The sequence below is a fragment of the Phocoena phocoena genome, chromosome 11 (assembly GCF_963924675.1).
Source record: "Phocoena phocoena chromosome 11, mPhoPho1.1, whole genome shotgun sequence".
In the NCBI taxonomy this organism is placed as follows: domain Eukaryota; kingdom Metazoa; phylum Chordata; class Mammalia; order Artiodactyla; family Phocoenidae; genus Phocoena; species Phocoena phocoena.
Window position 1 is genome coordinate 72701736 of NC_089229.1, and position 144179 is coordinate 72845914.

The 144179-nt window shown below is 35.8% G+C and overlaps 1 protein-coding gene across 4 annotated transcripts; it reads left to right on the plus strand.

Annotated features, from left to right (window-relative positions):
• Positions 1-19640: 19640 nt before the first annotated feature.
• Positions 19641-113801, plus strand: ABCD2 (ATP binding cassette subfamily D member 2). Of its 4 annotated transcripts, none has more exons than XM_065887521.1 (10): positions 19641-20576; positions 22079-22259; positions 35508-35629; positions 38360-38528; positions 39260-39354; positions 42833-42978; positions 75478-75623; positions 85921-86005; positions 94033-94158; positions 113582-113801. In XM_065887521.1, exons 1-10 carry the CDS (start codon positions 19641-19643, stop codon positions 113799-113801), a joined length of 2226 nt encoding a protein of 741 aa, XP_065743593.1. The 4 variants fall into 4 exon arrangements, with proteins under 4 accessions (XP_065743593.1, XP_065743594.1, XP_065743595.1 ...); XM_065887522.1 differs by having other exon boundaries at positions 35514-35629; XM_065887523.1 differs by lacking the exon at positions 94033-94158 and having other exon boundaries at positions 35514-35629.
• Positions 113802-144179: the final 30378 nt, after the last annotated feature.

Sequence of the window (144179 nt, forward strand, 5' to 3'; positions counted from 1 at the left end):
TACATTATTTTTTGTTAAGCAAAAAGAATAAAGTAAAACAGAGAGGTGTAAAAAAGGTTAATTGAGGGAAGGTAGGGGAAAAAAGGGAAAATAGTAAGGGAGAGAGTGAGGGAGGTGCAGAGAGACAGATACAGAAAGAAATAAAACCATGCTGGGAGGGACCTTCAAGATGGCAGAGGAGTGAGACATGGAGATCAGCTTCCTCCCCACAAATACATCAGAAATACATCTACATGTGGAATAACTCCTACAGAACACCTACTGAATGCTGGCAGAAGACCTCAGACTTCTCAAAAGGCAAGAGACTCCCCACGTACCTGGGCAGGGCAAAAGAAAAAACAGAAACAAAAGAATAGGTACGGGACCTACACCTCTGGGAGGGAGCTGTGAAGGAGGAAAAGTTTCCACACACTAGAAAGCCCCTTCACTGGTGGAGACAGAGGGGGAGTGGGCGGGGGGAAGCTTTGGAGCCAGAGAGGAGAGCGCAGCAACAGGAGTGCAGAGGGCAAAGTGCAGAGATTCCCGCACAGAGGATCGGTGCCAACCAGCACTCACCAACCTGAGAGGCTTGTCTGCTCACCTGCCAGGGCGGGTGGGGGCTGCGAGATGAGGCTCGGGCTTCACAGGTCAGATCCCAGGGAAAGGACTGGGGTTGGCTGCGTGAACACAGCCTGAAGGGGGCTAGTGCACCACAGCTAGCCAGGAGGGAGCCCGGGAAAAAATCTGGACCTGCCTAAGAGGCAAGAGACCATTGTTTCAGGGTGCGCAAGGAGGGGGGATTCAGAGCACCGCCTAAACAAGCTCCCGAGACAGGCGTGAGACACGGTTATCAGCGCAGACACCAGGGATAGGCATGAAACACTAACGGTACTGCTGTAGCCACCAAGAAGCCTGTGTGCAAGCACAGGTCACTATCCAGACCTCCCCTCCTGGGAACCTGTGCGGCCCGCCACTGCCAGGCTCCTGTTATCCAGGGACAACATCCTCGGGAGAACACACGGTGCACCTCAGGCTGTTGCAACATTACGACAGCCTCTGCCTGCTGCAGGCTCACCCCGCATTCCGTACCCCACCCTTTCCCCAGCCTGAATGAGCCAGAGCCCCCTAATCAGCTGCTACTTTAACCCCATCCTGTCTGGGCAGGGAACAGATGCCCTCAGGCAACCTACACACAGAGGCAGAGCCAATACCAAACCTGAACCCCAAGAGCTGTGAGAACAAAGAAGAGAAAGGGAAATTTCTCCCAGCAGCCTCAGTAGCAGTGGATTAAATCTCCACAATCAACATGATGTACCCTGCATCTGCGGAATACCTGAATACATAACGAATCATCCCAAAATTGAGGTGGTGAACTTTGGGAGCAACTGTAGACTTGGGGTTTGCTTTCTGCATCTAATTTGTTTCTGGTTTTATATTTATCTTAATTTAGTATTTAGAGCTTATCATTGGTAGATTCGTTTATTGATTTGGTTGTTCGCTTCCTTTTTTTCTTATATATATAAATGTCTATATATTTTTTCCTTTTCCTCTTTTTGTGAGTGTGTATGCGTATGCTTCTTTGTGTGATTTTGTCTGTATAGCTTTGCTTTTACCATTTGTCCTAGGGCTCTGTCTATCCGTTTTGTTTTGTTTTTTAGTATAGTTTTTAGCACTTGTTATCATTGGTGGATTTGTTTTTTGGTTCAGTTGCTCTCTTCTTTTTTCTTTCTTTTTTTAATTACTTTTCTATTTCTTTTAATCTTCAATAACATATATTTTTAAATTATGTTATTTTATTTATTTTTTTCTTTCTTTTTTTTTTCTCCTTTTTCTTCTGAGCTGTGTGGCTGACAGGGTCTTGGTGCTCCGGCCGGGTGTCAGGCCTGAGCCTCTGAGGTGGGAGACCCAAGTTCAGGACATTGGTCCACCAGAGACCTCCCAGCCCCACATAATATCAAATGGCGAAAGCTATCCCAGAGATCTCCATCTCAATGCTAAGACCCAGCTCCACTCAATGACCAGCAAGCTACAGTGCTGGACACCCTATGTCAAACAACTAGGAAGACAGGAACACAACCCCACCCAGTAGCAGAGAGGCTGCCTAAAATCATAGTACGTTCACAAACACCCCATAACACACCACCGGATGTGGTCCTGCCCACCAGAGAGACAAGATCCAGCCTCATCTCCCAGAACACAGGCACCAGTCCCCTCCACCAGGAAGCCTACACAACACAATGAAAAAACCTTACCCACTGGAGGCAGACACCAAAAATAACGGGAACTATGAACCTTCAGCCTGCGAAAAGGAGACCCCAAGCACAGTAAGTTAAGCAAAATGAGAAAACAGAGAAATACACAGCAGATGAAAAAGCAAGGTAATAACCCACCAGAACAAACAAATGAAGAGGAAATAGGCAGTCTACCTGAGAAAGAATTCAGAGTCATATAGTAAAGATGATCCAAAATCCTGGAAATAGAATGGAGAAAATACAAGACACGTTTAACAAGGACCGAGAAGAACTAAAGAGCACACAAACAATGATGAACAACACAATAAATGAAATCAAAAATTCTCTAGAAGAAATCAATAGCAGAATAACTGAGGCAGAGGAATGTATAAGTGATCTAGAAGATAAAATAGTAGAAATAACTACTGCAGAGCAGAATAAAGAAAAAAGAATGAAAAGAAGTGAGGACAGTCTCAGAGACCTCTGGGACAACATTAAACACACCAACATTCAAATTATAGGGGTCCCAGAAGAAGAAGAGAAAAAAAAGGGACTGAGAAAATATTTGAAGAGATTATAGTTGAAAACTTCCCTAATATGGGAAAGGAAATTGTCAATCAAGTCAGGAAGTGCAGAGAGTCCCAACAGGATAAATCCAAGGAGAAACATGCCAAGACATATTTTAAACAAACTATCAAAAATTAAAACAAAGAAAAAATATTAAAAGCAGTAGGGGAAAAGCAACAAATAATATACAAGGGAATCCCCATAAGGCTAACAGCTGATCTTTCAGCAGAAACTCTGCAAGCCAGAAGGGAGTGGAAGGACATATTTAAAGTGATGAAAGAGGAAAACCTACAACCAACATTATTCTACCCAGCAAGGATCTCATTCAGATTCAAAGGAGAAATTAAAAGCTTTACAGACAAGCAAAAGCTAAGAGAATTCAGCACCACCAAATCAGCTTTACAACAAATGCTAAAGGAGCTTCTCTAGAAAGGAAACACAAGAGGAGGAAAAGACCTATAAGAACAAACCCAAAACAATTAAGAAAATGGTAATAGGAACATACCTATCAGTAACTACCTTAAATGTAAATGTATTAAATGCTCCAACCAAAAGACATAGACTGGTAGAATGAATACAAAAACAAACCCCATATGTATGCTGTGTACAACAGACCCACTTCAGACCTAGGGACACATACAGACTGAAAGTGAGAGGATGGAAAGATATATTCCATGCAAATGGAAATCAAAAGAAAGCTGGAGTAGCAATTCCCATATCAGACAAAATAGACTTTAAAATAAAGACTATTACAAGATGGGATGGGATGGGATGGGGAGGGTGGGAGGGAAACATAAGACGGAGGAGATATGGGGATATATGTATATAGAGAGCTGATTCACTACGTTATAAAGCAGAAACTAACACACCATTGTAAAGCAATTATATTCCAATATAGATTTAAAAAAAAATAAAATTAAAAAAAAAGACTATTACAAGAGACAAAGAAGGACACTACATAATGATCAAGGGATCAATCCAAGAAGAAGATATAACAATTTTAAATATTTATGCACCCAATATAGGAGCACCTCAATACATAAGGCAAATGCTAACAGCCATAAAATGGGAAATCAACAGTAACACAATAATAGTAGGGGACTTTGACACCCCACTTTCACCTATGGACAGATCATCCAAAATGAAAATAAATAAGTAAACAAAAGCTTTAAATGAGAGATTAAACAAGATGGACTTAATTGATATTTACAGGACATTCCATCCAAAACCAACAGAATACACTTTCTTCTCAAGGGCTCATGGAACTTTCTCCAGGATAGATCATATCCTGGGTGACAAATCTAACCTTGGTAAATTTAAGAAAATTGAAATCGTATCAAGTATCTTTTCCGACCACAACACTATGAGAGCAGATATCAATTACAGGAAAAAAACAGTAAAATATACATACACACTACTAAATAAACAAGAGTTCACCAAAGAAATCAAAGAGGAAATCAAAAAATACCTAGAAACAAATGACAATGAAAACACAATGGCCCAAAACCTATGGGATGCAGCAAAAGCAGTTCTAAGAGAAAGGTTTATAGCAATACAATCCTACCTCAAGAAACAAGAAACATCTCAAATAAACAACCTAACCTTACACCTAAAGCAATTAGAGAAAGAAGAACAAAAAAACCCCAAAGTTAGCAGAAGGAAACAAATCATAAAAATCAGATTAGAAATAAATGAAAAAGAAATGATGGAAACAATAGCAAAGATCAATAAATAAAACTGAAAGCTGGTTCTTGGAGAAGGTAAACAAAATTGATAAACCATAGCCAGACTCATCAAGAAAAAAAGGGATAAGACTCAAATCAACAGAATTGGAAATCAAAAAGGAGAAGTAACAACTGACACTGCAGAAATACAAAGGATCATGAGAGATTACTATAAGCAACTATATGCCAGTAAAATGGACAACCTGGAAAAAATGGAGAAATTCTTAGAAAAGCACAGCCTGAACCAGGAAAAATACAAAATATAAACAGACCAACCACAAGTAACATAATTGAAACCGTGATTAAAGATCTTCCAATGAACAAAAGCCCAGGACCAGACGGATTCACAGGCAAATTCTATCAAACATTTACAAAAGAGCTAACACAGATCCATCTCAAAACTCTTTCAAAATACAGCAGAGGGAGGAACACTCCCAAACTTATTCTATGAGGCCACCTCACCCTGATACCAAAACCAGAAAAAGATGTCACATAAAAAGAAAACTACAGTATCACTGATAAACATAGATGCAAAAATCCTCGACAAAATACTAGCAAACAGAATCCAACAGCACATTAAAAGGATCATAGACCATGATCAAGTGGGGTTTATCCCAGGAATGAAAGGATTCTTCAATATATGCAATCAATCAATGTGATACACAATATTAACAAATTGAAGCAGAAAAACCGTATGATCATCTCAATAGATGCAGATAAAGCTTTCGACAAAATTCAACACCCATTTATGATAAAAACCCTCCAGAATGTAGGCATAAGGGAACTTACCTCAATATAATAAAGGCCATATATGACAAACCCACAGCCAACATCATTCTCAATGGTGAAAAACTGAAACCATTTCCACTAAGATCAGGAACAAGACAAGGTTGCACACTCTCACCACTATTATTCAACATAGTTTTGGAAGTGTTAGCCACAGCAGTCAGAGAAGAAAAAGAAATAAAAGGAATCCAAATCAGTAAAGAAGTAAAACTGTCACTGTTTTCAGATGACATGATACTCTACACAGAGAATCCTAATGATGCTACCAGAAAACTACTAGGACTAATCAGTGAATTTGGTAAAGTAACAGGATACAAAATTAATCCACAGAAATCTCTCACATTCCTATACACTCATGATGAAAAATCTGAAAGAGAAATTAAGGAAACACTCCCATTTACCATTGCAACAAAAAGAATAAAATACCTAGGAATAAACCTACCTAAGGAGACAAAAAACCTGTATGCAGAAAACTATGACACTAATGAAAATAATTAAAGATGATACAAAAGATGGAGAGATATACCATGTTCTTGGATTGGAAGAATCAACATTGTGAAAATGACTATACTATCCAAAGCAATCTACAGATTCAGTGCAATCCATCTCTAACTATCAATGGCATTTTTCACAGAACTAGAACAAAAAAATTTCACAATTTGTATGGAAACACAAAAGATCCCCAATAGCGAAAGCAATCTTGAGAAAGAAAAACAGAGCTGGAAAAATCATACTCCCTGACTTCAGACAATACTACAAAGCTACAGTAATCAAGACAGTATGGTACTGGCACAAAAACAGAAATACAGATCAATGGAATAGGATAGAAAGTCCAGAGATGAACACACGCACATATGGTCACCTTATCTTTGATAAAGGAGGCAAGAATATACAATGGAGAAAAGACAGCCTCTTCAATAAGTGGTGCTGGGAAAACTGGACAGCTACATGTAAAAGAATGAAATTAGAACACTCCCTAACACGATACACAGAAATAAACTCAAAATGGATTAAAGACCTAAATGTAAGGCCAGACACTATAAAACTCTTAGAGGAAAACATAGGCAGAACACTCTATGACATAAATCAATCACAGCAAGATCCTTTTTGACCCACCTCCTAGAGAAATGGAAATAAAAACAAAAATAAACAAATGGAACCTAATGAAACTTAAAAGCTTTTGCACAGCAAAGGAAACCATAAGATGAAAAGACAACCCTCAGAATGGGAGAAAATATTCGCAAATGAAGCAACTGACAAAGGATTAATCTCCTAAATTTACAATCAGCTCATGCAGCTCAATATTAAAAAAAGAAACAACCCAATCCAAAAATGGGCAGAAGACCTAAACAGACATTTCTCCAAAGAAGATATACAGATTGCCAACAAACACATGAAAGGATGTTCAACATCACTAATCATTAGAGAAATACAAATCAAAACTGCAATGAGGTATCACCTCACACCAGTCAGAATGGCCATCAACAAAAAATCCACAAACAACAAATGCTGGAGAGAGTGTGGAGAAAATGGAACCCTCTTGCACTGTTGGTGGGAATGTAAATTGATACAGCCACTATGGAGAACAGTATGGAGGTTCCTTAAAAAACTACAAATAGAACTACCATACAACCCAGCAATCCCACTACTGGGCATACACTCTAAGAGAACCATAATTCAAAAAGTGTCATGTACCTCAATATTCATTGTAGCTCTATTTTCAATAGCTAGGACATGGAAGCAACCTAAGTGTCCATCAACAGATGAATGGATAAAGAAGATGTAGCACATGTATACAATGGAATATTACTCAGCCATAAAAAGAAACAAAAATGAGTTATTTGTAGTGAGGTGGATGGACCTAGAGACTGTCATACAGAGTGAAGTCAGAAAGAGAAAAACAAATACCACATGCTGACACATATGTATAGAATGTAAGAAAAAAAAATGTTCTGGAGAACCTAGGCGCAGGACAGGAATAAAGATGCAGACACAGAGAATGGACTTGAGTACATGGGGAAGGAAAGGGTAAGATGGGATGAAGTGAGAGAGTGGCATGGACATATATACACTACCATGTAAAACAGATAGCTAGTGGGAAGCAGCTGCATAGCACAGGGAGGGGTGGGATAGGGAGGGTGGGAGGGAGAGGCAAGAGAGAGGAGATATGGGAATATATGTATATGTATAGCTGATTCACTTTGTTATACAGTGGAAACTAACATACCATTGTAAAGCAATTATACCCCAATAAAGATGTTAAAAAAAAAAAGTGAACCATGCTGACTACAGAAATGTATCAAGGCATTCTGCCCCTTGCTATTCTTTCTAATAGGAAAAGCTTTAAAGGAAATGTTAAAGAAATACTTCCTTTAAAAAAAAAAAAAGACAAAAGTTATAAGGTTGTCAAAGTAATATCAAAAAGAATACTGAAGTACATTTTACATGGAATATGCAGGATATATTGAAACTACATTAGGGATTAAAAACTGTGGGTGTCTTATGCCTTAATTGTCAGTTAGTCTTAAATTGTTCTTTTTTGTTTCTTTTATTTTGTTTTGCTTTTTAGTTTGCTACTTATTTTTTTCCGTGGCATGATATCATGCAAGAGAAACTGTTCTAGATTGTTAAAATTTTATAACACCTTACGTATAATTAAAAGAGGAAAATGTAAATAAAATAGAGCAATAACTAAAAATGAAAAATAATATTTTATGGTTCGTGTTACACCGAAATTAATATTAACCTAAAACATCATAATCTAGCACTGTTAGCTAGCAGACTTATTAAGATTCAGGGCAGTAACTAGCCTAGAAAAAGTACTTACATTGGCTTTCCACAAAACTAAAGCAGGTCTACCTGATGCGTTAAGAATAGTAATGATATATTTTAGAATATTATAGCTTTAAATAAATTCTTCTCTTGTAATACAAGAAAAAAGTTTTTAGATGTATGAATTACAAAAGGTAAAGTATTGTGAAAAAAATTTGGCAAATCAATAGGCAGAAATCCATCTAATACTCAGAATACAGAGGCTAATTAAAAGTAAGTTCTTAAGAGACTGAATTCTTATAGTATTTTCACACAGAAAACAATGTTTCACAGTTACAGGCTGTAATGATAAACATGAGCCGCCATCTCTTGAGTCACAGAGTGGAAGAGATTTTAGAATGTGAATGATACCCCAACACAGGTGTGTATTTCACAATTAAGTTTTAAAAACATTATTTTCAATGATTATAATTCACTAAAACCTTCAAAAGTTGAAGTTTTTTCCCTCCATTTAGGCACTACTTTGAATAAAAATTTCCAACTGTTTGAACAAAATGTCATCAAAATTTAGAGGACTTGCTTATAAAAATGTTCAAAAACAATGTAGGACAAACAGACTGATTTATAAAGTAATTCTTAAAGGACTCAAACGTTCATGAAATTCAATTAAGGAAAGGCAGCAAAGAGAAAAAGCTTTTAATGACATGCCAAAGTATTCTTTCTGTATTCAATATTAGTATTGTCTCAAAAACACTGTAATTCAGTTACATTAACTGTGCATATATAAAATTGTTTGAAACTGTGACAAGTACAGCTTCTGTTTGGTAAAATATAAAGACTCTTTGGATGCAACTATGAAATATATGTAAACCACAACCAATTCCAGGTATATCTTGGTTACACAGGTACATAATTTAGTAAGAACCCTGTTTTACCCATGATGCTATGATCCATCAAATTTGTATTCATATTATTATTGCAGAAGTAATTTTACCTTTAATGTTCTTCAGTTCCATGTGTCAAATTACTGTCTGCAGCTATAATCGCCTTAAAATAACTACTATATCTGAAAGTAAATCCTGATGCTTTTCAGTAGGTTTGTGGCTTCAGATTGTCATGTGGTCAACGACATAACCATGAGAGATGATAAATGTTGGCACACATCTTGTACACAAGTTACAGATTCACATCAACTTGACTGAAAAACAAAATATCAGAACTTAATTTATCATTAAGTATTTATTCTTCTTTATTTGAGCTCCAGGCTGCAAAAAAGATTACAAAAGCATTACCAAAAAATATAAAAAAGAAAATAATTGTTGGCAAAACCACTACAGCAGCAACAGTCCTACTACTCTTTGTATGTTCTATCACAGGACTGAAAGGCCCCAATTCCTTATAGATATTTCACTGACACCTAATATAAAATTTCCCAACCCCAGCCATGGTGGCTGGACAAATCTCTCTGACCTTAGCATGCACTGGTACAACTAGCTGGTACAACAAGCGGCCAGCAAGGATAGCAGCATTAAATACTTCCCACCCAATGCAGCAAGTTAGTTGCCCCAAGCTGCTCATGTCCCAGCACACTTAATTTTATCAGCAAGTGCTGATAAAATAAACAGCAAGGTCCTACTGTATAGCACAGGGAACTATATTCAATATCCTATAATAAACCACAATGGAAAAGAATATGAAAAAGAATATGTGCGTGTGTGTATATATGTGTGTAACTGAATCATCACTTTGCTGTATACCAGAAACTAACACAACATTGTAAATTAACTATACTTCAATTAAAAATAAAAACAAAATAAAAAACCTCCAGGAACAAACCTGAACTGGGCAGGCCACTAGGACCACAGGCATAAACCATGACTGTCCCAAGCAACTGAGATGATGTCCACTGTACATTTAAGTATTATCCCCATTTGACAGATGAAGAAAGAGATGTATAGAGACAGAGGTTAATTTATTGTGAAGACAATTTATTGTAAAGCTTAAGCTTCAGGGCACTTCACCTGAATATGCATGCCCTTTCCAAGCCCTGTACATAATTTTGTAGTCACAATTTTGTATTCTTTTTCCATAAAGAGGGCTCCTTACAACCTGGATCTGCCCCTGTACAGAGGTTTAATCATTAACCCAAATTCACATAGCCCACAGTACCTAAAAAGGAGTTAGCACTGGTATTGATTTGATTTGGAGAATATACAGTGATATCAGAAAATGAAAAAATAGTATTAGCTGTTTTTTTCCCCCCCAAGCAGAATCCTAACTAGTATTCCTATCCTGGAGTCTGCTATATTCCAACCTACACACCACTAACATCACAAAGAGTCATAAAATACCACTTTCATTGCGTTACTTCTGAATTTGAATGAGTCTTCAATAACAGATCAAATTTCAACTTCTCAGTCTGTCTTTCAACCTGTCAAGCAAATACCACACACACTGTAAAATATTTAAATATATAATCTTATCTCCAATTAGTAATATAATGTTTATTTTCTTCTTTGTCTTTCTCCAACTGAACTTTCTTTCATCCTTGTTTCTGATTTGCCAAGCCCTATCTAAAACTACCCTATGTTCTACTATTATTCACAGTATCTATTTTTTAAACCACATATTTTGGCCTCTGACCTTAAACATTTTCAAGCTTAATAGCATGTCATATTCCCCCTCCCCCCGATAAACTATAAATCTATCAGAAAGAGACTAAATTTCGGTTATTTTGTACCCCAACCTGGCACAGCACCTGGTGCATAGCATTCAACAAATGTTTTGAACAGGTGAACATTTTAGGCCTACATTTACAAAGGCAAACCTCTACCTCACCTAAATTTAAACAAGATTTTAATCTGTGTTTTTCTTATGACACTGGTCACATTCTTCAATCTAAGTTATAAAAAGGTGATCTCATTCTGAATAGCATATTCTGGCCCAAAGACTGGTTACATCTTTATATTCTACTTCCTCTCCTCTATCCTACCACCCTCATTTCTGAGGTGGCTATGAATTTGGTGAAACAAGTCACCAATCAATAAATAAGGAAAATAAAAGAGAAACTTTTCCAAATTAAAAAAAATCAGTTGCTTATATCTGACCTCTCTCAAATTTATACCTTAACCTGACTAGGAAAATACAGGGTCTCAGCAGTGACTTGTAAAAAGTATAAAACAAAAATGAGAGTTCTAGGTCAATGATTCCCAAATAAAAATAATTTTTTTTAATTGGTAAGACTGACAAATTACTGATATTTTAATTTTGTCAAGAGAGGACTTAAAGGGGGAGAGGTACTTTAAAATCAAAAAAAGAGAAAAAAAAAGTAAGAGGAATATAATTTTAGAACAGTCCTTAAATTGAAAAACCTGACATTATCACTGATTAGCAAGTTTCAGGGACAGTAGATTGGGAACTGCTATCAGAGATGTAAAAATTAGTTTCAGCTTAGATCAAATATCTTTACCCTAAATGAGACTTTGTTTGAAATGAAATGTTATGACATCTTGCAAAGATGTCCACAAACCATAACACTAAAGGCAAACCAAGCTAAGTAATTTAAAAAGGAAAATAAGGGAAGCTTAGCCCATTACCTCACAAAAGAAGACATTTTATGTATAACTGGTAGAGTCCCTAACTGAAGAGCAGCAAAAAGTCAAATGCCAAGAAAAACTGTAAAGACCTTTGCAACTATAAAGATGCTCCTATTAGATGATTCTGTAATTACACTTAACATATATCAGATTCCTATAATATACAAGAATACTCTCCCTCAGTTTAATGTATACAATCAAGTTATGACCAAAACATAAACTTGCTATAGCCTGCTTCATTCATTCCCTCGACAAAAATGTATAGTCCCTTAAGTGTTTTCCTGTCCTTATGCAGACCCCCCACACACACACACACTGCAAAATAATCCTTTCAAGTTCTTTAATACCTCCCCTCGCAATCCATCTTCTAAGAACTCTTGCTAAAGATTAGGTCTCCAACTTGATCAATTATTTATCTCATATCCTTTTCAACTTTTAAGAACCTGTATTTCATTGCTTCTCTGTGGTGTTTGTTCTGCTATCCTTCAAGGCTTAACATAATTTCCTGTTTCTCAATTCTCTAAATATCCGCAGCCCTTTATTTATCCACAGGCCACTTTTACAATACACATGTTTCTACATAGCACTGTGTAGTGGTTAAGCACATTGTTCTCTAATCCTAACTCTGTCACTGATTAGCTAGGTGACCTTGGGTGAGTCACTTAACGTTAATGGTTTCCCCATCAGTAAAATGGGGATAACATCTGTACGTACCTCATAGGGCTCTTGTTAAGAGTAAATGAGCTAATATACAAAAAGCACTTAGAACAGTGCTTGTTATATATTAAGTGCTATGTATCTAGTATTATAGTCATTTACCTAATTCTAATCTCACCATTCTACCATATATTCTTTTTGTGGGCCAAAATTATATCTTTTCACTTCTGAGCCCTTACAGCTTAACACCCCCATACAGCTTAACAATGTCCTAAACATGTAGGCATGTAAAAATATACTTGTTGAATACTTAATGTTGAATGTTATAAGGGAGCAGTTGTTCTGAGGGGACTCTGTAAATGTTCTCCAGTTATTTCACTTGTCTATATTTTAAATTCCTAACAGTTCCCAAAATTTTCAACCACAAAACCATCCTAACATCAGAGGGGAAGAAACAAGTACTCCTGGATGGTCTGGGATAAGAATTAAAATTTCTATTCTATAGTAGCTCCAATAAGCTGCTAGTGATTACTAAGCATTGTCTGGGATTCTGAGGCCCTTTAGGGTCTCATGATCAGATGCCATGATCAACTAATCTTGTCAACTGTTATAGTAGAAAGTGGAGGTACTCATCTTTTCATTACAAATCTGCAGTTTGACCCTAAGGAGCCCCTTCACCTCCCTGCACCCCCACCATGCACAAGAAAATTTATTTTAAATTACATATTGTACCTTAAAATTTCACAGGAGTTTTGTATTTTGCTCTATAATGTATCCATGTTAGTTTAAAATTTAAAATATATTTTTCTCTGATCTCCGAGGAGATCTGATGCTCCAAGGAGATGTGTCATGTTTCTTCTGTCATGTTTCTTCTGTGGTTTCTTAAGCCCCCTGGTACCTAATACCTCCTCACTACCTCACTTTGAGAAACACAGTCTTTGACTACACGTTTCCTGTAGTTTACTGCTTTTACATCCTCCCAATAGCAACTAAAATATTACTCCCTGAATAACCAGAAGTTTGAGATATATAACAGAATAAGAATAGCACTTTTACATTTTCATGCTTAAAATGTAACACACTCGGGCTTCCCTGGTGGCGCAGTGGTTGAGAGTCCGCCTGCCGATGCAGGGGACACGGATTCGCACCCCGGTCCGGGAGGATCCCACATGCCACGGAGCGGCGGGGCCCGTGAGCCATGGCCACTGAGTCTGCGTGTCTGGAGCCTGTGCTCCACAACGGGAGAGGCCACAACAGTGAGAAGCCCGCGTACCGCAAAAAAAAAAAAAAAACGTAACACATTAAATGCTTAAGATTTGTAAAATGACTTCATATCTCATTTAATATTCACATTTTAGAAAATATTATAATCAAATTGTATGAAATTATAATCATATATCAACTAAATCTTGTGAAGCCTGTAAATGAATTTTCACTTTTCTCCAAAGTGGAAGTTTGATGGTAGAACACTAGCCAGGAATAATCAAGATAAATTTCTAAAATAAAATGCTAACATATTCTTCAACAGGATAAATATGACTGCTAAAATTATTGGGCACAGTTACAATATTTGGTGAATACAAAAACTGTCTTTCCTCTTATAAATTTGTTAGAATTTAAATGTGTTATATTCTAACCATATACCACTCTCCTGGGTCTACTTGTGAAAAATATTGTATTTAATGGCTTAGCGTTTCAATCAAAACAATTTTTTTCATCAAGGAATTTGATCAAATGAAATTATAGACCCACATGATTTCCATCCTAGTGGACTTCAAGGTCAATAGCAATGAATAGGTTATATAAAACTAAATTGTCAACCCATTATGTTTTATGTGATTACTCCTAAATACAAAGTACATTGTAAATTCTCTGTAAGTTATTAAAGTAAAAACTATTTATTTTATCTCACTTTAAAACAAACTATATTGGATTTTTATGGTTGATAGTGCCCCCCAATCAATATATTTAAGGGCCGCAAGGAATGTCCTCTTCCATAATACTTTGCAAATTCATGCAAAGATTATATATTGACCTAAAAGAAACCGCTCCCAAGAAAGAGGGGCAGGGCGGGAAGAAGGCAGAAAAGGACTTAGGTGCTCAGAGGCCTCATTAGAGGAGGACGCGGGACACTAGGTGAGCAGAGAACCGCATGGAAAGTAGCCCCACCCGTGAAGCCTTTGGAAACAGCGGGGAAAAGCTGGATTGCTTCTGGTTTAGGAATAGAAACTTGGTGCTAGGATCTCCCATCTCAGATAACGATTGAAAGACGCACTCCTGACAAGTTCTTTCCAGCTAAGTCTCTGCACTCCCCACCAGGGATAACGGAAGAGGCGTCATTATGGGAATGGGACTCAAATGCTACAGTCTCAGGCTCCAGTATCACAACTCACCGGGACCCCCCGACCCAATTCATCTCCTCAGAACTTTGGAGCAAGAAGTCACCGGGGTCGCGACAGGCTGTTGCTCTGACTTCTTCGTCTTGGGATAAGCGACACGTTCTTAAGCCTCAGACGGCCCCTTCTCGGCTCCAGGGAGTATGGCGCAGCCTCCCAACAGGCTCTGTGGCCTCGGGTAGGCTGCTTCCGGGCCTCCCGACAGCCTCTGCGGTTTCTGCGGAGAACGTATCCTGACAGAGCCGCAAGCGAAGCTCTGGGAAAGCAGTCAGCCCGCCTCAAGGAGGAAGAACACAGATTTAACAGCTCAGGCAAGGGAAACCTAAGTAAATGAAATATTGGATTGTGGCCACAGGGTTAGTGTTTCAAACCACCTGCACCATAATTTTATTTAGTTCTGTATTGGTTTCAGACTTTTCTTTCAGGTCAAAGACCAGACTTGGTGGAGAAAAAGAGAGGACAAAGTTATAGATCCATAATCCTAAAGATAATATTTCCTTTCCCACTTACCACTCTTTCTCCAAATCCTTTAAAATCTTTCACTTGTAGTTTTAATATTCAGTAAACAGTTGTCTGTTAGAAACATTGCACCATAGTAATTGATTATTCTGTATATTTTGTTATTTTTTGAGAGAACTTCATCAAAACTTAATTTAGCTGTAAAGGCCCAAAGACTCTAAACTCCTTACTGAAAAAAACCTCAAAACAAAAATTGGGTTTTGCTGTTCATATCTGTGTTATGTTTGTATATCCTTACAAAAATTTATCTTACAAAGTGTTCTATGATATTTTGGTTAGAAACTAGGAATCTCTTATCCCAAACAAATGCACAAAATACTTTTTTTTCCCCAATTGTCATGATTGTTTTCCACATTTTAACCTGGGGAATATCGCATAATTTCAAATATAATATGTTTTCTGTTGTCCTTAGGAAATAGTACCTAAAATAGGATTATATCCCAGGATATACATCTTGTGTAATCATATAAATACTGATTTTTATAACAAAAATTCAGTGAACTACTAAAAAATGACTAGTTATTAGGTAGTTATTTGTAACAGCTGAAATGTTGACTTAAGATATCATCAATGTTATGCCTCACATGAATAAGGCTAGCATGACTGATAGATAATAAGAGTCAAAGACTGAGCTGTTTTAGGGCCAGAGGGCAGTTAGGTAACCTCTTGGGTCAGGAAACTGTTCAAGAAAGAAATACAGCACTGATAAAATATTTAGCATTTGTTGAAAAGGAAATCCATCCAAAATTCTTAAACCTTAATTTATCTTTATTACTAAAAATTATTTACTTTCTGATGATTTACTATCTAAACACATAAGCATATATTATCTACATGATATATATTTTTATTTACATAACTGTATATGTAGATCTCTTTATTATAAAAAATTACTTACATTTTACAGTTTATAAATCATATAGTTTTCCTAATATATGTAAATATGTGTATATGTTCTCTAACATATATAAAATGTATTTAATCCTGCTCTTCCATGGACATTGGTAGTATCCACTTTGACACGGACATTGAGAGTATCTCACTTGAGAACAGAGTAATTTAATAATTATTGCTTAATTTTATTATTATTATTATTATTTTTTTTTTTTTTGCGGTACGCGGGCCTCTCACTGTTGCGGCCTCTCCCGTTGCGGAGCACAGGCTCCGGATGCGCAGGCTCAGCAGCCATGGCTCACGGGCCCAGGCGCTCTGTGGCATGTGGGATCTTCCCGGACCGGGGCACGAACCTGTGTCACCTGCATCGGCAGGCGGACTCTCAACCACTGCGCCACCAGGGAAGCCCTATTTTTAATTTTTATTTACCTTCAATATCTTTGTCTAAGATTATTTCTCCCCTCTTAAGAAAATTTTAATACTTCCCCATATAAAAACATGTAAACTTGACAAGCTTGAGTGGAAATTAGACTGAACTATGTTTACTATAGTAAGCAGTGATTTTTTTTTCCACCTCCCTTTTCTCTAGTTTGGAACTCAAATTAAATTAACATTATCGCTGCTTTAATTGCATCATGCCAGTATAAAAAAATGAAAGAAGTACTTTGACATTCGTAGTTTCTTATTTAAATGGCATATATTTCCAAATGGAATTACCTACCTGGTTTTCTATCGTCTCTGCCTTTCCTGAAGGCTTGAGCCTAGTCTCAGATGCTCAAATCAATCCTGGCCTTTGGGGGCAGGGTGGGATAAAGGGTGGGAGTGGAATTTAAGTGGTGATAGTTAGGCCTGTACTTTAGTGGCTTAACAACAAGTTAAATCTTATATTGACCTTTTCCCTAGTTCTAGTAACTGGACTTCAACCTTCCTTGTACCACATTTCTGGCAACCAAATTTCTCTTCTTGATCATTTTCTTTATACCCAGTTCCTCAGTCTAACAAGGCTTTCACTCCAGGCTTTAAAAGCTTTTTCCTATACCCCACCTTCATTACCAGTTGGTAAACTGACCTGCCTACATATTTAGGCCTGCATATTTAGGTCTCTAATTTTCTTTGCTTCTATATTTCCCACTGCCCTGCTCCTCCCCTGATCTTGTTGTCCTATGCCAGTGATGCAGGCCACTTCCCTTGACTGCCAGCTGCTTTCTGACCCATGCATCCCTCTGTGTATCATGTTCTGCCAGCTGAACATCCTCTTATCACCCCCAGTTAAGTTTATCCTGACCCTCCACATGTCCTATCATAGTCAGGAGATGTGACATAAAGAATTAAAAGTTATAAATGTAAGGCAGCCTTATTTTGACACATGAAAAGCATGAGATTAGGAACAAAAATTTTTTTGAAAATAATCACTATGACACTATGATCTCTATGTACAGACTTAGAAAGTCTTAATGGAATGATAGATTACTGTGCTAATATGGCCAGCTATCAAAGAGTCTTGCATGAATTTGCTACTCATGTATTAGTAAATCTGCTGAATTGAATGCAAACAAATGAAAAGAGATCTGTGATGATTCTTGGAACTCATATAGGTACCTGGAAAAGGAGGAGTTTGGAAAGTTTAAGAATACGGTTACTAATAAAAGTGAGGATAGTTCTTTATTCACCATAAACTGAATAATGAAGATCACAACACTGAGGCAAGTTTTATATTCTAGCACAGGGTTTGGCAAACTTCTCTAGAGGGCCAGATAATGAATACTCTGGGCTCTATTTCATCTACCCAGTTCTGCCACTGTGACTTGAAAGCCAAGAAGTAAATAAATGGGTGTGGCTTGAAAAACAATAAGTAAATAAGTGGGTATGGCTATGTTCCAATAAAACTTCATTTATGGACCCTGGTATAAAAATTTCATATAATTTTCACATGTCACAAAATATTATTCTTCTTTTGATATATTTTCAGCCATTTTTTAAATATAAAAACTATTCCTAGCTCATGGGCTATATAAAAATAGGTGGTGGGACAAATGTGGCCCACTGGTTGGGTTGTAATTTGCCAACCTCTGTTCTAGTTTAATGCATATCTTCCCAGGCTTCCAACTGACTAGAAATGTGTGTGTATGTGGGGGAACGGGGGCAGTGGAGAAACAAAAATGTTTTTGCACTTTTGAGAATCACTCATCTTTGCTTAAAAACATGCCTTTTACATTTTTAAAAAATATAAAAATTTTGCTTGACTGTTTAGCAGATAAGTTCTCCATTAGGAATGTAGAGAATTTTTTTAAACACTTTTGATTTTTATCAAAATGGAAATGGGAAGTAGCCAGTAGATTATCTGTAAACCTAAACAAAGCAAAAGCTTACAAAAGACAAAAACTCTTGCAAAATGAGGTAAGATCCTGGAGAAGCTATTTCGACCATCTAACTCCTGTTTGATTCCCAAATGGTTAACTTTTGATTATAAAGTAACATACCTCTAAGTAACAACTCTAAAGGACACAAGGGGGTGGTAGAAGTGAAACACTGCTCTCATTTATTTAATAGTCACCTTGTAAATAATCACCAATGCATCAGATCTGTATTGCTAAAAATAGCAGTTATGGGGCTGGAAGATTTTCATTATAAGGACAAGTAAACTTTGGAATGGACGCATAGCAAAGAATTATTTTCTATTATACAGAAGACTTATCTCCTATTTATTTACCAAAAAATAGGCTCGACTTGTCTGATAGGTTCTGGGACTTCATGTGAAATTACAGAGACGGAAAAAAAAATTTAATGGGGGAGGGAGGAGTGCAGAAAAACAGATCCAAGTACTTGATACTTTGTTTTTTTCCAGTGCCCCTCCCATTTGTCACTTTCATCTCTCTCCCTTTCAGATTCATTCCATACTCTTTTCATTATATGTTGATCCTCTTGTCTCTCTTCCCTCATCTCCCCAGTTCCTCCTCCCTCATTCGTTTTTAAGCTCTTAGAAATCTCCCTTTCTTTTTGCTCTTCCTCTGTGGTATCTGCTGAAACCTTAGAGAAGTGATGTATTTTCTGAAACTTCTGTGGGTTTCTAAGTGACGCTGAGCATGCTCAGTCGCTAGGGCAGGTTTTGTCGCCAGCAGCTGCCCTGATTCGACCTCTCCAAAAATAGACATTTAACTCTCTGAACTGTTTAAGGATGTAATTCGTTTTGCTCTCTCTTCATTTTCAAGGTTCAAAGGAAAGCGGCGAGGATTCCAGGGGTCCCGTCGCCCCTACAGCCAATGAGGGGCCTGAGAGGGAGGAGCTTGGGGCTGCTTGGTGCAGCTTGAGCTTCTGAGGGAATCATCCCCACTAGACGCAGTGGAGTCTGAGCTGTGCTGCATGTCACAGAACAAAATCTTAAAAAATAAAAACAGAAGAGGAGAAACGCTGCAGAGTATGGAACGCTATAGAACTTTCTGAAACATTTGCTTGGGATTCCCGGGGAGCATGATCTTTTAAAACCAATTCTTTCTGAAGCCGGTTTGGGTAACTGGGAAAATGATACATATGCTAAATGCAGCAGCTGATCGAGTGAAATGGACCAGATCGAGGACTGCTAAAAGGGCTGCCTGCGTGGTGGCTGCAGCATATGCTCTGAAAACCCTCTGTCCCATCATTGGCAAGCGTTTAAAGCAATCTGGCCACTGGAAGAAAAAAGAAGCTTACCCGGCTGCAGAGAATAGAGAAATACTGCATTGCACCGAGGCCACTTGTAAAAAACCTTCGCCTGGAGTGAATGCAGATTTTTTCAAACAGCTACTAGAACTTCGGAAAATTCTCTTCCCTAAACTTGTGACCACTGAGACAGGGTGGCTCTGCCTCCACTCGGTAGCTCTAATCTCAAGAACCTTTCTATCTATCTATGTAGCTGGTTTGGATGGAAAAATCGTGAAAAGCATTGTGGAAAAGAAGCCTCGGACTTTCATCATCAAATTAATCAAGTGGCTTATGATTGCCATCCCTGCCACCTTTGTCAACAGTGCAATAAGGTACCTAGAGGGCAAATTGGCCTTGGCCTTCAGAACCCGCCTAGTCGACCATGCCTATGAAACCTATTTTACAAATCAGACTTATTATAAGGTGATCAATATGGATGGGAGGCTGGCAAACCCTGACCAGTCTCTTACTGAGGATATTATGATGTTCTCTCAATCTGTGGCTCACTTGTATTCCAATCTGACCAAACCTATTTTAGATGTAATCCTGACTTCCTATACGCTCATCAAGACTGCTACATCCAGAGGAGCAAGCCCAATTGGGCCCACCCTTTTAGCAGGGCTTGTGGTATATGCCACTGCTAAAGTGTTAAAAGCCTGCTCTCCCAAATTTGGTAAATTGGTGGCTGAAGAAGCTCATAGGAAAGGCTATTTGCGGTATGTGCACTCCAGAATTATAGCCAATGTTGAAGAAATTGCCTTCTACAGAGGACATAAGGTAAGAAAGAAATTAAGGTGGCGGGTGAAATGTGAGACTGTTCAAGCTGCCACTGCAGTGCTAGATACCATCTGTTGTACTGTTGATGGACCCACTTCTTTAGGGTTTTAGATTCTTATGACATTCAAACCTGTATTAAAATATATGCTTCATTACCCTTTTTAATCACAAGCTGTTAAAGAATTATATGTAGAGTGCAAACTTTTCTAAAGTTTCATGAAAATAACATTTTCAGCATTCTAAAAAAGTCTACTTAGTCTGTTATCCAAATATGCTCAGAATTATCTCTAAAGCATTTTCTTAAAACTGAAATCCTAAGTAGATGATCCTAGAACATTGAAGAAAATATATGTTTAGAAACTAAGTAAACATACTTCCACTGAGATGGAAAATTTCGGATGGTATTGTTTGTTTGTTTATCAAGAGAAAAAAAAGTGCTTTCATATGAAAGACAGGTGTGACAGTTTTGCATGCCTGGTCCATGATGGAGTTCCTCATTTCTAAGAAGTGCAGGAGAGTGGCTTACAAATGGCATTTCCATTACTCTTAATGTTCAGTACCATGTTTTGACACAAATTAAAAAAGGTAGTGAAATGAAATTTTGTCTAGCTTAGAGGGAAAAGCTAAGATTAGAGATGAAGAGGAAAAAAGGAGCTCCAGAATGTTATTTTTAAATATTAAAGATTTTCAACATTAAGCAGGTCCCTTAAATAGTTAACCTGATTACATAAACTTGCAGTACATTAAAGACTTTTTAAGGTGTTGCATCTGAAATCTTAATACAAATGACTTGGCAAATGAAATAGTAAGTTATTCTAAAGTTGAAATGGTATTATAATTAAAAAGCAGAATTATTTAATTTTGAAACATCATCAATAACAACAAAAAAAGAAATTTTATAGTAGTACCAATCTGAAGAACAAAATTTAAAGCAAATTTAAGACTTCTATTCCCACTTGAAAATTGGCTTATATGTTGTAGTAATCATATTTATGTCATTCTTGAATCACTGAGCTCAGTGATATAAATTATAGCATGTTGTAGGCTTCTTGCATTTAAAACAAAACCCAGTAAATTGAGTTAATTCAAAAGTGGAGTCTAATTACACATATACATGTCATGTGTTTATTTTCAGATATTTTTGCTATAATCAAAAAGGATAAGGTTCTAACTGTTTATTCATGTCTTATGGAATATCATTTAATTTTAACATCTTATACATATAAATTTGAAAACATAAGTATAAATCACTTGTATATATTTATATTTAACATTATATTTACTGAATATCGACATTTAAAAAATAATACAGGTGTGATTACAACTAAGTAATGACTAATTCTGACATTAATCTGTATTTATTGGTTGTTAGAATCACAGATAATAGTATAATAAGTAAAACAAAATAACACGTAATTATCTTTAAAGAAAGTCCTCAAACATATGTTATTTATTTTTATAGTTCATACTAGGTTAATTCTTATCTCTTTTTCTCTCCATAGGTAGAAATGAAGCAACTCCAGAAAAGTTACAAAGCTTTAGCAAATCAGATGAACCTCATTTTATCCAAACGTTTGTGGTACATTATGATAGAGCAGTTCTTGATGAAGTATGTTTGGAGCAGCAGTGGACTAATTATGGTGGCTCTACCTATTATCACTGCAACTGGCTTTGCAGATGGTGGTAATGGCATTTATGCTTAATATCAAATATATGTTTCTGATTATTTCTCTTTAAGGTGTCACTGCTGGAGTTATGTCAGTGAATTGTGTAGTCATCATTCTATAGTCCTTAATGGTCAGAAACAATGGCAGACTTTGCAACATCCAGTAATAAGACCAGCAATATGAAAGAAGTGACTCAAAAGACCTTTCCAGTTCTGTGATATTTCAGAAACCTCTGATGTAGTGTTTTTGGGAGATGATCTTGAGCAATTTTAATTATACTTCCTAGTATAGAATGATTCTCTAGTTTACAGTTCAACTCAACACAAATTAATACCTTCAAAAGGAGCATAATAGAAAGTCTCCCCATGTGTTGTAAATTTCAGTTCTGCACATAGCATGCATTTAGTCTATAAATATTCTATAACTAGATCTGCCCTGATTTGTGATTTGAATAGTTGGTTGACTACATAAGACAACTAATAATACTGTTTCAGGGAGAGCTTCATGCCATGGAACAAGGTCTCCTCTACTTGTAGGTAATATAGAAAACCTCCTATTTGGTGGTATTGTGAGGATAGGGTTTGTCAAGTTTCAGGGGTCTAATTCTATCCTACCACTGTCCCAGTGTTTTTTTTTAATCAACATTTTTCATCCTTTGGAACAACTAAGAAAGATAAAGACAAGGAGGACAATATTAAAATGTTACGTAATACTTGAGATGGGAGTTTGGGTCTTAATTGGCAGGACAAAAGGGGATTAATTAAAGAAGCAGCATTTTCCTCTCTTTTTCCAAAGTAAAATATTCCCTCTCCTCTTTAAAAACCACTTGACCAAAACTGGTCTTAGTGTTGAAAGAGCTAGACAAAAACATGGACTTTGTGGTGAGACAGAGCTTTGCTCAAGTCTTTGCTTTCCCTCTTTCTGTCTGTGTCCTTTTAGTCATGTTAATTAAACTGTCTAAACTTCAGTTTCCTCATCTGTAAAATGAGAATCAGAAAGGCTACTTCAGAGTGGGGTGGTGAGGATTTAGTAGGATAATGTATCAAGAGCATGTATCAAGAATATTGACATGGTGACAATTATTGCCTAGAAAACAAAAGGCAACACTAAGAAAAATGTAACAGAATTCACACTATTTTACAGTTATTTTTGGTGTAGAACTAAGTATTACTAGTTATTTGTTTGAAGTCATCCAATAAAAACAAGTAAAAAATTACATATGCTTTAATATTTTAAAACAGTGCTTTAATGCTTTACCAATTCTCATAAAAACACCTGTCAAATTTGAGTCATTCTTAACCTAAAATTGTTCATTTTGGTGAAGTAGGATTTGTCAATCCCTTGTGGTAAGTGCTATACATATACCAAATGTACTGTGCAACTCAAGTGTCTAATAGTGTATTTAGACCACTAGGAAAACTGAATTTTATCTGTTTAATGTTTTCAAAATTCATTTTAATCATTTTTAAAAGCTTCTATTGAAAAAGGCATTGTTAGTATTTTTAGATTTAATCCTTTCATAATGAAATAAAATAAATTGCTTTTTCAAAAGAGTATTAGAGAAAAAAAGACAAAAATGTATGGTCTTAAGATTAGTTTTACTAAGAAATTTAACAAGCTCGGGGCTTTGGGACAGCCTGGAGGGGTGGGAGGGGGAGAGTGGGAGGGAGGGAGACGCAAGAGGGAAGACACATGGGAGCACATGTATATGTATAGCTGATTCACTTTGTTATAGATCAGAAACTAACACACCATTGTAAAGCAATTATACCCCAATAAAGATGTTAAAAAAAAAAAAAAAAAAAAAAAGAAATTTAACAAAATTGTCAGATATTCATAGTGAATATCTATCCATCAGTGTATGGATATTTTAAAAGTTTCATGTATAATGTATATTAGAAACTACCCCAGTGACAAAATTATGGTGTTGTTCTGTTAGCCTTTGGAAGAACTGGTCTTATTAGAAAACTCTGGAGTATTCAACATAGAACAGAGAAAATGCAGCTATTAATGGTGACAAATTAACCCCACAGAGACCAGTAAGAAGTAAACAATGTATGCAAACAATCTAACAATCTTCTGTAGGTGATGTAATAAGATATTTTAAAATAAATCCTACAAATCTTGAATATACAATAGTAAATTAAAGAAATAGCATTAAAATTTTAGATTGAAATTGTGATAATAATCACATTGATGCAAGTGAAACAAAATAATTCTTAAAGCTTCTTTTCAAAAGAAAATTTTATAAAAAGAAAAGCAATGTAAGAATTTCATAGAAGAATAAAATGAATTCATATGATAATATTAAGAGAGGGTGTCTTGATATCTTCTATAATTTCTAAGGTTACTGTGTGTATGCTTATAATGTTCGTATGTATGTATTTATGAAATATATTTGACTTATGATGACATACCACATGAAAACACTAAGTTATCATTTTACTCAGACAAAATAATTAAGTTTTTTTTTAGATAATGATATTATCTTTGAGGCTTTAGGTCTTGGAATTAAATACTATCTATCCTAATCTAGTCTTCAATCTTAATTTATACTTATGCCCTGAGCTGTCTCTTACATTAGAGATAAATTAAGCACATGATAGTACATATTTTAATGCAAAAATAGATGGAAAAAAATGGATGAATAAGAGGGATGGCAAAGAGGAAAGGGAGAAAAAGCAGAAAAGAGGAAAGAAAGAGAAGAGTAAAGGAAGAAACAGGCCACTGTTCAAATCTTGACTCTGCTATTTAGTAGTTATCCATCCTTAAGTTACAGAAACTTTATATGCCTCGGTTTTCCTTTCTTAACTATAAGAATAATAATATATATTTTACAGAATTGTTATGAAATTATAAATAATGTATTTCATGTGCCTTGAAACAGTCCATGGCAAATAGTAAGAATTTAGGTGGAAGCAACGGTTACTATTTATTACATTCTTACTATGCGGGCTCTGGTATCAGATTGCCTGGGTTCAAATGCTGGCTCTTTTGCTTATTGGACTGTGACTTTGGACAAATCATTTAACCTTTTTGTGCTTCAGTTTCCCCATTTCCAAGATGGGGGAAATTATAGCAGGGTTGCTATGAAGATTAAGGAAGATTCCATGTGTAAAATTTAGAGCAATGCCTGCATCATAGGAAATGCTCAATAGATGTTTGCTGGCCTGATCATTGTTAAAAGAGCAAGGCATTTGAAAGTGATTAGGAAGTTGGATGTAAAGATGCAAATAGGAGGAATAGCCTACATAAATTGTTTGAGAGGAGAAAAGAAAAACAGTTCTGGAGTAGATTGGTTACACCATCTAGCTACAACTTTAAGTAAAATCTTGTGGTAAGGACAGGATTATGTTTATATTGAACTTCACATTACAAAACTGCATATGGTATCATGTCATTTTCATGTCAGAAGCGGAGCTTACAGGTGATCTAGTCTGGAGCCCCAGGCATGCCTAAGATCACACAAATGGTTAGTGGAAGCACTAAGGATAGAAGACATTATGTAGTTCCTTGTGCATTGCTTTTTTCCCCTTCACTATGCTGCCTCTATATTAGCTATATTGGAACTTATTCTATAAGGGACTTAACTTATTTGAGACCAAGTAATCATGGGAGCAAACGGTTGAAAAAGGCATTGAAATAGTTGATTTTGTATCATCTCTATTATCTGTATAGAGGACATTGCCCCTTTATTTGCTTCATATTAAGAGAAAGACTGAAATTATGTGAAGAAAATAGTTACTTGGGAGCTATAATCTCAGTTGTCTAAAGTTATAGGCCACTTCCACTTTTCTTCTCTTTATATCAAGAGCAGTTCTGGGCAAGGCCAGGGAAAGCTACTTATAGGTCTCTCCTGCCAGACCTTATTACAGACACCTAACGAGTAGGGAAGAGAGCAGCTAAGCCACTGGCACTGCCAGTGTTGGTAATCTGCTAGTGTGAGGTGGCACATCAGAAGTAGCAACTGAGAGATACTGTTCTTAGGAATAGAACTATATTCTACATCACCCTAGTAACATGGGTGATGTTTGTATTCTCAAAATGTACCTGCAACAAGATTCTATCCATAGCTCCTGCTGCATTAGTATGTCTCATATTCCAATGTCAAATTATTCGAATAAAATGTTATATTATAGGTCAGTTTAGATATGATTACTCTCCTGTCGACCAATAACAGTAATTATCAATATATATCAAAGACATACTTTTAGCTGTAAGTAGCTATGCATATATGTAGTTATGATTTTAAAGTATAACACATATGTCAACAAGACACAATCATTAGTGTACCACTCAACCAATTGTCACAAAGTTAAGACATACACATAACCACGACTCAGAATAAATAGAACCTTACCTTCATCCCAGAAGCCTCCATACCTCTTCCCAGTCCTATCCTCATCATTAGCCCCCCACCCCAACTCCACTTACTCCTGCCCTTGCCATGCCACAGCAAAGATAATTATTTTACTGACCATTCATTAATATTTGCTGGTTTTTGAATCTTCTATAAATAGTATCGTATAGTATGCATGAGCATTCTAGTCGCTCCACATCTTTGTCAATATTTGACATCAGTCTTTTTTGTTTAGGCATTTTTCAGCTTAGGCATATGGTGAGTGTATAGTGGTACTTTACTGTGGTCTTAGTTTTAACTTCTTTGATGACTAATAAGATTAAGCACTTTTTATTCATTTATTGGCCATTTGGATAGCTGTTCTTATGAAGTGCTGATAATTTTTAAAATTAATTTTAAATTAGCTTATCTGTTTTTTTATTGATTTGTGAAAGCTGTTATGTATTCTGTAATATGTCTTTTGTCAGACACACACACACAAAATCTGAAATATCTTTTCCCACTTGATTCTTCCTTTTTCAGTCTCCTAACAGTGTCCAAGAGAAGTTATCATTTTAATATAGTTCAATTTATCAATCATTTTCTTTGTGGTTAACTGGTTTTATGTCCTGTTTAAGAAACATTTGTCTAACCCAAGGTCATAAAGGTACTCTCCAATTTTATCTTTTAGAAATTTATTGGTTTTTCATTTCACATTGATATCATCAATCTATTTAGAGTTGATATTTATATATGGTATGAAGTAGAGTAAGGCTATAGTTTTTGCTGAGATTTGTCAAGATGACAAAGGTAAAATGTAAATGAAATAAACTCAGATTATAAAAGCAAAGGATAAAAGTACAAAAGAATAGCCTACTTTTTTAACTTTTAAAAATTAATAGACTTAAAAAAAAATTAATAGACTTAAAGCTGAGTTATAAAATTCTTTCTCATCTTTTCAGTGAAATAGCAACAGATGTGACTATGTTTCAGTACATACTTATTATTAGCAGTGATGAAAAGTAGCAGTAAAATGAGCAGATATGTTAACTATTAAATCCTTAAATGTGGAACTTTTGAAAAAATATTTTAAATATTTGGTGAGGAAAATGAAATATGTTTACCTAAGATACAAAATAGGCGAGTGCTTTAGGTCATGAATTTATATCTCTGACACTAAGGAATCTGGCCTTGTCATAGAAGTTATTTGCTAATGTGTACATGACAAAATACTCTTGCACTGCTCTCAAACTACCTGCCAAAGAAAAACTAGTAGAATAAGTCAAATGAAGTCTTTCCAGAGCTATTTGTAATTTTGTTACAAATTTGTAATTTTGAAAGCATGGAGAAAACCCAGTAGATAATAGTCTGCCAAAGCAACAAAGAAATTACCATGCCATACCAAACACCAGTCCATCTGTGCTAGTGTTATTTCTTTTTTGAATTTTATTTTATTTATTTATTTTTATACAGTAGGTTCTTATTAGTTATCTGTTTTATACATATTAGTGTATATATGTCAATCCCAATCTCCCAATTCATCCCACCACAACCCCTGGGCTTTCCCCCCATGTTGCCCATACGTTTGTTCTCTACACCTGTGTCTCTATTTCTGCCTTGCAAACTGGTTCGTCTGTACCATTTTTCTAGATTCCACATACATGCATTAATATATGATATTTGTTTCTCTTTTTTTGACTTGCTTCACTGTGTATGACAGTCTCTAGGTCCATCCATATCTCTACAAATGACCCATTTTCATTCCTTTGTGTGACTGAGTAATATTCCATTGTATATGTGTACCACATCTTCTTTATCCATTCATCTATCAATGGGCATTTAGGTTGCTTCCATGACCTGGCTATTGTAAATAGTGCTGCAATGAACACTGGGGTGCATGTGTCTTTTTGAATTATGTTTTTTTCTGGGTATATGCCCAGTAGTGGGATTGCTGGATCGTATGGTAGTTCTATTTTTAGTTTTTTAAGGAACCTCCATACTGTTATCCATAGTGGCTGTATCAATTTACATTCCCACCAACAGTGCAAGAGGGTTCTCTTTTTTCCACACCCTCTCCAGCATTTATTGTTTGTAGATTTTTTGATGATGGCCGTTCTAACCAGTGTGTGGTGATACCTCATTGTAGTTTTGATTTGCATTTCTCTAATTAGTGATGTTGAGCAGCTTTTCATGTGTCTCTTGGCCATCTGTATGTCTTGTTTAGAGAAATGTCTATTTAGGTCTTCTGCCCACTTTTTGATTGGGTTGTTTCTTTTTTTAATATTGAGCTGCATCAGCTGTTAGTATATTTTGGAGATTAATCCTTTGTCCATTGATTTGTTTGCAAATGTATTCTCCTATTCTGAGGGTTGTCTTTTTTATAGTTTCCTTTGCTGTGCAAAAGCTTTTAAGTTTCAGTAGGTCTCATTTGTTTATTTTTGGTTTTTATCCATTACTCTACGAGGTGGGTCAAAAAAGATCTTGTGCAATTTATGTCAAAGAGTGTTCTTCCTATGTTTTCCTCTAAGAGTTTTAGAGTGTCCGGTCTTACATTTACGGCTTTAATCCATTTTGAGTTTATTTTTGTGTATGGTGTTAGAAAGTGTTCTAGTTTCATTCTTTTACATGTAGCTGTCCAGTTTTCCAGGACCATTTATTAAAGAGACAGTCTTTTCTCCATTGTATATCCTTGCCTCCTTTGTCATAGATTAGTTGACCATAGGTGAGTGGTTTTATCTCTGGGCTTTCTATCCTGTTCCATTGATCTATATTTCTGTTTTTGTGCCAGTACCATACTGTCTTGATTACTGTAGCTTTGTAGTATAGTCTGATGTTGGAGCGTGATTCCTCCAGCTCTGTTTTTCTTTCTGAAAATTGCTTTCACTCTTAGGGATCTTTTGAATTTCCATACAAATTGTGAAATTTTTTGTTCTAGTTCTGTGAAAAATGCCACTGGTAATTTGATAGGGATTGCATTGAATCTGTAGGTTGCTTTGGGTAGTATAGTCATTTTCACAATATTGATTCTTCCAATCCAAGAACATGATATATCTCTCCATCTGTTTGTGTCATCTTTTTTTTTTAACACCTTTATTAGAGTATAATTGCTTTACAATGGTGTGTTAGTTTCTGCTTTATAACAAAGTGAATCAGCTATACATATACTTATATCCCCATATCTCCTCCCTCTTGTGTCTACCTCCCACCCTCCTTATCCCACCCCTCTAGGTGGTCACAAAGCACGGAACTGATCTCCCTGTGCTATGCGGCTGCTTCCCACTAGCTATTTTACATTTGGTAGTGTATATATGTCCAGTTTGATTTGTTTCATCAGTGTCTTATAGTTTTCTGAGTACAGGTCTTTACCTCCTTAGGTAGGTTTATTCCTAGGTATTTTATTCTTTTTGTTGCAATGGTGAATGGGATTGTTTCCTTAATTTCTCTTCCTGATCTTTCATTGTTAGTGTATAGGAATGCAAGAGATTTCTGTGTGGTAATTTTGTATCCTGCTACTTTACCAAATTCATTGATAAGCTCTAGTAGTTTTCTGGTGGCATCTTTAGGATTCTGTATGTATAATATCATGTCATCTGCAAACAGTTACAGTTTTACTTCTTCTTTTCCAATTTGTATTTCTTTTTCTTCTCTGATTGCTGTGGCTAGAACTTCCAAAACTATGTTGAATAATGGTGGACATCCTTGTCTTTTTCCAGATCTTAGTGGAAATGCTTTCAGTTTTTCACCATTGAGAATGATGTTTGCTGTGGGTTTGTCACATACAGCCTTTATTATGTTGAGGTAGATTCCTTCTATGCCCAGTTTCTAGAGAGTTTTTATCATAAATCGGTGTTGAATTATGTCAAAAGCTTTTTCTGCATCTATTGAGATGATCATACTGGTTTTATTCTTCAGTTTGTTAATATGGTGTATCACATTGATTGATTTGTGTATATTTAAGAATCCTTGCATTCCTGGGATAAATCTCACTTGATTATGGTGTATGATCCTTTTAATGTGTTTTTATATTCTGGTTGCTAGTATTTTTTTGAGGATTTTTGCATCTATATTCATCAGTGATATTGGTCTGTAATTTTCTTTTTTTGAAGTATCTCTGTCTGGTTTTGGTATCAGGGTGATGGTAGCCTCATAGAATGAGTTTGGGAGTGCTCCTTCCTCTGTAATTTTTGGAAGAGTTTGAGAAGGATGGCTGTTAGCACTTCTCTAAATGTTTGATAGAATTCACATTTGAAGCCATCTGGTCCTGGACTTTCGTTTGTTGGAATATTTGTAATCATAGTTTCAGTTTCATTACTTGTGATTGGTCTGTTCATATTTTCTATTCCTTCCTGGTTCAGTCTTGGAAGGTTATACCTTTCTAGGAACTTGTCCATTTCTTCCATCTTGTCCATTTTATTGGCATAGGGTTGCTTGTAGTAGTCTCTTATGATGCTTTGTATTTCTGTGGTGTCCATTGTAATTTCTCCTTTTTCATTTCTAATTTTATTGATTTGAGTCCTCTCAGTCTTTTTCTTGATGAGTCTGGCTAAAGATTTATCAAGTGTGTTTATCTTCTCAAAGAACCAGCTTTTAGTTTTATTGATCTTTGCTATTGTTTTCTTTGTTTCTATTTCTTTTATTTCTGATCTGATCTTTATGATTTCTTTCCTTCTCCTAACTTTGGGTTTTGTTTGTTCTTTCTGTAGTTCCTTTAGGTGTAAAGCTGATTGTTGATTTGAGATTTTTCTTGTTTCCCGAGGTAGGCTTGTATAGCTACAAACTTCCCTCTTAGAACTGCTTTTGCTGCATCCCATAGGTTTTGGATCATTGTATTTCCATTGTATTTTGTCTCTAGGTAGTTTTTGATTTCCTCTTTGATTTCTTCAGTGATCTCTTGATCATTTAGTAACATATTGTTTTACCTCCTTGTGTTTGTGTTTTTTTATGACTTTTTCCCTGTAATTCATTTCTAATCTCATAGCATTGTGGTCAGAAAAGATGCTTGATATGATTTCAAATTTCTTAGATTTACCAAGGCTTGATTTGTGACCCAAAGTGTGATCTATCCTTGAGAATGTTCTGTGTGCACTTGAGAAGAAAGTGTAATCTGCTCTTTTCGGATGGAATGTCATAAATATCAATTAAAGCTATCTGGTCTGTTGTGTCATTTAAAGCTTCTGTTTCCTTATCAATTTTCTGTATGGATGATCTGTCCGTTGGTGTAAGTAAGGTGTTAAAGTCCCCCACTATTATTGTGTTACTGTTGATTTCCTCTCTTATAGCCATTAGCATTTGCCTTATGTATTGAGGTGCTCCTATTTTGGGTGCATTTATATTTATAATTGTTTTATCTTCTTTTTGGATTGATCACTTGATCATCATGTAGTGTCCTTCCTTTTCTCTTGTAACACTCTTTAATTTAAAGTCTATTTTATCTGATATGAGCATAGGTACTCAAACTTTCTTTTGATTACTATTTGCATGGGATATCTTTTTCCATCCCCTCACTTTCCATCTGTATGTCACCCTAGGTCTGAAGTGGGTCTCTTGTAGACAGCATATATATGGGTCTTGTTTTTGTATCCATTCAGTGATCCTGTGTCCTTTGGTTGGAACTTTTAATCCATTCTCATTTAAGGTAATTATCGATATGTATGTTCCTATTACCATTTTCTTAATTATATTGGGTTTGTTTTTGTAGGTCCTTTTCTCCTCTTGTGTTTTCTGCTTAGAGAAATTCCTTTATCATTTGTTGTAGAGCTGGTTTGGTGGTGCTGAATTCTCTTAGCTTTTGCTTGTCTGTGAAGCTTTTGCTTTCTCCGTTAAATCTGAATGAGATCCTTGTCGGGTATAGTAGTCTTGGTCGTAGGTTCTTCCCTTTCATTACTTTAAATATATCATACTACTCCCTCTGGCTTGTAGAGTTTCTGCTGAGAAATCAGCTGTTAACCTTATGGGAGTTCCCTTGTATGTTAGTTGTCATTTTTCCCTTGTTGCTTTTAATAATTGTTCGTTGTCTTTAATTTTTTTCAATTTGGTGACTATGTGTTCAGCATGTTTCTCCTTGGGTTTATCCTGACTGAGACTCTCTGTGCTTCCTGGACTCAGGTGGCTATTTCCTTTCCCATGTTAGGGAAGTTTTCAACTATAATCTCTTCAAATATTTTCTCGGGTCCTTTCTCTCTCTCTTCTCCTTCTCGAACCCCTGTAATGCAAATGTTGTTGCGTTTAATGCTATCCCAGAGGTCTCTTAGGCTGTCTTCATTTCTTTTCATTCTTTTTTCTTTATTCTGTTCCATGGCGGTGAATTCCACCATTCTGTCTTCCAGGTCACTTATCTGTTCTTCTGCCTCAGTTATTCTGCTATTGATTCCTTCTAGTGTATTTTTCATTTCAGTTATTGTACTATTCATCTCTGTTTGTTTGTTCTTTAATTCTTCTAGGTGTTTGTTCTTTAAATCTTCTAGGTCTTTGTTTAACATTTCTTCTCAATCTTTGCCTCCATTCTTTTTACAAGGTCCTGGATCATCTTCACTGTCATTATTCTGAATTCTTTTTCTGGTACGTTGCCTATCTCCACTTCATTTAATTGTTTTTCTGGAGTTTTATCTTGTTCCTTCATCTGGTACATAGTTGTCTGCCTTTTCATTTTGTCTGTCTTTCTGTGAGTGTGTTTTTTGTTTCACAAGCTGCAGTATTGTAGTTCTTTTCTTCTGATCAGTTTTATTTCTTCTTAACAGAGGCTATCAGTGAAAGCTATTATTCAAACTACTTTTAACCCAAATTCATAAAATCCCATAATTATTTTAGATCATCAGCCAGATTCTCTGAGCCAAAACTATTCTTAGCACTTTAACTGATACAGCAGTTACTATTTTGGTAGCTTGCAAGAATCCTTTGTTAATTTTTTGTGGCTATCTAAATTTTATCCCACATTTAAATGTGTTTAAGAATATCTACATTCTGTTCCCAGCCATTTTAGCCATTCAGGTCTTTCTCTCATCACTTATACTAACACTCAAAGCCTTTCTTTTTTCATTCTTCAAGGAAACAGACTAACTTCAAGGGAACTAAAGATAGTTTTCTAGAGCAGTACTTAACTCTAGAGCTGGGAGGTCCCCATGAACTCATGTTTTTTCTGATACGCAAGTAAAATCAGTGCTTAACACCAACCCATACTGTAACTTGACCAGGTTATTATTCAATTGGCATTGCTTGAAATTTCCCTTCTTTGAGACATTGCTTATGCTGTACTTGTGATCTTTTAAAATTGTATGCAGTCTTCAAAGCCTCACTCCCAGTCTACTCCTCCATGAAGCATTTCTTGTCTCTTGCAGAGAAATTATTTTTGCATCCTTCAAATGTGTCATATTATCTCTCCTCATAGGCTGCCCTGCATTGTTATTTGGGAACTTGTCTTCTTTCTCCTATCAAACTGTAAGCTTCCTAAGGAAAGAATCTGAAAATTACATTTAATCCTTGCATATCCTGTAACACCTTGCCTAATTTCTTGTAAATCCTGCTGTTCAGTAAATATCTGCTGAGTGAATTTTACCTTATATTATGCATGGATCTCTTTCAAACTCAGCTGAGCTGTCTATGAGCAAGTAAAGGTGAAAGTATCCAGTAGTTATAGCAGGGCACATGTTAAATATTTGCATGTCATGGAGAAAAAAAAAAACCCTTTTCACTGAGATAAATCCAAGCCAAATAAATAGCATAGTGGGCTCATGGCTATTTATATTATTCTAATTTCTTCATTAATTTACAGCTTTCAATTTAGAATTTTGGTGATAGTCCATAGAAAGGCTGGATAGAGAATCAAACTGATGCCAAGATTAAAGTAATGACCTGGAGAGAATAATTTTTAAGAATAATACTAAATGGAGTAGATAATAATAACAATAATAACAATAACACGTAGAGAAAGTAATAACACCTAACATTTAAGATTAATTATTATAAACTATGGATTAGGCTAGCACTTTGTTTACATTTCCCCTTTAAATCTCACAACAACCCTCTGAGATAGAATTGTTTGAGATAGTACTATTAATTCCCTCATTTACACATGAGAAAGTAGCATGAAGAAGATTAGTGGCTTTCTCTACTAACCTTACTACTTGCCAATAAGTAGTAGAGTCTGGGTTCTAACCTAGTCTGACTTCTGGCTTTTAACCATAATTATGCATTGACAGTAATTTAGGATATTTATCTATCTATCCATCCATCCATTCAATACACATTAAGGAGTATTGTGTTCTAGACACTCTGGTGAGTACTAGGAATAAAATAGTCTTGCCCCTTAAAGAACTTATAGTCCACTGGAAAACCAGACAAGGGTTTCCAGGGAAACCTGTACTAAAGAGTTAACTCTTTAAGAAAGAGCTTGGCAAAAAAGAAAGTATATTAAAGTCAGAAAATATTATATATGCAAATACCAGAGAGTAAGCAGAATATTGCATGGTTGGGGTGTTGCTAAACTGTAGGGTGAAAGTTGAAACAGGTAGACAGAGCTAGATTATGAGGGTCAGCTACTTTGCATTTCTATTAAAGAAATCACACATGAAATATTTGCTTAGATTCTAGTTAATGGTATTTTATTGACTGAATCAGTAGTATTTTATTACCTAGCTCTAATAAGGGCAGGACGTTGACTTTGGTAAGGGTTGAAAGAATGCTAAATGAAAATAGTCTTAATTCCTATAGATTTAATTCTTCTAACTCTCCTTCTAGAAAAATAATGACAAAGGAAGATTTAAATAAAATCTGGTACAAACACTATTTTTTAAATAATTCATTAATTCCTAGGAAATTGCTGATACTAATGAAAAATTTTCATGCGGTTGTTTTAGCCACAGTCTCATAGTACAAAACAAAAACATTTAGTTACTTAAAAAATTCCACAGTTTTGTAATTTGCTTTTAGATCTAGAGGATGATCGAAAGCAAGCTATGGTTAGTGAGCGGACAGAAGCGTTTACCACTGCTCGAAATTTATTGGCCTCTGGAGCTGATGCTATTGAAAGGATTATGTCTTCATACAAAGAGGTACTTGCATTTCTTGTTATCAATTTGATTAAAATAAGATATATGGAAATCAAGCAAAAATGTAAATTACCATATATGTTTATTATTTTGGAAACATCTTTTCTCTACCAAAAATTGCTAAGAGTATAATCAAGATAAAGGACAACAACTCCCAAGTCTATTGCTGCTAATACCTTTCAGTTTTTATACTCTCAATTGTCAACTCCTTTTTCTGTCTATAGTATGACATATTTGCTCTTAAATTTTACTAAAAGGTCCTTTGGTATGGATTTTGGAGCCAGAGTGCCTAAATCTAAATTCTTGCTGCAGTATTTACAAATTATATGAACTTGACCTGTTTGTGTCTGTTTCTTCATCTGTAAAATGGGGATAATGATAGTGATGACTTTGTAGAGTTGTTGTGATAGTAAGCACTTTAATAAGTGTTAGCCAGTAATATTACTTATACACCTTGCAAACTTTTACTTATACTTCAGGACAAGTCAATCCTTACCAACCACGTATAAAAAACCCTTTTGTGATTCTACTTTCTTTCTGACTTCTCTGCAGAGTCTGGGTCTTCCTCCTCTGTGTTCATAGTACATCTGGTGCTTTATTTACCACATTATAATTATCTGTCTTTTGCATAAGACGCTGAGTGGAAAGCAGGAACTATCTTATTCATCTTTACATTCTTAATATCTATTTTAATGCTTGGAATATTGTATATGGTCAGTAAATATTTGCTGAGAGAATGGTAATAAAACCTACAGATAGCACAGAGTTAAGATTAAAAATCACTTTATTCAATTCAGATATTAAATAATATTCCCATGGACAGTCATTCTCACTATTAATTACTCTTGTGGCTTTTGTATCAATATAAATTGCCAGAGCATCATTATAAATTTAGCTACCTATTAAATTATCCTTGAATAAATTATATAAGATAGTTGCAAAGTTTGTGATTTGCTGACAAAACTTTTCAATCTCATTTAACAACTGATTTGTTGAATTGGGTTTTTTTTAAAAAGGTAAAACCAGTTGTTTAGGGCCACAAAGCAAGACAACTCAATTAAAACGTTTTTTTCAAATAGTAATTTTGATAATCCGGAGACACAGTTTTGGGGATAGCTTTTTCAGCTAATAAATTACTTATTATTAAAGTTAAATGAGAAATCAAAATTTTTATATATGTCACATTCAATTCATTTTGCATGTATGTGCATTGAATAATAGAACTTTTACTTCTAAAGAATCTTATTACTCCTGTGAAAGCACATGAAAGCATCATGGATTCTCCACTAGTTCTAGAGGGAACAAGGTTTCTTTTTAGACAAACCCCCTTGTCTTATATCCCAAAGTAATTTGTCCACAGTCACATTCTCATTTCTTTTTTTTTGTTTGACACTCTTTGCCCATTCATCCCTGCATCCTGGTCTACTAACTCAATGCCCCCTGCCTTTCTTTAATTGACCTCCACATTTGTTTCAGATTTTTTTAATGCAACTATATTTACTTAGGTTTCTTTTGGATCCATATTTTGTTAATCCTTAGTTCTGATTTCCTCTACTTGGGAACTCAAGAGATTCTTCTAGATAACAGTTTAGAAACTACCCTATATAATAGCTATAACATTAATATATAGAAATGAAATACTAATCTAATTATAGACCTCTCACACAGTAGAGACATGTGGTAGAAGGCTTTTAACAATAATACCTGCTCATTCACTGTTTAAGTTTTGCACACACAAAAATCTTACACAATGTTGGTAATGTATTAGTCCATAGTTTATTGTTTAAGAGACATTTATTAGTGACATGTCTTGCTATTGATACCAATTTCCTACTAAACAGTTCTGTAAGGGAATGGTTTTTGTTGCTTCCTTTTCACTGAGAAAGATGGTCTTGACAGGCCATGAGTCACCTTTCAGATGAGTCATGTTGATAACAAGGTGTTCTTTTAATAGAAAAGCAGTAGAGATTCAACCTAAATTGGACAACTGGCAGAATAGGAGCAATATACCACTCTATTGAGCCTTTTGAACTAAAGCAGAGATTTATCTCATCTAGAAAAAAAGTCATATTTAATATTTTTCTTTGGGCATATAAATTATGTTTGGCTTGAAAAGAAGCTGAATTTTGTGGGATTTGGACTGAAAAGGATTTAAAGCTTTTCACTGAGCTCACGCCCAATATTGGTATCCACTAGCAGGGGTATTTTCTCTGGCTAAACTTAGGAATTTTGACAATCAGTTTGACTCAGAAATGTCATTTCATAATAAGAAAAATACGCATTTTTCTTCTATTTAAAATCTTCTATTTTTAATTGAAAAAAGATATCAAAATAAAAAATCATAATTTCACTGAATGGATTTAAGCTTTTCACAAAACTTCTAATTTCTGGAAATCAAATTTTCTTGCAAACAGGGGCTAAATCAGAAAATTGATTGAAAGATTTTTAAGTCTCACTAATATTCTGAAGTCTTTACATTTCACTTTGAACCCTGACTTGAATGAATAATTTTTATGTGTTTTTAAATTCCAATCAAACTTAAGCTGTCAACTTGCTATGCTGCTTTCTTGGTAATTTTTTAGTGTTACTGGTTTTAGTTATCAGATGTACTATCTACTTTTCAAGTATAATAAAATAGGATCTTTAACATTAAATCAAGAAGCTTATATGATTGCATATTTGTTTAAAAGTCTGTCTTGAATATACTGTTTTATCTCCCTATGTTGGTTTTAGATAACTGAATTAGCAGGCTATACTGCTCGAGTATACAACATGTTTTGGGTCTTTGATGAAGTAAAAAGAGGCATTTATAAGAGAACTGCTGTCTTGCAAGAGTCTGAAAACCATAGCAAGAGTGGAGTTAACGTAGAATTACCCCTCAGTGAGACATTGGAAATCAAAGGTATTAAACTCAAATGTTTTTATATTTTTTCTATATTTAAATGTTTATCAACAGAACCAAAGTTTTTTAGAAGATAGCTTTGAACAGATGTAAGGAACCAACACTTAGTTATTTAAACAGTTATTCCTAAAGTTAGTGCTGCATTTTGAGGAGTAGTGACTAATGTTACCATAAAAAAGATTATGCTACTTTTATTTAGGACAAAATGTCTAGAATTATTTTTAGAAACTGCACACATGGCAAAATGAATTGTTTGCATTTAAAATTCAAATGACAGAATTAGAGCTAATGTCATACTGTTCTCCATCATTCTGTCATTTGGTTTGGTTATTATAGTTTTAAAAATTATAGTTTTCTATGTCTTAATTTCCTTTTTGCAACTGTGTTTTTTTCTATAGGAAAGTTTAATTGAGAGAAATAAGTAGTTATAAACAGTGTGGCTGGGTTATACAAGATAGAGTTTAGCTTTGCTCTCATTATGATATTAACATCATATTACAGTAAAATAATATTTCTGAGAAAGATTTCCCAATTAGATATGTCAAAATGTGCAAATTTACATTAGACTTTCTTTAGATATAGATATCTATATTTACATTTATTTCTATGATTCATTAACGTGAATTATCTTTATAGTGAATTTATCTGTTATGCTACATTATACTTTAAGTTATTTAATTAGCAATAACACATGATAGCTTTTGAAACTTAAACTCTTCCTTAACTTACAGGAAAAGTTATTGATGTGGATCATGGAATTATTTGTGAAAATGTTCCCATAATTACACCAACGGGAGAAGTGGTGGCTTCCAAGCTAAAGTTCAAAGTAAGATGATATTCAAGAATCTTCTGATTGTTGCCAACACAATAATACAAAACAACTCAGAATTCATGTACTTTATATTAAATACTTGGAGGAGCATATGGAAAGGAGGGGAAATCGAGAAAGGTATGCATAGAGGCTCAATTACAGAAGCAGTTACTTCCTCAGAAAGCAGAGAGAAGGAAAAATTTGATTTCTACCGCTTTATGGCCTGGTTGAAAATCAAAATTAGAGTACACTGAGAGCCTGTACAAAGTAACTTTTGGGAACAATAGGAAATTTCTTCAGAAATTAATATCTGGAAATACATTTTATTTTTTTTCCTTATAGGAGTTACTCAAAAAATACAAGCCTATATTGTTATATATTTACTAAAATATGAGAGAAGTCATCAGCAAGTTTATATTCTCTAAATTTAATTTATATTTTCAATAATCACATCTTCTATTAGGAAAAAATGATCAGAAGATTCATGAATTGGAATTTAGCTTTTAATTCTGTTGAGAATAATAGTTATTTGTTATTTAATACTCTGTCTTGATTACAAAAACTAAGGTGCAAAAATAGCTAATAAATCTGAGACCCTGATTTAAAGTATTGTAAAATTCAAACACACATTTTGGAATTCAAGTACAAAATAATTTGCTGATAAGTATAATGGAGTTATCTGTGCTTAGTTCAAACAGTGACATGATTGGACTTGATAACAGAATTAGAAACATGACCCTATATGTGCATTTAATGATTTTAATATGGACTTAGTCTAGGTTTAATTATTAAAGATACATTTGAAAATGCATAAGCCTGCTGGAAGAGGATGAGAAGTACTGAACAGGGAGAAATTCTGTGTTAATAAACGTAAGAGAAATTGTGTTTTAACTACAATTTGGTTGGGCTCTATTTTTCCATTAATGGACCTATAGAGTAGCAATAAGGTGCTAATGATGCAGCATAATCTTAAGTAGATTTAAAATAAAGCCTTTGAAGAGGCCTACATGGGATATTTAACTATTTGCTAATACTTTAGCAATTTTTAATGTATGATTTTGTATAGAGGTTTTTCATCAGGTTAGGTTTCATAATATCAATTCTTGTTGCTCCATTTATTAAATAGAGGAAGAGTCTTGAATTCTGCCACCTACTAACTAAATACATTATTGTGGACACATAACACTCTTTCTGTGAAAAAATTCAGAGCTCAGTATATTTTTATGTAAAATGAATTTTAAAATACTTAATCTAGTGAAAGTGTCATAAATTTTGAGGTTCTACAAAGGTATATGTTAATATAGTGTACTTTTATGATAATTATTTATTTCTGAGTCAGACAGGGAGTTTTATTTAAAGTCTCAGGTCCCCAAAGTATAATACAAAATTTTGTTTCCTCTGCATGGATTGATAAATAAACAGGTTTCTAGAGGAAAACATTCTCATTCTTATGTTAGCCTTCTGGAATTAAAAAACCATTTGGAGAAGAAGATTTCAGTAAATGTGGGAATTCTTTTGCCTCACACTCACTGTTTACTAAACATCAGAGAACTTATGCTAAAAAATAATATGAATGTAGAAAAGTCTTCTATTATGACTCAAAATGTGTTAAATTTCTGAGAATTCCTTGTAGAGAATGACCCTATTAAATATTTTATTTATATACCTTTTCCATGGCACATACCTTTAAAAAATCATTTGAAAAGTGTTTATGCTTCTATAAAATTAAACTTTCTTAATCCTCTCTCTACTGAAAGAGCAGAGCAAATCACAAAACCCTTTCTGGGTTCTTCCCAGGATTTTTTTTAACTTTATTCTATTAAAATGGCATTTCAGTTTGCCTACAATTAGGGAGAAAAAATATCTGTGGTCAGATTTTATAGACTCAAGCTTGCTCCTGTCTTATGTCCTTGTGGTAGCTATCTTTATTGCCTGGAATGCTCTTCCACCAGATCTTACTTGTTGCTTCTTGTCACCAGGCTAAGGCAAAATGATATCTCCTCAAAGAGGACTTTCCTGACCACCTAATCAAAAGAAGCCCCCTTCCCCTGCCAACCTCACAATGCCACCATCTTTCCCTAACACATCTTCCTTTTTTGCTATCATAATAGCATTTACGACTAGTTAATTTTTTGTTCATGTGTTTATTGCCATCTTTGCCATTGAAATGTAAGCTCCATAAAAACAGGGACTTTGTCTTGAGCAGCACTGTATCTTCTGTGCCTAGAAGAATGTCAAGCACATTTAGGTATTCAATCAATGTTTGCCGAGGAAATGACTAATTACTTGGAATATAAATCTGAACCATTTTTGCTTTACATATATTTATTACATACATTCTTAGTTCTTTTATCTAACCTTCATATCAACCTTTTTTTCCTTCCCTTCCTCCCTTCCCCCCTTCCTCTCCCTACCACCTTCTTTCAGCAAAAAGATTTTAGCTTATGTTATACACGGCAAATAAGTAATGGATATACATGGATATGGTTCCTTATACTGACATAATACAAGTAATATAATGCTCTTTCACCTTTGAGTTTTCAACATAATGTATTCTACACCATGGACCTTAGATACATGTATCTATACGGTACAAAGCTACATATACAGGCATACTGTAAATTTCTGCCTCTCGTACTTTCATACTATATTCATTATTTAGTCACTGATTATAAAATATCATTTGTTCTTAGAAGTAAATCAGAGTTTTAAATAATGTTCCTTTTTCTTGACCCTTACAATACCTTTAAGATAGTACATTGACAACTTCCTGATCCTATTGGATGAAATAAGAAGTCATGAAATTTAACTGTTTAAATGATAAATAAGCTGAAAGATTCTAAGAGAATCATCCAATCAACAATCAATAAATAGCTTAATTCATCCCTAGACATGAGACTAAATTACAGTCTTCTTGCTTGTCTCTGTCTTAATTTCATAAACGTATTTTCTCCATCTGTGAATAAACCAAAATTAGAATCATTTTATGTCTCTCATTATGGGCTTTTGTAATTTCTGTAACATTTCAGACTACTGAATTAAACAACCCAGCTGACTTGTAGAACTCCAACTTACAAATACAACAAAGTTGTATCTTAATTGAAGTAAATTTAATCAAATATTAATATAAATAAAATAAATTCAATCTATTTTAATTTAAATTAAAATTTTCCAATTTCTTATTTCCACGTGGTTATGTTCCTATGTATTTGTGTAGTATGTGATGGCAAGACCTCAATGAAAATTTTGGGAAGTCAGTGCTCCTTTGAAGAAGATCCATTTCTTTGGAATTGGATTATTTTATGATGCTTTTAGCGTCAGAGCATAGTCAAAAGCCAGATTTGATGGTCTCGGTCCCGATATATTTTTCTTTGATTCCTTGCCCATCCTAGGTTATCATGTGTTTGAAAGTTTAAAAACAAATCCCTTTTAAATGCTGCCAAATGAAACCATTTTTACATATTGTAATTTCTAATTTTATTTCTTACGTTAGGTAGAAGAAGGAATGCATCTTTTGATAACTGGTCCCAATGGTTGTGGGAAAAGTTCTCTCTTCAGAATTTTAAGTGGGCTCTGGCCTGTGTATGAAGGAATCCTATATAAACCACCTCCACAACATATGTTCTATATTCCACAAAGGTAGGTAAAGTTTCTTATATCACAATGAACAATTTCCTTTTGCTTTTGAATATCTTGATTCCTTAAGCTCTTCTGTAGGTAATCTTTAAGCATGTTTTTATTGAGAGATGCAATTAAGGAAATAAAAATTATCCTAAAAGTTTTATTACTGCTTTGATTATAATAGTTTCCAGGATAATAACAATTCTTTTCATTTTCACATCATTGTAATGAACACTCAAAGACTATAGATGTTAGTCTAAAGGAGTAGCAGGCTAGTCCAAAGAGTAAGTATATTGCCTTAGATGTCAGATTATCTCTTCTCACAAAAAAATTAATAGTTCTTGGATAGTATACTAGTCTTTCCATCAAGCTGCATATGTTCATATGTTCTAAAATTGTTCAATTATATTTTAAGAGGCTCTGTGAAATAATCTTTATCACAATTCTGTTATATAATTAATTAATGATTTGAAACTACCTTAATTAAAAATATTTTACTCTAATAATGAGTGTAAAAGTAAGCATAGAAATATTTAAAAGGAACATTTTTCTTCTGAAGTTTTAAACTATCTTCCTTCATAACAATTTACAGATGTCTAAAGAGAAAGTTATACTTGAAAATTTGGAATATTCATTGTGGGCGAGAGAAAATTAAATTTAAATAAAATTAAATTCATCTGACCCAGTAATTTTTCCATCTGTCATCACCCTGGGTTAGGTCGACATCACAAAAGTACTCCTACCGTGTTAGAGGACTATTCTGTGGAACGTAGTAGAGCACCTATGCTGAAATTATATTACAAGAGCAAATATAAAAGTTACATCAAGTATGATGCTATCACATCTCCCTTCCTCTTCTTCCTTTGTTAGAAAGTGTTTGTACAGTCCTGCCCAATGGACTAATTTTTAGATCATATGTTGTAATTATGCAGATGAGGCTTTGTGAGGTTTTTTCTTTAAAGTAAGACCTATCAGAGTAGTAGGAAGCTATCTGAAGTGTAGAAGGATGAAGAACTGTATTGGCAGTAAAAAAATATTGGATGTGAGCAGTGCTATGAATACTTATATTTAACACAAAATAGATAACAGACAGCAGAATCATCATCTCTTTCTGTCTGTGCTTTAGAATACTTTTGGGAAATGTTCTGGATCTGAAAACTAAATAATACTGCCAAAGTTTAAGTTTCATACATTAATGCATTAAGTAGACCGATTTTAATTTCTTATTTAGGTTTTTTTTTTTTTTTTTTTTTTTTAAACATCTTTATTGGGGTATAATTGCTTTACAATGGTGTGTTAGTTTCTGCTTTACAACAAAGTGAATCAGCTATACATATACATATGTTCCCATATGTCTTCCCTCTTGCGTCTCCCTCCCTCCCACTCTCCCCATCCCACCCTTCCAGGCTGTCACAAAGCACCGAGCTAATATCCCTGTGCCTTGCGGCTGCTTCCCCCCAGCTATCTACCTTACTACGTTTGTTAGTGTGTATATGTCCATGACTCTCTCTCGCCCTGTCAAAACTCACCCTTCCCCCTCCCCATATCCTTAAGTCCGTTCTCCAGTAGGTCTGCGTCTTTATTCCTATCTTACCCCTAGGTTCTTCATGACATTTTTTTCCCTTAAATTCCATATATATGTGTTAGCATACGGTATTTGTCTTTTTCTTTCTGACTTACTTCACTCTGTATGACAGATTCTAGGTCTATCCATCTCATTACAAATAGCTCAATTTCATTTCTTTTTAAGGCTGAGTAATATTCCATTGTGTATATGTGCCACATCTTCTTTATCCATTCATCCGATGATGGGCGCTTAGGTTGTTTCCATGTCCTGGCTATTGTAAATAGAGCTGCAATGAACATTTTGGTACATGACTCTCTTTGAATTTTGGTTTTCTCAGGGTATATGCCAAGTAGTGGGATTGCTGGGTCATATGGTAATTCTATTTGTAGTTTTTTAAGGAACCTCCATACTGTTCTCCACAGTGGCTGAACCAATTCACATTCCCACCAGCAGTGCAAGAGTGTCCCCTTTTCTCCACACCCTCTCCAGCATTTATTGTTTATAGATTTTTTGATGATGGCCATTCTGACTGGTGTGAGATGATATCTCATTGTAGTTTTGATTTGCATTTCTCTAATGATTAATGATGTTGAGCATTCTTTCATGTGTTTGTTGGCATTCTGTATATCTTCTTTGGAGAAATGTCTATTTAGGTCTTCTGCCCATTTTTGGATGGGGTTGTTTGTTTTTTTGTTATTGAGCTGCATGAGCTGCTTGTAAATTTTGGAGATTAATCCTTTGTCAGTTGCTTCATTTGCAAATGTTTTCTCCCATTCTGAGGGTTGTCTTTTGGTCTTGGTTATGGTTTCCTTTGCTGTGCAAAAGCTTTGAAGTTTCATTAGGTCCCATTTGTTTATTTTTGTTTTTATTTCCATTACTCTAGGAGGTGGGTCAGAAAGGATCTTGCTGTGATTTATGTCATAGAGTGTTCTTCCTATGTTTTCTTCTAAGAGTTTGATAGTTTCTGGCCTTACATTTAGGTCTTTAATCCATTTTGAGCTTATTTTTGTGTATGGTGTTAGGGAGTGATCTAATCTCATACTTTTACATGTACCTGTCCAGTTTTCCCAGCACCATTTATTGAAGAGGCTGTCCTTTCTCCACTGTACATTCCTGCCTCCTTTATCAAAGATAAGGTGTCCATATGTGCGTGGGTTTATCTCTGGGCTTTCTATCCTGTTCCACTGATCTATCTTTCTGTTTTTGTGCCAGTACCATACTGTCTTGATGACTGTTGCTTTGTAATATAGTCTGAAGTCAGGGAGCCTTATTCCTCCAGCTCCTTTTTTCGTTCTCAAGATTGCTTTGGCTATTCGGGGTCTTTTGTGTTTCCATACAAATTGCGAAATTTTTTGTTCTAGTTCTGTGAAAAATGCCAGTGGTAGTTTGATAGGGATTGCATTGAATCTGTAGATTGCTTTGGGTAGTAGAGTCATTTTCACAATGTTGATTCTTCCCATCCAAGAACATGGTATATCTCTCCATCTATTTGTATCATCTTTAATTTCTTTCATCAGTGTCTTATAATTTTCTGCATACAGGTCTTTCGTATCCTTAGGTAGGTTTATTCCTAGATATTTTATTCTTTTTGTTGCAATGGTAAATGGGAGTGTTTTCTTGATTTCACTTTCAGATTTTTCAGCATTAGTATATAGGAATGCCAGAGATTTCTGTGCATTAATTTTGTATCCTGCTACTTTACCAAATTCATTGATTAGCTCTAGTAGTTTTCTGGTAGCATCTTTAGGATTCTCTATGTATAGTATCATGTCATCTGCAAACAGTGACAGCTTTACTTCTTCTTTTCCGATTTGGATTCCTTTTATTTCCTTTTCTTCTCTGATTGCTGTGGCTAAAACTTCCAAAACTATGTTGAATAAGAGTGGTGAGAGTGGGCAACCTTGTCTTGTTCCTGATCTTAGTGGAAATGCTTTCAGTTTTTCACCATTGAGGATGATGTTTGCTGTGGGCTTGTCATATATGGCTTTTATTATGTTTAGGAAAGTTCCCTCTATGCCTACTTTCTGGAGGGTTTTTATCATAAATGGGTGTTGAATTTTGTCGAAAGCTTTCTCTGCATCTATTGAGATGATCATATGGTTTTTCTCCTTCAACTTGTTAATATGGTTTATCACATTGATAGATTTGCGTATATTGAAGAATCCTTGCATTCCTGGAATAAACCCCACTTGATCATGGTGTATGATCCTTTTAATGTGCTGTTGGATTCTGTTTGCTAGTATTTTGTTGAGGATTTTTGCATCTATGTTCATCAGTGATATTGGCCTGTAGTTTTCTTTCTTTGTGACATCCTTGTCTGGTTTTGGTATCAAGGTGATGGTGGCTTCGTAGAAGGAATTTGGGAGTGTTCCTCCCTCTGCTATATTTTGGAAGCATTTGAGAAGGATAGGTGTTAGCTCTTCTCTAAACGTTTGATAGAATTCACCTGTGAAGCCATCTGGTCCTGGGCTTTTGTTTGTTGGAAGGTTTTTAATCACAGTTTCAATTTCAGTGCTTGTGATTGGTCTGTTCATATTTTCTATTTCTTCCTGATTCAGTCTTGGCAGGTTGTGCATTTCTAAGAATTTGTCCATTTCTTCCAGATTGTCCATTTTATTGGCATAGAGTTGCTTGTAGTAATCTCTCATGATTTTTTTTATTTCTGCAGTGTCAGTTGTTACTTCTCCTTTTTCATTTCTAATTCTATTGATTTGAGTCTTCTCCCTTTTTTTCTTGATGAGTCTGGCTAGTGGTTTATCTATTTTGTTTATCTTCTCAAAGAACCAGCTTTTAGTTTTATTGATCTTTGCTATTGTTTCCTTCATTTCTTTTTCATTTATTTCTGATCTGATTTTTATGATTTCTTTCCTTCTGCTAGCTTTGGGGTTTTTTTGTTCTTCTTTCTCTAATTGCTTGAGGTGCAAGGTTAGGTTGTTTATTCAAGATGTTTCCTGCTTCTTAAGGTGGGCTTGTATTGCTATAAACTTCCCTCTTAGAACTGCCTTTTGCTGCATCCCATAGGTTTTGGGTCATTGTGTCTCCATTGTCATTTGTTTCTAGGTATTTTTTTATTTCCTCTTTGATTTCTTCAGTGATCACTTCATTATTAAGTAGTGTATTGTTTAGCCTCCATGTGTTTGTATTTTTTACAGATCTTTTCCTGTAATTGATATCTAGTCTCATGGCGTTGTGGTCGGAAAAGATACTTGATACAATTTCAGTTTTCTTAAATTTACCAAGGCTTGATTTGTGACCCAAGATATGATCTATCCTGGAGAATGTTCCATGAGCACTTGAGAAAAATGTGTATTCTGTTGTTTTTGGATGGAGTGTCCTATAAATATCAATTAAGTCCATCTTGTTTAATGTATCATTTAAAGCTTGTGTTTCCTTATTTATTTTCATTTTGGATGATCTGTCCATGGGTGAAAGTGGGGTGTTAAAGTCCCCTACTATGAATGTGTTACTGTTGATCTCCCCTTTTATGGTTGTTAGTATTTGCCTTATGTATTGAGGTGCTCCTATGTTGGGTGCATAAATATTTACAATTGTTATATCTTCTTCTTGGATCGATCCCTTGATCATTATGTAGTGTCCTTCTTTGTCCCTTTTAATAGTCCTTATTTTAAAGTCTATTTTGTCTGATATGAGAATTGCTACTCCAGCTTTCTTTTGGTTTCCATTTGCATGGAATATCTTTTTCCATCCCCTTACTTTCAGTCTGTATGTGTCTCTAGTTCTGAAGTGGGTCTCTTGTAGACAGCATATATAAGGGTCTTGTTTTTGTATCCATTCAGCCAATCTGTGTCTTTTGGTGGGAGCATTTAGTCCATTTACATTTAAGGTAATTATTGATATGTATGTTCCTATTTCCATTTTATATATTGTTTTGGGTTCGCTACTATAGGTCATTTCCTTCTCTTGTGTTTCGTGTCTAGAGAAGTTCCTTTAGCATTTGTTGTAGAGCTGGTTTGGTGGTGCTGAACTCTCTCAGCTTTTGCTTGTCTGTAAAGGTTTTAATTTCTCCATCAAATGTGAATGAGATCCTTGCTGGGTAGAGTAGTCTTGGTTTCAGGCTATTCTCCTTCATCACTTTCAGTATGTCCTGCCACTCCCTTCTGGCTTGTAGGGTTTCTGCTGAGAGATCAGCTGTTAACCTTATGGGGATTCCCTTGTGTGTTATTTGTTGTTTTTCCCTTGCTGCTTTTAATATGCTTTCTTTGTATTTAATTTTTGACAGTTTGATTAATATGTGTCTTGGCGTGTTTCTCCTTGTATTTATCCTGTATGGGACCCTCTGTGCTTCCTGGACTTGATTAACTATTTCCTTTCCCATATTAGGGAAGTTTTCAACTATAATCTCTTCAAATATTTTCTCAGTCCCTTTCTTTCTTTCTTCTTCTTCTGGAACCCCTATAATTCGAATGTTGGTGCGTTTCATGTTGTCCCAGAGGTCTCTGAGACTGTCCTCAGTTCTTTTCATTCTTTTTTCTTTATTCTGCTCTGCAGTAGTTATTTCCACTACTTTATCTTCCAGGTCACTTATCCGTTCTTCTGCCTCAGTTATTCTGCTATTGATCCTATCTAGAGTGATTTTAATTTCATTTATTGCATTGTTCATCGTTGCTTGTTTCATCTTTAGTTCTTGTAGGTCCTTGTTAACTGTTTCTTGCATTTTGTCCATTCTACTTCCAAGATTTCGGATCATCCTTACTATCATTATTCTGAATTCTTTTTCAGGTAGATTGCCTATTTCCTCTTCATTTGTTAGGTCTGGTGGGTTTTTATCTTGCTCCTTCATCTGCTGTGTGTTTTTCTGTCTTCTCATTTTGCTTATCTTACTGTGTTTGGGGTCTCCTTTTTGCAGGCTGCAGGTTCGTAGTTCCCGTTGTTTTTGATGGCTGTCTCCAGTGGCTAAGGTTGTTTCAGTGGGTTGTGTAGGCTTCCTGGTGGAGGGGACTAGTGCCTGTGTTGTGCTGGATGAGGCTGGATCTTGTCTCTCTAGTGGGCAGGTTCACGTCTGGTGGTGTGTTTTGGGGTGTGTGTGGCCTTATTATGATTTTAGGCAGCCTCTCTGCTAATGGGTGGGGTTGTGTTCCTGTTTTGCTAGTTGTTTGGCATAGGTTGTCCAGCACTGTGGCTTGCTGGTCGTTGAGTGAAGCTGGGTGCTGGTGTTAAGATGGAGGTCTCTGGGATATTTCCACCGTTTAATATTATGTGGAGCTGGGAGGTCTCTTGTTGACCAGTGTCCTGAGGTTGGCTCTCCTACCTCAGAGGCAGAGCCCTGACTCCTGGCTGGAGCACCAAGAGCCTTTCATCCACACAGCTCAGAATAAAAGGGAGAAAAAGTAGGGAGAATTAGTAGAAGTATGAGTAAAGAAAGAGGGAAAGGAGGGAAGGAAGGAAGGAAGAAAGAAGCAAAGAAGGAAAGAAAGGAGGGAGGAAGGAAGGAAGGAAGGAGGAAAAGAAGGAAAAAAAGACAGAAAGAAAGATGATACAGTAAAAATAAAATAAAGTATAATATAGTTATTGAATTAAAAAATATTTAGAAAAAAAAAAGGGACGGATAGAACCTTAGGACAAATGTTGGAAGCAAAGCTATACAGAGAAAATCTTACACAGAAGCATACACATACACCTTCACAAAAAGAGGTAAAGGGGGAAAAATCATAAATCCTGCTCCCTGAGACCACCTCCTCAATTTGGGGTGATTCGTTGTCTAAAGGAGGGAGGGAAGGAAGGAAAGAAAGAAAGAAGGTAAAGTATAATAAAGTTATTACAATTAAACTTAATTATTAAGAAAAAGAATTTTTTAAAAAAAGTCATGGACGGATAGAGCCCTAGGACAAATGGTGGAAGCTAGAGTATACAGACAAGATCTCACACAGAAGCATACACGTACACATTCACAAAAAGAGGAAAAGGGAAAAAAATCATAGATCTCGCTCCTAAATTCCACCTCTTCAATTTGGGATCATTCCTTGTCTATTCAGGTATTCCACAGATGCAGGGTATATCAAGTTGATTGTGGAGCTTTAATCCGCTGCTTCTGTGGCTGCTGGGAGAGATTTCCCTTTCTCTTCTTTGTTCTCACAGCTCACAGGAGCTCAGCTTTGGATTTGGCCCTGCCTCTGCGTGTAGGTCGCTGGAGGGCATCTGTTTTTTCGCTCAGACAGGACGGGGTTAAAGGAGCCGCTGATTCGGGGCCTCCGGCTCACTCAGGCCGGGGGTTGGGGGATGGGGGAAGGAGGGGCACTGCGTGCGGGGCCGGCCTGCGGCGGCAGAGGCAGCGTGACGTTGCGGCAGAGGCCGGCGTGACGTTGCACCAGCCTGAGGCCCGCCGTGCGCTGTCCCGGGGAAGTTGTCCCTGGATCCCGGGAAGCTGGCAGTGGCGGGCTGCACAGACTCCGCGGAAGAGGGGTGTGGAGAGTGACCTGTGCTCGCACACAGGCCCCTTGGTGGCGGCAGCAGCAGCCTTAGCGTCTCCCGCCCGTCTCTGGGGTCCGCGGTTTCAGCCGCGGCTCGCGCCCGTCTCTGGGGTTTGCGCTTTCAGCCGCGGCTCGCGCCCGTCTCGGGGGCTCGCGCCCTCAGCCGCGGCTCGCGCCCGTCTCTGGGGTTCGCGCTTTTAGCCGCGGCTCGCGCCCGTCTCTGGAGTTCCTTTAAGCAGCGCTCTTAAACCCCTCTCCTCGCGCACCAGGAAACAAAGAGGGAAGATAAAGTCTCTTGCCTCTTCGGCCGGTGCAGGCTTTTCCCCGAACTCCCTCCCGGCTAGTCGTGGTGCACCAACCCCTTCAGGCTATGTTCAAGCCGCCAACCCCAGTCCTCTCCCTGAGCTCCGTCCAAAACCAAAACCCGAGCCTCAGCTCGCAGCCCCGCCCGCCCCGGTGGGTGAGCAGCAAGCCTCTCGGGTTGGTGAGTGCCGGTCGGCACCGATCGTCTGTGCAGGAATCTCCCCGCTTTGCCCTCCGCACCCGTCGCTGTGCACTACTCCGCGGTCCCGAAACTCCCCCCTCTGCCTCCCGCAGTCTCCGCCCGCGGAGGGGCTTCCTAGTGTGTGGAAACTTTTTCTCCTTCACAGCTCCCTCCCACTGGTGCAGGTGCCGTCCTTATTCTTTTGTCTCTGTTTTTTCTTTTGCCCTACCCAGTTACGTGGGGAGTTTCTTGCCTTTTGGGAGGTCTGAGGTCTTCTGCCAGCCTTCAGTAGGAGTTCTGTAGGAGTTGTTCCACGTGTGGATGTATTTCTGGTGTATCCGTGGGGAGGAAGGCGATCTCCGCGTCTTACTCTTCCGCCATCTTCAAGGTCCCCCCTCTTATTTAGGTTTTAAAGCATAGAGTCATGAGGAAAATATTCTGTTACATCATAGAATCTACTCTTTTAATGCACATAAAATTGTATATATAAATTTTATATTTTTCACTATTTTAGATTTCATTTATAATATAGATACAGTTCTTAAGTATAGCTATACCCTGAGCAATAAAAGACATTTCTCAGACTTAAGAAAGTGCATTATCAGCAAAGTTAGCCTTCAGAAATGAAGGAGAAATATTTTCCCAGACAAATAAAAGCTGAGGGAATTCATGTTCATTAGACATGCCTTCAAGAAATGCTGAAAGGAGTTCTTCAAATTGAAATGAAAGGCTGCTAATTAGTAACAGGAAAACATATGAAAATATACAACCCTGGTAAATGTAAATATATAGTCAAATTCATAATACTCTAATACTGTATTATGGTGGTGTGTTAAGCATCTAACTCTTAGTATAAAGGTTAAAGGGCAAGAGTATTAAAATAACTATAACTAGTACAATTTATTAATGAATACACAATATAAAAAGAGGAAAATTATGACATTAAAAACATAAAAGGGGGAGAGTAAAACTTGCAAGATGTTGTATATACGCCTCATAGGAACCAGAAAGCAAAAACCTACAGTAGATTCACAATAGATAAAGAGAAGGAAATCAGAGCATACCACTACAGAAAATCACCAATTCACAAAGGAAGGCTACATGAGAGGAAGAAAGGAACAAGAGACAAAACAACCAGAAAACAATAAGATGGCATTAGTAAATCCTTACCTGTCAATAACTAGTCTAAATGTAAATATATTGACTTCTCCAATCAAAAGACATAGAATGGCTGGATGGATGAAAAAAAAGACCCAACTTATTTGCATTATAAGACATTATAAGACACTCACTTCAGCTTTAAAGACACACATAGACTGAAAGTGAAGGGATGGAAAAAGTTATTCCATCTAAATGGAAACCAAAAGAGAGCAGGGATAATTATACTTATATCAGAAAAATTAGATTTTAAGCCAAAATTGCTAAAAAGAGACAAAGAAGGTCATTATATAATAAAAATGGGGTCAATTCATCAAGAAGATATAACAGTTGTAATATATGTACACTCAACATCAGAGCACCTTAATATATTAAGCAAATACTAACAGATCTGAAGGGAGATAGACAGCAATAAATTAATAGTTAGGGACTTCAGTGCCCCACTTTCAACAGTGGGTAGATCATCCAGACAGAAAATCAACAGGGAAATATTGGACTTGAACCAATATTTAGACCAAATGGATTTAGTAGACATATACAGACATTCCATCCTATGGCAGCAGAATACACTTCTTCTCAATCATGCCCGGAACATTCTCTAGGAATATTATATGATAGGACACAAAATAAGTCTTAGCAAATTTAAGAAGATTGAAATCATACCAAGTATTTTTCCCATTATAACAACATGAAACTTGCAATCAATAACAGGAGGAAAGCTGAAATTTTTACAAATAGTGGAAATTAAACAACACACTCTTGAGCAACCAGTGGATCAAAGAAGAAATCAAAAAAGAAATTAAACTATCTTGAAAGAAATGAAAATGGAAATACAGTATATGAAAACCTATCTGATGCGGCAACAGCAGTTCTAAAAGGGATATTTATAGCAATAAGTTAAGAAAAAAAGAGAGCTCAAGTAACTAACTTTACATCTCAAAGGAACTAGAAAAAGAAGAACAAATAAAGTCCAAAGTTTGCAGAAGGAAGGAAATAATAAAGAGAAGAGCAGAAATAAATGAAATAGAAACCAGAAGACCAATAGAAAAGATTGATAAAACTAAGAACTGATTATTTGTAAAGATAATATTGATGAGCCTTTAGCCTATCCCTGGGATGCAAAGATGGTTTAACATTGCAAATCAATAAATATGATACACCACATTAATAGAATGAAAAACAAATATATGATCATCTCGATAGATGCAGAAAAAGCATTTGACAAAATGCAATATCCTTTCATAATATTAACTCTCAACAAACTGGATCTAGAAGGAACATACTTCAACATAATAATGGCCACATTTGACAAACTCAGAGTTAATATCGCATTCAATGGTGAAAGAATGAAAGCTCTCCCTCTAAGATCAGGAACAAGACAAGGGTGCCCACTCTGACCATTCTCATTCAACAAAGTACTGGAAATCTTAGATAGAGCAATCAGACAAGACAAAGAAATAAAGGTATTCAAACCAGAAGGGAAGAAGTAAAATTGTCTTTGCAGATAATATGATCTTTCATGTAGAAAATCCTAAAGACTTAACCAAAAACATTTAGAAAAAATCAATGAATTCAGTCAAGTTGAAGGATACAAAATCAACATACAGAAATCAATTGTGTTTCTATACACTAACAACAAACTATCTGAAAAGAAATAAAGAAAAACTGTTCCATTTACAATAGCATCAAAAACAATAAAGTACTTAGGAATAAATTTAACCAAGGAAGTGAAAGACCTATACACTGAAAACTATAAGACTTTGAGGAAAGAAAGACTTTGAGGAAAGAAACTAAAGAAGACACAAACAATTGGAAAGATAGCCCATATTCATGGATTGAAATAATTAATATTATTAAAATATCCATACTGCACTAAGCCATCTATAGATTCAATGCAATATTTATCAAAATTCAATGGCATTTTCCACAGAAATAGAAAAAACAATCCTAAAATTTTTGTGGAAGTACAAAAGACCCTGAATAGTCAAAGCAATCATGAAAAAGAAGAACATGGTTGGAGGCATCACACTTCTTGTTTTCAAACTCTGTTACAAAGCTATAGTCATCAAAACAGTATGGTACTAGTATAAAAATAGACATAAACCAATGGAAGAGAATAGAGGGCCCACAAATAAATGCCTGCATATGGTCAATTAATATTTGCCAAGAGAGTCAAGACTACTCAAGGATAATCTCTTCAATAAATGGTATTGACAAAATTGGATAACCACATGCAGAAAAATGAAATTGGACTTCCTCTGTCTTACACCACTCACAAAACTGAACTTGAAATGGATTAAAGACTTAAATGTAAGACCAGAAACCATAAAACTCTTAAGACATAGGAAAAACTCCTTGACATTAGTCTGGGCAATGATTTTTTGGATATGACACCAAAAGCACAAACAATAAAAGCAAAAATCAGCAGGTGGAACTACATCAAACTAAAAATCTTCTACACAGTGAAGGAAACCATCAACAAAATGAAAAGCCAACCAATGGAATGGGAGGAAATATTTGCAAGTCTTATATCTGATAAGAGGTCAATATCCACAATATATAAGGAGCTCATACAACTCAATAGGAAAAAAAAAACAGTACAGTTTAAAAATGGGCAGAGGATCTTAATAGACATTTTTCCAAAGAAAATATACAGATTGTCCAACAGGTACATGAAGAGGTGCTCAACGTCACTAATCATCAGGGAAATGCAAGTCAGACCACAATGAGGTATCACCTGTCTGAGTGGCTAATCTCAAAAGATAAGAAATAACAGGTATTGGCAAGGATGTAGAGAAAAGGGAACGCCTATGAACTCCTAGTGAGAATGTAAGTTGATGGAGCCACTATGGAAAGCAGTATGGAGTTTCCTCAAAAAATTAAAAATAGAACTACTGTATGATCTAAACTCCCATGTTCATTGAGGCATGATTCACAATAGCCAAAATATGAAAACAACCTAAATGTCTGTCAACAGATGAATAGAAAGAGATGTGATATGTATGTATATACAATGGAATATTCTTAAGCCATGAAAAAGGAAATCCTGACATTTGTGACAACATAAGTGAAATGTCTGACAAAGAAAGATAAATACTGTATTGATATCACCTGTATGTGGAATCTAAAAAAGCTGAACTTGTAGAAACAGAGTAGAATGGTGGTTACCAGGAGCTAGAGAGTGGGGGGAATGGGGAGATGTTGGTCCAGAGTACAAACTTACAGTAAGAAGTTGAATAAACTCAGGGAATTTAATACACACCATTGTGATCAGAGTTAATAACACATTATATACTGGTAGTTGTTAAGAGAGTAGACCAATGTTCTCACCACACAAAAAAAGTGGTAATTATGTGAGTAATAGAAGTGTCAGGTAACAATATGGTGATAATTATTTTGCTGTATGTAAGTATATCAAATCAACATGTTTATAACTTGAACTTACACCATGTTATATGTCAATTTTATCTCAGTAAACCTGAAAAAAATATCACTGAGCTGTACACTTAAAAATGGTTAATATGGTAAATTTTATTTTACATATATTTTACCACAGTTTTTAAAAGTGGAAAAAAAAGTGCAAAAATTCTAGTCTTTGTCCTCAGGAGACCTATGTTATTTTGCAACAAACATAAATCACTAGGAAACTTTTTCTTAATTATGAAATTTACTGTTGCCTAGGCAAAAGGTCAACTACAACTTAGTTAAGAAAAATGAGAATGAAAGTCTATTTTTAAGGCTTAAATTTTTTTAATAATTAATGTTAAAAGTCATTTTATCTTGATTATAAAGCTTCTAGAAACATGAAAATTTGTATTTGTTTAAAATCCTATAGGACCAATATCTTGCAAAAGAGCATAAAATTTATTTAAATGTATATGTAAACTAGGAGAGCCTAAATATAGTATTTACACCTAGTATTCTAAAAGCTATTGAGTTTTTCAGAAAAGTTTGAAAATAATCTTATGTGTCTTTATGATTTAAAAGAAAGCTGCTACATAGACGGGAGTGGAGTTTGGGGGAGAATAGATACATGTATATGTATGGCTGAGTCGCTTTGCTGTGCACCTGAAATTATCACAACATTGTTGATTGGCTATACTCCAATATAAAATTAAAAGTTTTTTAAAAAAAGAAAGAAAGCTGCTACAACCTATTTCAAAATATTTGTCAGTAGGTAATCTTAAACTTTTCTTTTTAGGATATTCTTATTAATGAATATTATCTAGTATCTTATTGCATTAATTTATAGCAATAGAATATAGGTTAAGTACTAGTTTGGCAGGAAAAAAACCTGTAAATTAAATATAGAATTGAGTCTTATGTACCTACAGAATAAACTTCATAAGTCACAAACAGACCTTTATAATAATCCCCCTGTTTTCACTTTTCATGATTGAAAGACTTCTTGGTAGAGGGTCAGTCTCTTATGCAATGATCAAATGTAAATTAGTTGTTATTTTTATGGGTAAAAAGGAGTGGGTTTTGTTAAAGTGGATTTCTAATAATGTCATGTAGTGTAGAGAAGAAAAAGTAAACTGAGGGAAAAAATGTTCTGATTAAGTATATTGGGACTGCTTATTTTTTTAATGAAATTTGCAGAGAATTTGAAGAGTTGCTATGGCTCAGTTTCAAGTTGGGAAACCTGAATTCCTGAGAAATTGTAAAATCACCTCAATATTTTCCTAGTTAATATCTTCTGATACTTCAGCAATGTTAATAATGAGAACCAGATAAAAAAAATCTTGGCCTTGGTTCAAGAATACAAATTAAAAGTTATTTGGGATGGTAGATGGTAAAATTCTTAGTTTTGCTCAGATTTGGCAATCTTAGGCTGTTTGAGACTGAATTTCCTGAGCAATGTGACTATACTCTTTAAACTGATAGTTGAAACTTATTGTTCCCTACTGTATTTAGCCATCTGACCCTCAGGAAAATTCTTACACTTGAATACAGATCCTGAATTTCTTTTGTCAGTTCTTGGTGCACTTTGTCTTAACCACTTAAAGGTTGATTTATGATCTGCTCTAGCTCTCACTAATCCACAAATTTATGGCTCATTAGTCATTTAGTAATTCCCTAGTACATCTCTGTCTTCAGCCATTAAAGACTCTGAAGCCCAATCTTTTTTTTTTTCTTTTTTGGGCTGCATCTGGTCTTAGTTGTGGCGCGCAGGCTCTTTGTTGCTGTGCATGGGCTACAGAGTGCATGAGCTCAGTAGTTGCAGCTTGCGGACTTAGTTGTCCCGCGGCTTGTGGGATCTTAATTCCCAGACCAGGGATCAAACTGGCGTCCCCCACATTGCAAGATGGATTCTTAACCACTGGACCACCAGGGAATCCCTGAAGCCCAATCTTTAATTTGTTTAGTTCACTTGCTAACAAAATACTATTGTATGCTAACACTTACCAAAATGAGAAATTGAAACATTTGGTGGGGTTTGGGGAAACAGAGCGTGAAGGAGAGGAAGAGAAGGAGGGAAGAAGGAAGGAAAGAAGAAAGGGATGGAGGATGGAAGGGAGGGCAGGAAGCAAGACAGAAGATAATAGGTGTTTACTGACAAAAGGCAGCAAAATCTTGGGTTCCTTTGTACTACTTTTTAAAAAAACTCTCCAGGGTATCAGTTGTATACATCACATATTTCTCCCCAGCAACAGTCTCCAGTTTGGCAACAACCCACCATGTAATTCTGTTCCCAACGCTCCTGCTGTCACTATCCTTTCTTGGTAGAAATATCTAGGGACAGAAATTTTAACCATGATCTCCTTACTACTGTAAACTTTATGCCCAAATACTTACACTAAGGCCAACAGATCTAAAATAGACTCAGACGTCCCACAAATTTGCATGAAAAGATAATTTGTACACATTTCTGCCCATACTTGACTTTGAAATATGAGAAGTAAAAGGTTAAGAAAGTGAAAGGATTATAAGGATTGAATTAAATTTGACTAAACATTTTTTAAAAGAAAGAGAAAAAGAAAAGAAAAGAAAAAATGGGGGTGGAATAGTAGGGATATTTTATTTCATATCTTGGGAAAATTACTGTACTTTATTCTTTGTCAATGCTCTACTCTTTTTTTTAAATCAATGTTTATTAATGCCCTGCTAGAAGATGCTTTAGAGGATAGTGAGTAAAGACACAGTCACTCTCAATGTGTGTTTGTGTCTAATTTGGTTATAAACAAAAACATGCAACTATGTCCTATAAAACCCAGAACAAATGCCTCAAGAAAGACAAGAAATGCTATAGAAATATTCAAAATGAGAACAAATATTGTAGAACAGCGTGTCACTTGACCTGGGTTTTGAAAGTTAGAATTTTAACAATTGTCATAAATTGGATGTTTCTCAAATGTCTAAGTAGAGCAGAAATGCCACAGATTCAAGTAAGCATGAGTCTTCTGGTTTTGTTTTTTGGATACTTCCTTCTAAGCAGGGCTGTTCTATTCACCCTCCTTCTAATACAGCAAGCTAAGGAAAGCAATTATTTATTATTAATATTATGTCATTGGTACATACTGAAGATAATAGCATCCATCCCCTAGGTCCTTAATCATTCCTAAGATGTTCTTTCAGCTGAATTTCTTTGAATTACTTTTTAAAGTTCTCTAGTGCTTTGGGGGTCTGCCCTTTCCCTAGTATCCACCTAAGAAGCTCGTCTCCTCTTTTTGAATAAATGACATAGTCTTAACAGGTTAAATTTTAGTCTACTAGTGCTTCTTGAAAAACATAGCAAAAGATGACAGTAACTTGTTTCTACAACACTCATTTTTTTTTTTTTTGGTCAGAAGATATTCTGAAATTATAAATAACATATTATCAGCTCAGTATTTATTTACTAACTACTTCATTCACAAGGTATTATATTCAAGTATCATGTTAATCTTCTAGACTAAATGTAAATGCTGCTTAATAGATAAGGTAGTTATGAATCAGAGTTTTAAATTAAATACAACATTAAAATCCTAAATTTGGTTGTACACAGGAATAATAGCATGACTAATTAGATTGTACAGAGAATTAAATATAGATAACATTACTTCTATCTTTTAACATATGAACAGTACCTATTGATCACTCTCTGCATGTCATGCTAAATAGATTATTTTAAATGATTAAATTTGAGTTCAAAGGGATTATAAACTTTAGTACTTAGAGTTGCACAGCAGTTTAAAGCCAGGGTCAGAGTTCACCAAATCTTTGGATACAAATCCTCTGTATTCACTGCCTCTTATTGCAGGTTAATAAAATAATCTTATTAAAAACATCTACCTCAGGTAGAAAAAAAAAAGCCCTACTGTTTGACCTTAAGATATTTTCTCAGACAGTCTTAATTAATAAAATAAAAAGATTCTCTAACACTGTCCCAAATATATGGGGAATAACGAACTATCATTCTTTTATAGTTTGCATTCACTTCCAAAAATTTCTATATTCTTCAACTGTTTCTCTTAGAAGAGTTTATGACATGAAATCTCATCTTTTAGAAGTGCCAACATGTAATCCATTGTTTTCTTTGATGGCATTTCCACACATCCCTTTAATAATATAGGTTATGTATTTTTTAAATAAGGTGAATTAATATTGATTTTTATTTTGACAATCTTATGACCTCTTGAGATAATTGGTGGATCCTAGGGCATCTTGAGCAAGGGCTGAGCATCTCTGGTCTATTACTACTAACACAAGCAATTACTATATATTAGTCACTGCTTACATATATTACATGTTTCTGATTTTTCTGTATGACAACTCATAAGGTTGGTGTTAGTATCCCTATTTTATAGATGAGAAAACTTGGAGAGGTTGAAGTCATTCCACTGATAAATTTTGGAGCCAGCACTTGAACTTTGGTGTGTCTGACTCTAAAGTCACTTTGTCTTGCTTATTGCTAGCAGCAGGGTACATGTTTCTGAAAAATTACTACTCTCCTGCCTGCCCTTGAAAGTGAGTATCACCAGTTAAGGTTGTTTGCTTGGTATGCTGAATCTGTACTAATATCAAGCTATTGTTTGGAAACAGAGGTCCTTATAATTCTTGGGGTATAAGGGCAATCCAAGCCAATTTTAGCATAAAGTTTAGCACAGATACTTGGCTGTCATTCATTTATGTTAATGTGAAAGAAGCTATATTCTTGTGTAAAAGTGAAATTCGTTTAAATTAAACTATGTTAAAATCACTTTCAAATTAGAATATGTTCTCTGTTCTTTCCTATTCTTCTAAAATCTATTTCTCTATAAAATATAAAATATACCCATAGTTTTAAATCAGACTTCTTGCAGAAATGTAAAATAAGCAAATCTTAATTTACATGATGCATTATGGCATACAAAATTATTATTTACCCTTTAAGTTGTCAAAAGAAGAGATTATCTTTTGCAACAAAGACTGTGTTTTGTATTAGGAAGTTCAGCAGAATGGACAGAATACTTAAATAACACTAGTAACAGCAGCATTGCCACAACTGTACTGCATGCTAAGATGTCCTGTGTCAAATAAGTTCTGTAGATATTTTAAAATATGAACTTTCTTTTGAATTGTTTCTTTATGAATGCCTTCCAAATCCAGGATTTCCTCTCTGGAGGGACAAGAGAACTATGTTATACAACATCATTGTTTAATCCACACATTTAAAACTAGATAATGACTATTAAGGAACCAGAAAGCACATGAGACCAGAAAGGAGGTTAGAAGACCTAATTTGCCTCCTTTCTCCGTGGAAGAGAGGGTGCCCTCATAGTAAAGACTTTTTGGTGTGATCCTTACTTTTCTTCTTTTTGCCTAAGATCTCAGATTAAAAAATGAGGGTGTGATCTGGAAAAGGACGTACATAAGAATATGGGGTCGCGCTACTTTAGATATCTTGATGACTGTTTTCTATTGAGTCTCTAGCTTTCAGACTTTTTGATTCTTTTTGATGAATCTCTAGGTGCCAAAACGAGATAGGGAGAGCCTCTGAAGGACAAGGAGTGTATTAACTTAAGTAAGATGCAGGCTAGCCTGAGTGGAATGTTGGTCTGAAAGGGCACTGTAGTAAAGGAAAAATGTAATATGGCTTAATCCAGGCATACTCATGGAGCCCCATACCTAAAAGGTTATACATACACTGATCTTGTTGCCCCCAAATTAGACAAATCTGGACTTGAGGAGAGGGAGTTGTCACTGGAACAGATTTTGCCCTTTTTGAGTCACTGTTGAATAAATCTTTGTAGAATATAAGCTAGAAAGGGCATGTCTCTGTACAGCACTCTGTACAGCACTGGGGGTATTCTACTAAGTCTGTAGTATACCTATTGGCATACTGTAACTGTGCAATGAATGATGAATGATTTAATAAATGAGTGAATGAACATCTCCACTGATTTGGTTTCTACTGCCAAATTGGTCTGACTTCTTATACTAATTAGGAAGCAAACTATTTATTTTCTTGCTTGCACTAGATATGTCACAGAATCTTCTTTGTGATGGCAATAAATATTTGTCACTTAGCATATATGTTTTTTTTGTGTGTGTATGTGGTACGCGGGCCTCTCACTGTTGTGGCCTCTCCCGTTTTGGAGCACAGGCTTCAGACGCACAGGCTCAACGGCCATGGCTCACGGGCCCAGCCGCTCCGCGGCATGTGAGATCTTCCTGGACCGGAGCATGAACCCACGTCGCCTGCATCGGCAGGCGGACTCTCAACCACTGCGCCACTAGGGAAGCCCAACATATCTTTTTTAAAAGAAATTATTTTAGCCATGAATAAGGCTCAGTAGTATTGCTATAGCTAATTCACTTCTGTTCCTTTGCTTTCTGACTATTAGATTCAAATCAAGTAAACTTTGCATAAATATCTTTGGACACTTGGCTCAGAATGATAAACTATACATTTTAGTACCTCCTGTGTAATAATTGGTACAGTTCAGTTTTTAAAAATCTCTTTTAGAGATCTATAAATATAAAAATGATTTCCCGTAGCTTTTTTTTTTTGCTTTAATTTCTATTTATCACTTGGAAAAACGTTAAGGATACATTTTTAAAATATTTAACTCTTTTATAGGCTAATTTATAAAAATGATAATGGAAAAATCTTCCTTTGCATATAAAAGTTTTCATTATTTTATGAGTCAATTATTAGGTTAAACCAAATGGAATTGCAATTTTTGTAGGTCAAAAGGTCAAATATGAGGAATTTCATACAGTAATCTAATATAATGATAAATACAACAAAGTTGACTTTTAAAAAGTTTGCAGTCTTCCCAGTTTGGGAGTACTTTGATTATTACACTAACAGTATTTTTATTACTACTTGGAAATAAACACAGTCCCTGCTCTTAAAAGGCTGTGTACATATCTCCTTTGGTACCTAGAAATATCTTATCTTAGAAATGTAATTTCAGTAATGGTAAGTATATCTTTTCAGCTGGGAATTTCTTCTTTTTTGCTACATATTTATTTTAAAACTATTATGAGTGACTTACGCATTGAGGACTCAAATCTAGTTGTTGCTGTTCATGAAAAAATTCTGATGACATGATTGTTTCCAGAATGTACATTTATATGAATTATTAATAGCTAGATTTTATGGCTTTCAAATTGCTAACTTATTACTATAGTAACACAGCAGTACTTAGCTGTACCTTATTCTTAAACTTAACACATCTCATGCCTTAAATACATGAGTATTGCTGTAAAATTTTTATCAATATTGTTCATAATTAAATTCTAGATGACTATGAAATATTCAGCATTTTTGGTGATCATTCCAAAGACTTCAAGTACAGAGCTCACATTTCTCAGTGCTGTCTTCTTCCTACTTTGTCCCTATTAAAGAGAAAAAGAGAGAATAGTATAAACCCTAATAAATGTCAATACATTTTGCCAAGAATCATATATTGTCAGATATTTAATATAGAAAAGTAGGCAGTATAATACAAATTATAGAAGTACCCTGAGACATTGTAATATAACTGTAAAAAGCCATAATCCCTGGGAGTGGATTTGATCTCTAATAATTTTACTTTAATTTTACTATTATAATTAACAGTTTTAAATATAGATGCATTCAAAGTAATTTCAGATTACAAAGGAAATTTTGATAATTGCTCAAATAATGATAATCTAAATTATAGTATGATACCTGTAGCTTTATTCCAATATCTTTTCCACAACAAATAGAGGTAATTCTGGATTTTACTTAGAGAAAGTAAATTGAAACTAGATATGTTTCTTTTTGATATCTACTAATTGTAAGCAATCTATTTCTTTTGTTTGGACTACGTTTATACTTTCTGATGGGCCAGAGCAAGTGTCGTGGTAATTGATCTACCTGAAATATTTAGAAGATAATCTGAATAGGTCTATATATCTAGAAAGGAAAGTTTAGTAAAGAGTACTTTGAGTCCTTATCAATTATGTATAACTGTGGTAGCACTAGAGAAACTTGAGCTAACTTAAAATGTTAAATTCCAGGCCTATGAGCAGGAAAAAGGATCACATGCAAACTAATCGTATAAACATGGGATATAGAGTCCTTCATTTTTTTGTGCTTTCAAATAGATTGAACATCAACCCAAATTTCCTTGATGTAGCCTTTCCAGAGAATTCAGTTGTAACTTTATAGTAGTATTTTTAAATAATTATATTAATAAAATCTATTATTAGAGTATCCTTAGTTGCTATGTACCTCAATAAACACATATAGAATGTGTTATTTTTACCATTTCACATGATCATAAAACAATTGAGAAAAAAATGGAACTTTAATAAAGCAATATTTTTTGGGTCCTTAATGAATATATACTTTTATGAAATATTTTTGTATAATTTCACCAATATTCCATTCACATAAATTTTCAAAATAGCAATTTTCATATTCTATTAAATCATTTTGAGTAACAGTAAATCAAATAACAAATTATGTAGACATTTAATTTAAATCTCATCCTGATTGAATTTTTTAAAACTTAGTAGCTAAGAGTGTCTTCTTTTTAGTTCTGTTTTTACTTTTTTAGATTCTGAGAATGCATATTCAACATATTATTAGGCTTATAAACACAATAAGAAATTAAACATTGCAAAGCAAAACTCAATTATAATTAAGAGTTTTTATGAGATAAATTTTCATATCTGTTCATCAAAGAGAATTGACAGATTTCAGAAGTCATAAGTAATATTAAATGAATCTTTTAAAGAAGTTACAAAGTTTTAAAAATAAATTTTATTTGTTTATTTACTTACTTAGTTATTTATTTATTTTTGGCTGCGTTGGGTCTTCGCTACTGTGTGTGGGCTTTCTCTAGTTGGGGCAAGCGGGGCTACTCTTCGTTGCGGTGCGCAGGCTTCTCAGTGAGGTGGCTTCTCTTGTTGTGGAGCACCAGCTCTAGGTGCGCGGGCTTCATTAGTTGTGTCACGCGGTTTGTAGAGCGCAGGCTCAGTAGTTGTGGCACACGGGCTTAGTTGCTCCGCGGCATGTGGGATCTTCCCGGACCAGGGCTGGAACCCATGTCCCCTTCATTGGCAGGCGGGTTCTTAACCACTGCACCACCAGGGAAGTCCCGAAGTTACAAAGTTTTTTTAATTAATTTTTATTGGAGTATAGTTGCTTTACAATGTTGTGTTAGTTTCTACTGTACAGCAAAATGAATCAGCTATACATATGCACATATCCCCTCTTTTTTGGATCTTCTTCCCATTTAGGTCACCACAGTGGATTAAATAGAATTCCCTGTGCTATACAGTATGTTCTCATTAGTTGTATATTTTATACATAGTATCAATACTGTATATGTGTCAATTCCAATCTCCCAATTAGAAGTTACAAAGTTTTGCTTCTTCAAATTCCTTTTACAAAGAAAACATTTGGCAGCCTTATGCATATTGATACCTTTGAGGTCCCATAAATTGCTGCAGTGAACTAAGTTCCTTTGAGGTCCCATAAATTGCTGCAGTGAACTAAATGGTGCTCCAGTTACTAAAAGAAATATTTCTAGGTAAACGAGATACTTAAGTGTTTAACAGAATATACTCTCTAAAATCTAGGTAATTATGTATTTATTATTTATTAATCATGCTGAGAATAATCCAAATTTACTATGGGAATAAAACCACATGTCTTTTAGCTGGCTAAATAGAAATTCTTTTGTATCTTCTTTTTTCTTTGTTTTTTTAAATTGAAGTATAGTTGATTTACAATGTTATGTTAGTTTCTGGTGTATAGCAAAGTGATTGAGTTACATATATATTCTTTTTCATGTTCTTTTTTAAATTGACCTATAGTTGATCTACAATGTTAATTACTGCTGTACATCGAAGTGATTCAGATATATATATGTGTATATATATATATATATATATATATATATATATATACACACACACATTCATACATATCTATACATTCTTCTTATATTCTTTCCCATTATGGTTTTTCATAAGATATTGAATATAGTTCTCTGTGCTATACAGTAGGACCTTGTTGTTTATCCATTCTATATGTAAAAGCTTACATCTGCTAATCCCAACCTCCCACTCCATCCCTTCCCCAAACCCCTCCCCCTTGGCAACCACCAGCCTGTTCTTTATGTCTGTGAGTCTGTTTCCATTTCATACAGGGGTTCATTTGTGTCATATTTTAGATTCCACATATAAATGACATCATATGGTATTTGTCTTTCTCTTTCTGACTTACTTCACTTAGTATGATAATCTCTAGTTGCATCCATGTTGCTGCAAATGGCATTATTTCATTATTTTTTTATGGCTGAGTAGTATTCCATGGAATAAATACACCACATCTTTATCCATTCATCTTGCAATGGACATTTAGGGTGTTTCCAAGTCTTGGGTATTGTGAATAGTGCTGCTATGAACATAGGGGTTCATGTATCTTTTTCTTTTTTTTTGAATTTTTGAATTTTATTTTATTTTTTTATATAGGAGTTTCTTATTAGTTATCCATTTTATTCATATTAATTTATATATGTCAATCTCCACTATTTCATCTTCCAGGTCACTTATCTGTTCTTCTGCCCAGTTATTCTGCTATTGATCCCATCTAGAGTATTTTTAATTTCATTTATTGTGTTGTTCATCATTGTTTGTTCCATCTTTAGTCCTTTTAGGTCCTTGTTAAATGTTTCTTGCATTTTGTCCATTCTATTTCCAAGATTTTGGATCATCTTTACTATCATTCTGAATTCTTTTTCAGGTAGACTGCCTATTTCCTCTTCATTTGTTAGGTCTGGTGCGTTTTTATCTTGCTCCTTCATCTGCTGTGTGTTTTTCTGTCTTCTCATTTTGCTTATCTTACTGTGTTTGGGGTCTCCTTTTTGCAGGCTGCAGGCTCGTAGTTCCCATTGTTTTTGGTGTCTGTCCCCAGTGGCTAAGGTTGGTTCAGTGGGTTGTGTAGGCTTCCTGGTGGAGGGGACTAGTGCCTGTGTTCTGGTGGATGAGGCTGGATCTTGTCTTTCTGGTGAGCAGGTCCACGGCTGGTGGTGTGTTTTGGGGTGTCTGTGGACTTATTATGATTTTAGGCAGCCTCTCTGCTAATGGGTGGGGTTGTGTTCCTGTCTTGCTAGTTGTTTGGCATAGGATGTCCAGCACTATAGCTTGCTGGTCGTTGAATGAAGCTGGGTGCTGGTGTTGAGATGGAGATCTCTGGGAGATTTTCGCCATTTGATATTTTGTGGAGCTGGGAGGTCTCTTGTGGACCAGTGTCCTGAAGTTGGCTATCCCACCTCAGAGGCACAGCACTGACTCCTGGCTGCAGCACCAAGAGCTTTCATCGACACGGCTCAGAATAAAAGGGAGAAAAAGTAGAAAGAAATAATTAGTATAAGTAGAAAGAAAGGAGGGAGGGAGGAAGGAAGGAAGGAAGGAGGGAAGGAAGGAAAAAAGATAAAGTAAAATAAAATAAGATAAAATATAATAAACTTATTAAAATAAAAAAATAATTATTAAGAAAAAAAAATTTTTTTTAAAAACAAAAACGGACGGATAGAACCCTAGGACAAATGGTGGAAGCAAAGCTATACAGCATAAATCTTGCTCTCAAAGTCCACCTCCTCAATTTGGGATGATTTGTTGTCTATTCCTGTATTGCACAGACATCAAGTTGACTGTGGAGATTGACTCCGCTGCTTCTGAGGATGCTGGGAGAGATTTCCCTTTCTGTTCTTTGTTCTCACAGCTCCCAGGGGCTCAGCTTTGGATTTGGCCCCGCCTCTGCGTGTAGGTCGCCGGAGGGCGTCTGTTCTTCGCTCAGACAGGACGGGGTTAAGGGAGCCGCTGATTCGGGGGCTCTGGCTCACTCAGGCCGGGGGTGGGGGAGGGAGGGGCACGGGGTGCGGGGCGAGCCTGTGGCGGCAGAGGCCGGTGTGACGTTGCACCAGCCTGAGGCGCGCCGTGCGTTCTCCTGGGGAAGTTGTTCCTGGAACCTGGGACCCCGGCAGTGGCAGGTTGGACAGGCTCCCCGGAAGGGGGGTGTGGATAGTAACCTGTGCTCACACACAGGCTTCTTGGTGGCGGCAGCAGCAGCCTTAGCATCTCATGCCCGGCTCTGGGGTCTGCGCTTTTAGCCGCAGCTCACGCCTGTCTCTGGAGCTCCTTTAAGCAGCGCTCTTAATCCCCTCTCCTCGCGCACCAGGAAACAAAGAGGGAAGAAAAAGTCTCTTGCCTCTTCGGCAGGTCCAGACTTTTCCCCGGACTCCCTCCCGGCTAGCCGTGGTGCACTAACCCCTGCAGGCTGTGTTCACGCCGCCAATCCCAGTCCTCTCCCGGCGCTCCGACTGAAGCCTGAGCCTCAACTCCCAGCCCTGCCCGCCCACCCCGGCGGGTGTGCAGACAAGCCTCTCGGGCTGGTGAGTGTCGGTCGGCACCGATCCTCTCTGCGGGCATGTCTCCGCTTTGCCCTCCGCACCCGTTGCTGTGCTGTCCTCCGCGGCTCCGAAGCTTCCCCCCTCTGCCACCTGCAGTCTCCGCCCGCGAAGGGGCTTCCTAGTGTGTGGAAACATTTCCTCCTTCACAGCTGCCTCCCACTGGTGCAGGTCCCGTCCCTATCCTTTTGTCTCTGTTTATTATTTTTTCTTTTGCCCTACCCAGGTACGTGGGGGGTTTCTTGCCTTTTGGGAGGTCTGAGGTCTTCTGCCAGCATTCAGTAGGTGTTCTGTAGGAGTTGTTCCACGTGTAGATGTATTTCTGGTGTATCTGTGGGGGGGAAGGTGATCTCCGCGTCTTACCCTTCCACCATCTTCCCGTAAGCCTCTATATATGTCAATCTCAATCTCCCAATTCATCACACCACCACCACCACCACCACCACGCCCCCCCATGCCACTTTCCCCCATTGGTGTCCATACGTTTGTTCTCTAAATCTGCGTCTCTATTTCTGCCCTGCAAACCGGTTCATCTGTAGCATTTTTCTAGGTTCCACATATATGTGTTAATATACGATATTTGTTTCTCTCTTTCTGATTTACTTCACTCTATATGACAGTCTCTAGATCCATCCACGTCTCTATTGACCCAATTTTGTTCCTTTTTATGGCTGAGTAATATTCCATTGTATATATGTACCACATCTTCTTTATCCATTCATCTGTCGACGGGCATTTACGTTGCTTCCATGACCTGGCTATTGTAAATAGTGCTGCAATGAATATTGGGGTGCATGTGTCTTTTTGAATTATGGTTTTCTCTGGGTATATGCCCAGTAGTGGGATTGCTGGGTCATATGGTAATTCTATTTTTAGTTTTTTAAGGAACATCCATACTGTTTTCCACAGTGGCTGCACCAAATTACATTCTCACCAACAGCGTAGGAGGGTTCCCTTTTCTCCACATCCTCTTCAGCACTTGTTATTTGTAGACATTTTAATGATGGCTATTCTGATTGGTGTGAGGGGGTACCCCATTGTAGTTTTGATTTGCATTTCTCTAATAATTAGTGACTTTGAGCATCTTTTCATGTGCCTATTGTCCATCTGTATGTCTTCTTTGGAGAAATGTCTATTTAGGTCTTCTGGCCATTTCTGGATAGGGTTTGTTTGGTTTTGTATTTGAGTTCAATGAGCTGTTTGTATATTTTGGAAATTAAGCCCTTGTCAGTCACATCATTTGCAAATATTTTCTGCCATTCTGTTGGTTGTCTTTTCATTTTGTTTATTGTTTTCTTTGCTATGCAAAAGCTTGTAAGTTTGATTAGGTCCCATTTGTTTATTCTTGTTTTTATTTTTATTGCCTTGGGAGACTGACCTAAGAAAACATTGGTACAATTTATGTCAGAGAATGTTTTGCCTATGTTCCTTTTTAGGAGTTTTATTGTCTTTAAACCATTTTGATTTTAAACCATTTTGATTTTATTTTTTTGTACAGTGAGAGGGTGTGTCCTAACTTCATTAATTTACATGTGGCTGTCCAACTTTCCCAATACGACTTGCTGAAAGACTGTCCTTTTCCCATTGTATATTCTTGCCTCCTTCATCGAAGATAAATTGACTGGGCTTCCCTGGTGGCACAGTGGTTGAGAGTCCGCCTGGCGATGCAGGGGACATGGGTTCGTGGCCCGGTCCGGGAGGGTCCCACATGTCATGGAGCGGCTGGGCCCGTGAGCCATGGCCGCTGAGCCTGAGCGTCCGGAGCCTGTGCTCCGCGATGGGAGAGGCCGCAACAGTGAGAGGCCCGCGTACCGCAAAAAAAAAAGATAAATTGACTGTAGGTGTGTGGCATATTCTTTTCCAGTATAGATTATTACAAGATGTTGAATATAGCTCCCTGTACTGTATGGTAGGACCTTACTGTTTATCTATATATAGTAGCTTGTATCTGCTAATCCCAAACTCCTAATTTATCCCTCACTTTCCCCTTCCCCCTTTGGTAACCATAAGTTTGTTTTCAAATGAACTTATTTACAAAATACAAAGAGACACGGACATAGAAAACAAACTTATGCTCTTTTTTAAGATATTGCCCTTTCACATAGGTAGATAACTAAGTTGAAATGAACTTTTTTGTCTCCATAATGGTTTATTGAATGCCTACTATGTGCCTGTAGTACTGTACTAAGTGCTCTACATTACTTTATAAAAACTTCTACTACTGCTTCATTTAACCCTCACAACAAATGCAATAAAGTGAGTTACTTTACAAATGACGTAACTATAGCTCAGAATTTGGGTCACATTGCTAGTAAATGGTGAGATTGGGATTCCAGTCCAGAACCATCTCCCCAAAGCCTATTATCACAACCATGACTCTATACTGTCTTCCCCGAAATGTAGATATAAAATATAATTTTATCAAATATTTCCAGTTAATCAAGTCTTATGGTAGAATCCTGTAGAAACACCATTGAAATGAATGTTCAGATGTATTTTAATCATTGCAGTCTCAGTTATGTATTGTGTCATGGCTGTTCTGTGGATTGAATTATATTTGGGGTTTATGCTAAGGGTGTCTATACTTCTGATTTACATTAAGTTGGAACTGGCATCACTTTGTAAGTTAGCTAAAGTACTGACTCCTAATATTTCCTTGTATTTCTTCTTAGTAGTCTCAGGATACCAACTAAAAAATTGTTCACTGGCCCTGATGGTCAGTATCTATTTTATGCTACTGTTATTATTACCAGATATTAATTTAAGATAATATCACATTATATAAATGCTTAAAGTGATGGAAATAAACAAATAACTTTTTGTCCTAATTCTGTTTTTAAAAAATATATGGTTAGACTGGAGAGGGGAAAAAATCAGAGAGCAGGAGAAGACATACGGAATATGGTAGAAGAAAAGTGACTAGAAATGGTGCAGCCACTTGGGAAAACAATTGGTCAGTTCCTCAAAAAGTTAAACAGAGTTACCATATGCCCCACTACTAGGTGTATGCCCACTATTCATAATAGCCAAATAGTGGAAACAACTGAAATATCCAGATTAACAAAATATGGTGTATCCATACAATGGAATTTAATTCAGATATTAAAAGGAATGAAATACTGCTACATGCTACAACATGGGTGAACCTGAAGATATTATGCTGACAGAAAGAAGACCACATATTGTGTGATTCCATACATATGAAAATATGTGAAATTTCCAGAATAGGCAAATCCACAGATACAGAAAGTAGATAGATTAGTGATTGCCAGCTGTTGGGAGGAGGGAAGAACTAGGAGTGCCTGCTCTTAGGTATGGAGTTTCTTTTCGGGGTGAAGAAAATGTTCTGGAATTAGATACTGGTGATATTTACATGAGCTTGTAAATATACTGAAAATCATTGAATTTTACACTTTAAAAGGGTGAATTTTATAATGTGAATTATACCTCAATTTAAAAAATATGACTAGAGATTCCTTATATTTGCAAAGACCCCATTGAAAATCTTATTACATGAATGCATATATGTATAATTGAAATATAAATATTTTGATTTTCAAATATTAGTTAAACCTGTTATAAAATAAATTTTTGTGCTATCTATCCTTCAACTAAATCATTTACATGTTATGGGAAAATAGGTAGAGAATTGATCTACAAACACAGTTTGTATTTAAAACCTTTAATTCTCTCTCTCTGTACACACACACACACACACACACACACACACATTTTTTTTAAGTTGCTATAAATAAATCTTCACCCCTAACTTCTTTAGGGTGTACAGTTGACGCTTGAGCAATGCAGAGGTTAGAGGCACTGACCCCAGCACAGTTGAAAATCCATGTATAATTTATAGTCGGCCCTTTATGTATAATTTATAGTCGGCCCTTTATATCTACTGTTCCACATCTGCAGATTCAACCAACCACAGATTGTAAAGTACTATAATATTTCCTATTTTAAAAAAACCATGTATAAGTGGACCCATGCAGTTCAAACCCATGTTGCTCAATGAGGAACAGTATTTTCAGAGAGCAAGAATAGTCTCTAATATAGACATAGTATGATGATCAAATTTATGAAAATTAACACTGATATAATATTATCTGAACATACTTTTGTTGGTTCTCAAACTGGCCCTTGTACACAGTGGGCAAGAAGAGACAGAAGAAAGAGGCAGACCACTCCAGATTGGTGGATGGCAGGTTTAATAAGCAAGGGAATTTACATTTGAGGCTTGTCATGGGCAGCCTCAAGATGAGCCTCTCCGCTTCTACCAGAAGTGGAGAATCTCCACCAGAATCTTAAAAGTTTATATAGAGGCCTTCATGGGGTTCGGTCGTGTATACCATCCATAGGGTCTCAACACCACATTGCTCCCTCAAGTCTGTGTCCTTGAAAATAGTTGGCAGCTGTGGGAACTGTGGGTTGAGCATACATTCCAAGGTCAGGGAAGAGGGTTGGAGCGTCAGATTGCCTGGATCCAGCTCACAGGTCAACTGGCAGTGAAGTCCTCTTGATTACCTCCTCCAACAACTTTCCACGTTCAAATTTTGCCAATTGTCATAATACTGTTTTTTATAATAACTTGTTTTTCTCAGTCCATCATCATACATTGTATTTTAGTTGCCATGTTGCTCTAGTTTCTATTAATGTGAAAGAATTCCTTAGCCTTTCTTTGTTTTTTATGACATTGATATTCGTAATGAGTGCAGGACTGTTGTTGTATATTCATAAAGTCCCACAATTTGGGTTTATCTGATAGCTTCCTAATGAAACAATACAGTTTACACATTTTTTTGCAATAATGCTACCTGCATTAGTTTTCAAGATCTACTGAAGCCAAAAACTTGCTGGTCTGAAGCAACAGAAGTTTATTTTCTCACAGATATAGAGGCCAGGAGTCCAAAATCAAGGTGTTGGCAGGGCCACCCTCCTTCTGGAAGCTCAAGGGGAGAATTTTTTCTTACCTCTTCCAGCTTCCAGTGGTGCCAGGCTTGTGACAGCATAACTCCAATCTCTGCCTCTGTCTTCACATGACTTTCCTCCCTGTGTTTTTCCTCTTCTTTAAAGGTATTTATTGGATTTAAGACCCATCTGGTTAATCCAGGATAATCTTATCTCAAGATCCTTAACTTAATTACATCTGCAAACACCTTTTCTTTTCCTAAATAAGGCCACATTCACAAATAATAGGGGTTAGGACTTGGACATATCTTTGAGGTCCACAATTCAACCCTGTATACTTCCTAGATGCTGTTGTGACCTTCTCAAAGGGTAGTATCAGGATGCAGCAAATGTACACAGAACGAGGAAATAGATTTTTGTTCAAAAAATTATGAATTCATGCCGATATTCTAATTCAAATTAAATGTTAAAGAATATTTTTCTCACCTTTCCACATTTCATATTTGTATCTTCCTTTTTCCACAGCGAGAACCTTACCTCCTAACGTTATTAAAATGTTTACTTATTTGATCAATCCTACAACATAGTTTCAGAATTGCTAGCCTATAGCAACAAGAAACATGAACAATTAGTTTTAAGATTTCTTTGTGGTTCTTTTGGTTTTCAACTGAAATTATGTAACCAAATTTGAAAGTTACTTGGATCAGTCCCTCCTCCCCGTTTTATGTGGTTATGTTATTCATTTGATATACTTTTCAGTTCATTTGTTTCTGTTTGTATTCAATTTTAGGGTTTCTTCCTTCATTTTACTGGTTAAATTTTTTAAAAAATAGCACTTTAACATGATTCTAAGAGTAAAAACTATATAGAAAGTATTCTTAATGAGGTCTTTTCCCTCCCTTATCTATTCTGCCTTGTTCCTCCCATCTCCTATAGGTAACTGATTTCATTAGTTTCTGGTTTACTCTTTCCTTTTGTAAATATAAGCAGACAGATGTTTATTTTGCTTTCATTTTACATAGAAGTGGTATACTACATATTAGTGGTTCTATCAAATGGGGATGGTTTTGTCCCCTAAAGGGACAAAATTATATTTGGAGACTTTTTTTTTTTTTGCCACTGCTGCAGTGGATGCTAGTAGCATCTGGTGCGTAGAGATCAAGTGTTCCACTAAACATCCTATAATACACAGGATATGCCTCAGTGACAAAGAATTATCTGATTTAATAACTCCATAATACCACTGTTGAGAAACCCAACTATATATCTACTTTGCACTTTGCTTTTCAACTTAACAATATATTATGTAAATCACCCTATATCAATTCATAGAGATCTTCCACATCCTGTTTTATAGCTGCATAGTGCAGGTTCTATAGTTTATTCAGTCAGTCTCCTTTGTATGCACATTTAGGTTGTTCTCAATATTTTGCAATAACAAAGAATGCTGTAATGGATAACTTTACACATTTTTTTGTTGATGGTGGTGTATTTTTGGAAGTATATCTTTAAAATAAATTCCTAGAAGTGGGTCAAAGACCACATGATATATTGGTTTGTAGAATCCTCTCCAAAGGGTTGTACCATTTTGCATTTTCACATTGTATGAAAATACCTTGTGTCTCCATAGACTTGCCAATTGAGTGAGTTGTCAAACTTTTGAACTTCTGCCAATGTGATAAGTAAGAAACTCAGTATAGTTTTAATTTGCATTTCTCTTATTTTGAATGATACTTTTTCAGTTTTGTTTGTTCACATTGCTGGGTCAAAACCTCAAATTTTATGTTTAACGCAAATAGTTTTAGATGAAATACAGAAGCAACATTTATAAAATACAACAGAACAAGTATGTATTTCTATGCTGAAAACATCCAACTATTTCTTGTAGAAACTTTTCATGTGGCTATGTCTCTATATGTTTTTACATGAATATAACAGTGTTTTATCCTACCACACCTGAGAGAGAAATACTCATCACCAAGTAATAAATATAATCCTAGAAATATGGTATTTAAAGTCTGCTCTGGAGTTTTCAGACCACCAGGATGTCACATTGAGTAAACTAAACTGATTTTGTACTAAGATTCTTGTGTTCTTGGTGTTTTACAGGCCGTACATGTCTCTTGGAAGTCTTCGGGATCAAGTCATTTATCCAGATTCAGTGGATGACATGCATGATAAAGGCTATACAGACCACGATCTAGATTGTATTCTACATAATGTTCACCTCTATCATATAGTTCAAAGAGAAGGAGGTAAAGTCTATAATTTGTGTTTTTTTCATGTATTTAAATTAATTTTTAAAAAGAAAACTTGGGTTTAATTTGAAAGTATGCTGTTGTTGGAACATAAGCACACAAGTAAAGATGGAGTTTACAGCTTTTGTTGCTTTTCCATTCTTGACATGCTCTTTTCTGCTTATGTTATATTTCATGCAGCATACTAAGCTTTTTACTAAGTCTGCTGCTAGCATTTGAAAACAGTTTTTTTTTTTTTGGTCATATTTTAATGTACATGTGTCCCTGAGGCCATAGTCAATCTAAATGTATGTAAAGTTCATGACAGAGCTATTCTCCTGTCAAGCTCTCAGCTTATATTAAATGTAATAATTTGAGAAGTAGGTATCACAAACTTATTTATTTTCAGAACCACAGTCTTACCAATACATTTTTTTTTCTCTAAAGCAACACACAGAGAATTAGATAAAATATAGAAACTTCTGTACTGTAGTATTTCAACATAAAACATACTTTTGAAAGAGTAGGAATAACAGTTATACATATTAGCTCAAAAAAGAATTACTTTCAAAAACACAGAATTACTTTCAAATAACTTGATAAAAATATAATTTGATAGACTAGAAAAACTAATGAAGTAGCAAGCTAGAATTCTAGGTAAAATTTTGCATGGGTTTTATGTTTTAGCCCATTTACATTATCAAAAGAAGCAGCATACTACAGTAATTAAGAATGTAAGCTTCAAAGTCAGAGTTCTAGAATCAAGTCTTAAATAGCTGGGGGACCTTCAAGGTGGCGGAGGAGTAAGACATGGAGGTCACCTTCTTCCCCACAAATACATCAAAAATACATCTACATGTGGAACAACTCTTACAGAACACCTACTGAACGCTGGCAGAAGACCTCAGACTTCCAAAAAGGCAAGAAACTCCCCACATACCTAGCTGTGTGGCTGACAGGGTCTCAGTGTGCCGCGTGGGTGTCAGGCCTGAGCCTCTGAGGTGGGAGAGCCGAGTTCAGGACATTGGACCACCAGGGACCTCCCAGTCCCATGTAATATCAGTCAGTGAAAGCGCTCCCAGAGCTCTCCATATAAACACTAAGACCCAACTCTACTCAAGGACCAGCAAGCTCCAGTGCTGGACACCACATGCCAAATAACTAGCAAGACAGGAACATAATCCCACCCATTAGCAGAGAGGCTGCCTAAAATCATAAGTTCACAGGCACCCCAAAGCACACCACTGGACGCAGGCCTGCCCACCAGAAAGACAAGATGCAACCTCATCCACCAGAACACAGGCACCAGTCCCCTCCACCAGGAAGCCTACACAACCCACTGAACCAACCTTAGCCACTGGGGGCAGACAATAAAAAGCAATGGGAACTCTGAACCAGCAGCCTGTGAAAAGGAGACCCCAAACACAGTAAGTTAAGCAAAATGAGAAGACAGAGAAATATGCAGCAGATGAAGGAGCAAGGTAAAAAACCCACCAGAACAAACAAATGAAGAGGAAATATGGAGTGTACCTAAAAAAGAATTCAGAGTAATGACAGTAAAGATGATCCAAAATCTTGGAAATAGAATGGAGAAAATACAAGAAACGTTTAACAAGGACCTAGAAGAACTAAAGAGCGAACAAACAATGATGAACAACACAATAAATGAAATAAAAAATTCTCTAGAAGGAATCAATAGCAGAATAACTGAGGCAGAATAACGGATAAGTGACCTGGAATATAAAATAGTGCAACTAATGACTGCTGACCAGAATAAAGAAAAAGAATGAAAAGAATTGAGGACAGTATCAGAGACCTCTGGGACAATGTTAAACACACCAACATTCTAATTATAGGGGTCCCAGAAGAAGAAGAGAAAAAGAGACAGAAAATATTTGAAGAGATTATAGTTGAAAACTTCCCTAATATGGGAAAGGAAATTGTCAATCAAGTCCAGGAAGTGCAGAGAGTCCCATACAGGATAAATCCAATGAGAAACATGCCAAGATACATATTAATCAAACTATCAAAAATTAAATAAAAAATATTAAAAGCAGCAAGGGAAAAGCAACAGATTACAAGGGAATCCCCATAAGGCTAACAGCTGATCTTTCAGCATAAACTCTGCAAGCCAGAAGGCAGTGGCAGGACATATTTAAAGTGATGAAAGGGAAAAACTTACAACCAAGATTACTTTACCCAGCATGGATCTCATTCAGATTCAACAGAGGAATTAAAAGCTTTACAGACAAGCAAAAGCTAAGAGAATTCAGCACCACCAAACCAGCTATACAACAAATGCTAAAGGAAATTTTCTAGGCAGGAAACACAAAAGAAGGAAAAGACCTACAAAAACCAACCCAAAACAATTAACAAAATGGTAATAGGAACATACATATCGATAACTACCTTAACTGTAAATGGATTAAATCCTCCAATCAAAAGACATAGATAGGTTGAATGGAAACAGAAACAAAACCCGTATATATGCTATGTACAACAGACCCACTTGAGACCTAGGGACACATACAGACTGACACTAAGGGGATGGAAAGAGACATTCCATGCAAATGGAAATCGAAAGAAAGCTGGAGTAGCAACTCTCGTAACAGACAAGAAAGACTTTAAAATAAACACGAGACAAAGAAGGACACTACATAATGATCAAGGGATCAATCCAAGAAGAATACAACGATTGTAAATATTAATGTACCCAACATAGGAGCACCACAATATATAGGCAAATGCTAACAGCGATAAAGGGGGAAATTGACAGTAACACAATACTAGTAGGGGACTTTGACACCCCACTTTCACCTTTGGACAGATCATCCAAAATGAAAATAAATAAGGAAACATAAGCTTTAAAGAACACATTAAAGAAAATGGACTTAATTGATATTTATAGGATTCCACCTCAAACAACAGAATACACTTTCTTCTCAAGTGCTATGGAACATTCTCCAGGATAGATCATACCTTGGGTCACAAATCAAGCCTTTGTAAATTTAAGAAAATTGAAATCATAGCAAATATTTTTTCGGACCACAATGCTATGAGACTAGATATCAGTTACAGGAAAAAAAACTGTCAAAAATACAAACATGGAGGCGAAACAATGCACTACTAAATAACCAAGAGATCACTGAAGAAATCAAAGAGGAAATCAAAAAATACTGAGAAACAAATGACAATGAAAACACGATGGCCCAAAAGCTATGGGCTGCAGCAAAAGCAGTTCTAAGAGGGAAGTTTATAGCAATACAATCCTACCTCAAGAAACAAGAAACATCTCAAATAAACAACCTAACCTTACACCTAAAAAAATTAGAGAAAGAAGAACAAAAAAACCCCAAGTTAGCAGAAGGAAAAAAATCATACACATCAGATCAGAAATAAATGAAAAGGAAATGAAGGAAACAGTAGCAAAGATCAATAAAACTAACAGCTGTTTCTTGAGGAAGATAAACAAAACTGATAAACCATTAGCCAGACTCGTCAAGAAAAACAGGGATAAGACTCAGGTCAACAGAATTGGAAATGAAAAAAGAGAAGTAATGACTGACACTGCAGAAATACAAAGAATCAGGAGAGATTACTACAAGCAACTATATGCCAATAAAATGGACAACCTGAAAGTAATGGACAAATTCTTAGAAAAGCACAACCTTTCAAGACTGAGCTAGAAAGAAATAGAAAATATAAACAGACCAATCACAAGCACTGAAATTGAAATTGTGATTAAATATCTTCCAACATATATGGACACCACGGGGAGAAAGTGGTGGGTAGGGATGATGTGATGAATTGGGAGATTGGGATTGACATATATACATTAATATGTATAAAATAGAAAAATGATAAGAACCTGCTGTATAAAAAAATAAATAAAATAAAATTAAAAAAAATTTTCCAACAAACAAAAGGCCAGGACCAGATGGCTTTACAGGTGAATTCTATCAAACATTTACGAAAGAGCTAACACCCATCCTTCTCAAACTTTTCCAGAATATAGCAGAGGGAGGAACACTCCGAAACTCATTCTAGGAGGGCACCATCACCCTGATACCAAAACCAGACAAAGATGTCACAAAGAAAGAAAACTACAGGCCGATATCACTGATGAACATAGATGCAAAATTCTCAGCAAAATACTAGCAAATAGAATCCTACAGCACATTAAAAGGATCATACACCATGATCAAGTGGGGTTTATCCCAGGAAGGCAAGGATTCTTCAATATATGCAATTAATCAATGTGATACACCATATTAACAAATTGAAAGAGAGAAACCATATGGTCATCTCAATAGATGCAGAAAAAGCTTTTGACAAAATTCAACACCCATTTATGATAAAAACCCTCAGAAAGTAGACATAGAGGGAACTTACCTCAACATAATAAAGGCCATATATGACAGACCCACAGCCAACATTGTTCTCAATGGTGAAAAACTGAAACCATTTGCACTAAGATCAGGAACAAGACAAGGTTGCCCACTCTCATCACTATTATTCAGAATAGTTTTAGAAGTTTTAGCTACAGCAATCAGAGAAGAAAAAGAAATAAAAGGAATCCAAATTGGAAAAGAAGTAAAGCTGTCACTGTTTGCAGATGACATGATACTATACATAGAGAATCCTAAAGATGCTACCAGAAAACTACTAGAGCTAATCAATGAATTTGGTAAAGTACCAGGATACAAAATTAATGCACAGAAATCTCTTGCATTCCTATACACTAATGATGAAAAATCTGAAAGAGAAATTAAGGAAACACTCCCATTTACCATTGCAACAAAAAGAATAAAATACCTAGGAATAAACCTACCTAAGGAGACAAAAGACCTGTATGCAGAAAATTATAAGACACTAAGGAAAGAAGTTAAAGATGATACAGACAGGCGGAGAGATACACCATGTTCTTGGTTTGGAAGAGTCAACATTGTGAAAATGACTATACTACCCAAAGCAATCTACAGCTCCATTGCAATCCGTATCAAATTACCAACGGCATTTTCTACAGAACTAGAATAAAAAAATTCACAATTTTATGGAAACATAAAAGATCCCTAATAGCCAAAGCAATCTTGAGAAAGAAAAATGGAGCTGGAGGAATCAGGCTCCCTGGTTTCAGACTATACTACAAAGCTACAGTAATCAATACAGTATGGTGCTGGCAGAAAAATAGAAATATAGATTAATGGAACAGGATAGAAAGCCCAGAGATAAACCCACACTCATATGGTCACCTTATCTTTGATAAAGGAGGCAAGAATATCTAATGGAGAAAAGACAGCCTCTTCCATAAGTGGTGCTGGGAATGCTGGACAGTTACCTGTAAAAGAATGAATTTAGAACTCTCCTAACACCATACACAAAAATACAATCAAAATGGATTAAAAAAAATGGATTAAAGACCTAAATGTAAGGCCAGACACTATGAAACTCTGAGAGGAAAACATAGGCAGAACACTCTATGACATAAATCACAGCAAGGTTTTTTTGACCTACCTCCTAGAGAAATGGAAATAAAAACAAAAATAAACAAATGCAACCTAATGAAACATAAAAGCTTTTGTACAACAAAGGAAACCATGAACATGACGATAAGACAACCCTCAGAATGGGGGAAAATATTTGCAAATGAAGCAAGTGACAAAGGGTTAATCTCCAAAATATATAAGCAGCTCATGCAGTAAATATCAAAAATAAACAACCCAATCCAAAAATGGACAGAATACCCAAATAGACATTTCTCCAAAGAAGACATACAGTTTACCAACAAACACATGAATAGATGCTCAACATCACTAATCATTAGAGAAATGCAAATTAAAACTCCAATGAGGTGTCACCTCACACTGGTCAGAATGGCCATCATCAAAATACCTATAAACAGTAAATGCTGGAGAGGGTGTGGAGAAAAGGGAACCCTCTTGCACTGTTGGTGGGAATGTAACTTGTTACAGCCACTATGGAGAACAGTATGCAAGTTCCTTTAAAATCTACAAATAGAACTACCATATGACCCAGCAATCCCACTACTGGGCATATACCCTGAGAAAGCCATAATTTAAAAAGAGTCATGTACCACAATGTTCATTGCATCACTCTTTACAACAGCCAGGACAGGGAAGCAACCTAAGTGTCCATTGACAGATGAATGGATTAAGAAGATGTGGCACATATATACAATGGAATATTACTCAGCCATAAAAAGAAACGAAACAGTTATTTGTAGTGAGGTGGATAGACCTAGAAACTGTCATACATAGTGAAGTAAGTCAGAAAGAGAAAAACAAATACCGAATGCTAACACATATATATGGAATCCAAAAAAAAAAAAAAAATTGGTTCTGAAGAACCTAGGGGCCAGACAGGAATAAAGACACAGACGTAGAGAATGGACTTGAGGCCACAGGGAGGGGGAAGAGTAAGCTGGGAATGAAGTTAGAGAGTAGCAGGGACATATATACACTACCAAATGTAAAATAGATAGCTAGTGGGAAGTAGCCACATAGCCCAGTGAGATCAGCTCACTGCTTTTTGTCCACCTAGAGGGGTGGGATTGGGAGGCTGGGAGGGAGACGCAAGAGGGAGGAGATATGGAGATGTATGTATACGTATAGCTGATTCACTTTCTTATACAGCAGAAACTAACACATTGTAAAGCAATTATACTCTAATAACGATGTTGAAAAAAAATCTTAAATAGCTCTGTTCTCTGTATCCTCACCTGTAAAGTGGGGATAAATATCTACCTTATAAAGATTCTGTGAAGATTAAGTTAGACTGTATGTAAAGTATTTAGAACAGTGGCACATAGTAAATGTGCAAGAATCAGTTGCTAAAGGTAATAGAACTAGTTGATATTGATACCATGATATTTTTTCTTTGTGTGATGGTACTTGATATTTTATATAGAAAGTTCACATGTATTATTTTATTGATCCTTACAATAAGCAAATAAGTTAGGCAAAAGAGGCATTATTCTATTTATTTTATTGTGTTTATAATATCATAATTCATAAGTGCTGTAAATATGGAAAGCAGGTTGTCTTTTTGTTTCATATGGTCAACTTTTCCCCAGTTTTAAAACACTGTGGCTGAATAACAACTACCTGTTAATTTTGGGTAAGTTATTTTGGGTAAGTTTGAAATCGAACAACCTGAATAGAAATTTATAGTAAACATGAGATATTCTATCCTTTTAGAAGTCAAAAGAAATTCTGGAACTGTTTTTAAGAATTTTCCAACCTTAATAATGTAATAGTAATTGTTATGGTTTATTGAGTACTTACTCTGCAGAATATAACATATTAAGCAATTTACAGTGTCATCCTGTTTAATATTTGTGACTGTCTCATGGTGTGGGTTTTACCAACTCCCTTTTACAGATGAAATTCAGAAGTTTAGTAGTTTCCCCAGGGCCCTCAGCAAGTGGTGGGACAGGGATTCAAACACCGATGAGACGTGAAAGTCAATATTCTATATTAGGCTATGCCACTGCGCTATGCTATCTTAGGTTCTTAGATGCTAAAAAGACTCGCTATATCCTTACACATAAAAAAACAAATGCTAAGTAAACCCACTTTACTTGCCTAGTCCTTAAAAGATGAAACGTGTTTTAAAGTAAAGCAGGAAAGCATTTAAATTTGCAAGGACATCACTTACTCTGGAAGAAGCCTGCTGAAGTTCTAGTAAGATTAGCTAACACTTTGCTTAGAGATATTCTTTTTTTTTTTTTTTTTTTTTTTAAATGAAATCTGCTTTATTTATTTATTTATTTGCGGGCCTCTCACTGTTGTGGCCTCTCCCGTTGCGGAGCACAGGCTCCAGACGCGCAGGCTCAGCGGCCATGGCTCACGGGCCCAGCCGATCCGCGGCATGTGGGATCTTCCCGGACCGGGGCACGAACCCGTGTCCCCTGCATTGGCAGGCGGACTCCCAACCACTGCGCCACCAGGGAAGCCCCCAGAGATATTCTTTGCTTTAGTAAAAGATGGATTTTAAAACTATGTTTTTTTCCATCAAAGATATTACAAAATAGAAAGGAGTAGAAGTGTTAACGAATAGACGTGAACTAAAGCAGTTTGTTCATCTTTAGGAAGCAGGAATACTGTTCACTTCTTAGCTGACTTATTCTCACCATTTCAACATCAAAGATGATATTATGACTTAGAGTTTTGATTTATATGTTCTCTGATCATGAAACATTGCCTACTAAAACTTTTGGGTTTAGTGGAACAAAGGACATGATTTATTTAAAATACATAAAATTAAAGCTTCCTTTGACCCAAATACTTTTGTCTTGTGCATTCTCAGTTGAGGGGGGAAATTTTTTTAAGCCCAGAATTTTTCTCCACTGTGTAGCAATCTGAACCTATTTGTCAAATCCTCACTTATGTTTCATAAATTCTATAAAGTTAAGTCATAGAGAAAATTTTATTTCAACAGTTTTCACTAGAAGCAAGAACTTTGAACCACATGGCATTTAGAGATTTTTTTTCCTAATATAAAATTATGGTTTTAAATAGATAGAAAATTCCTGGAAGTTTGCCCAAGAATGAACACTGGTCCCTACTGGGGAGTATCATTGGGAAACAAGGAAAGTCTTATTTTCAATCCAGGGCACAAGAAACAATGAAACTCTACTTCTTATTTTCTTTCCCTTTGACCAAGTTTATTTAGAAATTTTATTAAAGATGAAAATTCAGCTGAGGAAGAATAAAGAAAGCAAAGAGCCTGGATTTTTCCCAAATGGAAAAATTAAGCCTTGAATACTCTGGGATTTGGTAATGTCATGTGTGTGTGTGTGTGTGTGTGTGTGTGTGTGTGTGTGTGTGAAGTTTTGACAGTCATTTTCCTCTTTGAAAATCAGGCTTTGCCTAGTCTGCTCCATTTTATGATATTCCCACTTCAGAAAAATACTTGCTATGGTTGTCTTCCTAATAGGCCCCATGGTTTTGTTTCTAAGTAACATTTTTTTCGTATTACAAAATTAAGAAAGACCATAAAAATAATTTTAAAATAATAAAATTTTCAAATATTATAAAAATGTATAGCTTAGAAAGTAAAAGTCTCATAATTCTATTCCCAGAGAGGTTGTGTATTTATTTACAGAAATGCAATCATAATTTATATATGTATATGTGTTCTTCTAGTGAAAATCATAGAAAGAAAATTTTCTCTATGACTTCATTGTATAGCATTTATGAAACATAAGTGAGGATTTGAAAAATAGATTCAGATTGCTATACAGTAGATAAGTGTTCTGGGCTTAAAAAATTTTCCCCCTGCCAACTGAGAAGGCAAAAGAGAAAAGTATTTGAGTCAAAGGAAACTTTAATTTTACATATTTATATAAATCATGTCCTTTGTTCCACTAAACTCAAAAGTTTTAGCAGGTAATTGAAAAATCTGCATATAACTTATAGTAGGCTGTCTCTAACCAAGTTTCCTCCATATCTGCCATTCTGCATTTGTGGATTAAACCAACTGCAAATTGTATAGTACTGTAGTATTTACTATTGAAAAAAATACCTGTATAAGTATTTCACAGTTCAATCTGTGTTGTTCAAGGGTCAACTGTATACAAACACACACACAATTCTGCAATTCGGTTTTCCATATAAAAAATATTCTAGGTACATTTCTATATCAGTATGTATTGATCTAACCTATTTTTTTAAAAAATAGAAGGCTTGCTTTTTGAATAAATAGCCAACAGAAACTCCTGCATATAAATAGACCTGCATATAAATCCTAGCTCTAATATATAGCTGTGTAAAATTTGATATATCAACTTCTCCATGAATTTCAGCTTATCGACCTATAAAATAAAACTAATAATAACTACCTAATAAGGTTGTGAAATATATAATGAGAAAACTCATATACAGTGCCAGTCAGATGGAAACCATTTAAGTTAGCTCCTGTCATACCCTTTGTAGACTTTGCAGTAAGCCTATGCAAATCTGTTGATCTTTTCTCCCACCACCCTCCAAAATAAGTCTATCAACTCTTTGGAGATATTCAGAAACAAACACATTTTCAAAGTGTCAGTATTTGGAATTCTTAGAAGACGTTTTGTCAATGTAAGTAATTATTACTAGTAAAAAATATCAAATCTAAATTAAAATGCTTAAAAATAAGGCTCTCTAGCTTATCCAAGCATTTCTGAGAAATATCAGGTTCTTTGTGTTAATAACTTAAACTTTCCAGGAATCACTTGTCTAGATAAAAACTGTAAAAGATGCTCTCTTTAGTTAAAAGATGCTTTATAAAATATATACTTATATATATTTTAAAGGATGGGATGCTGTTATGGACTGGAAAGATGTCCTGTCAGGAGGGGAAAAGCAAAGAATGGGCATGGCTCGCATGTTTTATCATAGGTAAGTATATTATATTCAAGTAATGACTATTCCATTGTTGTAACCAAAAAATGTTTGGATAGGATTCCGTGCCCTCATCTTTAGTCTGAAAATATTTTTCTGAAAAACTAGTGCTTAGAATTTACAGTTTTTTAATTTCCTAGGTTATTTTTTTAATGTGACAGAAATCTCCAAGTATTTAAAAAAAATTTTTTGTTGAGTAATGTTAGATGACAAAATGAAATTTTTATATGTCCTAAGTTTGAAAGTAGGATTATTACTAATTTTAAAATGTGAAGAATACATAACCACTGTTATACTGTTGTGAACACAGGAGGTAGACATTCAGTAATACTTCTCTATTAAATTCAAACTAAATTAACTTTCTAACCACTCAGTAGCCTATAAAACTTAGTAGTGCTCTCCTCCTTGAAAATCAGAGGCATATCCAATGGGAAAAGGAACCAGCCAGCCTAAGTCTTCATGGACTCAGAAATAAAGAGGTGCAGGAAAAAATTTCTCTTGATAAAACTTTTCTATTTGCAACCAGCTTCATAGCCTTTTGGGTTTTTTTTTTTTTTCATAGCCTTTTGAATTCAAGATACCAAACATAAGACATTGAAAAGAAGTATTAAAGCTATTCTGATTTATTCCTCTTTTTTGTCCTATTCTTCTGTGAAAAATAAATTCCCCCCCCCTTTTTTTTTACATTAGGCCTCTGGCAATGAAAACCTGAGTTGTTACTCACTTTTAATACTTATATCTTGGGCAAAAAAGCCCAAGAGTTATGTACATGAATGCCTGAATAGACCATAAGCTGGGGCATATGCCATACTCTTGAAGAAGCTGCAGTGGAAACAATAATATCTTCATAGGGAACATTTAAAAGCTGATAAAAACCACACACAAAAAAATTATCAAGTAAGCCTCATTAAACACTTAGCAACAAGTTGGCTACCAATTTTTTAAAAATCTTTTATTATGGAAAAACCATTACAACTTCATCAAAGAAGAGAAAATTGTAAGATGAACCCCATATTCTCATCACACTGATTTAATACAGCACTTGATTTATCTACTTTTTATTTATGAAGCATTTTAAAGCAAATCCAAAATCATGGAATTTTTTCATTAAATACTTTGGCATCAATCTCTGAAATATTAGGATATTTTCTTACATAATATATCATAATCATAACTAAAAATTTGATAATAATCATTTAAAATCATTTAATACCTGGTTCATATTCATTTTCCCTGATTGTCTCAAAAATATCTTTTTATACTTGGTCTGTTCAAACCAAGATCCAAGCAAATTTTATATACTGAATTTTGTTGTTATATATCTTTTAATTATTTTTTAATTTAAAGAGTCTCTTCTCCCTGCCTCTGTCCCCTTCCCCCATCTTTTATGCCATTGACTTGTTAAAGAAACTGGGTCAGTTGTCCTGTAAGAATGTTGTCCTTTCTAGATTGATCTGATTCCTTCCTCATGAGATCCCTTTACCTCTTTCCTCAATCTCCTATTTGTCTTGTAAACTGGAAATTAGAGCTAAAAGCTTGATTATATTTAGGTTCAGCCTTTTTGGTAAGAATACAACATAAAATATTTATCATTAAAAAAATAATTTAAACAACTTTATTAAATATAATTATATGTTTATTTTATAAAAGTAGAAAATATGATAAGTAAAAATAAGAAAAAATCTGTTGTCTCACTACCTGTAACACATAAAATTTGGGTATAGTTTTTTCTCTATTTTGGTATACAAAAGTTGGTTGCTACCCAATTAACATAAAGAATGTTTCCGTCACCATAGAAAGTCTCTCATGCCCCTTTCCAGTCAAATCTCTCCATAGACAATTTCTGTTCTGATTTCTATCCTCATAAATTACTTCTCCTGTTCTACAACTTCATATAAATTAAATCATACAAATATGCATTATTTTTGTGTTATACCTGGATTTTATTAATGAAAAAATATTGTGTAATAACATGGTATTTGTAATAATGACACAGTTAGTTCAAGAATATGGCAAGCTAAAGAAGTATGAACCAAAATTTGTGAACTCAGAATTTTTAGTGAAGTGCATTTTGGAATGACCATTTTGAGATGATTTGGTGAGATTCAAGAGTAAACTTTACAGTGTGACGTTTATGACTAGCTGTTACCCTGAATCTGTTTGAGCCTCATCTATAAATACTCACTAATATGATCCCCAGCATACTTGGTGAAATGTAATATGATGGAATGTAAGGTATGACCATAAATTTCTCACTGTGTCAGTGTGTTAATAAGATAAGCTCTGTAAGAAAAAACAACAGGCATTAATAAAAGATGCTAATCTAAATAGATTTTAAGTACCTATAACTTAAAATAAGTACTTGAAACTTTTGTATCTAAAATATTTTGGATATAATGTGATACTGAATAAAAATAAAGTTATAACAGTGGAAAGAATTTAGTGCTCCACAGAAAGATGAGGGGAGATAAGTAAGTTGAAAAGCAGAATTTATTGAGAAAAAAATAAAATGAAATAGAAATGCTAAATCCAGTGAAGGACCTGCACTTTTGGTGAGAATGTAAGTTGGTGCAGCCACTGTGGAAAACAGTATGGAGCTTCCTCAGAAAACTAAAGATAGAATTACCATATGATTCAGCAATCCCACTCCTGGGCATATATCTGGACAAAACTATAATTCAAAAAGATACATGAACCCCTGTGTTGATAGCAGCACTATACACAATAGCCAAGACATGGAAACAACCTAAATGTCCATCAACAGATGAATGGATAAAGAAGATGTGGTACATATATACAGTGGAATACTACTCAGGCATAAAAAAGAATGAAATAATGCCATTTGCAACAACATGGATGCAACTAGAGATTATCATACTAAGGGAAGTAAGTCAGAAAAAGAAAGACAAATACCATATGATGTCATTTATATGTGAAATCTAAAATATCACACAAATGAACTCCTCTATGAAATGGAAACAGACTCACAGACAGAAAGAACAGACTGGTAGTTGCCAAGGGGGAGGGGCTGGGGGAGGGATGGAGTAAGAAGTTGGGATTAGCAGATGTAAGCTTTATATATAGAATGGATAAACAACAAGGTCCTACTATATAGCACAGAGAACTATATTCAATATCCTGTGATAAACCATAATGAAAAAGAATATCAAAAAAGAATGTATAGGGGCTTCCCTGGTGGTGCAGTGCTTAAGAATCCGCCTGCCAATGCAGGGGATGTGGGTTCGTGCCCTGGTCAGGGAAGATCCCACATGCCATGGAGCGGCTGGGCCCGTGAACCATGGCTGCTGGGCCTGCACGTCTGGATCCTGTGCTCTGCAACGGGAGAGGCCACAACAGTGAGAGGCCCGCGTACCGCAAAAAAAAAAAAAAATGTATAGGGACTTCCCTGGCAGTCCAGTGGTTAAGCCTCCATGCTTCCAATGCAGGGGGTACGGGTTCGATCCCTGGTCAAGGAACTAAGATCCCACATGCCACACAGCGTGGCTGAGGGGGAAAAAAAAAGTTTGTGTGTGTGTGTGTGTGTGTGTATCTGAATCACTTTGCTGTACAGCAATGATCAACACAACATAGTAAATCAACTATAGTTCAATAAAAAGTAAAAATAGGGCTTCCCTGGTGGCACAGTGGTTAAGAATCCACCTGCCAATGCAGGGGACACGGGTTTGAGCCCTGGTGTGGGAAGATCCCACATGAAGTGGAGCAACTGAGCCCGTGCACTACAACTACTGAGCCTGCCCTCTAGAGCCTGCAAGCCACAGCTACTGAGCCCACCTGCCACAACTACTGAATCCTGCACGCCTAGAGCCCATGCTCCACAACAAGAGAAGCCACCGCAATGAGAAAGCCCACACATAGCAACAAAGACCCAATGCACCCAAAAATAGATAAATAAAATAAATAAATTTTTTAAGTAAAATTTTTAAAAAATCGAGTGAAGGAAAAGTATAATAATGAGAAAGTGCCTCCCCTCATTCTCAAAGGGTTAATAACAAGATTTGAGTTGTAATGTGGAACACTTGAGCTAGCTAAAATGGAGAACTTTTGCAAGGAGTATTAAGTATCAAAGTTGTATACTCTTTTTGAGAGGATTTTAATTTTTTTTAAAGGATTACTATTTTTATTTTTGGGGGGTACTTTTTCCTTTTTTTTAACAACTTTATTGGAGTATAATTCTTTACAATGTTGTGCTAGTTTCTGCTGTATAACAAAGTGAATCAGTTATATGTATACATATATCCCGATATCCCCTCCCTCTTGCGTCTCCTTCCACCTTCCCTATCCCACCCCTCTAGGTGGACACAAAGCACTGAGCTGATCTCCCTGTGCTATGCAGCTGCTTCCCACTACCTATATATTTTACAGTTGGTAGTGTATGTATGTCCATACCACTCTTGCACTTCATCCCAGCCTACCCTTCCCTGTCCCTGTGTCCTCAAGTCCATTCTCTACATCGGCATCTTTATTCCTGTCCTGCCCTTAGGTTTCTCAGAACCGTTTTTTTTTTTTCAGATTCCATATATATGTGTTAGCATACGGTACTTGTTTTTCTCTTTCTGACCTACTTCACTCTGTATGACAGACTCTAGGTCCATCCACCTTGCTACATATAACTCAATTTCATTTCTTTTTATGGCTAATATTCCATTGTATATATGTACCCATCTTCTTTAACCATTCATCTGTCAATGGACACTTAGATTGCTTCCATGTCGTGGCTATTCTAAATAGTGCTGCAATGAACATTGTGGTACATGACTCTTTTTGAATTATGGATTTCTCATGGTGTATGCCCAGTAGTAGGATTGCTGGGTAGTATGGTAGTTCTATTTTTAGTTTTTTAAGGAACTCCATACTGTTCTCCATAGTGGCTGTATCAATTTATATTCCCACCAACAGTGCAAGAGGGTTCCCTTTTCTACACACCCCCTCCAGCACTTACTGTTTGTAGATTTTTTGATGATGACCATTCTGACTGGTGTAAGGTGATACATCATTGTAATTTTGATTTTGCATTTCCCTAATGATTAGTGATGGTGAGCATTCTTTCATATGTTTGTTGGCAATCTTTATATCTTCTCTGGAGAAATGTCTATTTAGGTCTTCTGCCCATTTGTGGATGGGGTTGTTTTTTTTTTTCGATATTGAGCTATATTAGCTGCTTGTATATTTTGGAGATTAATTCTTTGTCAGTTGCTTCATTTGCAAATATTTTCTCCCATTCTGAGGGCTGTCTTTTTGTCATGTTTATGGTTTCCTTTGCTATGCAACAGCTTTTAAGTTTAATTAGGTCCCGTTTGTTTATTTTTGGTTTTTTTTCCCATTTCTCTAGGTGGTGAGTCAAAAAGGATCTTGCTGTGATTTATGGCATAGAGTGTTCTGCCTATGTTTTCCTCTCAGAGTTTTATAGTGTCTGGCCTTACATTTAGGTCTTTAATCCATTTTGATTTTATTTTTGTGTATGGTGTTAGGGAGTGTTCTAATTTCATTCTTTTACATTTGGCTTTCCAGTTTTCCCAGCACCACTTATTGAAGAGGCTGTCTTTTCTCCATTTTATATTCTTGCCTCCTTTATCAAAGATAAGCTGACCGTATGTGCATGGGTTTATCTCTGGCCTTTCTATCCTGTTCCATTGATCTATAGTTCTAGTTTTGTGCCAGTACCATACTGTTTTGATTACTGTAGCTTTGTAATATAGTCTGAAGTCAGGGAGCCTGATTCCTCCAGCTTCGTTTTTCTTTCTCAAGATTGCTTTGGCTATTTGGTGTCTTTTGTGTTTCCATACAAATTGTGAAATTTTTTGTTCTAGTTCTGTGAAAAATGCCATTGGTAGTTCGATAGGGATTGCCTTGAATCTGTAGATTGCTTTAGGTAGTATAGTCATTTTCACAATATTGATTCTTCCACTTCAAGAACATGGTATATCTCTCCATCTGTTTGTATCATCTTTAATTTCTTTACTCAGTGTCTTATAGTTTTCTGCATACAGGTCTTTTGTCTCCCTAGGTAGGTTTATTCTTAGGTCTTTTATTCTTTTTGTTACAGTGGTAAATGGGAGTGTTTCCTTAATTTCTCTTTCAGATTTTTAGTCATTAGTGTATAGGAATGCAAGAGATTTCTGTGCATTCATTTGTATCCTGCTATTTTACCAAATTCACTGATTACTCCTAGTTTTCTGGTATCATCTTTAGGATTCTCTATGTATAGTATCATGTCATCTGCAAACAGTGACAGTTTTACTTCTTCTTTTCCAATTTTTATTCCTTTTATTTCTTTCTCTTCTCTGATTGCTGTGGCTGGGACTTCCAAAACTATGTTGAATAATAGTGGTGGTGATTTTATCATGAATGGATGTTGAATTTTGTCAAATGCTTTTTCTGCATTTTTCAAGATGATCATGTGGTTTTATCTTTTCTTTTGCTGATGTGGTGTATTTCATTGATTGATTTGCTTATGTTGAACCATCCTTGTGAACTTGGGATGAATCCCACGTGGTTGTGGTGTATGAACTTTTTAATGTGTTGTTGGATTTGGCTTGCTAATTTTTTGAGAATTTTTGTGTCTATATTCACCAAAGTTGTTGGCCTGTAATTTGTTTTTTTGGTGGTGTCTTTGTCTGCTTTTGGTATCACAGTGATGGTGGCTTCGTTAGAATGTCTTTGGGAGTGTCCTCTCCTCTTCAACTTTTTGGAAGAGTTTGGGATGGATCAGTGTAAGTTCTTCTTTGTATGCTTGGTAGAATTCTCCCGTGAAGCCATCTGGTCCTGGACTTTCACTGGCATTTATTCTAAAATATCAGAATTTCTTCAGAGGAAGTTGTCCTGGTAAATACTTTGTACTGATTTTCAACCCTGAAATAAACAATAAATGACAGGCATGAGTTGATCTTTGGTCCCATTAACAAAACTAAGTCATGCTACTGTGTACCAAATAAGCCCAGACAGGCTTGAAAGAAAACAGAGAAAGGGAAAAAAGATAAAGAGCTGAGGGGTGAAAATGAAAGGGAGAGAGTTATCGGGAGGAAATGGTGGCAAATGATAGGTGCCTCTGATAGTAGTAAACAATCATTTCCAGAGTAAAAATTGAGCTAAGAAAAAAAATTGTTGAGTATAATCAGAAAAATATTTACTGATTTTTTTCCTTAAGAAAATGGTCTCAAAGTTACTAGGTTAAATGCCTACTCTAAATTTGTCAGATTAAGCATACTTACTTTCGTAGGGTCTTCGATCAATGAAATTCCATTAATTGTGATTAGGTACTCACATTGTTGATAAAATTATCTTCTCAATAAATGTTTGCCAACAGGATTGTGACCTGTTTGATAGTTAGCTACTATGTGTAATGTATTTTCTGTGTTAATTAGTCAGAACCTTGTCACCAAGAATGAACCTGCGTGCTGCAGGAAAGTGCATTCAGTAAGCTGTCTCATTTTTCCTCTGCCTCATATTCACGATTCACCCATCTGCAATAAAGCATATTGTATTATAAGCAGGTATCAAAAAATCTATTTTAAAATCTAAGAAGAGATGTAGAGAACAAATATATGGACACCAAGGGGGAAAAGGGGGATGGAATAAATTGGGAGATTGGGATTGACATATATCCATTATTGATAATAAAATAGATAACTAATGAGAACCTACTGTATAGCTCAAGAAACTGCTCATTGCTCTGTAGTGACCTAAATGGGAAGGAGTTCCAAAAAAGAGGGGATATATGTATACATATGGCTGATTGACTTTGCTGTACAGTAGAAACTAACACAACATTGTAAAGCAACTATACTCCAATAAAAAATAATTTAAAAAGTAAAATCTAAGAAAATATGAAATTCTAGTCTGAAGAGGGGTAATGACTTCTTTTTTGCTTTATTATTTATCACCATTAATATTGTCATTTTTCTCTTTTGCTCCTTTAAAATTGTTAACCTTGCAGCTCATATTGCCCAAAGAAAGATTTATAATTCAAAATGAAAAATTTTAATGTATTTGTGCTTATTTTTAAGACCAAAATATGCATTGCTGGATGAATGCACCAGCGCTGTCAGCATTGATGTTGAAGGAAAGATATTTCAGGCTGCGAAAGGGGCTGGAATTTCCTTACTTTCTATAACACACAGGCCTTCTCTTTGGTAAGTGTTTCCAATGCTCATTTATGAGAGATGATTTTTCTTTATATTTCTGAAAGAATAACTTTGCCAAAGTTTTTACTATAGAGCATAAGACATTTCAGTTATTTTCTGCCTGTATTTCTCTTAACGTTAAACTATATCTAAAAGAGTAAAATCAATCTCAAGCTAAAGGATGAAGTTCATGTATTTGATAACATATGACAGAGATTAGTGATCTTTTCTGTATACTTCCGAGTAACTATCTTTAGGCTTTTAAGATTTCCAAAAATTTGACTGCCCAATGGGTGGGACCTTACCAAAATTGAATTGAAAATAATGTATTTCTATGTCAAGGGAAAAATTGAAATGTGAAAATAGTGCTATTAAAATATGAGAGCTAAAATAAAAGTAATGGAAGAACAAAAGGTACCCCAAACCTAACATTAAAACAATGAATTTTTTGAAAATTATCATCACATTCCAATAATTCTGAAAGGAAGTAGAAAAATCCACTGATTTTTTAAAACTGAAACAGTCATTATTCCATAGCATACACTGGGAAAGAATATATTATATAATTTACATCATCTTTTTAGTTCTTTTTTAAATATCCAGGAAAAAGAAATACCACAACTTGATATCCCTCCAAATGATTAAGTTGGAGAAAGCACAGGAAAATAAAGCATGGTTGTTTTTGCTTTGTTTTAAGGAAAAATGAACAAAAATGTTTTATAAATAATATTTCATAAAATCTAATGGGCCCTCCCATCAGAAAACTTGCACAAGCCTCTTAGATAGCCTCATCCACCAGAGGGCAGACAGCAGAAGCAAGAAGAACTACAATCCTGCAGCCTGTGGAACAAAAACCATGTTCACGGACAGATAGACAAGATGAAAAAGCAGAGAGCTATGTACCAGATGAAGGAACAAGATAAAACCCCAGAAAAACAACTAAATAAAGTGGAGATAGGCAACCTTACAGAAAAAGAATTCAGAATAATGATAGTGAAGATGATGCAGGACCTCGGAAAAAGAATGGAGGCAAAGATCGAGAAGATGCAAGAAATGTTTAACAAAGACCTAGAAGAATTAAAGAACAAACAAACAGAGATGAACAGTACAATAACTGAAATGAAAAATACACTAGAAGGAATCAATAGCAGAATAACTGAGGCAGAAGAACAGATAAGTGACCTGGAAGACAGAATGGTGGAATTCACTGCTGCAGAACAGAATAAAGAAAAAAGAATGAAAAGAAATGAAGACAGCCTAAGAGACCTCTGGGACAACATTAAATGCAAATATATTCGCATTATAGGGGTCCCAGTAGGAGAAGAGAGAGTGAAAGGACCCAAGAAAATATTTGAAGAGATTATAGTCGAAAACTTCTATAACATGGGAAAGGAAAGGGCCACCCAAGTCCAGGAAGTGGAGAGAGTCCCATACAGGATAAACCCAATGAGAAACACTCCAAGACACATAGTAATCAAATTGGCAAAAATTAAAGACAAAGAAAAAGTATTGAAAGCAGCAAGGGAAAAACGACAAATAACATACAGGGGAATTCCCATAAGTTTAACAGCTGATTTCTCAACAGAAACTCTACAAGCCAGAAGGGAGTGGCATGACATATTTAAAGTGATGAAAGGGAATAACCTACAACCAAGATTACTCTACCCAGCAAGGATCTTATTCAGATTCGATGGAGAAATCAAAAGCTTTACAGACAAGCAAAAGCTAAGAGAATTCAACACCACCAAACCAGCTCTACAACAAATGCTAAAGGAAATTCTCTAAGTGGGAAACACAAGAGAAGAAAAGGACCTACAAAAACAACCAAAAACAATTAAGAAAATGGTAATAGGAACTTATATATCAATAATTACCTTAAACATTAACGGATTAAATGCTCCAACCAAAAGACACAGGCTCGCTGAATGGATACAAAAACAAGACCCATATATATGCTGTCTACAAGAGACCCACTTCAGACTGAGGGACATGTACAGACTGAAAGTGAGGGGATGGAAAAAGATATTCCATGCAAATGGAAATCAAAAGAAAGCTGGACTAACTATACTCATATCAGATAAAATAGACTTTAAAATAAAGAACGTTACAAGACACAAGGAAGGACACTACATAATTATCAAGGGGTCAATCCAAGAAGAAGATATAACAATTATAAATATATATGTACCCAACATAGGAGCACCTCAATACATAAGGCAAATGCTAACAGCTCTAAAAAAGGAAATGGAGGAGGCTGGGCGGGAAGATGGCGGAAGAGTAAGACGTGGAGATCGCCTTCCTCCTCACGGATACACCAGAAATACATATACACGTGGAACAACTCCTACCGAACACCTACTGAAGGCTGGCAGAAGACCTCAGAGCTCCCAAAAGGCAAGAAACTCCCCACGTACCTGGGTAGGGCAAAAGAAAAAAGAAAAAACAGAGACAAAAGAATAAGGACGGCACCTGCACCAGTGGGAGGGAGCTGTGAAGAAGGAAAGGTCTCCACACACTAGGAAGCCCCTCCGCGGGCGGAGACTGCGGGAGGCGGAGGGGGGAGCTTCGGGACCGCGGAGTGGAGCACAGCGACGGGTGCGGAGGGCAAAGCGGGGGGATTCCTGCACAGACGATCGGTGCCGACCGGCACTCACCAACCCGAGAGGCTTGTCTGCTTACCCGCCGGGGCGGGCGGGGCTGCGAGCTGAGGCTCGGGTTTCGGTTTTGGACGGAGCGCGGGGAGAGGACTGGGGTTGGCGGCTTGAGCATAGCCTGGAGGGGTTGGTGCGCCACGACTAGCCGGGAGGGAGTTCGGGGAAAAGCCTGCACCGGCCGAAGAGGCAAGAGACTTTTTCTTCCCTCTTTGTTTCCTGGCGCGCGAGGAGAGGGGTTTAAGAGCGCTGCTTAAAGGAACTCCAGAGAAGGGCGCGAGCCGCGGCTAAAAAGCGCAAACCCCAGAGACGGGCGCGAGCCTCGGCTGAGGGCGCGAGCCCCCGAGACGGGCGCGAGCCGCGGCGGGAAGCGCGAGCCCCCGAGACGGGCGCGAGCCGCGGCGGGAAGCGCGAGCCCCAGAGACGGGCGCGAGCCGCGGCTGAAACTGCGGAGCCCAGAGACGGGCGGGAGACGCTGGGGCTGCTGCTGCCGCCACCAGGGGGGCTGTGTGCGAGCACAGGTCACTCTCCGCGCCCCTCTTCCGCGGAGCCTGTGCAGGCCGCCACTGCCGGGTTCCCGGGATCTGGGGACAGCTTCCCGCACGGCGGGTCTCAGGCTGGTGCAGCGTCACGCCGGCCTCTGCCGCCGCAGGCCCGCCCCGCACGCAGTGCCCCGCCTTCCCCCATCCCCCAACCCCCGGCCTGAGTGAGCCGGAGCTCCCGAATCAGCGGCTCCTTTAACCCCGTCCTGTCTGAGCAAAAAAAACAGACGCCCTCCAGCGATCAGCGCGCAGGGGCAGGGCCGGGTACAAAGCTGAGCTCCTGTGAGCTGTGAGAGCAGGGAGGAGAGGGGGAGGTCTCTCCCGGCAGCCGCGGAGGCGGCGGATTGAAGCTCCACAATCAACTTGATGTGCCCTGCATTGTGGAATACCTGAATAGACAGGGAGTGAGCCCAAATTGAAGAGGGGGAATTTAGGAGCGAGATCGGTGATTTTTTTCCCTTTTCCTCTTTTTGTGAATGTGGGCATGTATGCTTCTGTGTGAGATCTTGTCTGTATACTCTTGTTTCCACCATTTGTCCTAGGGCTCTATCCGTCCATGGGTTTTTTTTTTTAAAAAAAAAAAAAAAAATTTTTTTTTAATAATTAATTTTAATTGTAATAAATTTATTGAACTTTACCTTCGTTCTTTCTTTCTTTCTTTCCTTCCTTCCTTCCCTCCTTTAGACAACTAATCACCCCAAATTGAGGAGGTGGTCTCTGGGAGCAGGATTTATGATTTTTCCCCCTTTGCCTCTCTTTGTGAACGTGTAGGTGTATGCTTCTGTGTAAGATTTTCTCTGTATAGCTTTGCTCCCAATAGTTGTCCTAGGGCTCTATCCTTCCATGGTTTTTTAAAAAAAAAAAAAATTTTTTTTTCTTTCTTATTAATTTTAATTGCAATAACTTTATTGTACTTTACCTTCGTTCTTTCTTTCTTTCTTTCCTTCCTTCCTTCCCTCCTTTAGACAGCAAATCACCCCAGGTTGAGGAGGTGGTCTCTGGGAGCAGGATTTAGGATTTTTCCCCCTTTGCCTCTCTTTGTGAACGTGTATGTGTATGCTTCTGTGTAAGATTTTCTCTGTATAGCTTTGCTTCCAACATTTGTCCTAGGGCTCTATCCGTCCATGGTTTTTTTTAAAAAAAAAAAAAAAATTTTTTTTCTTTCTTAATAATTAATTTTAATTGCAATAACTTTATTGTACTTTACCTTCGTTCTTTCTTTCTTTCTTTCCTTCCTTCCTTCCCTCCTTTAGACAGCAAATCACCCCAGGTTGAGGAGGTGGTCTCTGGGAGCAGGATTTAGGATTTTTCCCCCTTTGCCTCTCTTTGTGAACGTGTATGTGTATGCTTCTGTGTAAGATTTTCTCTGTATAGCTTTGCTTCCAACATTTGTCCTAGGGCTCTATCCGTCCATGTTTTTTTTTTAAAAAAAAAAAAAAATTTTTTTTTCTTAATAATTAATTTTAATTGTAATAACTTTATTGTACTTTACCTTCGTTCTTTCTTTCTTTCCTTCCTTCCTTCCCTCCTTTAGACAGCGAATCACCCCAGGTTGAGGAGGTGGTCTCTGGGAGCAGGATTTATGATTTTTCCCACTTTGCCTCTCTTTGTGAACACGTATGTGTATGCTTCTGTGTAAGATTTTCTCTGTATAGCTTTGTTTCCAGCATTTGTCCTAGGGTTCTATCTGTTCTTTTTTTTTTTTTTTTTCTTTTTCTTTTTTTTTTTGTTCTAAATATTTTTTAGTACAATAACTATATTATACTTTATTTTATTTTTACTGTATCTTCTTTCTTTCTGTCTTTTTTCCTTCTTTCCTTCCTTCCTTCCTCCCTTCCTCCCTCCCTCCCTCCCTCCTTTCTTTCCTTCTTTGCTTCTTTCTTCCTTCCTTCCTTTCCTCCTTTCCTCCTTTCCTTCTTTCTTTCCTCAAACTTCTACTAATTCTCTCTACATTTTCTCCTTCTTTCCCTCCTTCTTTCCTTCCTTCCTCCCTCCCTCCCTCCCTCCTTTCTTTCCTTCTTTGCTTCTTTCTTCCTTCCTTCCTTTCCTCCTTTCCCTCTTTCTTTCCTCAAACTTCTAATAATTCTCTCTACATTTTCCCCTTCTTTCCCTCCTTCCTTCCTTCCTTCCTCCCTCCCTCCCTCCTTTCTTTCCTTCTTTGCTTCTTTCTTCCTTCCTTCCTTTCCTCCTTTCCTTCTTTCTTTCCTCATACTTCTAATAATTCTCTCTACTTTTCCTCCCTTTTATTCTGAGCCGTGTGGATGAAAGGCTCTTGGTGCTCCAGCCCAGGAGGCAGGGCTCTGCCTCTGAGGTAGGAGAGCCAACTTCAGGAAACTGATCAACAAGAGACCTCCCAGCTCCACATAATATTAAATGGTGGACATCTCCCAGAGACCTCCATCTTAACACCAGCACCCAGCTTCACTCAACGACCAGCAAGCCACAGTGCTGGACAACCTATGCCAAACAACTAGCAAAACAGGAACACAACCCCACCCATTAGCAGAGAGGCTGCCTAAAATCATAACAAGGCCACAGACACCCCAAAACACACCACCAGACGTGAATCTGCCCACTAGAGAGACAAGACCGAGCCTCATCCAGCACAACACAGGCACTAGTCCCCTCCACCAGGAAGCCTACACAACCCGCTGAAACAACCTTAGCCACTGGAGACAGACATCAAAAACAACGGGAACTACGAGCGTGCAGCCTGCAAAAAGGAGACCCCAAACACAGTAAGATAAGCAAAATGAGAAGACAGAAAAACACACAGCAGATGAAGGAGCAAGATAAAAACCCACCAGACCTAACAAATGAAGAGGAAATAGGCAATCTACCTGAAAAAGAATTCAGAATAATGATAGTAAGGATGATCCGAAATCTTGGAAGTAGAATAGACAAAATGCAAGAAACAGTTAACAAGGACCTAGAAGACATAAAGATGAAACAAGCAACGATGAACAACGCAATAAATGAAATTAAAAGTACTCTAGATAGGATCAATAGCAGAATAACTGAGGCAGAAGAACGGATAAGTGACCTGGAAGATAAAGTAGTGGAAATAACTACTGCAGAGCAGAATAAAGAAAAAAGAATGAAAAGAACTGAGGACAGTCTCAGAGAGCTCTGGGACAACATTAAACGCACCAACATTCGAATTATAGGGGTTCCAGAAGAAGAAGAAAAAAAGAAAGGGACTGAGAAAATATTTGAAGAGATTATAGTTGAAAACTTCCCTAATATGGGAAAGGAAATAGTTAATCAAGTCCAGGAAGCACAGAGAGTCCCATACAGGATAAATACAAGGAGAAATACGCCAAGACACATATTAATCAAACTATCAAAAATTAAATACAAAGAAAGCATATTAAAAGCAGCAAGGGAAAAACAACAAATAACACACAAGGGAATCCCCATAAGGTTAACAGCTGATCTCTCAGCAGAAACCCTACAAGCCAGAAGGGAGTGGCAGGACATACTGAAAGTGATGAAGGAGAAAAACCTGCAACCAAGACTACTCTACCCAGCAAGGATCTCATTCAGATTTGATGGAGAAATTAAAACCTTTACAGACAAGCAAAAGCTGAGAGAGTTCAGCACCACCAAACCAGCTTTACAACAAATGCTAAAGGAACTCCTCTAGATAAGAAATGCAAAAGAAGGAAACGACCTATAATAACGAACCCAAAACAATATAGAAAATGGGAATAGGAACATACATATCGATAATTACCTTAAATGTAAATGGACTAAATGCTCCCACCAAAAGACACAGATTGGCTGAATGGATACAAAAACAAGACCCTTATATATGCTGTCTACAAGAGACCCACCTCAGACCTAGAGACACATACAGACTGAAAGTAAGGGGATGGAAAAAGATATTCCATGCAAATGGAAACCAAAAGAAAGCTGGAGTAGCAATTCTCATATCAGACAAAATAGACTTTAAAATAAGGACTATTAAAAGGGATAAAGAAGGACACTACATAATGATCAAGGGATCGATCCAAGAAGAAGATATAACAATTGTAAATATTTATGCACCCAACATAGGAGCACCTCAATACGTAAGGCAAATACTAACAGCCATAAAAGGGGAAATAGACAGTAACACATTCATAGTAGGGGACTTTAACACCCCACTTTCACCCATGGACAGATCATCCAAAATGAAAATAAATAAGGAAACACAAGCTTTAAATGATACATTAAACAAGATGGACTTAATTGATATTTATAGGACACTCCATCCAAAAACAACAGATTACACATTTTTCTCAAGTGCTCATGGAACATTCTCCAGGATAGATCATATCTTGGGTCACAAATCAAGCCTTGGTAAATTTAAGAAAATTGAAATTGTATCAAGTATCTTTTCTGACCACAACGCCATGAGACTAGATATCAATTACAGGAAAAGATCTGTAAAATATACAAGCACATGGAGGCTAAACAATACACTACTTAATAATGAAGTGATCACTGAAGAAATTAAAGAGGAAATAAAAAAATACCTAGAAACAAATGACAATGGAGACACAACGACCCAAAACCTATGGGATGCAGCAAAAGCAGTTCTAAGGGGGAAGTTTATAGCAATACAAGCCCACCTTAAGAAGCAGGAAACATCTCGAATAAACAACCTAACCTTGCACCTCAAGCAATTAGAGAAAGAAGAACAAAAAAGCCCCAAAGCTAGCAGAAGGAAAGAAATCATAAAAATCAGATCAGAAATAAATGAAAAAGAAATGAAGGAAACGATAGCAAAGATCAATAAAACTAAAAGCTGGTTCTTTGAGAAGATAAACAAAATAGATAAACCACTAGCTAGACTCATCAAGAAAAAAAGGGAGAAGACTCAAATCAATAGAATTAGAAATGAGAAAGGAGAAATAACAACTGACACTGCAGAAATAAAAAAAATCATGAGAGATTACTACAAGCAACTCTATGCCAATAAAATGGACAATCTGGAAGAAATGGACAAATTCTTAGAAATGCACAACCTGCCAAGACTGAATCAGGAAGAAATAGAAAATATGAACAGACCAATCACAAGCACTGAAATTGAAAGTGTGATTAAAAATCTTCCAACAAACAAAAGCCCAGGACCAGATGGCTTCACAGGTGAATTCTATCAAACGTTTAGAGAAGAGCTAACACCTATCCTTCTCAAACTCTTCCAAAATATAGCAGAGGGAGGAACACTCCCAAATTCCTTCTACGAGGCCACCATCACCTTGATACCAAAACCAGACAAGGATGTCACAAAGAAAGAAAACTACAGGCCAATATCACTGATGAACATAGATGCAAAAATCCTCAACAAAATACTAGCAAACAGAATCCAAGAGCACATTAAAAGGATCATACACCATGATCAAGTGGGGTTTATTCCAGGAATGCAAGGATTCTTCAATATACGCAAATCTATCAATGTGATAAACCATATTAACAAATTGAAGGAGAAAAACCATATGATCATCTCAATAGATGCAGAGAAAGCTTTTGACAAAATTCAACACCCATTTATGATAAAAACCCTCCAGAAAGTGGGCATAGAGGGAACTTTCCTCAACATAATAAAGGCCATATATGACAAGCCCACAGCAAACATCATCCTCAATGGTGAAAAACTGAAAGCATTTCCACTAAGATTAGGAACAAGACAAGGTTGCCCACTCTCACCACTCTTATTCAACATAGTTTTGGAAGTTTTAGCCACAGCAATCAGAGAAGAAAAGGAAATAAAAGGAATCCACATCGGAAAAGAAGAAGTAAAGCTGTCACTGTTTGCAGATGACATGATACTATACATAGAGAATCCTAAAGATGCTACCAGAAAACTACTAGAGCTAATCAATGAATTTGGTAAAGTAGCAGGATACAAAATTAATGCACAGAAATCTCTGGCATTCCTATATACTAATGATGAAAAATCTGAAAGTGAAATCAAGAAAACACTCCCATTTACCATTGCAACAAAACGAATAAAATATCTAGGAATAAACCTACCTAAGGATACGAAAGACCTGTATGCAGAAAATTATAAGACACTGATGAAAGAAATTAAAGATGATACAAATAGATGGAGAGATATACCATGTTCTTGGATGGGAAGAATCAACATTGTGAAAATGACTCTACTACCCAAAGCAATCTACAGATTCAATGCAATCCCTATTAAACTACCACTGGCATTTTTCACAGAACTAGAACAAAAAATTTCGCAATTTGTATGGAAACACAAAAGACCCCGAATAGCCAAAGCAATTTTGAGAACGAAAAAAGGAGCTGGAGGAATCAGGCTCCCTGACTTCAGACTATACTACAAAGCAACAGTAATCAAGACAGTATGGTACTGGCACAAAAACAGAAAGATAGATCAGTGGAACAGGATAGAAAGCCCAGAGATAAACCCATGCACATATGGACACCTTATCTTTGATAAAGGAGGCAGGAATGTACAGTGGAGAAAGGACAGCCTCTTCAATAAATGGTGCTGGGAAAACTGGACAGGTACATGTAAAAGTATGAGATTAGATCACTCCCTAACACCATACACAAAAATAAGCTCAAAATGGATTAAAGACCTAAATGTAAGGCCAGAAACTATCAAACTCTTAGAGGAAAACATAGGAAGAACACTCTATGACATAAATCACAGCAAGATCCTTTCTGACCCACCTCCTAGAGTAATGGAAATAAAAACAAAAATAAACAAATGGGACCTAATGAAACTTCAAAGCTTTTGCACAGCAAAGGAAACCATAATCAAGACCAAAAGACAACCCTCAGAATGGGAGAAAACATTTGCAAATGAAGCAACTGACAAAGGATTAATCTCCAAAATTTACAAGCAGCTCATGCAGCTCAATAACAAAAAAACAAACAACCCCATCCAAAAATGGGCAGAAGACCTAAACAGACATTTCTCCAAAGAAGATATACAGAATGCCAACAAACACATGAAAGAATGCTCAACCTCATTAATCATTAGAGAAATGCAAATCAAAACTACAATGAGATATCATCTCACACCAGTCAGAATGGCCATCATCAAAAAATCTAGAAACAATAAATGCTGGAGAGGGTGTGGAGAAAAGGGGACACTCTTGCACTGCTGGTGGGAATGTGAATTGGTTCAGCCACTATGGAGAACAGTATGGAGGTTCCTTAAAAAACTACAAATAGAATTACCATATGACCCAGCAATCCCACTACTGGGCATATACCCTGAGAAAACCAAAATTCAAAAGGAGTCATGTACCAAAATGTTCATTGCAGCTCTATTTACAATAGCCCGGAGATGGAAAGAACCTAAGCGCCCATCATCGGACGAATGGATAAAGAAGATGTGGCACATATACACAATGGAATATTACTCAGCCTTAAAAAGAAATGAAATTGAGATATTTGTAATGAGATGGATAGACCTAGAGTCTGTCATACAGAGTGAAGTAAGTCAGAAAGACAAAGACAGATACCGTATGCTAACACATATATATGGAATTTGAGGGAAAAAAAATGTCATGAAGAACCTAGGGATAAGACAGGAATGGAGGCGCAGACCTACTGGAGAGCGGACTTGGGGATATGGGGAGGGGGAAGGGTGAGTTTTGACAGGGCGAGAGAGAGTCATGGACATATACACACTAACAAACGTGGTGGGGTGGATAGCTGGGGGGAAGCAGCCGCAAGGCACAGGGATATTAGCTCGGGGCTTTGGGACAGCCTGGAGGGGTGGGAGGGGGAGAGTGGGAGGGAGGGAGATGCAGGAGGGAAGACACATGGGAGCACATGTATATGTATAGCTGATTCACTTTGTTATAAATCAGAAACTAACACACCATTGTAAAGCAATTATACCCCAATAAAGATGTTAAAAAAAAAAAAAAAAAAAAAAAAAAAAAAAAAAGGAAATGGACAGTAACACAATAATACTGAGGGACTTTAACACCTCACTTACACTAATGAATAGATCATCCAAAATGAAAATAAATAAGGAAACAGAAGCTTTATATGACACAATACACCAGATAGATTTAATTGATATTTATAGGACATTCCAACCAAAAACAGCAGATTACACTTTCTTCTCAAGTGCACATGGCACATTCTCCAGAATAGATCACATCTTGGGTCACAAATCAAGCCTCAGTGAATTTAAGAAAATTGAAATCATATCACGCATCTTTTCTGACCACAATTGTATGAGATTAGAAATCAATTACAGGGAAAAAAAAGTAAAAAACACAAACACATGGAGGCTAAACAATATGTTACTAAATAACCAAGAGATCACTGAAGAAATCAAAGAGGAAATCATAAAATACCTAGAGTGAAATGACAATGAAAACATGATGACCCAAAACCTATGGGATGCAGCAAAAGCAGTTCTAAGAGGGAAGTTTATAGCAATACAATCCTACCTCAAGAAACAACAGGGCTTCCCTGGTGGCGCAGTGGTTGAGAGTCCGCCTGCTGATGCAGGGGACACGGGTTCATGCCCCGGTCCGGGAAGATCCCACATGCCGTGGAGCGGCTGGGCCCGTGAGCCATGGCCGCTGAGCCTGTGTGTCCGGAGCCTGTGCTCCACAACAGGAGAGGCCACAACAGTGAGAGGCCCGCATACCGCCAAAAAAAAAAAAAAAAAAAAAAAAAAGAAACAACAAACATCTCAAATAAACAACCTAACCTTACACCTAAAGCAACTAGAGAAAGAAGAACAAAAAAAACCCCAAAGTTAGTAGAAGGAAAGAAATCATAAATATCACAGCAGAAATAAATGAAATAGAAACAAAGAAGACAGTAGCAAAAATCAATAAAACTAAAAACTAGTTCTTTGAGAAGATAAACAAAATTGATAAACCATTAGCCAGACTCATCAAGAAAAAGAGGGAGAGGACTCAAATCAATAAAATTAGAAATGAAAAAGAAGTTACAACTGACACTGCAGAAATACAAAGCATCCCAAGAGACTACTACAAGAAACTCTATGCCAATAAAATGGGCAACCTGGAAGAAATGGACAAATCCTTAGAAAGGTATAACCTTCCAAGACTGAACAAGGAAGAAATAGAAAATATGAACAGACTGATCACAAGCACTGAAATTAAGACTGTGATTAAAAATCTTCCAAAAAACAAAAGCCCAGTACCAGGTGGTGTCACAGGTGAATTCTATCAAACATTTAGAGAAGAGCTAACACCCATCCTTCTCAAACTCTTCCAAAAAAATTGAGAGGAAGGAACACTCCCAATCTCATTCTATGAGGCCACCATCACCCTGATACTAAATCCAGATAAAGATACTACAAAAAAAGAAAATTACAGACCAATATCACTGATGAATGTAGATGCAAAAATCCTCAACAAAATACTAGCAAACGGGTGGGAATGTGAATTGGTTCAGCCACTATGGAGAACAGTATGGAGGTTCCTTAAAAAACTACAAATAGAATTACCATATGACCCAGCAATCCCACTACTGGGCATATACCCTGAGAAAACCAAAATTCAAAAAGAGTCATGTACCAAAATGTTCATTGCAGCTCTATTTACAATAGCCCGGAGATGGAAACAACCTAAGCGCCCATCATCGGACGAATGGATAAAGAAGATGTGTCACATATACACAATGGAATATTACTCAGCCTTAAAAAGAAATGAAATTGAGTTATTTGTAATGAGATGGATAGACCTAGAGTCTGTCATACAGAGTGAAGTAAGTCAGAAAGAAAAAGACAAATACTGTATGCTAACACATATATATGGAATTTAAGGGAAAAAAATGTCATGAAGAACCTAGGGATAAGACAGGAATAGAGGCGCAGACCTACTGGAGAACGGACTTGAGGATATGGGGAGGGGGAAGGGTGAATTTTGACAGGGCGAGAGAGAGTCATGGACATATACACACTAACAAACGTAGTAAGGTAGATAGCTAGGGGGAAGCAGCCGCAAGGCACAGGGATATTAGCTCAGGGCTTTGGGACAGCCTGGAGGGGTGGGATGGGGAGAGTGGGAGGGAGGGAGATGCAAGAGGGAAGACACATGGGAGCATATGTATATGTATAGCTGATTCACTTTGTTATAAAGCAGAAACTAACACACCATTGTAAAGCAATTATACCCCAATAAAGATGTTAAAAAAAAAAAATACTAGCAAACGGAATCCAACAGCACATTAAAAGTATCATACACCATGAGCAAGTGGGATTTATCCCAGGGATGCAAGGATTCTTCAATATACGCAAATCAATCAATGTGATACACCATATTAACTAATTGAAGAAGAAAAACAATATAATTATCTCAATAGATGCAGAAAAAGCTTTTGACAAAATTCAACACCCATTTATGATAAAAACTCTCCAGAAGGTGGACATAGAGGGAACCTACCTCAACATAATAAAGGCCATATATGACAAACCCACAGCAAACATCATTCTCAATGGTGAAAAATTGAAAACATTTCCTCTAAGATCAGGAACAAGACAAGGATGTCCACTCTCACCAGTACTTTTCAAAATAGTTTTGGAAGTCCTAGCCACAGCAATCAGAGAAGAAAAAGAAATAAAAGGAATAAAAATTGGAAAAGAAGAAGTAAAACTGTCACTGTTTGCAGATGACATGATACTATACATAGAGAATCCTAAAGATGCCATCAGAAAATTACTAGAGCTAATCAATGAATTTGGTAAAGTAGCAGGATACAAAATTAATGCACAGAAATCTCTTGCATTCCTATACACTAATGATGAAAAATCTGAAAGAGAAATTAAGGAAACACTCCCATTTACCATTGTAACAAAAAGAATAAAAGACCTAAGAATAAACCTACCTAGGGAGACAAAAGACCTGTATGCAGAAAACTATAAGACACTGAGTAAAGAAATTAAAGATTATACAAACAGATGGAGAGATATACCATGTTCTTGGAGTGGAAGTATCAATATTGTGAAAATGACTCTACTACCCATAGCAATCTACAGATTCAATGCAATCCCTATCAAATTAACAATGGCATTTTTAACAGAACTAGAACAAAAAAAACTTAAAATTTGTATGGAGACACAAAAGACCTGGAATAGCCAAAACGGTCTTGAGGGTCAAAAACAGAGCTGTAGGAATCAGACTCACTGACTTCAGGTTATACCTCAAAGCTACAGTAATCAAGACAATATGGTACTGGCAGAAAAACAGAAATATAGATCAATAGAACAGGATAGAAAGCCCAGAGATAAACCCACCCACCTATGGTCAACTAATCTATGGCAAAGGAGGCAGGGATATACAATGGAGAAAAGACTGTCTCTTTAATAAGTGGTGCTGGGAAAACTGGACAGCTACATGTAAAAGAATGAAATTAGAACACTCCCTAACACCATACACAAAAATAAACTCAAAATGGATTAGAGACCTAAATGTAAGACCAGACACTGTAAAACTCTTAGAGGAAAACATAGGAAGAACACTGTTTGACATAAATCACAGCAAGATCTTTTTTGATCCACCTCTTAGAGTAATGGAAATAAAAAGAAAAATTAACAAATGGGACCTAATGAAACGTAAAAGTTTTTGTAAACCAAAGGAAACTACAAACAAGACAAAAAGACAACCCTGAGAATGGGAGAAAAAATTTGCAAACGAATCAATGGACAAAGGATTAATCTCCAAATATATAAACAGCTCATGCAGCTCAATATTAAAAAAACAAACAACCCAATCCAAAAATGGGCAGGAGAAAAAAAAACCTAATGGTATTTTTCCTATTTATAAAATTATGATACCATTTTTATTATTCCCCTACTTTTTTATTGATTCATCATCATAATAATAGTTGCTAATGCCGATTCAGCACCTATTCTATTCCAGGCTCATTTTATTTAAGCCTAATAACAACACTATAGAGTACAGGTAGTCTAATTATTCCCATTATACAGATGAAGAAACTGAGAGCTAGAAAAATGAGAAAAGTAATTTACTATGATCATACTCCCTATACTCTACTATATTGCTCTATGTATTTAAGGAACTCAAAATGTATCTCATGCATAAATCATAAAAACACTTTTTCATTCACACTGAGTTCTACTCTCTACATTTGCATTTCTATTTCATAAATCAAAATCTTTTCCTTTGACAAGTTAGTAACTATATAATGGACTCTATATGCTTTGGCCTCCTATTTCCCAAGGGACAGGAAGGATTCTTCCTCTCTCTCTGACTAGAGCATTCTTTGGCATGTGGCTGATCACATTTATGCCAAATCTGTTATTATATACACGACTTCAAACCTAGACTAAGTAGCAAGCTTTATTTGAGTTAAAGCCTTTGGGTCTTTGAAACCTTTCCAGACCCTTTACCTTATAGAAATGTTTACTTTAAAATTGTGAGTAAGCTGAGCATTCCATGCAGATCAGGCTTTAATTGTTCAAACTTCTTTGACTGATAATAATCTATTTCACACTTTATTTAAACATTCATATTTTTCTTTCCTCAGATAGTTTACCTGAAAATAGAGGATTTCATGAAGTGACCCTTTCTACGGAATTTTGTAGTTTGTCTCTCTGTTGTTAAAGAATTAATTAGCATCTGGAGTGATAGGACCCTGATTTGCCAGTCTCCCCAGAGGCAGTCTGGATCTAGTCCAGGATGAGGTAGAGTCCATGTCAATGAGTGTGATTGCTCTGATTTCCCCTTGGATAAAACCAACAGGAACTGGTTTAAGACAGTCATGACATATGCCTGTGGAACCAGGCCAGATGAACTCTTGAGTCCTTTCTGGCTCTTAGTCTTGGTGTTTTTCTGACTTTTATCAATGGGTTTATTATGCCTTCCTGTCATTTAGTTCCTATTCAAGTAGCCTAAAGAGACATTGGAAGCATATTCAGCCATTTTTTTCTTAATTTAAGAACAAAGAGGTTTTTGTTGTTGGTGGTGGTATTGTTGTTTTTAAGACTTTTTTTAGTTTTAGGTTCACAAAAAAATTGAAAGGAACAGAAATATGCCTTATACTCTGCCCAAACATGCATAACCTCCCCCATTATCAACATCCCCCACCAGAGTGGTATAATTGTTACAATTGATGAACCTATACTGACACATCATTATCATCCAAAGTCCATAATTTACATTAGGGTTCACTTAGTGTTATGCAGTCTGTGGGTTTGGACAAATTTATAATTACATGTATCTATCATTATAGTATTATATAGAATATTTTCACTGCTCTAAAAATCCTCTGTGCTCTGCTTATTTATCCCTCCCTCCACAACACCTAGAAACCACTCATCTTTAATGTTTCCACAGTTTTTCCTTTTCCAGAATGTCATATACCTGGAACCATACAGTATGTGGCCTTTCCAAATTGGTTTCTTTAACTTGGTGATGATAGTCATTTAATTTTCCTCCATGTCTATTCATGGCTTGCTAGCTCATTTCTTTTTAGTGCTGAATGATATTCCACTGTTTTGATGTCACAGTTTGTTTATCCATTCACCCACTGAAGGACATTTGGTTGCCTCCAAGTTTTAGCAATTATAAATAAAGCTGTTATAAACATTCATATGCAGGTTTTTGTGTGGACATGAGTTCTCTCAAGTCCTTTGGGTAAATATCAAGGCGTTCAGTTACTGGATCATACTGTTAAGAGTATGTTTAGTTTTGTAAGAAACTGCAAAACTCTCTTCCAAAGTAGCTCTATCATTTTTCATTACCACCAGCAATGAAAGAGAGTTCCTATTGGTCCACAGCTTTACATTTGGTGTTGTCAGTATTCTGGACTTTGTCCATTCAAACAGGTAGGTCGTGGACAATTTTTTAAACAAATAATAAAATCTAATTTTATACTTTGTAACAAGAAAAACTTGTTTTTAATTGCAGCTACCCATAGTATATTTTGCTGTAAACTGAAAAGTACATTAGTTCTGCTTTATGAACTAGTTTAGTCATTTTAGGTTGTAGGAATCTATTATTTCTGATTATCCTTTCTTCCTACATGAAATTCTTATTTTACCTGAAAAGATTTCAGAAGAGGAAAAATATATATTATATTTTCCTCCATAACAACAAATGGGTAATTGTTGATTGTAAAGATGAAAATCAATACCAGTATCAGAAGAGGTCAAAAATTATAGAAGCTTATTAAATTATCTGATTCTTGAATAGAATTACAATTTTATAATTATCACTATCCAGTGGTTTATCTTATTTGTGTAGAATGTCTGCAGATTATTTCCAATGAGGCTCTGTTAAAATAGTAGTTTCTTTTAAATTCCTCTGACTAAGATAAACTCTGAAATATTATTTTAGCCCATAATATAGAACACACCTTTGAATATCAGGTCATGAAACACCTATACAGTTTCTTCCCCCATGTAAAAACCAAATAATGTTGTAGGACCAGAGTGATGAGCCAAACCTCCAATATAAATTGAAGATGGAAGTTGCTCAAGATCTGAACTACTGTGTTCTAAAATTGCTCCTGGTTGTAGATCAAAGGTTAGGAAAGCCCAAGAGAAGTTGAGAATGTAATAAACAAAATGATTTTTTTACTATTATTTCTCTTATATCACCATCCTTCTTTTGTTTTTCCATTACTTTTGTTTTAGCTCTCATATTTTAAGAGCACTTTTGTCACATTTAAATTTTTTCCCTTGATTTAGGAATACATTGTTTTCAATTTAATTTTTGTCAGGTCCCACCCACTGTGAGGTCAAATTTTTGGAAAACTTAAAACCCTAAAGATAGTTACTCAAAGGCATATGGAAAAGATTAATCTCTGTCATATGTTATCAAACATATGAACTTCAGCCTTCAGCTTGAGAGTGATATTTACTCTTTTAGACATAGTTTAACTTAGTTTAGCTTCCCCATCTTACAGCATGTTGAAACCACCCAAACAAAATGGGATGAAACCCAAATTTCTGTCAATTGGTGAATGGATAAAATGTGTATACAATGGAATATTATTCAGCCATAAAAATGAATGAAGTACTAACACTACAACTAGATTAACTTTGAAATCATTTTGTTGGGTGGAAGAAGTCAGTCACAAAAAGCCACATTTTGTATGAGTCCATATATATGAAATGTCCAGAACAGAAAAATCCATAGAGACATAAAGGAGATTGGTGGTTGGCAGGGGATGAGCAGAAGGAGAAATTGGGAGGGACTGCTAATGTGTATGAGGTTTCTTTTTGGGGTGAAGAAAATATTCTGGAATTGGATAGTGCTGATGGTTGCATGAGCTTGTAAATACACCAAAAATCATTGAATTTTACATTTTAAAAGGGTGAATTTATGGTATATGAATCATATCTCAGTTTAAAAATGGAGGTAAAAGCTATTTGATATACCCCCACTGATCGTAGTAAATAATGACTGATGAGAGCTTAAAAGAGGGCAAGAAGTGAGAAAAACTGTAAGAGAAAAAACTGAGGACACATAAGAACATGTGCCTCTTCAGCATAGTGACAAAATGCAGTGGCTCAGCCATGCAAGGACAGCTCTGCCAGATTACCCTTTTTACACACACCCCACAATTCCCAGAGATTGGTGACCTTAGCCTTCATTTAGGAGAAGGTGAACTGCCTTCTGTCTCATCAATAAAGTCATCTCTATACCTCTCTGAAGTTCCTAATTATGAACTTGAGCCATGAGAAAAGAGATTAAATTATATGAAAGCATGGAAGTATTGATAGCTGAAGATTTCTATCAGTTCATTTTTTTTAATGTTTTAAAACTTTAATTTTTGAGAAATTTTTACTTATGTTGACTAACTCATTCCCAAAGGATAGTGTACTAATGAATTGGTATTGTATTTCCTTTATTTTTCTTAGTTATTTTTTTAATAGCCTTTTAAATTTTTACTTTCTTCCCTCTGCTTCCTTTCCTTATTCCCATTCTAAGTATGCTTTGATATTTATTCATACTGGGCTATGAATATAAATAAATGCAACAGTATGTCTTCCTTTGCAATTCATGTATATTCACAATATAAAATAAATTTAATACAAGCAATAGAACTTCCTAGAGGCTAGACTAATGACTTTTGGAGTAGAAAAATTCACAATATTTTACCTCTTGAGGGATTCTTGAAAATCAAATGTAAAATAGGCACCTTACTTAAAATTTGCCTTTGGATATCAATTAGAATGATAAATCTATAACTAAAATGACTTTTTGTAATTATTGCTAATAATATTATTTCATTTTGATTATGCAGGAAATACCACACTCATTTATTACAGTTTGATGGTGAAGGAGGTTGGCGCTTTGAACAATTGGACACTGCTATTCGTTTAACACTAAGTGAAGAAAAACAAAAGCTAGAATCTCAGCTAGCTGGAATTCCCAAAATGCAGCAGAGACTCAATGAACTATGTAAAATTTTGGGAGAAGACTCGGTGCTGAAAACAATAAAAAATGAAGATGAGACATCCTAATTTATTTTGACATATTTTAAAAGTTAATTTTTAGTTAAGGGCTCAGAGACACTTATAGGGCATGCATTGTGTTAAGCTAAGCACAGAGGAAAAAAAGACAGCAAGAAATGTTTTATAAGATTTTAGCATCAAGGAAATATAAGATCTGACTTTTCAGAAGAAAATAAACGAATGCATTATGTAAGATTAGTCATTATGGCTTATACTAATTCCTAGTGAAAGCCTAATTCACATGTAAAACAGGATTTTCTAGGTAACTTCATAATGAATACTAGATTTGCTAATGTGTATGTGTTGTGTCTGAAATTCTTAACAAACATGGGACATATCTTGAGAATGGATAATTTAAGAGCAGTGTTTGGGTTGAAACAAGGTGATAAAGTTAGAAGTTTGAGTAACATTTCTATCCATTTATGGTTTTTAGATTTAACAGCTAGAATTCATGTTCCTTTATTGCTAGTGGTCAACTAAACCTGTGTACAAAACCTCTAACAGTTTGATAAATAATTTCAATACGAAAGAAATTCTTTTAATGGCAGTGGTTGAAAGAAAGAAGCATGGCTATACTTCTTTTATATGTATAAAATATCCTATTTTTAATTTTAGATTTTGAGCATCTCATGGGCACATAAATTCATTTTAATGAGAATCTTACATATTTGTTAATAAACTTTCATTTTAAAAAGAGAATTGCCAATACAGAAAAGAAGTATCCAAACAATGTTTGTCTCAGCCTGTTACTTTACTTGGAAGGATTATATATTGCAAATTCTGTCCAGAAATACTTAGCTTGTTTTTGTCCCCAAAGGAGGAGTCCACCACATTTTGAAAATAGCAGTGCTATAATAGAATAGAGGGGTTTTCAAAATCATAGTAGTAATAACATACATTGGAATAGTACTTTATAATTTACAATCCTCACTTACATCAATTAATTTTAATCCTGTGGCAAACTTTTAAGGCAAATATTTTTTTTCCTAGTTTGCTTTTGAGAAAATTGACACTCAGATTTGCCCTAATCATGCAGTTTATTTAAGGGCAGATCCAGGGGTCAAATGAATTTCCCCTGTTTCCCTGGTTCAGTGCTATTTTCAGTATTATCCTTGAAATTCAACTGGGCTATAATAGCAATAAAAGTTAGATGAGATGTTGAAAAGAGAATAAATTTAGTAATGTTAGTGTTATTGTTATTTGATTATTGTTTACAAGGTATGGAAATTTAAGTACAAAATGGAAAGGTTATTGATCTGTGGTTTAAAATAGGTCAGGAGGGCTTCCCTGGTGGCGCAGTGGTTGGGAGTCCTTCTGCCGATGCAGGGGACACGGGTTCGTGCCCCGGTCTGGGAGGATCCCATATGCCGCAGAGCGGCTGGGCCCGTGAGCCATGGCCGCTGGGCCTGCGCGTCCGGAGCCTGTGCTCCAAAACAGGAGAGGCCACAACAGTGAGAGGCCCGCGTACCGCAAAAAAATAATAATAATAAAATAGGGCAGGAAAGTTAGCAAATCTTTCAGCACCTATGCACTCATACGCAATATTAATGTGCCCCTACAGTCACCATTCAGAAGGGGAATTGTGTTATAAATCAATTTAATATTTATTGAACATAATGAGAAAGAATCTGTATGGAATAGTCATATGAAATAAATCTTATATATTTGATTGCCTTGGAGTTGGAAGTATGAGAGCCAGGACTACCATTTTAATCTCCTACTGTGTATGCCACCATGTTTATAGGCCAGAGAAAATGGAAATGCTGTTATTAGTGGTTTAGGATTTTATTTGCATATTTAGACACAGCCATAATAGATGCTAAGTCAGTGATTCTCAGACTTTTTCAGCTGGTAGAGTACCTGTATGTCATTCATGATGCTTGTAATAGAACATGTAATAGAATCATGACATTTTCATATTTTCAATTCTTCCATGCTAAGACATTTTTATTATCAATAAATGTAACCACCTTATGTGAAGGAATGTAATATAAAATCAAAACTAGTACATCTAAGTTTTTCTGTTAGTATCATTAGCTGTTCATTTATTCATTTGTCAGTTACTACTACTTCCTATTAGAAAAGTGAGGCAGACATCAAAGGTTTAAAAAAAAAGCATGGAACGAAAACTTAAACTTGATAAAAATTATTCATTAATCTAAGTTCTATATTAGCAGTTATTCAGTTTATACGGCTGTAGGGAAAATTCTGGGGCAAATAGCTTAAGTTAATTTTTAAAGGTATAAGAAGAAAATGAAAAGTCCTCATTTGAAACATGTACATAATTTTTATGCCTTAATTTTCTTAATTTGAAAAATAAAGCTTTTAGGAACCAATATATTGTGTTTTGAAACTTTGAAAAGAATGCCAAAACAAATATTAGATTTTTAATTAGCCCTTATTTAGTATACCCTAACAACTGGCTGAAGTAAAGAACTCATTATTTATAATGTACAGATTCAAGGATGTTTAAAATTCTGTATTAAAAGCGATACACACTGCAGTTTAAATGTTAAAGTTCTAAGAGAAACATGTTTCTTTTTTTTGTTTTTTTTTTTTTGCGGTACGGGGGCCTCTCACTATTGCGGCCTCTCCAATTGCGGAGCACAGGCTCCGGACGCGCAGGCTCAGCGGCCATGGCTCACGGGCCCAGCCGCTCCGCGGCATGTGGGATCTTCCCAGACCAGGGCACGAACCCATGTCCCCTGCATCGGCTAGCAGACTCAACCACTGCGCCACCAGGGAAGCCCGAGAGAAACGTGTTTTGCATGCGCTTTTTTGTGCCTGTTTTTTTTTTTTCTGAATTTTCTTCCATGACCAATATCCTCTAACTTGCAGGGGAAAAAAATCTTTAATTTGAACTTGTATTTATGTTTCATTTAACTGTTTACAAAATGGTCCAATGAGTATACCATATTTTACTATCCTTTATAGTTATATTTTGTGAAAAATGTGACAAGATTGAGAAATGAAGTAGCCATCTTTGAATATAGATGAGGAAAGGAAAAAGAGAGAATATTTCAATTTTCAAACAAGTTTTACCATGTTATCTATTTTCCCCAATTATTTTGACTTCTGTTTGTTTTGTTTTGTTTTGGTCAAAAAGAGCTGTAAGTTTATAGAGCTTGATTTTTAAGTGCTTTTTTTGGTTAACTTATAAACTTGGAAAATAAGTTGCATTCTATGAAAATGTTGTGTTACATTTCATGTAATGTTATGCCAAGCATGAGTCTAAAATACTGTGCATTCTCGTCGACAAGATAATGTGTAAAAATCTTTCTCCATTAATTTCAAGGAGAATGATATATCTTGAAATTCAACCCGAGTTTACATTTGTTTCCAATGGGAATGGTTTTCCCTTGATAGTAATTTAATTTTTGTGTCAAATTTTGTTCTTCCAGTAAAGGTATAAATGAACATGTTAGGTTTTTTTGAGACTTTGCTTCCAAATATAATTTCATATTTGGCAGTAGTTTTAGCTTATTAAAACCTGTTTGGAATAGTCTTTTGATTCCATAAGCCTAGAAAAATTTGTTACACATTGGAACACTGATCCAGAGAATGTTACACACTTCTGAGATATGCATAAAATGGTAATGGTTATTAAACCATCGATTAAAAGAGATGTCTTTGATATAACTACTTTATGGGCAAAATTATTTTCATTTAGAAGTGTAAAGTACTTTCACATAACCCAGAGTATTTACAGGTCTGATGATTTACATTTAGGTATGATTAAGAGTTGTAATGTTTGCCACATGAGAACTTTCAGGTGGATGTATAAAATATTTTTATTAAAAGCATCCCTTCTTCATTGCTGGTGCCTTTCCTGATTACCAAGTACAAAACGGCTTTACAGTTTTTATTGTGAAAATTTCAAAACCAATTATCTATACTTATAAGCAGGGGTTGAGTAGTAGTTGTATTAATGAAAGCAAATGAGTAAAATGCCCTTAATGGTAAAAATCACTATGTGGCTAAGCTACAATGTGGTTATGGTGTGAATACATTATAATATAGTCTCCATCCAGTATGCAGTTATTTGAGCTCAGCATTACTTGTGAATTCCTAAATCATCATGAAAAAAACTTGATTAATTAAAGCAATTGCAGATTATTCCAGTGATAGAAAATATCCTATTTCTATATTTTAAATGATTCTGTTGGGTGTCTACATACACCTCAGTTACAAGTTGTGTGATGCACAATTTTGTCAAGTACTGTGCACAGTAGTCACCAAATAGTTGTTTAAATATTTATTTTCTTTATTAATTCAACACATTTATTTATTAAGTACCAACTTATACCAGACACTGTGCTATGTTCTAGAAATGAATAAAATATGGTCCCTCTCCCAAGAAGCTTAATGGTCCCCTGAAAATTAGGAAAATGAGTACCTTCATTCAGAGAAAAATTCAATAGCTGCTATTTATTATTTACCAAGTAGGCACAAAGCATTGCATATACATTGACTCATTAAATCTTCACAAAACTCTAATAAAAAAGGAAAGTGAGAACAGAGAAGTTAAGCAATTCATCCAACCTAATGCAGCTACTAAGCTATAGAGCTGAAATTTGAACCTAGAAATATTTGATTACAAAGCCTTTGCAACTCCCCATCACCTTCCTTTTAATTCGTTTAGGTCATTTTTCATTATTACAGTTTTTAACTCTAAAGTTGTAGTATATTTTTTAACTGTCTCAGGGTTTCTGGTTAACCAAAAAGAAGCTTTTTTTTTTCATCTAAAAAGGAAATTTGTCACACAAATTATATTTTTCCTTGTTTTTATTATAAACGATGGATATGGTCCTATGGGAGAAGGAGAACAGAAGGCAAATTTTCAGATATTTTGAGGAAGAAATTCCAAATCGGTTAACATTTATTAATTCAGTAAATATTTATTGACACATTCAAGGTACCAGTTACCATGCTAGGCATTCAGAAGTGAAGGAGACAAACCTTTTCTCAGCCCTCATGAAACATTTTAGTACCTCAATACTAAACAATTTTATTCCTGTTAGATATTGTGGTCCCATCTAAATGGTATATTTGTTTTATAGTGTCTTCTCAGTTCTTATATTTCCTGCCTAAGACCACTCTCTTGCAATATTTAAGCAATAAGCATTTTTTGGCAGCAGAATTCCCTTGATTATACACTTAAGGGCTTCATAAGCCTCATGCCCTCCAACTTGGTCTAAATTACAAGGTCCAATAAAACCAGTCTGTAGGACTATATCATCCTTCACCAGTAGGTGCTCCCATACATTTAGCATGTTGTCTTGAAACCTGAGAAATATGAGCTTCTCAAGTTCAAATCATGTAAAGTGAGCCAGTATTGTACAATGAAAAGCATCTCTCTCGTGTTAACACAAAATGAAGATAACTATAGCAGAAAAGTTCTAAAAAGCAAAACACAAAGCAAAACAAAAACAACCAAAAAATCCCCAATAATTATAAAAGTAAATAGACAAGGGTTCCAGAGTTAAGCATATTTAAAACTATATGATTTATCTCTGTACTTGTGTTCTAATGTAGGTGATATGGTGATTAAGTATTCACCTTATGTATTTTTATGTAATTTAGTGCCTATAAAATAGATAAGGCATCAATGAGGCAATGAAATATTAAACACTGAATGATATTCTCTTGGCTCTATCATTTAATTACAGCTTGATCTGTATAAAAGAGGAGACAACTTTATATATCAAATATATTATTTAATTTTTACATATTGAATATGTTAAACTTAATACTTAAAAATATTGGGTCTAGACATTATGCAGATGTATAAAGTTAGACAAGTTTACGCTAGAAACATGTCAGAACTCACAAAGGGTGAGGCAAAAGAAGTCCTATAATCAGATGACATTTTATTGGGAAACTAATGTAATGGGAACTTTTGCAACACAGATATTGATAATTCAAGAGTAATAAAAACGGTTGAAACAATAATCAAAGTCCCCTTGTTTAGGACAGCTTGTTGCTCAATATGGGAAAAGTTTCCAAGATCCATGTAAGTGGGGTTTAGATAAATGAGGTTAATGTAGATCCAAACAGATACATATATTTTCCTGCAACCTAACACACACACACACACACACAAACACACACACACACACACACCCCTTAGAAGTTTAATAGTTTAATACAAAAGCAGCATAACGATCTTGAGAACTAAAGAAACTGAATAATTTTTTTATTGTGATAAAAAACATAAACTTTACCATCTTAACCATTTTCAAGTGTATTTTTCAGTAGAGATAACTACATTCACATTGTTGTGAAACAGATTTCTAGGATTTTTTTACCTTATAAATCTGAAACTTTATCAATAACTCCTCTTTCCCCCTCCTCCCAGCCTGTGGTAACCATCATTCTACTTTCATGAATTTGCCAATGTTAGATACATCATCTAAGTAGAATCATACAGAATTTGTCTTTTTTCAACTGGCTCATTTCATTTAGCATAACGTCCTCAAGTTTAATCCATATTGTGGCTTGTGAAAAGATTTCCTTCCTTTTGAAGGCTGAATAATATTCTATTGTATGTATTACCACCTTTCTTTTATGTTTTCATCCGTTGAAAGAATAGGTTGCTTATTCCTCTTGGATATTGTGTATAGTGCTGCTATGAACATGGGTGTGCAAATATTTCAAGACCCTGCTTTCAATTATTTCGGATATATACCCAGGAATGAAATTGTTGGTTCATATGGTAGTTCTGTTTTTAATTTTTGAGAAACCTCCATTCTATTTTCCATGGTGGCTGTACCCATTTACATTCCCTCCAACAATACACAGGGATTCCCTTTCTCCACATCCTAACCAACACTTGTTGGTTATCACTTGTCTATTTGATGATAGTCATTCTAACAGATGTGAGGTTATGTGTCGTTGTGGTTTTGATTTGCATCTCTCTGATTATTAGTAATGTTGAGCATTTTTTCACATGCTTCTTGGTCATTTGTATATCCTCTTTGGAGAAATGTCTATTCAAGTCCTTTGCCTGAAGAATTTTTTAATTAAAACTTGTTTCATGATGTTTAGGACTGCAGTCTGTTTCTTTTGCTTCCAAAAGCTGTCTCGCCTTACCCCTCATCCATCCTTCTGCACCTCATTCCTTTGGCTGTACATGGCAGGTGTTCCCTTTTATTTCCTCCCTTATTCATTTTCTTTCTCAAATCAGGAATGTCTTTATTCCACGAACTTCATCTACCAAAACTCTATCTAGCTTTAAGGATGTCTTAAATTCTTTCCAGTTATACAAAACTCTTTCTTTTTTAATGCTTACAGAGCACTTTATTTAAAATCCTGTCATCACATTTATCACATGCTACCTTTTATTCAATTTTATTCATTTGTCACATAATCTAAAATAACCCCCCAAAAAGTTCCTCTCTATCACATCAGGTTTATTTATGAAACTTATTTCTCCATTTATCTTATTCATTAATTTCTTAGTTGTTTCTCTCTGTCTACTACCTTGGCCCTCCGTAGACTGTGAACTCTGTGGACCAGGAATTTGCTTGTATTATTTATGGCAATATTTATAGCACCTAGAACAATACATAGCAGTTGGAGGACATTTAAAAAGTATTTGTTCAATAGGTGCATAAATGGATGAGTAAACAAATGAATAAAAATAGTGCAAAAGAACAAAAATGAATGAATGAAAGAATATTAATGAGAATGAGTGAAATCACTGAGGAAGAAATATAAAAAGAAGTGCATTCTCTCCTTCATATCCTCATAAACTAAACCCATACTGCTAGGTAAAACTATAATGTGTATTTTTTTTTCTTTTCTGCTGAAAAAACTTGAGCATATTGGGATTTCATATATTTGCTTCATCCACCTTCTTTCCTTTTCTCTAGAATAAGTTAAGAAGTAATACACTGGTCTCAGTCTTCCCAACAGGATGCTGATTATAAAAGTTCCCCATAATTTGCTGATTAAGTAGAAATTAGATATCACATTAACTGTCTAATTGGATCACCTAGCTGCATGTTTTCTTTCTTTCTGAGATCCCACAAGTGTATATCCTTCCTCTTTCTACTTCTCTGGGTAGGTGTCAACACCCCTCATGTCAGGTAGAATAGGCCCAGAAATTCGTAGATCCTATACCCTCATTATTATCAATCCCAATGACCATAAAGAGGTCTTTCTCCAAACTAGAGACATGAATAGACTTTTGCTTTCTTTAATGTTTACATAAAATTCAATAGCAACTGAACAACTTCACCCTAAGGACCACTAGACTCCTGATGGTAAGAACAAAAGGGTGAATTCAAAGGCTAAAGCAATTTAATTCCGACCCATAACAGAGTCTATTAGAATGCAGCACTTCTTCTCTCCTCACAACAAGCCTCAGGTGTAGGCTATGTTGGGCAGTGATTTGTGAAATGCAGCAGGACCCTGTGGGGTCCTCCCAGGTATAAATTCTTTCTGTGTCCCCTGTTTCTTTTGTGTAGGAAATAAGCTTCGTTCAGCCTCCTTGACCTTCCCTGAGTTCCAGAGGGAAGATTCAAACAGCTGCTTATCAGAGAAGAGAGGGAATGCAGAAACAAAGAGGAGCAGTCAAGAAACAGTAATGCAGCCATGGGGCAGGGTCCTGGTTCTTCCTCAAGGAATATATATAACAGAATACCTTTGAATTCTTCTGAAGGAGAAAAGACCCCCAACCACGTGGAGGATGGTAACTTGAGACTGAGAACAAGGGTCCTGGAACACTGCCCTGGTTACCTCACCACCAAATAATCAGAAGAAAATCTGCACACAGTGGAAGATAACAATGACTCTGACCCCCCCCCCTCAGATGATTTTCCCTTTAAAAACTTTCATGGCTGAGCAGAATATTCGGAGCTGGTTTTTGGACATGAATCCACATTCTCCCCAGGTTGCTGGTCTCCTGAAAAAAAGTAGTTTTTTCCTTTTCCCTTTCATCTCTTGAGTATTGGCTTTCAAGTGGCGAGCAGCTGAACCTGAGCAATAACATTAGGAAAACAGACTTTGGAGAAAGACTGTTTTGTTGAGTCCTGCCTCTGCCACCTCCTTGATGACCATGTTACTTAATCTCTCCATCCCTTGGGTTTCTCATTTTTAAAGTAGAGATAGTAATACTACTTACCTCATAGTATGTTGTGAAGATTGAATGTATTCATACTTATAGAGTGCTCAGGAGAGAGCCTGGCATATGCTTATAGTTATTACCATTTATGCATATACTGGTATGAGTTATCTAAATAAAAATCTAATCAACATCCCTCAGGGAATGGTTGGTTTTGATTGAGTCATGGAAAAGACAGGGCTAATTTAGAACAGAGGGGTGGTCTTTTTGGATTAAGAGACCCCCCCCAGGTCTGACTTGTTAGAAGACAACTAGCTTAGTGTCTGATATATTACTATACATCAGTAGTCACTCAATATGTTTGTGGAATAAACGACTGAATAACTGAATGAATAAGTTAGCTATTAGCAGAAGAAAAAGGGAGATAGGCACACAAAAAAAGGTAAAAATTCTTTCTTTTGCCTAGTGTCCAAATGCTAGTTGGCATATCACTTAAGTTGTATAGACTTTGCATTGGGTCTTTGCAATGGGTCCACTGGTTACTAAAGCCTAAAATTATGTATAAACTGATGTGTCCAAAAAGTTAAAGCACTAATCTTCCTCTCAATTTAGTTTCTCCAGTCCCAAGTCTGCCAGTGTCCCAAGACAATTTTGGCAGATCCACTTCTTTTATTTCTTCCATACAATCCCCTAAAGGGAAGAGGACATGAGGAGGAGAAAGGGACTTGTAGAAAAAGAAAAATAAAGAGAAAGATAAGAAAGAAAAACGGTAATATGTGACTGTGGTTGTGACAATGGAAGGTATGTTTAGAGAGGAGAGGAATAGTAATTCTGGAGACCTATGACCTTCATCACACTGGCTTCCCTCATCTCTGTTACCTTCTCAAGTCAATTTCCAGATTCCCAGGGAACACCTGAATAGATGCTCATTGAAAATCCTCTTTCATTATAATGAGGATGGAAAGTTGGAATGTACCCCAACCTCTTACTGATCTATTTTGACTTATCATATTACCTGAAAACTATATTGATCACACCCATCCAGCAAAACTCCAATCATGTGTGATCTTAATCACTGGTTCTCTTCATGCCTAGACAGGAACATCTGAGTGTTGATGGAGCAAGTCACTCTTCACAGTAAAATGTTCACTAGAAAGTTATGATGATTCAGTACCACTCTGCAATCCTATCATATTTCTTTAGTTCATTCACTCTCTCACTCTCCACAACTCTCTGCTCTCTGAACAAATGCAACCCTACCACGTTCTCCTTTTCTCACAGCTCATTTGTTCTACCCCTTGTCCCTTCTCACAAACAGAGGACTGCTTCTTTTGTTTCCTCAATCAGTTGCTCCAAGGAATACTCCTTGTTACTTCCTCATTCCTCACAGTCCCTATCTAATTTAGCACCAAATTCTGTTCATTTTGCGGCCTAAAAAATAACTCTCAAATAAGTCTCCTTTCCATCTTCACATTAGCAAGGTTCAAGGAGAAATGATTTCTTTCACTTGGATTACTGCCATTGCTTCCCAACCAATCTCATAGTATCCATTCAATAACTCTTAAAATTCAATCTATTCTTTTAAAAAGTTTAAATATGTTTTTCAGTGTGATATTGTACATATACTGAAAACTGCACAAAGTGTGAATATACGGTGAAATACATTGTCACAAATCCAACACCTGTTTAACCACCACCTAACAAATAGGGCATTGCCAGCACTGAAGCCCACCTAATACTCCTTCTAATAACTATTCCCTCCTTCACCACTCGTAGTATAACTACTATCCTAACTTCTAACACCACACATTAGTCTTGCCTGCTTTTAATTTTATGTAAATAGAATGAAACTGTATGTGTCTTTCTGTGTCTGGCTTTTATCTAACATTATGTGCTTGAAGTTCATCCATGTAGTAGTGTTCAGTCTTAGTCTGTTCATTCCCATTTTACATAGAAATCCATTGTATATGTAAGTGACTATTTATTCGTTCTACTCTTGATGAACATTTGGTCTGTTTCTACTTTAGGGCCGTTAAGAACAGCAAACTGCTATGAACATTTTTCTACATGTCTCATGCTACACATAGGCACACATTTCTCTTGGGCCCATCCACTCTAGTCACAATAGTCACAGTGATTTTTCTAATGCAACTCTAATCCTATTGTTCTTCTCTCAATGACTTTCAATAACTCTTGGGAAAAACTAAAATCTTAATTTGGCCTATAAAACCCTGCATAACCTGGATTCTCTCCTTCCAGAGCCTCTTCTTGAACAATGCCTTCTTTGCTCCAAGTTCTTCTTTCATTCCCTGAAATGGGAAACATACCTTCTTGTCACAGGGTCTTTCACATCTTCTTTATCCATACATCAATTGATGGACACTTAGGTTGTTTCCATATCCTAACTATTGTAAACAATACTGCAATGAACAAAGGGGTGCTCATATCCTTTTGAATTCCTGTTTTTGTTTTCTTTAGATATATACCCGGAAGTGAAATTGCTGGATCATGTGGTAGTTCTATTTTTAACTTTTTGAAGAAACTCCATAATGTTTTCCATAATGGCTGCACCGCAACAGGGCACAAGGATTCCCTTTCTCTACGTCCTTGCCATTACTTACTATTTCTTATCTACTTGACAATGGCAATTCTGACAAATGTGAGTTGATATTTCATTGTGGTATTGATTTGCATTTCCCTAATGATTAGTGACATTGAGCATCTTTTCATGTGCCTGATGGCCAACTGTATGTTTTCTTTAGAAATATGTTTATTCCTCTGCCCCTTTTTAAATTGGATTGTTTTTTCATTGTTGAATTGTATAAATTTTAAAATATATTTTGGATATTAACCTCTTCTCAGATATCTAATTGCAAAAATATTTTCTCCCATTCTGCCTTTTAATTTTGTTGATGGTTTTATTTCTTGTGCAGAAACTTTTTAGTTTGATGTAATCCTACTATTTACTTTTGCTTTTGTTGCCTTTACTTTTGGAGTCAGATCCCCCAAAAAACATTGCCAAGATTGACGTCAAGGTGCTTACCACCCATGTATTCTCTAGGACTTTTATGGTTTCAGGTTTTATATTCAAGTCCTTAATCAATTTAGAGTGATCTTTTGTGTATGGTGTAAGACAGTAGTCTAATTTTATTCTTCATATGTGGCTGTCCAGTTTTACCAACACCATTTAGTAAAGAGACTATCCTTTCCCCATTACACAATCTGCACTCCTTTTTCATAAATTAATTGACTATATATCCGTGGGTTTCTTTCTGGGCTCTCTATTTTATTCCATTGGTCTATATATCTGTTTTTATATCAATACCATACAGTTTGATGACTATAGCTTTGTAAAGTCATAAAATCAAGAAGTATAATGCCTCCATCTTTGTTCTGCCTCAAGACTACTTTGGCTATTCGGAGTCTTTTGTGGTTTCATACAAATTTTAGGAGTGTTTTTTAATAGTTCTGTGAAAAAGGACACTGGAATTTTGATAGGGGTTGCGTTGAATCTGCAGATTTCTTTGAGAAGTATGGCTATTTTAATGATACCAATTCTTCCAATCCATAAACACAGAATAGCTTTCCATTTATTTTTGTCTTCTTCAATTCCTTTCATCAATGTCTTATAAATTTTAGTGTACAGGTCTTTTACCTCCTTTGTTAAAATTATTGGTTAATGTTTTGATGCAATTATAAATGGGATTGTTCTCTTAATTCTCTTTCTGATAGTTTGCTGTTGGTGTATAGAGTGGAACAAATTTTTGTATATTGATTTTGCACCCTGAAACTTTACTGAGTTTGTTCAGTTGTTATAAGTTTTTCTTGGTGGGGTCTTTAAGGTTTTTTATATGTAATATAATGTCAACTGCAAACAGTGACAGTTTTACTTCTTACTTTCTAATTTGCATGTTTTTATTTCTTTTTCTTGTTTGATTGCTGTGGCCAGGACTTCCAATACTACGTGGAGTGAAAGTTGTAAAAGTGGACATCCTTGTCTTCTTCCTAATCTTAGAGGAAATCCTTCCAGTTTTTCACTATTGAGTATGATGTTAGCTATAGACTTGTCATATTTGGCCTTTATGATGTAGAGTTATGTTCACTCTATGCCAACATTGTGGAGAATTTTTATCGCAAATGGGTGTTGAATTTTGCCAAAATATTTTTCTGCATCTATTGAACTGATAATATGATTTTTATTCTTCAGTTTGTTAATATGTATCACATTGATTGATTTGCAGGTGATGAATGATCACTGGAAAAAATCCCACTTGATCGTGATGTATGATTATTTTAATGTATTGTTGGATTCAGTGTGCTAATAGTTAGTTGAGGATTCTTGCATCCATGTTCATCAGTGATGGTGGTTTGTAATTTTCATTTTTTTTTGTAGTGTTCTTGCCTGGTTTTGATATTAGGGTAAAGCTGGCCTCATAAAATGAGTTCAAAAGTGTTTCCTCTTCAATTTTTTAGAAGAGTTTGAGAAGTATTAAATCTTTTGATTGTTTGGTAGAATTCACCATTTAAAGGCATCTGGTCCTGGACATTTGTTTGTTGGTAGGATTTTGATTACTGCTTTAATCTCCTAACAAGTAATAGGGCGATTCCGACTTTCTATTTCTTCCTGATGAAGTATTGCAAGATTATATGTTTCTAGAAATTTATCCATTTTAGAAGGTTGTCTAATCTGTTGGTGTATACTTTTTCATAGCAGTCTCTTATGATTCTTTTATTTCTGTGGTGCCGGTTATAACTTCTCATCTTTCATTTCTAATTTCTAAAAAAAAGGCCCTGCCTTTTTTCTTAGTGAGTGTAGCTAAAGGATTGATTTTTTTTTTTTTTTTTTTTTTTTGGCAGTACGTAGGCCTCTCACTGCTGTGGCCTCTCCCATTGCAGAGCACAGGCTCCAGACGCACAGGCTCAGCAGCCGTGAATCACAGGCCCAGCTGCTCTGCGGCATGTGGGATCTTCCCGGACCAGGGCACAAACCTGTGTCCCCTGCATCGGCAGGCGGACTCTCAACCACTGAGCCACCAGGGAAGCCCCAGGATTGATAATTTTGTTTATTTTTTCAATGAACAAGTTCTTGGTTTCACTGATTTTTCCCTATTGTCTTATTAGTCTCTCATTTATTTATTTATGCTTGGACCCTTATTATTTCTTTCCTTCTACTAAATTTGTGCTTCAGTTATTTTTCTTTTTCTAGGTCCTTTACATGTAAAGTTAGATTGCTTGAGATTTTTCTTGCTTCTTGAGCTAGGCCTGTATCAGTATGAACTTGCCTCTTAGAACAGGTTTTGCTGCATCCCCACAGATTTTTGGTATGTTTTATTTTCATTTTCATTGTATTAAAGAATTTTAAAATTTCCTCTTTGATTTCTTCATTGACCACTGGTTGTTCAGTAACATGGTGTTTATCTTAACATATTTGTTTGTTTGTTTGTTTGTTTCGGTACGCAGGCCTCTCACTGTTGTGGCCTCTCCCATTGCGGAGCACAGGCTCCGGACGCGCAGTCTCAGTGACCATGGCTCACAGGTCCAGCCGCTCCGCAGCATGTGGGGTCTTCCCAGACCGGGGCACGAACCCGTGTCCCCTGAATCGGCAGGTGGACTCTCAACCACTGCGCCACCAGGGAAGCCCTGTCTTAACATATTTGTGATTTAAATTTTTTTTTTCTTGTAATTGATTTCTTGTTTCATACCATTATGATTGGGAAAAGTGCTTGATATTACTTCAACATTCTCAAATTTATTGAGATGTGTTTTGTGGCTTAACATATGATTTATCCTGGAGAATGTTCCATGTGCATTTGACAAGAATGTATTCTGCTGGTTTTGGATAGGGTTTTCTGTACATATATATTAAGTTCCTTGGTGTAAAACTCATTTAATGCCACAGTTTTCTTATTGATTTTCTACCTGGATGATCTATCCATTGATGTAAGTGGGGGATTAAAGTCCCCTACTATTATTGTTTTGCTGCCAATTTCTCCATTTAAATGTGCTAATATTTGCTTTATTTATATAGGTGTTCTTATATTGGGTGCATAAATATTTACAAATGTTATATCTTCTTGTCATGACCCCTTTATCATTACATAATGCCAATCTTTGTCCCCCTTTAAGCCTTTTATTTTAACGTCTATTTTGTCTGATGTAAGTATAGCTACCCCAACGTTCTTTTGGTTTCCATTTGTGTGAGACACCCTTTTCCATCCCTTCACTTTCAACGTGTGTGTGTCCTTACATCTTAAGCAAGTGTCTTGTAGACAGCATATAGATGGGTCTTTTTTTTTTTAATTCACTCATCCATTCTATGTCTTTTGACTGAAGAATTTAGTTCATTTTCATTTAAAACAATTATTGATAGGTGTGTACTTATTGTCATTTTATAACTACTGTTTAAAATGTTAGTTAAATATAGCCAATTATACACAGAATTATATGGACAAATATATAAGTGCCTTTTCTTAAAATATAACTTAAGTACGAGAATATATTTGAATACTTCCATCTTGATGGAATGTCAATCTTGGAGCCTCCAACTATTGGGTCCTTTCCAGTGAGCTGTAAGGTACAGACAGGACTCGCACTACCAGCAGCATTCCTGTGGTAAAACTATGTGAGGCCTAGATTGTCCTCAAATTATCAGAGCAACATTTTTTTAAATAAGAGAATAATGAAAAAATAACAAACAGAAATACAAAGTAGCATCACAGAAATAAGACACTGCTGTATGTGTGAAAAGTAGGTGAATAACTATAAAGTGTAACTTCTGGATTGGATATTTTACATGAATTTTTCATTTCTTTATTATTTACATTTTTAGTTGATACTTTTAATCATATAGGGTATTTGATATTATATACATATATATATATTATATATATATATATAATATATATATACACATATATACCCACTCTTTTTTTTTTAGATTCTTTTCCCACTTAGGCCATTACCCTTGTGCTATACAGCAGGTTCTTATTAGTTATCTATTTTTTATAGAGTAGTGTGTATATGTCAGTCCCAATCTCCCAATTTATCCCTCTCCCCCCTTATCCCCTGATAACCATAAGTTTGTTTTCTACATCTGTGATTCTACTTCTGTTTTGTAAATAAGTTCATTTGTACCCTCTTTTCAGATTCCACATGTAAGCGATATCATGTGATATTTGTTTTTCTCTGTCTGGCTTATTTCACTTAGTATGAAAATTTCTAGGTCCATCCATGTTGCTGCAAATGATATTATTTTGTTCTTTTTATTGCTGAGTAATATTCCATTGTATATATGTACCACATCTTCTTTATCCATTCCTCTGTTGATGGACACTTAGGTTGCTTCCATGTCCTGGCTATTGTAAATAGTGCTGCAATGAACATCGGGGTGCATGTATATTTTTGAATTATGGTTTTCTCTGGGTATATACCCAGGAGTGGGATCGCTGGGTCATATGGTAGTTCTATTTTTACTTTTTTAAGGAACCTCCATACTGTTCTCCATTGTGTCTGCATCAATTTACATTCCCACAAACAGTGTAGGAGGGTTCCGTTTTCTCCACACCCTCTTCAGCATTTATTGTTTGTAGATTTTTTGACGATGGCCATTCTGACAAGTGTGAGGTGATACCTCATTGTAGTTTTGATTTGCATTTCTCTAATAATTAATGATGTTGAGCATATTTTCATGTGCTTTTTGGCCATCTATATGTCTTCTTTGGAGAAATGTATATTTAGATCTTCCACCAATTTTTTGATTGGGTTATTTGGTTTTTTGATGTTGAGCTGCATGAGCTGTTTGTATGTTTTGGAGATTAATCCCTTGTCAGTTGCTTCATTTGCAAATATTTTCTCCAATTCTTAGTGTTGTCTTTTGTTTTTTTTTATGGTTTCCTTTGCTGTGCAATAGAAATTATACATTTGTAATTGAATGTATGGATGTATTTTGGATTTTAAATTATTTGAATTGAACAACCTGCAAACTGGCTTTGCTGCTAAAAGCTTTCTGCCCTCACATTTGTCTTTTGTCTTTTTTTTTTTTCAGAAAATGGTTTAGAGGAAAATTTCAAGGAAAAATAAAATTTATTTTTTTAACTACATATATTGTAGAGGGAATGATTTAAAAAATATAACATTTACCTGTTCATATTTGTTTAAATACCTAATTCTTTCATATTTAATATTATGTGTTTTATTAGATGTTTTCTAATATCTCTTCAATATTCTGTAGTTATTTGATTCTTCTTTGATTCTTTGATTTTATCCTCTGATCCTAGTGTGATCAGGATGAGTGGAATTATATCTTATTATATATCCCTCTAGTGGCTAAAATTTTAAAGGAGTGCAATATTAAGGGAGAAAAAGAATCACAATTGTTCCAGAGAAAGAATATGCATTTAGAGAAGGAAAAGGGTCAGGAAGAACAAAAAGTAAGTGAACTAGAGAGTGAGAGAAAACTTAGATAAGAAGTCAGGTAGGTAAAATAGGTAGATGAGGAGATGAGTCAATATTTTCTAGCAGACATTGCACCAGGAACTTAACATGTATTTTCTCACTTAATGTTCACAAAAGCTCTACAAAGAGGATACAATCACTATTTCATAGGCAAAGAAGTTGAAGCTTAGAGGATAAAACAACGTGTTCAAATCATACAATTAGAAGCTGTAGAATTGGAATTTGATTCCCTTAATATCCAGTGAAGTTGGAAACATTGACGATTAAGTGGATGTTTTCCTTTATTCCTTATAGGGTTGCAATTTCCTGTTGTCTCAACAACTGGATGAGCAAGGATATGATAGATGGATGTGACAGGGCTACCACCCTAAAACACACCTATCCACCTACTTATGGTTCTTGTGGAACTGGAAATGAGGGGTGGAGTTCATTGATGATATCCAGGTTCGTAGCTCCAAACATGATGCATTAGTTTAAATAGATGAAGGAAAAAAAAAAAAAAACCAACAACCCAGCAACACCATGACAATTTAGGCTAAAGAAGTAGTTTGTGGGCTTCCCTGGTGGCGCAGTGGTTGAGAGTTCGCCTGCCGATGATGGGGACACGGGTTCGTGCCCCGGTCTGGGAAGATCCCACATGCCGCGGTAATGGCTAGGGCCCCTGAGCCATGGCCACTAAGCCTGTGCGTCCGGAGCCTGTGCTCCGCAACGGGAGAGGCCACAACGGTGAGAGGCCCGCGTACCGCAAAAAAAAAAAAAAAAAAACATAGTATTCATATGCAGGAATTCTTCATGACCTTGGGTTAAGAGAGATAATAGCCTTCATCTCTCACATATGCCTGTTATTTCTTATTTTTCTTTATCATTTTCATGACATGTAATACTGTCATGAAAATACTGTACCTATAAACAAAGGCTAGGGATGGGCTGTATGTAGTAAAACAATACACTGGTTCTAGGCAATATCTAGACATAGTGAATAGTTTTAAGGGTATGTCTCAGGCAATGAAACATGTACCAAGGAGTGCCTGTTAAATTCTAAATACTGCTTGTCAAAATCTAGAGCTTATTGCTTTCTGAAGCATTTTTTTCTTAATGTTTGAAGGAACTCCTAACACATATAAAGAAAAAAAATTCCTGTAAGGTAGATCGCACTTGTATATTGCCTACTTGACTATCTAACTTAGAATTTTGAATATGTTTATTTATTTATTTATTTTGCGGTACGTGGGCCTCTCACTGCTGTGGCCTCTCCCGTTGTGGAGCACAGGCTCTGGACGCACAGGATCAGTGGCCATGGCTCACGGGCCCAGCTGCTCCATGGCACGTGGGTTCTTCCCAGACCAGGGCACGAACCCGTGTCTCCTGCATCGGCAGGCAGACTCTCAACCACTGCACCACCAGGGAAGCCCATGTTTATTTTTTGTTTAAAGATTATTAGGAATGAGAAAAAATTCATGGACGTCTTTCCTTAGACTATGCCCTCAATAGATCATTTATTGATCTTTCAAGGCCCATCAATTGTTCTGCTTCTTGATGCTATTTGTATACTTCTTCTTATTATTATTATTATTTAACACAATACTGTATTTTAACTTTTTTTTTTTTTTTGCAGTATGCAGGCCTCTCACTGTTGTGGCCTCTCCTGTTGCGGAGCACAGGCTCTGGATGCACAGGCTCAGCAGCCATGGCTCACAGGCTCAGCCACTCCGCGGCATATGGGATCTTCCCAGACTGGGGCAGGAACCCATGTCCCCTGCAACAGCAGGTGGACTCTCAACCACTGCACCACCAGGGAAGCCCTGTATACTTCTTTTATCCTTTTATAAGATTTTAATTTCCTTTGAAGAAAATGTTTTATTTATTATGTTAATTTTATTTTTAAAAGTAAATGTAGTACTGACAAGTCAAAAAAATCAAAGTGTATAAGGAAAGCATTCATAATTTCTATCTTTTCCATTTAATCCTTATCCCATTATATATCCCATGTGATCAAATTGGTGGGTAATCTCCAAACCTTTCTCTACTTTCATACCAATATATACAAGATTTATTTCCTTTTTATTGCTTACTCCACATATAATTCTGTAACTGCAAAAAATTCTTACTTATTATAGATATTTGCTCTTAAATCACTTATTTCTAATGTTCATTTTAGTAGGAGCATATTATTCTATACTGTCAATGCACTGTCCCACTATTGATAAATATTTTGTTACCAATTTTTTAACACTGCTATAAGAAGATTTGTACCCAACCGAAAAGCTCTTAGAACTAATAAATGAATTTGGTGAAGTTGCAGGATATAAATTTAATTTACAGAAATCTGTTGCATTTCTACACACTTATAGCAAACTATCAGAAAGAAATCAAGAGGAAAATATCATTTATAATGCATCAGAAAGAATACAATACCTAGAAATAAATTTAACCAAGGAGGTGAAAGACCTGTACTCTGAAAACTATAAGAAGGAAGTTGAAGATGACACAAATAAATGGAACAATAGCCTGTGTTCTTGGGTTGGAAGAATTAATACTGTTAAAAAGCCCATACTACACAAAGCAAACTACAGATTCAGTGTAACTCCTATCAAAATGCCCATGATATTTTTCACAGAACTAGAACAAACAAGCCTAAAATATGTAATGGAACAACAAAAGACCTCGAATATCCAAAGCAATCTTGAGAAAGAAGAACAGAGCTGGAGGTATCACACTCCCTGACTTCAAATTATACTACAAAGCTACAGTCATCAAAACAGTATGGTATTGACACAAACACAGGCACATAAACCAATGGAACAGAATAGAAAGCCCAGAAATAAACTTATGCTCATATGGTCAATTAATCTACATCAAGGGAGGCAAGCATACACCATGAGGAAAAGACAGTCTGTTCAATACATGTTGTTGAAAAAACTGGACAGCTACATGCAAACAATAAAACTGGACCACTTTCTCACATCATATAAAACATAAACTCAAAAATGGATGAGAGATTTAAATGAAACCGTAAAACTAGAAGAAAATATAGGCAATAACATCTTTGACATCAATCTTGGCAACATTTAAAAAAATTTGTCTCCTGGGGCAAGGTCAACAAAAAGCAAAAGTAAACTAAAAGGGCTACATCAAACTAAAAACCTTTTGCACGTCAGAGGAAACTACCAACAAAATGAAAAGGCAATCTACAGAATGGAGAAAGATATTTGCAAATGATATATCTGATAGGAGGATGATATCCAAAATATATAAATAAATACATATGGCTCAACATCAAAAAAAAAAAAAACCAAGGAAAAATGGGATAAGGATCTGAATAGTCACCAAAGAATACATATAGATGGTCAACAAGCCCATGGAAATGTGCTCAACATCACTAGTCATCAGGAAAATGCAAATCAAAACCACAATGAGACACCATCCCACAACTGTCAGGATGGCTACTATCACAAAGACATAAAACAAGTGCTAAAGAGGATGTAGAGAAAAGGAAATCCTTGTGAGTGTTAGTGGGATTGTAAATTGGTGCAACCACTATGGAAACAGTATGGAGATTCCTCAAAAAGACTAAAGATGTATTATCATATGATCCAGCAATTCCACTTTGGGGAATTTACCTGAAGAAAACAAAACAAAACCCCCACTAATTTGGAAATATACATACATCACTATATTCACTGCAGCATTATTTATGATAGCCAAGATATTGAAGCAACCTAAGTATCCATCAATAGATAAATGGATAAGAAAGATGTGATAGCTATATATATATATACACACACACACACACACATACCACAGTGGAATATTATTCAGCCATAAAAAATAATAAAATCTTGCACTTGAGGCAACATGGATGGATCTGGAGGGTATTATGCTAAGTGAAATAAGAGAAAAACATTGTATGATTTCACTTAAAAAAGAAGTCTAAAAAACAAATGAATAAACAGAACAAAATGGAAAAGAGACTCATAGATACAGAGAATAAACTGGTGGTTGCCAGAGGGGAGAGTGATGAGAGGATGGATGAAATAGGTAAAGAGGATTAAGGCATACAAATTTCCAGCTATAAAAATAAATAATTCATGGGGATGTAATGTACACACAGGTAATATAGTCAATAACCTGTAACAACTTTGTATGGTGGTAGATGGTAACAGAACTTTATTGCAGTGATCATTTCATAGTGCATAAATATATTGATTCATTACGTTGTACACCTGAAAATAATATAATATTTTATGTTAATTGTAACTAAAAAAGCAGATTTGTAACTAAGTTCCTGCAGAATAACTTCTCAAAAATGGACTGGGAGAATTAATAGATATTTTCAAATGTCTAATCAAAAAGATAGTAGCACTCCCTTCAGGGATACATAAGAATACCTGTTTGCCTGCTCAGCTCCCAGTACAGAACATTATCAATCTTTTAATGTTTACCAAACTGGTGAAAAATAATACCCTATTATTTTCTAATTTGCTTCTTCCTGACTACTGGAGGTGACAAATATCTTTTCACATGTCCCTTTTTAAATCTCTATTACCTCACATAGTTTCTTCTTTGTCCCAAGTCCTGCCATCATTCTGAATCTTTTCAATGTACATGTGAATTAATCACCCAAAAACATGGCCATTTTTTTCCTTGGCATCTTCATCTCTAATGATATTCACCTCCACCTGTATAAGCCATCCACTTCCGTGGCTACAGATGAACTTGTCATCATCTGGAACTACTTGAACTTCTAAACTAAACTTAGATATATTATTCAGAATACCACATTCTTTCAGCTATTCTCCTTCCCTTTCTCAGATACTCCCACAATAGCTGTTAATCCACCTAATTGAGACTTCCAATCCCATCTCTTTGTTTTCTGTAAAAAGATCATCTCATAAGCAAGAACGCTCTGCTCTTCAAAAAATGAAGCAATCAAAGCTTTGGAAAGCAATGCTTCTTACTCTTCGTTGGGATAATATAATATCTTCGTTGGGATAATATAATATCCATGATTTTCAATATGAGGAGCTGTAGGGAGTGTTTAGAAATATTCGGATTGTTTCGGGTTGTCACAAATACTAAGGGTTCACTACTGATATATGTGACAGGAGAATGGTATATGTCCTTCAAAACTTGGAACTATTCCACACAAAGATTATCCCATCCAACATACTAACAATGGACATTGTTAGGAAACACCACCTCCCTTTTTTTTGTTGTTAATTCAGCAAATCTGTAGGATACAAGATTTTTTTTTCACACACACAAGAGACAAATAAACTGACACCAAGCATTGTAAAAGGATGACCACAACAAAAGCAACAATGATTGCAATTACCAAACATGAAACACACTCATACTATGTCATAATATTGACATTCAGTCCAGTAATCCTCCACTGTAACAGCTCCTCTACTTTGCAGTGAAAATTGATTTGTATATTTTTTCCCTCTGAGTCCTTGTGGGATTTTCTTTTTTTATTCAAACAGAAAGTCACAAAAATTCTAATCATCCCCATCAGTTCACTCAGTCCCATGCAATTAATATTTTTTCATCTTGATCTTTTGTTAGCACTTTTATGAATTCATTAGTTTTCCATTAGAGCTCTGAAAATGCTTATTCATTCAGTTCAGCAGTTCAGCAGTATAATCAATTCATTAGTTTTCCATTAGAGCTCTGAAAATGCTTATTCATTCAGTTCAGCAGTATAATCTGTACGCGTCAGAGTCTTTTCCATAAATTACTTGAAGATGAAACCATTTTATAGGAACATTTTTGCAAAAGCATCAGAGTACACACAGAACTGTCTGTAAATGACCAAAGACTTAAAAATGACCATGGTTGAGGATTTGATGAAAGTTCATACTAATACAATTGACAAGGAAATTTAGTTATTTCTGAGATATACATTTTAAAGTAATAACTAGAATTATGACTTATAACATTATACCAGAACGTATAAGATTTTTAGAAATTTCATGTAATGACTGAAACATTTATATTAGCATATTTACATACAAATAACTCAAAGAAAGTTAAGTATAAGTTGTTTTTTTTTGTTTTGTTTCCTTGTATTTTTATACTGCAGGTTCTTATTAGACATCAATTTTATAAACATCAGAGTATACATGTTAATCCAAATCACCCAATTCATCACACCACCATCCCCACACCACCATGGTATTCCCCCCTGGGTGTCCACACGTTTGTTCCCTACATCTGTGTCTCAACTTCTGCCTTGCAAACCAGTTCATCTGTACCATTTTTCTAGGTTCCACATACAGGCGTTAATATATGATATTTGTTTTTCTCTTTCTGACTTACTTCACTCTGTATGACAGTCTCCAGATCCATCCACGCTCAAAAAATGACTCAATTTCATTCCTTTTTATGGTTGAGTAATATTCCATGGTATATATGTACCAATACTTCTTTATCCATTCATCTGTCAATGGGCATTTAAGTTGCTTCCATGACCTAGCTATTGTAAATAGTGCTGCAATGAATATTGGAGTGCATGTGTCTTTATGAATTATGGTTTTCTCTGGGTATATGCACAGTAGTGGGATTGTTGGATCATATGGTAATTCTATTTTTAGTTTTTTAAGGAACCTCCATACTGTTCTCCATAATGGCTGTATCAATTTACATTCCCACCAACAGTGCAAGAGGGTTCCCTTTTTTCACACCCTCTCCAGCATTTGTTGTTTGTAGATTTTCTAATGATGCCCATTCTAACAGGAGTGAGGTGATGCTTCATTGTAGTTTTGATTTGCATTTCTCTAATAATTATTGATGTTGAGCAGCTTTTCGTGTGCTTCTTAGTCATCTATATGTCTTCTTTGGAGAAATGTCTATTTAGGTCTTCTGCCCATTTTTGGATTGGGTTGTGTGTTTCTTTAATATTGAGCTGCATAAGCTGTTTATATATTTTGGAGATTAATCCTTTGTCCACTGATTCATTTGCGAATATTTTCTCCCATTCTGAGGATTGTCTTTTTGTCTTATATACAGTTTCCTTTGCTGTGCAAAAGCTTTGTAGTTTCATTAGGTCCCATTTGTTTATTTTTGTTTTTATTTCTATTACTCTAGGAGGTGGATCAAAAAAGATGTTGCTGTGATTTATGTCAAAGAGTGTTCTTCCTATGTTTTCCTCTAAGAGTTTTATAGTGTCCAGTCTTACATTAAGGTCTCTAAGCTATTTTGAGTTTATTTTTGTGTATGGTGTTAGGGAATGTCCTAATTTCATTCTTTTACATGTAGCTGTCCAGTTTTCCCAGCACCACTTATTGAAGAGACTGTCTTTTCTCCATTGTATATCTTTGCCTCTTTGTCATATATTAGTTGACCATAGGTGTGTGGGTTTATTTCTGGGCTCTCTATCTTGTTCAGTTGATCTATTTTTCTGTTTTTGTGCCAGTACCATATTGTCTTGATTATTGTAGCTTTGTAGTATAGTCTGAAGTCAGGGAGTCTGATTCCTCCAGCTCCGTTTTTTTCACTCAAGACTGCGTTGGCTATTCAGGATCTTTTGTGCCTCCAAACAAATTTTAAGATGATTTGTTCTAGTTCCATAAAAATGTCATTGGTAATTTGATAGGGTTTGCATTGAATCTGTAGATTGCTTTGGGTAGTATAGTCACTTTCACAATATTTATTCTTCCAGTCCAAAAACATGGTATATCTCTCCATCTGTTGGTATCATCTTTAATTTCTTTCATCAGTGTCTTATAGTTTTCTGCATACAGGTCGTTTGTTTCCCTAGGTAGGTTTATTCCTAGGTATTTTATTCTTTTTGTTGCAATGGTAAATGGGAGTGTTTCCATAATTTGTCTTTCAAATTTTTCATCATTAGTGTATAGGAATGCAAGAGATTTCTGTGCATTAATTTTGTATCCTGCAACATTACCAAATTCATTGGTTAGCTCTAGTAGTTTTCTGGTGGCATCTTTAGGATTCTCTATGTATAGTATCATGTCATCTGCAAACAGTGACAGCTTTACTTTTTTCCAATGGTGTGTTTCTCCTTGGGTTTATCCTGTATGGGAGTTGCTGCGCTTCCTGGACTTGGGTGGCTGTTTCCTTTCCCATGTTAGGGAACTTTTCGACTCTAATCTCTTCAAATATTTTCTCTGGTCCTTTCTCTCTTCTCCTTCTGGAACCCCTATAAATCAAATGTTGTTGCATTTGATGTTGTCCCAGAGGTCTCTTAGCCTGTCTTCATTTCTTTCATTCTTTTTTCTTTATTTTTTTCCACAGCAGTGAATTCCACCATTCTGTCTTCCAGGTCACTTATCTGTTCTTCTGCCTCAGTTATTCTGCTATTGTTTCCTTCTAGTGTAGTTTTCATTTCAGTTATTGTATTGTTCATCTCTGTTTGTTTGTTCTTTAATTCTTCTACGTCTTTGTTAAACATTTCTTGCGTCTTCTCAATCTTTGCCTCCATTCTTTTTCCGAAGTCCTGGATCATCCTCACTATCATTATTCTGAATTCTTTTTCTGGAAGGTTGTCTATCTCCACTTCATTTTGTTGTTTTTCACGGGTTTTGTCTTGTTCCTTCATCTGGTATATAGCCCTCTGCCTTTTTATCTTGTCTGTCTTTCTGTGAATGTGTTTTTTGTTCCACAGGCTGCAGGATTGTAGTTCTTCTTGCTTCTGCTGTCTGCCCTCTAGTGAATGAGTCTTTCCACCCCCCCTTAATAAACTGATTAAAAAGAGGAATGCAGATGTAAATACATTGTTTTATGATTTAAGCGGTACTACTGACACTTGATGCCCATTAATGGAGCCCAGATTTCAAAATTCCTGCATGAATTAGGTAGTATTTAAAAATACAATTGGCAGTATTCAACTCTTGCAAAGCTTCCTCATGTTGATCTTCCTGTCATGCTTGAACCCCACAGAATAAACTGCTCTTCCTTTTCTGTCTTTTAGGAAAGTCTAGTTAAGCATGAATACAATAACCCCTTCAATATTTTTTCCATACAATGGCTGAAATGTTATAATTTTCACAAAGAACTTCACCACTCTAAGAATAATTTTCAAAACACTATAAAATGCACAGATTTTGTGTAACAATATTACTCTTAATTATAAATGCCCTCTTCTATTTCCTACTCTGCCTAAAGAATGTATTACTAAGAAAATTTATATTCCTTCTGTTCCTTGAAAAGGGATTAGTTAGGACTCACAGTGCCCTGGACAATCTAGATAAATTGTACACTTTAAGGAGGTTCTTAATCTTCACAAGGAACATATTCACATAGAGTAAAGCATCAACAAGTATACTAAATTTTCTTCTCCTCACAATTGGGTAGAGTTGTTTCTTCTTTCCTTAATTAGATATATAAAAATTGCTGTTCATTCTAATATGGTTTAAGTTCCATTTACTATGTCATCTCTTTTTTATCTCTCCATATACCTTCACTCCCTTTGCTTCTATCATATTTAACTGGTCACCAACTCCTAGATTTGGAGTGTATTTCACCCTTCTCTGCTTTTTGTCAAACCTTTTTTTTTTACTCATTATTCTATCAGCAGAAGCATAGTCATCCTTCAAAACCCAACTCAGCATTATTTTGTCTATAAATTCTTTTCCTGATTAACTACAATCAGAATTATTTAGTGATTTAGAATTATTTAGTGATTTTTCAAAAGAGATAAATAATTTTATCTCTTTTATGGTTTTATTTGATTATGTCACATGTAGTTTATTGTATATTTAATGTATGCCTTTCAGTAGACAGTAAACTCTTGGAGATCAGAGCTATCCCTTTTTCATATTTGGGTCCATGTCGCACAGGACACAACACCATGCCTTGACTACATCTAAAATATCTCCCTTTTTATTTCTTTAACAACATACTATTCATTTCCCTTTCAGCAATTATCACAAGATGTAATTATTTTCTTTATTTACATATACATTTACTGCCTGAATCTTTCAATAGAATGTAAAGTCCACAAGGAAAGGGACTATGCCTATCCTAGTTACCATTGTTTCTCCAGATGAAAAAGGAGTTAATCAATAACTGCTTGTTTTTCCATAAATTTAGCCTCCAGATTGTCAACATCTTGAAGTTATGGACTAATGTACAATTTACCTTCAGATTATTCCCTAATGTGTAGTAAGTAAATGCTAGTTAAAACCATACATGGAGAGAGGAGGTGGTCAATATGGTGGAGTAGGAAGACACTGAACTCTGTCCCTCCCATGGACACACCAAAATTACAACTATTTACCCCCCCAAAAAATCCCCAAAACAAAAACAAAAAATCCCAAATTATGGCTACTTACAGAGCAACTAGCTATAAGAGTAACCTGAGACTAGAAGAAACGATTTTCTACAACTAAAGATATAGACAAGAACCACAATGAGACAGGTATGTGGGGTGAAGACACACTAGAGTCAAGACCCACACCCCTGGGTAGGCAGTGCACAAACAGAAGAAGAATCACAAATTGCAGAGGATCTCCCCAAGAAGCAAAGGGTCCAAGCCAAATCTAGGAAACAGAGAGAGTACTAAACTAGATGAACAAAAAGAGGTCCACATCAAGACACATTACAATAAAAATAGCAAAAACTAAAAAGAAAAAGAAAATCTTAAAGGCAGCAAGGGAAAAAGAATTTTTAAAGAAGCCCAAAGAATGCTCATAAGAACATCAGCTAACTTTTCAGGTGAAACTCTGCAGACCAGAAGGAAGTGGCATAATATTCAAAGTAATGAAAGGAAAAAACACTACGACGAAGAATACTCTACCGGGCATGTTTATCATTCAGATTTGAAGGGGAAAAATTTTTTTCACAGACAAGCAAAATGTAGAAGAGTTTAGCACCAGTAAACAAGCTTTAAAAGAAATGTTAAAGGAATTCCTCTAAGAAGTCTAAAAAAGACCACAATTACAAACATAAAAATTATGAAAGGAAAAAATCTCATTGATAAAGAAAAACATATAGTTAAGGTAGCAGATCAACCACTTATAAAACTAGTGGGAGAGTTAAAAAGCAAGCAACTATATTCACAATAAGTAGTTAAGGGATACACAAAACAAAGATGCAAAAATGTAGAGTGGCTTGAATGTGTTCAAAATGAGATCATCAATTTAAAATATATAACAAACATAACAATAAAGAATAATAATCAAATCACAAGAAAGCAAAAGAAAAATAGAAGAAAGGATAAAAAAATAACTACAGGGCTTCCCTGGTGGCGCAGTGGTTGAGAGTCTGCCTGCCAATGCAGTGGACACGGGTTCGTGCCCCAGTCATGGAAGATCCCACATGCCGTGGAGTGGCTAGGCCTGTGAGCCATGGCTGCTGAGCCTGCGTGTATGGAGCCTGTGCTCTGCAATGGGAGAGGCCACAACAGTGAGAGGTCCATGTAACGCAAAAAAAAAAAAAAACCAGAAAACCAAAAAATGGCCATAGTACATACCCATCAATAATTAATTTAAATGTAAATGGATTAAATGCTCCAATCAAAAGATGTAGCCTGGCTGAATGGATTTAAGAAAAAAAAGAACAATATATATGCTACCTACAAGAGACTGACCTAAAGACACACGTAAGCTGAAAATGAGGAGACAGAAAAATATATCGAATGCAAATGGAAATGAAAAGAAAACTGGAGTAGCAATACTTATATCAGATAAAACAAACTTTAAAACAGACTGTACCTAGAGACAAAGAAGGGCATTACATAATGATAAAGAGATTGACCCAACAGAAAGACATAACAATTATAAATATGTATGCATCCAACATGGGCACACCTAAATAAATAAAACAAATATTAACAAACATAATGAGAAAGATTTACAGTAATACAATAATAGTAGGGCACTTTAAAACCTCAGTTACATCAATAGACAGATTTTTCAGACAGAAAATCAATAAGGAAATATTGGCCTTAAATGACACATTTGGCCAGATGGAATTAATAGATACATACAAAATATTTCACCCAAAACAGCAGAATACACATTCTTTTCAAATACACATGGAATATTCTTCAGCATCGATCTCACACTAGGGCACAAAAGAAGTCTCAATACATTTAAGAAGATTGAAATCATATCAGGCATCTTTTCCAACCACAAAGTATGAGACTAGAAATTACCCACATGAAAAAAAAATCTGTAAAAAACAGAAACACTTGGAGGCTACTCAACATTCTTCTACACAACCAATGGTCAATGAAGAAACAAAAGAGGAAATAAAAAAATACTTGGAGACATGAAAATTGAAACACAATGTTCCAAAATCTATGGCATACAGCAAAAGCAGTTCTAACAGGGAAGGTCATAGCAATGCAAAACTACCTCAGGAAACAATACAAAATCTTAAATAAACAATCTAAACTTTACAGCTAAATGAATTATAAAAAGAACAAACAAACCCAAAGTTAGTAGAAGGAAAGAAATAATGAATATCAAAGCAAGTATAAATAAAATAGAGACTAAAAATAGAAAACATCAATGAAACTAAGATGTAGTTCTTTGGAAAGATAAACAAAATTGGTAAACTTTTAACCATATTCATGAAGAAAAAAGGAAAGGGTACAAATTAATAAAATCAGAAATGAAACTGACATCATTGAAATACAAAGGATCATAAAAGATTACTATGAAGAGTTATACACCAATAAAATGGACAACATGGAAGAAATGGAAAAATTCCTAGAAATGTATCATCTCCCAAGACCGAATGAGGAAGAAATAGAAAATATGAACAGACCAATTACTAGTAATGAAATTGAGTCAGTAAAAAAAAAAAGTCCCAACAAAGAAAAGTCCAGGATGAGACAACTTCACAAGTGAATTTTACTAAACATTTAAAGAAGAAACACTATTCTTCTCAAACTATTT

Bases quoted from the DNA above. Each gene is read 5' to 3' on its own strand.
- ABCD2 (XM_065887521.1), top strand. From the start codon at position 19,641: ATGATACATATGCTAAATGCAGCAGCTGATCGAGTGAAATGGACCAGA. The intron at 35,630-38,359 runs GTACTTGCATTT...TGTTGGTTTTAG, and splicing joins TTATGTCTTCATACAAAGAG to ATAACTGAATTAGCAGGCTA. The intron at 42,979-75,477 runs GTAGGTAAAGTT...GGTGTTTTACAG, and splicing joins ATGTTCTATATTCCACAAAG to GCCGTACATGTCTCTTGGAA.